The 144,179-nt window shown below is 40.9% G+C and overlaps 2 protein-coding genes and 2 pseudogenes across 3 annotated transcripts in view; 1 reads left to right on the plus strand and 3 right to left on the minus strand.

The window, feature by feature from the left end:
* The window catches only part of LOC112621232 (cytochrome P450 4A11-like), an 11,820-nt gene extending 245 nt beyond the window's left edge, over positions 1–11,575 (minus strand). The window contains exons 1-12 of one of the 2 annotated variants that reach the window (XM_025380591.1): positions 11,381–11,575; positions 8,137–8,278; positions 7,446–7,490; positions 6,840–6,967; positions 5,710–5,834; positions 5,187–5,245; positions 4,640–4,746; positions 4,365–4,555; positions 4,132–4,265; positions 3,172–3,236; positions 2,949–3,025; positions 1–503 (exon numbers count right to left, since the gene is read on the minus strand). The exon at positions 1–503 is cut by the window's left edge and continues 245 nt beyond it. In XM_025380591.1, the coding sequence (XP_025236376.1) occupies positions 308–503; positions 2,949–3,025; positions 3,172–3,236; positions 4,132–4,265; positions 4,365–4,555; positions 4,640–4,746; positions 5,187–5,245; positions 5,710–5,834; positions 6,840–6,967; positions 7,446–7,490; positions 8,137–8,278; positions 11,381–11,575 (1,464 nt within the window). In that variant the 3' untranslated portion in view covers positions 1–307. Of the gene's footprint in view, positions 504–2,948; positions 3,026–3,171; positions 3,237–4,131; positions 4,266–4,364; positions 4,556–4,639; positions 4,747–5,186; positions 5,342–5,709; positions 5,835–6,839; positions 6,968–7,445; positions 7,491–8,136; positions 8,279–11,380 lie in introns of both variants that reach the window. The other variant, XM_025380582.1, reaches the window with a different exon arrangement.
* A 21,580-nt stretch (positions 11,576–33,155) lies between these two features.
* LOC112626621 lies at positions 33,156–120,472 on the plus strand (annotated as a pseudogene).
* LOC112621275 lies at positions 36,746–37,456 on the minus strand (annotated as a pseudogene).
* LOC112621265 (cytochrome P450 4X1) lies at positions 62,318–89,771 on the minus strand. Its single transcript, XM_025380619.1, has 12 exons — positions 89,316–89,771; positions 83,125–83,266; positions 81,580–81,624; positions 79,696–79,823; positions 77,138–77,265; positions 76,900–77,054; positions 74,292–74,398; positions 73,529–73,719; positions 66,480–66,613; positions 64,441–64,505; positions 63,566–63,648; positions 62,318–63,070 (listed from the first exon to the last, which is right to left on the minus strand). Exons 1-12 carry the CDS (start codon positions 89,490–89,492, stop codon positions 62,896–62,898), a joined length of 1,530 nt encoding a protein of 509 aa, XP_025236404.1. The 5' UTR covers positions 89,493–89,771; the 3' UTR covers positions 62,318–62,895.
* Positions 120,473–144,179: the final 23,707 nt, after the last annotated feature.

Consider the following 144,179-nt stretch of genomic DNA (forward strand, 5'->3'; position numbering starts at 1 on the left):
TTTAGACACTGGACCCTCGACATGTTCCAAGACTGTTACATTATGTCAGACATGCAGAAGCCTCAGCTTCTCTCAACACCAAGTTTTTCTCCCAACAAGAGATACAGGTGGGTAGGAGACAGGTAGACAAGCAGGTAGGGAGCCTGGAGAAAGGTGAGAGAGAGAAGGGCAGGCAGACTGAGGGACAGGAGGCAGGACAGCAGGCAGGTGGGAAGAAGGGAAGGTGGGCAGATAGAAAGCAGGATATGGGCAGACAGACAGGAGACAGGAGCGGGGGTCAGGAAGACAGGATGGCAGGTGGAGGCCCTCAAAGCTGGTCCTTGTCCTCACAAGGGTTAGGGAGCCTCCTGAGACGCAGGTGGATTCCATTTTTGGACTTCAACACAAGTCGTGCCATGGGGATGGGGATCCTGGTGGGGTCAGGCAGCAGCTCGAAGCGGAGCAGGGTCAGGGCCGTGGCCACCTTCAGCTCGTTCATGGCAAATTGTTTCCCGATGCAGTTCCTGGGCCAGGCAGAGACAATGAATTGAGAAGAGGCCTCAGGCTCCATTCTGATCTGAGCAGGTTTTGGCCCCTGACCCCAGCCCTGAGCTGGGCATTCAGTGCCCAACCTCATGTGTCCAGCCCCTGCACACTTACAGCCCATGGACACTTCTACCCCATCCTGGCTTCACACTATCCCAAACCTTGGACAGACCGTCTTCCTGGGCTAGCTCCTAACTTCCATCTTCTACCTCTGCTCTCAGCAGGCCTGAAACCCTCTATCAAGACAGGGCCGGGGCTCTAAGGCAGAGTCTAATCACATGAATAGATAAAGGGTTAATCAGTGGTTTGTTCACTCCTCCACAAACATTTCTTGTTCTTCAGTGTGGAGGTCAGTTCAGGTCCTGTAGGGTGAGGGTGGGCCACACTCTCAGGTGCTTCCCATGTAGTGGGATGCACGGGGACCTGAATCCTCATAGGGGGCCCCCGATGGGTGGATTAAGGGAGTCAGAAGGGCAATGGGAGGCTTCCTGGAGGGGAACTGGGTGGGTGGTCCTCAGCTGTTGCCCCACCTGCCTCCCACTCCAGGGTCCGGGTTCCTGTCTAACCTCACTCCTCCATCTACCAGCCCCTGTAGCCTTCTAATTCTACCCCAGAAACGTCCTTCTTTGCCTTTCCTCAGTCTTCTCACCTGGACTTTCTGGATTTCTGCTTCCCCTCCCTGCACACTGAAGCCACAGCCCAGCTCAGACCCTCCCACGCTGTGCATCATAGAGGGGACAGCATCCCAATGCCTCAGTTGGCAGACAAGCCCTCTGTGGGCTGTTGCCTCACCCACATTTTACCTGTCCAGCCCACGTCCTAGCCCTGTTCATGTGGAGATGGCTGAGAATGTCCTCCCTCCACCTCTGCCTGCCACATCCTCAAGGCTAAAGTCAGAGCCCAGCTGCCTCTCACTCCCTGCCAGCTGTGACTCTCCCTCCCGGCCCCCCAGGTAGCATTCGTGATTTATCCCTGAACACTCACAGTCTCAGACAGCACCAGGGACAGGGACACTCAACAAGCCACTCAGTGAGTGAATGAGTGAAAGGATGGATGATGGAATGATGTGTGTCTGGAGCACAGGATATATTTCTGTACAACACATTTTTGTACCTTTTATGTCTGTTTTCTTATCACACTGCACAGGACTTGACCCACAGAGGTAGGCTTAAGAAATACTTTTATATTTGAATGATGGTGTTTAAGTTTTAAAATGAATAAAATAGAAGGAAATACACTGAGAGTAAATATAGTTCTGAGCTAGAAATGGAGCTTAGGAATGCTCTCCGGTTTTCTAGTGGCAGCGACATGATTTGCAGGCAATGTTTAGGAAGACTTTGTCATGCTGGGATAGACAGACCAGTGCTGGAGAAGGAGTTTCAGGAGGAAGCTTTTTCTTAAAGCCTGTTCTGTGTAAGTGAACTCACCATTTGAAAAAGTCACATAATTATTTCTTTGAACAAACTTTGTTTCTACTAAGAATTTGTATTGTTTTGCCTGTTTGTATGTCACAGGACAATTTCTGATGCCACGATGATTTCCACCGCAGCCATTCTGGAGTTTTCCTCTCCAGCTCAACAGCTATTTCAAGTGTGTTTTATATTTCACATACCAGGAGTCTTCAAATGTTGTGCGTTATATAATAATTATTGTGCTTTTCTCTCCAAGACAGTATACTGTTCACATTTTTGTGTTTTCGGCCAATATTGTGCTAACTGGATTACAGGACTATGGCATAAAGATCCCAAGGTATGTACAGATTTGCCAAATGGGGAAATAGACATAAATGTGTGAACACTATATAATACGGTAAAAATTTCATTGGGCAAGACAGAAAAATGTATGATATGACACACACTGTTGTAAAACTTTCTTCAAATGGCTACCTTAACCTCTCCCTTATGTGGCTTCAAAGGTAGGACTTGCAGGTCATCTGTATTAAAAACACACGCAAAAATTTCAATGATTCATCTCTATGGTAGACTGGTGAATTAAATAGGGAAGGTAGTGTGCAGCATTGAGGATGTGTGGGGAGAGAGAAATCTACTGTTTACTATTCGTGATAACTGAGAAAAGCAAACAGCTGAAGGTGAATTTACTAGAGAATATCTAATTTTGATAATTCATATCCCTAAAGTGAGGAAAATATGTGAATATACTGAAGGGTGGAACATGCACTGACAGTGAATTCAGGCTGCCTATTTGAAGAAGCAGAGGGAGCAAAGTCTCCATGGGGTGCTCTGGAATGCCACCTTCCTTTTGTACAGAGACACCCACACCAGGTGCCTGACTTTCCCACAAGTACCAACATCTAAGGGCACATCTGAAGACGCCACATATGAACATCTAGCTCTCAAATATCAGAGGGTTGACCAGAGACTTCCCTTATTTCTCTCTTCCAATTACCACACAGGGCGTCTCACCTTGATCCTCCAGAGAAGGGCAGGAAAGCGTGGCTGTGTTGAGCAGAACCCGGTGCAAAACGGGAAGGGTCAAACACCTGCAGAGAGAGCGCCAGAGCCAGGATAGGTAAGGATCCAGCCCCTACTTGCCACCCACGAGGGGACAGGACTCCCAGAGGTGGAAGCAGGAGAAGGTATTGGTCTTGAGAGATCACCCCACTTCCTCCTCTCAGGGACCACATACCTCTGGGTTGGGCCACACTTTTGGGTTGTGGTGAAGGCCATAAATGGAGAGCATGACCGTGATACCTGTGGTGCAGGTTGAAAACAGAGAGAAGTTTTGATCATTCTCCCAGGGTGGCCTGGTACTTCAGCCAGCAGGGGCAAAAGAAGACCCAAAAGGCCTACTTTCCACAAATTGTCACTTTGGGATGATTCTGCCATTATGCAGGTGGGTTAGGCTTGACAAAGCATGTGAGTTCAGATGATGAATAGACAACCATTTATGCAGGAATGAGAAGCAAGAAAGAATCAGAGCATTACTGTTTAGAGTAAGTTCAGGGACATTTCACATTCATCAAATATCCTCCAAGGTCCGTTGGAGAATATACATGAACTCACTCAATACGATAACGCTCCAAGGAAGACATTCTTTTGCTCTCAGTTTTCAGGGGAGATACCTGAGTCTCAAAGAGACCAATTGTCTTATCTATGTTCACACAACTAGGTTATGGGAGGACTGGGACCAGAACCGGGGAGGTTGCGCCTTGGTGGCCCCAGATCTGGTCATCAGCTGCTCTCTGCCATCAACCTGAGAGTTCCTCAGAGACTGGACAACAGCTGACCCGGGAAATGAGATTCCTGATCAGCCTCTTTTGCACTGACCCCATGAGGAAAGAAACACATCCCTCTCTGCCCTTGTCTGATTCTCTTTCCAGCCCCGCACATCTCAAGGAGTAGAATTTTAGAGTTACTGACCCAAGGCCACATTCGGAGATTAACATTTATTTCTTGAACTTTTGGTGGGTTCAAGCTCTCGGCCAGACATTTCAAATTCTTAATCCTAAATACAAAGTATGTTTTTGATTTTTTTAATACAAAAGGGAGACCCAGAGATGTGCAGAGCTCTGAAGCACACATGGATTTCTGACCCACCACATGTCCCTGTGGAGAGTTTAGGTGAGAGGGTGGGGGAAGTTCATACCTTTGGGCAAGGAGCGCCCATCAGGGAAGGTGACGGGAGTGCTGAGCTCTCTGCTAATGCCTGGCACCGGTGGGTAGAGTCTCAGTGCCTCCTTAATGCACATGGTGGTGTAGGGCATCTGGTCCAGGTGGTTCCTGAAACAAGCCCATCCTGAACATCAGCAAGGCCTGGGCAGACCAGGGGCTTCCCCTGTAGAGAAGGCATGGAACCCCATCTTTTGAGCCCTCACTCACCAGGTGATGGAGGCTCCGTCACCCAGGAGGCCATGGATCTCTTCCCGGCACCTCTCCTGATGCTTGGGGTGTGCAGCCAGAGCATACAGAATCCAGGAGATCCCACTGGCTGTGGTGTCGTGGCCCTCGAACATGAACGTGTCCACTTCAGCACGGAGGTCCTTGTCTGACAAGATGCTCCCATTCTCCATCTGGGAAGACCATGGTGAAAGTGCAGGGCTGTACTTGCTCTGTACTTCTGGGCAAAGACTCAGGCCTCTCCTACACATACTCACTTTGGCCAAAAGGAGGATGTCCAGGAAATCCAAGTGCTTCTTCCTCTTGACCTTCTCCAGCTCCCCCTCCTTCTGTAGTTGAGCCTTCCTCAGCTGGATCACTTGGTCTGTACCAGAACAATGGTTACCAGGCAGAGCTGAGACCATCAGCAGCCCCCAGGAGGCCTAGCTGCCCAAGTGCCCCCATGTGGGTGTCTGGTAGATCTCAGGATGAATGTGAGTGTGGGTGCAGGGTCAGGGGTGGAAGCTCTAGTACTGTGTGAGGCAGGGCACCCCTTCCTCCAGTGGCACAGTTCATGGAGGCCCCGTTTGAATGCTGTTTGGACAGGGTCTCATTCAGTTACCTCCATGTGGGGACATTGATAAACTAAGGCACAGAATCTGGCCCCTCACATCTCAGCTCCCAGCCCCTGAGCAAGGGAATTCCCCAGACTGAGTGTGTTCTGGCTTCTGCAGGGTTCCTAGGGACCTTCTCTGCCTGAGGAGTCAGGGCAGGTTCTTCCACTGTGCCTGGGAAAGGCCGGGAGACAAGAGGAAGAGACAGAACCTGTGTGCTGATGGGCGAGCTGGCAGGCGCGGTGTGTCCAGCGGCCAGTAGAGGTCAGGCTGTAGATGGTGTCATTCTGGTGAAAGGCATTCCGCGCTCGCGAAAAAGTCAGGTTGTTCAGGTCACTAATGGCCTGGATGTAGGACTGAGAATCCCTGAGGGAGAGTATGAAGAAGAGACCATAGTAGGGGTGGGCCCATTACCCGGAAGTAGAATGGGGTCTGAGAGGAGGCAGCCTCAGATAATGGAGACAAGCAGCCTTGAGGCAATGTTTCTTCTGTCTTACAGCCCTATTATTCTTTGGCCTTTGTCAGATGGTATGAACAACCAGTGTCCACCTGTGCTAGGAATTAGGCATCTGTTCTTGAGACTTTGTTTGGTTTGGACTGGAATTAGAGTTTGGTCAGAGACTGACTCTTCCTTTGTGTGGAGGTGAGCCTTCATGCTCCCCCACCTGCCCCTCAGGTATGTGCACTCCGCTTGATAAGAACAAGGGCCCTGCAACTGGAGGGTTAGCACTGACCTGTCCACCTGGATGCTGCCCTGGTGGCTGAAGGCACACTTCATGATGGTGTCCAGGGTCATCAAGGAGACGTGCTGAAAGACCTCCAGAGGGGAATCCTGGCCAAGGAGCTTTTCCCATTTGTCCTGTGGTGGGAGGGGGCATGAACCTTCTTAATCTCCAAGAAGTGCTTTGCTAATAAGGCCTGGCTTTTTCCTGTACCTGCAGATATCTTGTTTTTTCCTGTAGCTTGCAGATATCTTGGTTGGGATTGTTCCTTTTACAGAGCAGATGCGTTGTAGAAACTGGGACTGTAAAGCCAGTGTTGGTAAACTGACCCCTAATTCTTTTAATACAACATTAAACAGATCCTCTCGCAATAGCATGGATTAAGTATTGAATTTTGAGATTCAGTTAGGAGATATGGTTGTGAAAATTTTGTTGTTATTGTTGTTCTGGGATAAATAATGGGGGACTCTTCAGTGTTCTGAGAGCTGAGCTAGTTCTGAGGGACTAGTAGGAAAGTTTCAGTGCCAAAGATAGCTTAAGGGGCTAGTATGGGCATTCTGTTGTAGAGAAAACAGGGACTTCAATTCTTTTCCATTCATCAAAATTTGCTGGGCACAGTTGGGTGAGAAATCAGAGTCCTGATCGGAGATGATGCTATGGCAGATATTGCTCTGAGAATATAGACCTGGTGTTCATTTCCTTCCAAGGGTGGTTTAAATCCATGCAGAAACCTGGGGCCCCAGGCTAGAGCCCGGGTGAGTGACATCTTGGCCTGTCCATGCTGCCACTGAGGCTGCCATTGCCCAGGCCAGCCAGCATAGGAAGTCCTGCTGTCCAACAAGATTGCACACTCCTCCAGTCCCTTGTGCTGAAGGTTTCAAAGTGGGAGGAGAAGGGCCTTGTGTTCACCATGAATCTCTATTCCTATGGTGGGGAAACAAAGTGTGGATCTGACCTGATGCCTGGGTGTTCTCCTACCTTATACAACTCTGGGGAACCCTCTACTCTCACAGCAATGACATGAGAGTGTTGTTCCATGTGTCTATGTCTATAGCCACCTGTGGGACACAGGGTTGAGAGTGGAGTTCGTGAGAGTGTGTGCTGTGCGTGGGTGTGGGGAAAGCAGAGAGACATGGACTCACCAGCATCACTCGTACAGAGTCTGCCATGAGCGCCACGTAGGCCTTCAGGATGTCATAGTGGAAGGCTGGGGTCAGCATCCGTCGGTGCTGGAACCATGTCTGCCCATTCAACAGGAGCAAGCCGTACCCTAAGGTAGACATGAATGTGTGTATGTGTGTGTGTCGGGGGCTGCACGGACCTAGGGATGACTGGTGACAATTTGGGAGGGAGAAAGGTGGCTTCTTGGGGAGAGAAGTATCCAGAAGAAGCCACATCATGGGCAAATGCAGGAAAAGGAGGTATGTTTCAGGCATGTGAATTTTCTGATTGAGCTGCTACATCCATGTGATTATGATGTGAGCTGTGAGATAAAGGTTGAAAAGGGTTGTGGGCAGATGTAAAATAAACGTGAGGCCAAGGATGTCTGGAGAGAACTGAGACATGAAATGGAAGAAGCTGAGCCTCAGGAAGGTTTGCACCAGCATTAGGAAGGGGTGAGGGTCTTGTTAGAAGAAGGAAATGAGGCTTGATTTGGGGATGGCCTCTAATCTGTTGTTCTCTGTGAGCCAAAGAAATAACTCAAACCTAACTAAGGAGTGGGCTGCAGTCCTAGTTTGCACACATACCAATCCATGGAGCCAGGAATCTGTAGGGATCTTGGGATTTCGGGTCTGAAAGGTAAGAAAGGGCTTTATAGGAAACTAGGAGCTACTAAGCAAGGCAGTCTCAGAGGCAGCCATCAGTTCTTGGTGTCTGTCAGTTGGCAGTTTGACCCATGTCGCCTCCTACTTGACTCCCATCCACTTCTATTTCTGTCCTGAAGGTCAGTGTGAGCTCAGGAAGACAGACTCAGTGTTCCATCAGGAAAACACCCAGAGGGCTAGGAAGGTGAACTGGTGAGACACATAGGCTAGGTCTTCTATGACAATGAATAATATGGAGCCATGGGATTTTCTACATTGATGTTTTCCTAGTCACCTGCATACCAGGACAGGCAACAATTAGAGCTTCGAAACCCAAGTCAATGTGAGTATGAAATTTGTTTTACAGATCTGGGGCAATTTACAATCTCAATTTTCTTAATAGAGAAATAGAAAAAAGAATAGAAAATTCAGCCCCACATATTGTTTTAAACATTCAGTATTCAGTAAATATTCTTGACTACAGCCTGGGCATGGTGGGCTTGGTGGATGCATGGGAGAGGTTTCAGATATTGATGTTTGAACAGCCATTCTCTTCTGGAATTTTAACACATGACCCAGGGGCATGTGTCAAGAGGGAAGAGACATTGCAGTTGGGATGGGAGTTCTATCTCACCTGATCTCCCCAGAATCACCTTCATATAGTCAGGGTCATGGAGCTGGACACGAGCTTTGCCTCCCCATAGCCAAAGAGGACAGGCACTTGGGAACATCTCCACCCATTTCCGAATCCTTTGTAGCTCCTGGTCCTGTTGGAACTGTCAACGAGGGTAGACAGATGAACACTTTCATTTACTTCTAGTCTTTGCAGCAAGAGTGAAGAGCAGGACAACCACAGGAGCCATGTAGCAGAGGTTAGGGATTTAGATCTGTTTCTGATGACCTCAGCTGTGATCCAGATTCTTGCTCTTTTCCCAGGACTTGACATTAGGCCAAGTGCTATGAGCCCTCACTCAATACTGCCAGCAGAAATTTAAGTCAGCCATTGTCTTCATGTTGTGTACAATCTCTGGAAGTCATAAATACAACGTTTTCCATGGGCAATGTGCATAACTTGTATCACTTGATAAGTAGATTTGCAAAATCATTTAGTATATTTAGAGAATAAAATGAATTAATGTAAACATTTTAAATTATACAATAATTTTACATAATCATACTTGTTATATTTTCAATATTATCCCAGCATATATGGTAAATATTTGTGAAGATAAGATAGCATTTGGGATGTGTATGGCTAAGCAAAAAGAGATCAACTATAAAATTGTGTGCATAATAGTATTCTATATGTTGAATATGTACAGATTTATGGAATGGAGTCTGGATATATGCCTATGGTGCTGTGTTGGTGTATACTTTTGAGATTTGGGTTTTTTATTCTCATTTTCACTTATCAGTGAATTATGAACTCCCTGCTGCCTGCAGTCATCTTTCTAAACTCTTCGATGTGGATCACAAAGCCCTTGGCTTTCTGGCTTCAACTTCTCTTTTCCTGCCTTCAGCTCTGCTGGCATTTCCACCATCACCTATTTATTTCAGCTCCAACGCCGATGTCACAACTGCTGCCGATTTGCACACCAGCCACACCTGCTCACTCTTCTGGGCCCTGGCACTTGTTCTTTTCTCTACCTTGAATGCCCTTCCCCTCTGCCACAGAGCAGCCACCTCTCTTCAGCTTTCAAGACTCAGCTTTGCTTTAATCTCATCTGGAACCCTCATAGACATTGCGTCCTAGTGATGTTCCATGTAGCCAACTCTTCTTTGTTTCAACTGCTTCTAGTAACTCAAAGCAACTGTCTACCACATAAGTATCTAATGTCTGCCCACCTCCTTCTGACAATCATATTCTCCAGCTCTGAGGCAGCTTGCCCTACTGTGGGACAGGCTCCTTCATTCAGCACACGCTTACTGCGCACGCACTATGTGCCCAGTGTGGTTTAGGCACTGCATTAGGACACAGCTGTATTCCTTATCTGTGTGGAATTTTCAGTCTAGTTGGGGAGTAAGGAAGATTAGAGGCTGTGCAGTAGGGGATAATGGACATGAGATGGAAGGAAGGATAAGCATCTGGGGAAGCTTTGAAGAGGGACCTGACTCAGAACTGAACATTAGAAAACTCTTCCTCACTCATTGAGTCATCATCTACTGAGGGACTATTGGGTTACAAAGATAAATCTGAGATGGTCTCTCCCAGAAGAAGCCCACACTTATGACACTGCAGAAAAATAACCGAGTCAAGTTAACACTGCTCTGGCCTCTTGAGAAGGATAGCCCATAGAAAAAAGAGTTGGCCCTTCACTACTGGGAGGCCCAGGAGGCCTTCTTGAAGGAGGTAGCTTGGTGCTGGGCCTTGACAGATAGATATGAGTGAGAAGATAATTCCAGGTAGCAAGCACAGTGTGATCAGCGGCCTAGAGGTTGAAATGCATAGGCAGGTAGTGAGGTAGTGAGTAACACATGGTAAAGGAGGAGAATGGGAAAGAAAGCAGAGTGGTATTGGGACCAGTCCATATAGGGCTTGAACACTGTCAGGTCCCCACATTGGTTCTGCTCTGCTGAGAACTATGTTGCCTCCTTTACTGAGAAACAACAGGCCTCAGCTCCCTGCAACCTCTATCTCCACTTAAGTATGTTCAATTCATAGCAACTTGGTGAGTCCCTCTCCATGCAGCCCCTTACCTTGCTCTGTTCCTACCTGCCCCCATCCCCATGCAGGGATAGTAGTGCACAGGGGATGGGCTGTGTCCCTCCTCAGCCCTCTTGCTGCTCCTTTCTCTTTTTCCTCTGTTCCTCTACACTTGGCATGTCTAATCTTTTGGCTTTCCTAGGCCACATTGGAGGAAAAAGAATTGTCTTGGGCCATGCATAAAATACACTAACACTAATGATAGCAGATGAGCTCAAACAAATTGCAAAATAATCTCATAATGTTTTAAGAAAGTTTATGAATTTGTGTTGGGCCACCTTCAAAGCCATCCTGAGCTACACGCAGCTCCATGGGGCATGGGTTGGACAAGCTTGCTCTACACACCTGAGCTGACCATCAAGGTGTGCCAGGATTTTGCTGATTGCTAGGGCACAGGGAGGGGATGACATGCTCACATCCAGGGAGCTCACAGTCCGGGTGTGTGGGAGGAGAGCCAGGAGGTCAACAGACACTGTTCAATGTGCAACTCAGACACCAGTCTCCTCACCTGGAGAACATTGTGCAGGCTGCCCCCTTCATGTGTACCCACAATTGTCAGGTTTTCAGGTCCTAAATCACGTGTTGTGGAAATTCTGTGAGTCTTGGGGAAACTTACTTAGCCAGTTGGTTCCCTACACCAGCAGATCTCTGCCTCGGATATCCACCCCAGCAGAGTGAGCTCTTTTCCTACAGTCTGGCACCTTCTCAAATTCCTGCCTGTATTCCTCACAGACCATGAACTCCTCATGGCACGGATTCCTCAGATGGGTGTCTGTGCTCCCAGGCAAACGCAGAGCCAGGCAGAGAGGATGGCATTGAGTGACTGGGCAGGGAGCATCTAGAAGCCTTGTTCTTTAAGAAAAGCCAAGGCTCATGGGGTAATCAGCCTGGAGACAATCAGGCATTGCCCTCCACGTGCAGGACTGCCAAGACACACTTGATATCTGCAGAAGGAGGGCATGGGTGATAGAGCTGAGGACCAGCAGGATGGGCTTCATGGGACGAGTGAGCTCGTCATGACTGGGACAAGCTGACACCAGAGAGGTAGGCTGGGTGTTCCTTTGAGGCCTCATGTTTGTTACAAAACAAGGCTTTTCTCTATGGATTTTGTGACCAGGGTCTCAGAGCCCCATCCCTCTTTGCCCTCCCACTCCCCCATTGAGTTCCTCCTTACCTCCTGTTTGTGCCCGAAGAGCCAGTGGGAGGGAGGGCACGGGAACTGCTGGAAGGCTTTGAGCAGCCACTGCCTGTGCAGGTAGAGCTGAGCAGCCTTGATCAGCAGCAGAAGCAGAATGAGCAGGGAGGCCACTTGGAGGATCCCGGAGACACCACCCAGGAGTCTGCTGGGGCTCAGCACAGAGACACTCATGGTGTAGCACCTGCTGGATCTCTGAGTGCCCCTACCTCTCCCTGCCCACCCCTGTCCAACTGTGCTGAAGTCCTGGGAGGATTGTCCCGCCCACTTGTGGGGAGAGTGAAGCGGGAGGGCAGAACTTGGACCTCAGGGTTCATAATCAGTTGACTATGGATGATCCAACTCGGGGAACAGTGGGAGAAAAGCTTCATCAGCTGTCTACTACATTTCCTTGCCCATGTACCTCACAAATATTTAATGAGCATTTACTGTGTGCCAGGCAGTATGCTTGGTGTGTGGGCACCGCTGCAAAGAAAACAGACTTGAATGCTGACCTCGAGGAATTTACATTCTGCTTTACTACATTGCAGTAATGTTCGCTCAGTAGCACTTTTTTTGGTTACACGTTCAAAGAAATTCTCAACATGATATGTACATTTAAACTTAACATTAACCAAGTCCTGAATCATAACTTTTGTCTTATTGCAAATCTAATTGTATTTACTGTAAAAACCACTTCCATCTATATATTGAGTGAGGAGTGGGAATTATGTCTTTCTATTAACTGGATGATGATATGGACAAACAGATGCTAATATGGCAGCTGTTCAAGTACTTTATTTTATTCCATTGGGGAGACTGGTCTCATAATATCCATAGATGATTTTTTTCCCCTCAATTCATATACATGACAATTTTAAAAAATTCTACATAATGTTAGTTATGATTCTTTTCCCCTATTGATAGGTCTACCTTCTTTACCAGAGAAAGTCCTAGGGCAATTTTAAGTCCTACTTCTGTCTAGTACTATAGCCACAGCAGGAGCATGTTTGCCAATTCTCTTTCATCCTACAATTGTACATAATTACACAATCAGACCTTTGCACTCGGTTTAGGAGCCCTGACTACCTTGTTGAGTACAATCTGTACTGAACATAAATTAGTATTTAAAAAATGATTGTTTTGCTAACCTCTAATAAAGTAAGTGAAATAGTAATTATTGCTATGAATTAACCCTCCCTGGCATTTTTACATGCATATCTGTGCATGAGCATTCTTTTTTCTCCTTGTTTTATAATTTCAACTTTTAGTTTAGATTCAGATACGTATGCAGGTTTTTTACACTGTTATATTGTGTGATGCCAAGGGTTTGGATACAAATGATTCTGCCACTCAGGTAGTGAGTATGGCACATATTAGTCAAACTTTCAATGCTTACTCATATCTGTACCTACCCCTCTAGTAGTCTCCAGTGTCTATTGTTCCCATATCTATGTCCGTAAGTACCCAACATGTAGTTCCCACTTATTAGTGAGAACATGTGGTATTTGGTTTTCTGTTGCTGTGTTAATTCACTTAGGATTATTGCCTTCCGATGCATTCATGTTGCTCAAAGAACATGATTGCATTTTTTTCTTACTGCTGAGTATTCCACTGTGTATATGTATCACATTTTCTTTATCCAATCCATCATTGATGGGCACCAAGCTTGATTCCATGTCTTTGCTATTGTGAATAGTGCTGTGATGAATGTACGAGGGGAGGTGTCTTTTGGTAGAACAACTTATTTTCTTTTGGATATATAGCTAACATTGGGATTGCTGGGTCAAATGGTAGTTCTATTTTAAGTTCCTTGAGAAATCTCCAAACTGCTTTCCATGGTGGCGGAGCTAGTTTACATTTCCAGAAATAATGTATACACATTATGTTTTTTTTTTCTGCAGCCTAGACAGCATATGTTGATTTGAAACTTTTTAATAATAGCCATTCTGACTTGTGTGAGATGTGGTTTTGATTCACATTTCTGTTGATCAGTGATGTTAAGCAATTTTTTAAAATATTTGTTGGCTGCTCATATGTCTTCTTTAGAGAAGTGTCTGTGTCTTTAATAGGGTTGTTTGTTTTTTGCTTGTATTGGAAATTCTGGCCAGGTAAGAGAAAGAAAGAAAGGATATTCAAATAGGAAGAGAGGAAGTCAAATTTTCTCTGTTTGCAGATGACAAGATTGTATATTTAGAAAACCCCATTGTCTCAGTTCCAAATCTCCTTAAGCTGATAAGAAACTTCAGCAAAGGCTCAGGATACAAAATCAATGTGCAAAAATCACAAGCATTCCTACACACCAGTAATAGACAAACAGAAAGCCAAATCATGAGTGAACTCCCATTCACAATTGCTACAAAGAAAATAAAATACCTAGGAATACTACTTACAAGGGATGTGAAGGACCTCTACAAGGAGAACTACAAACCACTGCTCAACGAAATAAAAGAGGACACAACAAATGGAAGAACATTCCATGCTCATGGATAGGAAGAATCAATATTGTGAAAATGGACATATTGCCCAAGGTAATTTATAGATTCAGTGCCATCCCCATCAAGCTACCAATGACTTTCTTCACAGAATTGGAAAAAACTGCTTTAAAGTTCATACAGAACCAAAAAAGAGCTCGCATTGCCAAGACAATCCTAAGGAAAAAGAACAAAGCTGAAGGCATCATGCTACCTGACTTCAAACTATACTACAAGGCTACAGTAACCAAAACAGCATGGTACCGGTACCAGAACAGAGATATAGACCAATGAAACAGTACAGTGCCCTAAGAAATACCACACATCTACAACCATCTGATCTTTGACAAACCTGACAAAAACAAGAAATGGGAAAAGGATTCCCTATTTAATAAATGTTGCTGGGAAAACTGGCTAGCCATATGTAGAAAGCTGAAACTGGATCCCTTCCTTACACCTTATACAAAAATTAATTCAAGATGGATTAAAGACTTAAATGTTAGACCTAAAACCATAAAAACCATAGAAGAAAACCTAGGCAATACCATTCAGGACATAGGCATGTGCAAGGACTTCATGACTAAAACACCAAAAGCAATGACAACAAAAGCCAAAATAGACAAATGGGATCTAATTAAACTAAACAGCCTCTGCACAGCAAAAGAAACTAACATCAGAGTGGACAGGAAACCTACAGAATGGGAGAACATTTTTGCAATCTACCCATCTGACAAAGGGCTAATATCCAGAATCTACAAATAACTTGAACAAATTTGTAAGAAAAAATCAAGCAACACCATCAAAAAGTGGGCAAAGGATGTGAACAGACACTTCTCAAAAGAAGACATTTATACAGCCAACAGACACATGAAAAAATGCTCATCACCACTGGCCATCAGAGAAATGCAAATCAAAAAGATACCATCTCACACCAGTTAGAATGGTGATCATTAAAAAGTCAGGAAACAACAGGTGCTTGAGAGGATGTGGACAAATAGGAATGCTTTTACACCATTGGTGGGACTGTAAAACTAGTTCAACCATTGTGGAAGACAGTGTGGCGATTCCTCAAGGATCTAGAACTAGAAATACCATTTGACCCAGCCATCCCATTACTGAGTATATACCCAAAGGATTATAAATCATGCTGCTATAAAGACACATGCACACGTATGTTTATTGAGGCACTGTTCACAGTAGCAAAGACTTGGAACCAACCCAAATGTCCATCAATGATAGACTGGATTAAGAAAATGTGGCACCTATACACCATGGAATACTATGCAGCCACAGAAAAGAATGAATTCATGTCCTTTATAGGGACATGGATGTAGCTGGAAGCCATCATTCTCAGCAAACTATCACAAGGAGAGAAAACCAAACACCACATGTTCTCATTCATAGGTGGGAATTGAATAATGAGAGCGCTTGGACACAGGGCGGGGAACATCACACACTGGGGCCTGTCTTGGGGTGGAGGAAGGGGAAGGGATGGCATTAAGAGAAATACCTATTGTAAATGATGAGTTAATGGTGCAGCACACCAACATGGCACATGTGTACACATGTAACAAACCTACACGTTGTGCACATGTACCCTAGAACTTACAGTACAACAACAACAACAAAAAGAATATTTGGTCATGGTGAAGTTGCTTTTTGGTGTGCTGCTGCATTCAGTTGGGAAGTATTTTGTTGAGGATTTTTGCATCAATATTCATCAAGGATATTGGTCAGAAGTTTTTTGTTGTTGTTGTGTCTCTGCCAGATTTTGGTATCAGGATGATGCTGGCCTAACAGAATGAATTAGGGAGAAGTCTCTCCTCATTTTTTTAGAATAGTTTCAGTGGTTATGCTACCAGTTTTTCTTTGTACATCTGGTAGATTTTGGCTGTGAATCTATCTCATCCTTGGCTTTTTTTGGTTAATAGGTTATTTGCTAATTCAATTTTGGCATATGTTATTGGTCTGTTCAGGGAATCAGTTTCTACCTGGTTAAGTCTTGGCAGGAGGTATGTATCCAGGTATTTATTTATTTATTCTAGATGTTCTAAGTTGTGTGCATAGAGGTGTTCATAATGGTCTCTGATGGTTACTTGTATTTCTGTTGGGTAAGTGGTAATGTCATTCTTGTCATTTCTAATTGGGTTTATTTCGATATTCTCTCCTTTGTTTTTTATTATCTATCTGGCAGTCTATCTCATTAATTTTTTTAAAGAAACACCCCCTGGATTTGTTGATCTTTTGTATGGTTTTTTTTTTTTTTTTTTTGCCTCAATCTCCTTCAGTTCAGTTCTAATTTTTGTTATTTCTTGTCTTCTGCTAGCTTTGGGGTTTGTTTACTCTTCCATCTCTAGTTCTTTTCACTTTGATGTTAAGTTGGCAATTTGAGATCTTTTTGACTTTTTGATGTGGGCATTTAGTGCTATGAATTTTCCTCTTAACACCATTTTAGCTGTGTCCTAGAGATTTTGGTATGTTGTATCTTTATTCTCACTAGTTTCTAGAACTCAATTTCTGCCTTAATTTTATTAATTTTCCAAAAGTCATTCAGGAGCATGTTGTTTAATTTCCATATAACTGAATGGGTTTTTTTGCAACTTTTCTTCATATTGAATTCTATTTTTACTATGCTATGGCCTAAGAATGTAGAGATATGATTTTCATTTTTTTGAATGTGGTGAGGATTGTTTCATATCCAATTGTATGGTCCATTTTAGAGTATGTGTTATGTGGCAATGAAAAGAATGCATATTGTTTCGTTTTTGCGTGAATGGTTCTGTAAATGTCTATTAGATTCATTTGGTCAAATAATCAGCTCAGCCCCTGAATATCTTTGTGAATTTTCTGCCATGATGATCTAATACTGTTAGTGGGTTGTCGATATCTCCAACTATTATTGTGTTGGACTCTAAGTCTCTTCATAGGTCTCTAAGAATTTGCTTCATGAATCTGGGTGCTGCTGTGTTGGATGCATATATATTTAGAATAGTGAGGTCTTACTGTTGAATTGAACCCCTTACCATTATTTAATGCCCTGCTTTGCCTTTTTTGATCTTTGTTGGTTTAGTCTGTTTTGTCTGAAACTAGGACAGCAACCCCTGCTTTTTTCTGTTTTCTACTTGCTTGGTAGATTTTTCTCGACCCCTTTAGTTTGAGCCTATAGGTGTCATTGAATGTGAGATGGGTCTCTTGAAGACAGCATATCCTCGGGTTTTGCTTCTTTACCCAAATTGCCACTCTGTGCCTTTTAGTTATTATTCAGACGTGTTTGTACGTTTGCTTTATAGTGTCACTGGCAAGTGTACCTAAGTGTGTTTTTGTAGTAACACTACAAAAAAGCTGTGTAATAGCTTTTCCTTTTCATATTTAGCACTTCTTTCAGGAGCTGTTGTAAGACAGGCCTGGTGGTAATTAATTCCCTCAGCATTTCCTTGTCTGTAAATGACCTTATTTGTCCTTCACTTATGAAACTTAGTTTGGCTGGACATGAAATTCTTGGTTGAAGATTTATTTCTTTAAGAATGTTGAATATAGGCCCCCAATCTCTTCTTGTTTGTAAGGTTTCTGCTGAAAGGTATACTGTTAGCCTGATGGGGTTTTCTTTGTAGATGGCCTGTCCTTTCTCTCTAGCTGGCTTTAACCTTCTTTTCTTTAATTTCAACCTCAGAGAATCTGATGATTATGTGTCTTCAGGGTGATTTTCTTGTGCAGTACCTTGCAGTGGTTCTCTGCATTGCCTAAATTTGAATGCTGGCCTTTTTAGCAAATTTGGGGACGTTTTCATGGACAATATTCTGAAATATGTTTTCCAAGATACTTGCTTTCTCCCCATATCTTTTAGTAACACCAATGAGTCAGATTTGGTTTCTTTACATAAGCCCATATTTCTTGGAGATTTTGTTTAATTCTTTTTATTCTTTCTTCTTTATTTTTAGTCTTATTTCAGAGAGCCAGTCTTTAAGTTCTAATATTCTTTTCTCAGCTTGGTTTATTCTTCTGTTAATACTAGTGTGTTTTTCAGCTTTATCAAGTTAGTTTGGTTCCTTTTTTATACTGGTTATTTCATCTATCAGCTTCTGTATCATTTTTTGGTGATCTTCAGCTTCCTAGATTTGGGTTTCAATGTTCTCCTGAATCTTGATGATCTTCATTTTTATCCACATTCTGAATTCTAGTTATGTTATTTCAGCCATCTCAGCCTGGTTAAGAACTCTTGCTAACTTACTAATGTGGTCATTTGGAGGAAAGAAGACACTCTGGCCTTTTGAGTTGCCAGAGTTCTTGCACTGTTTCTTTCTCATCTGTGTGTGCATGTATTCCCTTAACTGTGCTATAAATTAAGTACAGTCAGTAGACTTTTTTTTCTGGACGTTTTCAGAGAGCAGAGGCTTTGTGCAGGGCCTTCATTTGTAGATGATAAAATTCTTGTCTTTGATTTCACAGAGAGGTATGTCCAGAAAATATTTTTGCTGTTGAAGTTCTGGGGTATGATCTTGTAGGTGACACTTAAGTGCAGTAGTTTGTCAGTTGGCTTTTGCTCAACCGTGAGGCTCCTCTATATATTTTCATGGTTGTAGTTGTGCTTCCTCTCAATGCTCTGAAAATGTGTGCTCCTCTCCCACTTTAGTGCTTGTTGCAGATCTTGTCTTGGCACTCCTGAGCTACACACCACAACTCTGGGTTGATCTCTGGCCGAATGATCCCGCCCCCCAACTTGGAGGCAGCAGACGAAGGGACTTTAGCAGTGGTTGTGGTCAAGGGTCTTGCACTTGTCTCCTGGGGCTCCACTCCAAAAAGATGTGGAGCTGCAATCAATCAGTGCAATCAGCCCAGGATTGTGTGGCTGTGCTGTGGGCCCAAACTTGGCAGGGGTTTCCTACCTGGTGATGAGCAGGGGGAATGAGTAGAACCCAATGGATACAGACTGGCCTCATCTCATTAGGGCAACTGCAACTTGCTAGAGGTGTAGAAAAATCACTCAAAGTCTTTGCTCCTTTCCCAGTCCAATGGCAACAAGGGCAGTTCCACAGCAGAAGCAGTGGCAGAGGGGATTTCAGTTGCCCCTGGAAGTGCCACCTCTGAGAAACATGGAGCTGCTGCTACTGGGAGTGTTCTAACCAGTTGGTGGGGCAGCTGCATTGCTGGCTTCAGCTAGGGGCTCTTCTTGTTGGGCAGTGGGGTAGGTCAAAGGCTCACAGGCAGGAGATATTAGGCTCCTCTCCATATGATGGCTGTGTCATGCTGTAAGCTTGAATGAAACCCTCAGGGCCTTTGTTTCTTCCCCAGACTAAGGACAGCAGGAGCAGAATTGCTGCTGTGGCCATGGCAGAGGGGCTGTCAGTTGCCTCTGGTCTGGAAGCCTATTTCCAGGCAAAACTCAGAGCCACTAGCAGTGGTTATGCTCAGCCATAGGTGAGGTGGCTGTTCTGTGGTCTTGAGCAAGGGCCCTGGCTGGTGAAGAGTGGGAGGTGGGGACTCCCAGGGAACAGGGACTGGACTCCTCTCTGTGTGGCAGCTGTGGTGTGCAGGGGATACCAGCATAGTGACTAGGTCCTTTGTTTCCTCCCCAGTCCATGAACAATTAGGGCAGTACCACTGCAGCTGCAATGGTAGAGGGATTGCAGGTTGACTCTGGGATTTCCTCCTCAAAGAAATGTTGAGCCACTTCTGATTGAAGTGTTCAGGCAGAGGCAAGGTAGTTGTGCTGCAGTACCAGGCCAGGAGGCCTCACTTAGCAAGGAGAACTGATTACAGTGACCTGCGTGGAGAACACCCAGCCAATTTTTTATTATGTGCCTGCACTATGCTGGGGGCCATGACCAGTCCCTAGTCACCACAGACTCTCCAGAGCCTGAAGACAGCAAAGGTGAGGGCTGCAAGACAGCAAAGATGGTAGCCTTCCCCTTCCTTTGAGTGCTCTGTCCCAGGAGGTGTGGATCTGCTGCTGGCAGAGAACCCAATTGGGGGTAGCTGGAGTCCCAGACCAGTGGATCTTATGCTGTAAGGTGCAGTGAAAGCAAGGCCTGCAGATCACCACTGCTCAGCCTCCTGAATTCAGTCCTTTTCCTGGATTCTACCTGTTTCCTGGGGGCAGGGGATCTTTGTTCTGTTCTAATATAAGAATTGACAGTTTTTCTTCTTTCAGTATATATATATTTTTGAGATGGGATCTCCCTCCATCACCGAGGCTGGAGTGCAGTGGTGCAATCTTGGCTAACTGCAACCTCCACCTCCCAGTTCAAGTGATTCTCTCCCCTCAGCCTCCTGAGTGGCTGGGACCACAGGCATGCATCATCACACCTGGCTAATTTTTTGTATTTTTGGTAAAGACAGTGTTTCACCATGTTGCCCTGGTCTCAAACTCCTGAGCTCAAGTGATCCACCCATCTTGGCCTCCCAAAGTGCTGGGATTACAGGCATGAGCCATCTTTCGGTATTTTTTTGAATGTTGTTTCACTATTTCTTGGCTTGAATAGTTTCTCATGAAAAGTTTGCAGTTATTTTTATATTTGTTGGTCTGTATTTCATGTAATATATTTTTTCTTTTGACTGCTTTCAATATTATTTCATTAATATTGGTTTATCATGATGTGATCTGCTGTAGTTTTCTTTATGTATTTTGTGCTTGAAGTTCATTGGGTTTCTTAACTCTATAAATTTATGTTTGCGTCCAAGTTGGAGACATAGAGGCCATTATTTTTTCTCATTTTTTTGTGTGTTCTTCATTTTGCCCCCTCCTTCAGAGATTACAATTACACATATATTGTATCTCAGTTGTCCAACAACTCACCAGTTCTGCTTATTTTTATTTTTGGTCTTTTTTTCTCTCAGGGTTTCTTTTGACATAGCTTCTATTGTTATAACTTCAAAGTCAGAAGTCTTTTCTTCTAGTGTCTAAAAACTGTTGAACTCACCCAGTGTTATTTTGGGCATTCTGGTTTTCATCTCTAGAAGTTCAATTTGGGTCTTTTTTATGCCTTCTGTATCTCTGTTTAAAATACACCATCTTTTCTCTATATTCTTGTACTTATGGGACGCATTTATAATGACTTTTAATATTCTAGTCTATTGATTCTATTATTAGTGTTATTGGAAAGGTTTTTCCTATTGATTACTTTTTCCCCTCATTATGAGTTCTATTTTCTGATGTTTGCCATGCATGGTATTTTTTTATTGGATGCCAGACATTATGAATTTTATCTTTTTGGGTGCTGCATATTTTTGTATAGCTATAAATATTTTTGAAGTTTGTTCTAGAGAAAAGCTAAGATACTAACAGACAATTAAAAACTTTAAAGTCTTCTTTTCATGTTAAGCTGCACCAGAGCAGGATTTAGCCTAGGGCTAAGGTTGTCTCATTACTGTGACAAAATCCTTCTGAGTATTTTTCCTGATGGCTTATGAATTGTGAAATTTCTCATTTTGACTAATAGGAACACAAAGTATTCCCAGATTGTGTAAACTTTAGGCATTATTCTCTTTAATATTGTCAGGAATTCTTTCCCAGCCTTTCTCAGGTATTCTTACCGGCACATAAATGTGAGGAATTTACCCAATTCCCAGAGGAATTAGAGAAATGAAAATCAAAACCACAATGAGATACCATCTCACACCAGTTTGAATGGCGATCATTAAAAAGTCAGGAAACAGCAGATGTTGGAAAGGATGTGGACAAATAGGAACGCTTTTACACTGTTAATGGGAGTGTAAATTAGAACCAAGTAAAATTTTGGCTCATTCATTATCTCTCTTTGAAATAGCCAATTTCCCAGAGAAATTGGATAAATTCCTCACGTGTATGTGCTGGTAAGTTCCTTTTAAAGAAATGAAATCCTTTCCCACATTGGGAAGATTTTGTCTCACCTTGCTGGCTCTTGGCTATTTCAAGGAAGCAATCCATGGGACAAAAGAATCTGAACAGCAGCACTTGAATCCCAGATCTCCCCTCTGACATAGTCTATCCAAATGAGAAGGAGCCAGAAAAAACAATTCTGGTAATATGACAAAACAAGGTTCCTTAACACCCCCAAGAGATCATATCAGTTCACCAGGAATGGATCCAAACTAAGACAAAATCTCTGAATTGCCAGAAAAAGAATTCAGAAGGTCGAGTATTAAGCTAATCAAGGAGCCACCAGAGGAAGGTGAAGTCCAACTTAAAGAAATCAGAAACGTGATACAAGATATGAAAGGAAAATTCTTCAGTGAAATAGATAGCATAAATAAAAAACAACTTCTGGAACTGAACACACACTTAGAGAAATGCAAAATACACTGGAAAGTCTCAGCAATAAAACCAAACAAGCAGGAGAATGACCTTAACAACTCAAAGACAAGGTTTTCAAATTAACCCTATCCACCAAAGACAAAGCAAAAATAACTTTTAAAAATAAACAAATCCTCCAAAAAGCTTGGGACTATGTTATATGTCCAAAACTAAGAATAACTGGTGTTTCCAAGGAAAAACACAAATTGAAAAGTTTGGAAAACATATTTGAGGGAATAATCAAGAAAAATTTCCCTGGCCTTGCTAGAGATCTAGACATCCAAATACAAGAAGCTCAAAGAACACCTGGGAAATTCATAACAAAAAGATCATCACCTAGGCCCATAGTCATCAGGTTATCTGAAGTCAAGATGAAGGAAAGAATCTTAAGAGCTGTGAGGTAAAAGTGTCAGGTAACCTATCGAGAAAAACATATATTAATGGCAGATTTCTCAGCAGAAACGCTACAAGCTAGAAGGGATTTGGGTCCTTTTTTTTCTTTTTCTTTTTTCTTTTTTTTTTTCTTTTTTTTTGAGATAGAGTCTAACTCTGTCACCCAGACTGGAGTGCAGTGGTGCAATCCCAGTTCACTGCAACCTCTGCCTCCTGGGTTCAAGTGATTCTCCGGCCTCAGCCTCCTGAGTACGTGGGACTACAGGGCACACCGCCACACCTGGCTAATTTTTCTATTTTTTGTACAGTTGGGGTTTCACCATGTTGGCCAGGATGGTCTCGATCTCCTAGCCTTGTGATCCACCTGCCTCAGATTCCCAAAGTGCTAGGATTAAAGGTGTGAGCCACTGTGCCCAGCTTAAGGTCCTATTTTTTAGTCTCCTTAAACAAAACAATGATCAGCCAAGAATATTGCATCCAGCAAAACTAACCTTCATAAATGAAGGAAAGATAGTCTTTTCCAGACAAACAAATGCTGAGAGAATTTGTGACTACCAAGCCAGCACTAAAAGAACTGCTAAAATCTTTAAATCTTGAAACAAATTTCTCAAAATACATAAAAATAGAACCTCCTTAAAGCATAAATCTCACAGGATCTACATAACAATAACTCAATAAAAAAAAAAAAGGTATTCAGGCAACAAATAGCATGATGGGTAGAATAGTTCCTCACATATCAATACCAATATAGAATGTAAATGGCCTAAATGCTCCACTTAAAATAAACAGAATGGCAGAATGGATAAGATATTACCAACCAAATTTCTACTGTCTTCAGGAGACTCACTTAACACATAAGGACTGACATTAACTTAAGGTAAGTGGAATAAGTTATTCCAAGCAAATAGACACCAAAAGTGAGCAGGAGTAGCTATTCTTATACCAGACATAACAACTTTAAAGCAACAGCAGTTTAAAAAGAAAAAAAGGGGCTTTTTGTAATGTTAAAAGGACTAGTCCAACAGAAAAATATTACAATTCTAAATATATATGCACCTGACACTGAAACTCCCAAATTTATAAAACAATTACAATTAGACCTAAGAAATGAGATAGATAGCAACACAGTAATAGTAGGGGACTTTAATACTCCACGGACAGCACTAGACAGGTCATCAAGACAGAAAATCAACACAGAAACAATGGACCTAAACTATAACCTACAACAAATGGACTTAATAGATATTAATGAACATTCTATCCAACAACTGCAGAATATACATTCTATTCATCTTTACATGGAACATTCTCCAAGATAAACCACATGGTAGGCCACAAAACAAGTTCAGTAAATTTAAGAAAATCAAAATTATATCAAGTACTCTCTCAAATCGCAATGGAAAAAAAAATGGAAATCAACTCCAAAAGGAACCCTGAAACTCATGAAAATATGTGGAAATTAAATAACCTACTACTCCTGAATAATTTTGGGGTCAACAATGAAATCAAGATGGAAATTTAAAAATTCTTTAAACCGAACAATAATAGTGACACAAAACCCCTAAGATAGAGCAAAAACACTGCTAAGAGGAAAGTTTATAGCCTTAAATGCCTACATCAAAAGTCTGAAAGAGCAAAAATAGACAATCTAAGGTCACACTTCACAGAACTGGAGAAAGAACAATCAAAACTCAAAACCAGCAGAAGAAAAGAAATAACAAAGATCAGGGTAGAACTAAATGAAATTGAAATAAAAAAATACAAAAAATAAATGAAATGAAAAACCTGGTTCTTTGAAGAGATGAATAAAATTGAAGAACCATTAGCGAGATTAACCAAGAAAACAAGAGAGAAGATCCAAATAAGCTCAATTAGAAATGAAACAGGAGCTCTTACAACAGATACCAGAGAAGTACAAAAGATTATTCAAGACTTCCATGAATGACTTTACTTGCATAAACTAGAAAACGTAGAGGAGATGGAGATGGATAAATTGCTGAAAATATACCACCCTCCTAGGTTAAACCAGGAAGATATAGAATCCCTGAACAGACCAATAACAAGCAGCGAGATTGAAATTGTATTTTTTTAAATGCCAACCAGAAAAAGTCCAGGACCAGATGGACTTACAGTTGAATTCTATTAGACATTCAAAGAAGTGGTACTAATTCTATAGACACTATTCCACAAGATAGAGAAAGAGGGCATCCTCCCTATATCATTCTGTGAAGCCAGTATCATCCTAATACCAAAACCAGAAAACGACATAACAAAAACAGAGAACTACAGACCGACATCTCTGATGAACATAGATGCAAAACTCCTCAATCAAATACTAGTGAACCAAATCCAACAGCATATCAAAAAGATAATCCACCATAATCAAGTGGGATGCAGGGATGGTTTAACACACCCAAGTCAATAAATGTGATACACCACATAAACAGAATTAAAAACAAAATCACATGATCATCTCAATAGCTGCAGGAAAAGCATTTGACAAAATCTAGCATCCCTTTATGATTAAAACGCTCATCAACAAAATCGGCATACCTTAGGTAACAAAAGCCACATACAACAAACCCACAGCCAACATTATACTGAAAGGGGAAAAGTAGAAAGCATTCTCTTTGAGAACTAGAACAAGAGAAGGATGCCCGCTTTCACCACTTCTATTCAACATAGTACTGGAAGTCCTAGCCAGAGCAATCAGACAAGAGGAAGAAATAAGGGGCATTCAAATCAGTAAAAAGGAGGTGAAACTGTCACTGTTTGCTGATGATTTGATTGTATACCTAAAAAGTCCTAAAGACTCATCAAAAAAGCTCCTAGTTCTGGTAATTAAATTCAGCAAAGTTTCAGGATGCAAAATTAGTATACAAAAATAAGTAGCTCTGCTGTACACCAGCAGTAATCAAGCTGAGAATCAAATCAAAAACCCAGCCGCTTTCAAAATAGAAAACAACAACAACAACAACAACTTAGGAATATACCTATCCAAGGACATGAAAGACCACTACAAGAAAAACTACAAAACACTACTGAATGAAATAATAGATGACACAATAAATGGAAACACATCCCATGTTCATGGATGGGTAGAATCAATATTGTAAAAATGACCATACTGCCAATAGCAATCTATAAATTCAGTGTGATTCCCATCAAAATACCACCATCATTCTTCACAGAACCAGAAAAATAATCCTAAAATTCATATGGAAATAAAGAGCCCCACATAGCCAAAGCAAGACTAAGTAAAAAGAACAAATCTAGAGGCATCACATTACCAACTTCAAACTATACTATAAGGCCGTAGTCACCAAAACACCATGGTACTAGTATAAAAACAGTCACATAGACGAATGGAACAGAATAAAGAACCCAGAAAAAACCCCAAATACTTACAGCCAACTGATCTTCAACAAAGCAAACAAAAACATAAAGTGGGAAAAGGATACCCTATTCAACAAATGGTGCTGGGATAATTGGCAAGCCACATGTAGAAGAACGAAACTGGGTACTCATCTCTCACCTTAAACAAAAATCAACTCAAGATGGATCAACGACTTAAATCCAAGACCTGAAACAATAAAGATTCTAGAAGATAACATCAGAAAAACCCTTCCAGACATTGGCTTAGGCCAAGACTTTATGACCAAGAACCCAAAAGCAAATGCAACAAAAAGATAAATAGGTGGGATTTAATTAAACTAAAAAGCTTCTGCACAGCAAAAGAAATAATCAACAGAGTTAACAAACAATCCACAGAGTGAGAGAAAATCTTCACAATCTATAGATATCCAACAAAGGACTAATATCCAGAATCTACAAATAACTCAAACAAACAGCAAGAAAAAAAAACTCATCAAAAATGAGATAAGGAATGAATAGACCTCAAAAGAAGATATACAAATGGCCAACAAGCATATGGAAAAATGCTCAACATCACTAATTATCAGGGAAATGCAAATCAAGTGGACAATGCTATACTATCTCACTCCTGCAAGAATGAACATAATCAAAAAATTGAAAAATAATTAATGTTGGTGTGGATGTGGTGAAAAGGGAACACTTTTACACTGTTGGTGGGAGTGTAAACTAGCACAATCACTATGGAAAACAGTGTGGAGATTCCTTAAAGAACTAACGGTAGATCTACACTTTGATCCAGCAATCCCATTACTAAGTACCTACCCAGAGGAAAAGAAGTCATGATACAAAACAAAGATACTTGCACATGTATGTTTATAGCAGTACAATTTGCAATTGCAAAACTATAGAACCAGCCAAATGCCCATCAGTCAACAAGTAGATAAAGAAAATGTGGTGTGTGTGTGTATGTGTGTATATATACCATGTGATATATATGTGTGTATATATATGTGTGTGTATATATATCACATGGTATGTATATACATACACATAGTAATAGGATAGATTATGCGCACGCACGCGCACGCACACACACACACACTATGGAATACCATTCAGCCACAGAAGGAACAAAATAATGACATTTGCATCAACCTGGGTGGAATTGGAGACTATTATTCCAGCTGAAGGAACTCAGGAATGGAAAATCAAACATCATATGTTCTCACTCATGTGTGGGAGCTGAGCTGTGAGGATGCAAAAAGGCACAATAACATTGGACTTTGGGGACTTGGGGGAAAGGATGGGGGGTGGCAAGGGATAAAAGACTACACAATGGGTACAGTGTATACTGATTGGGTGGTGGGTGTGCCAAAATCTCAGAAATCACCACTAAAGAATTTATTCATATAACCAAACACCACCTGTTCCCCCAAAAACCTATTGAAATTAAAAAAAGGTTTTTTAATGAATAAAAGGCATCTGTGATGATTAACACTGAGTGTTAATTATACAACACTGCTCAAAGAAATCAGAGGTGACATAAACAAATGGAATAACATTCATTGCTCATGGATAGGAAGAATCAATATCATTATAACACCCCTACTGCCCAAAGCAATTTACAGATTTAATGCTATTCCTATCAAACAACCAAAGGCATTCTTCACAAAACCAGAAAAAACTATTTTAAAATTCATATGGAACCAAAAAAGAGCCTGAATAGCCAACACAATTCTAAGTAAAAAGAGAAAAGCTAAAAACATCATGTTACCCAATTTCAAACTATACTACAAGGCTACAAAAACCAAAACAGCATGGTGCTGGTACAAAAGCAGACACGTAGATGAATGGAACAGAATAGAGAACCCAGAAATAAGGCTGCACACCTAAAATCATCTGATCTTCCTCAAAACTGACAAAAAACAGCAATTGGAAAAAGACTTCCTATTCAATAAATGGTGCTGGGATAACTGGCTAGCCGTATGCAGAAGATTGCAAACATCATACATAGCATGCAGAAGATCCTTATATCATATACAAAAATCAACTCAAAATGGATAAAAGACTGAAATGTAAAAACCCAAAACTACAAAACTCTGGAAGACAACCTAGGCAATACCATCCTGGACATAGAAACAGGCAAATATTTTATGATGAAGATGTCAAAAGTAATCTCAACAAAAGTAAAACTTGACAAATAGGACCTAATTAAACTAAAGAGCTTCTGCATAGCAAAAGAAGCTATCAACAGAGTAAACAGACAATCTACAGAATGGGAGTACCCAAAGAAAAAATAACAAATTTATTTTAAAAGACCAATAAAGGATTAACTAACAGATATGTCAATAGAAACAGTATTAGCTAGAAGACAATGGAGTGATGTCACCAAAATGCTGAAAAAAAGTAACTGCCAACTAGGTTCTATTTTGCAAGATAGCAACATCGTTTTTTCTTAAGTGAAATGAAAATATCATAATATACAATTACATTTTTAAGTGTACATTTCAGTGGCACTTAGTGCTTTCACAGTGTTTTGTGACCACCACCTCTGTAGTTTTAATTTTTTTCATCACCCTCAAATAACACCCTCTATCCATTTCTTCCCATTCCCTCCTCCTCCAAATTCCTGCAACCACAAATTTTCTTACTGTGTGTGTGGATTCACCTTCTGGATTTTTTTCATATAAATGAAATTATACAATATTGTCTGACTTTGTTTTCCTTAGCATAAAATTTTCATGACCTCATGGAAAATGGTAGGGAATTCTTGGAAAAAAGGGAATTTCCAAGAATCATTCCCTCCATCAAAGCAACTATTCAGCTACCAAAAACCATCAAAATCAATTATTTTGTAATGCTGGAATCTAACCAAAAACTTACAGCAAACGGGAATGTTTAGTGAAAAATGAGGCTGGTAAATTTTGGCATTTTGCATAGCAGCTGTTATCTCTTATTCCTTTGTCCCATGGTAGTCATGAGGATGCTGATCCACATTTCTGCTATGGCTTACTTGTGCAGCATTGGCAATAAGGACTTTGTCCTCCAAAAACCGGGATTGTGTGTTTTGATCTGTCTAGTAGCTCACTGAAGGACTGGCACAGAAGCTTCATATTGTTTCAACACCTTCAGGGAAGAATGGCTTCCCTGGTGGCATCTGTCACCAAGGTAGAACCTTTAAAAGAATTTAAAGAAATAGATAGTACTTTTTTCTTTTCTTTTTCTTTATTTAATTTTTTATCCAGATATTTAAGGAAATTTTTTTCAAGTCACTGGCTGAACACAGAGATAAAGAAACAGACACATCAGTGATCACATATGATAACGAATATCATATGTGACATTTAACCCCCTAAGAGGGTTAGGGGGAAGGATGGAAAAATATTTAAAGAAATAATGAATGAAAACTTCCCAAATTTGAGGAAAGACACAAATCTACAGATCTAAGAAATTCAGTGTCTAAGAAGCTCAATGACATCCAAGAAGGATGAACTCAGAGACCTACACCAAAACATATTACAATTAAACTGTTAAAATAAATAATCTTGCAAACAGCAAGAAAGAAGTGATTTGTCACATACAAATGAGGTAGGAGGTGGGGCTCAGACACCAGACCAGATTGAGGACTAGCTAAAACAGTGCTGGGAAGAAAACAGCTTTCAATCAGACACACCTACCAGTGTGCCACATCAATTTATCATTACCATGGCAACACCCAGGAGCTACTGCCCAATTCTACAGCAATGACCCAATGACCCAAAAGTTACTACCCTTTCCCTAGACATTTCTGCATAACCACTCCTTAATCTGCATGCAATTAAAGTGGGTGTAAATATGACTGCAAAACTGCCCTAAGCTGCTACTCTCAGCCTATGGGGTAGCCCTGCTCTGCAGGAGCAGTCATGGAGCTGTAACACTGCCAGAATTATAACACTGCCTCTTCAGTAAAACTGTTTTCTTCTGCCTCTGAATTGTCATTGAATTCTTTCCTGGACAAAGCCAAGAACCCTAGTAAGCTAAGCTCCACTTTGGAGTTCACCTGCCCTGCATCACAAGGAATCCTCATTGAGCTTAATAACTAGTTTCTCATCAGAAACCATAGAGGCCAAAAAATCATGGGATGATACACTTAAAGTATACTTTTTAAAAATCCTGATCCCTTCACAAAACAAGCAGAGCAAATAGGATAGAAATAAAAAAGAGCTACGGACAATTCAACAAAGGTGGATGACAAGTGGGAAGGGAAAGATTAGTGATTATAAGATTCTCTTGGGCCTAAGAAGCCTGAAAACCAATCAGGAAAATTTCCTTTCCAGGACAGAGTCCCACATTGGGAACAATTGTGAGCAATAGAATCTAAAAAAGAGGGGTGAAGGAAGTACATGAGTCCTACAATAGTGAGAAAGTAGGAAATAGGAAGTAGATTTCAAAAATCACTATGAGGCCATAATTTTGAAAAGTCCTGAGTTACAAAAGAAGAGAGAGTCTTTGAGCCCTGAAGCTAGGTAAACTATCCTGACAAACTCCCAGTCCCCTGCATAGTAAATTCCCCCCAAAAGTTCAAGAAAAGTCCCATCACTTGAACAGGAGCAACAGAAAAAGATTGTGCTCTATCCCATATCAAAATACCACAAGTATTTTCTGCTTAATGTCAGCAATCTTCCTGAATATCAGACAATCTGCATAAAAATACTAATTAGGGGTCATTTTCCCTTTATTTTGAATGGTAAAAACTATAAGCATTACATATTAGGGCCACTAAAACACCTAGGGTGTAAAATTTCATAAAGCACTCTCACTCAGGTTCACGGAAGTGTGATTAAGGTAATAGATGTTCTAGGTGATTTGTAATTTTTCATGCTTTTTCTGTATTTTTAACAGTTGTTTATAATTCCCAAGTAACATTTATCTAATCCAAAAATAATAACATTTCTGTTTTAAAAACATAAAGGACACTTTGGGTCTTGTTTGAAAAGATCAGTTCTTACCCTTAAAGACACAGGTCAGAAACACAGGCAAGTATATTGTTAAAGATGATGGTATAAAAATCTCCCATTCCAACAACCTCAGGAAGACATTAGAATACTCTGTTGCATTCTGAATATGAACATCAGAGCCTGAAGTTTCTGACTTCAAGACCAGGACTTTTCCTCAGTATTGCTCTGTCCTGGGACTGTACCTTTTCTCTTTTTCTCTTTACTTTTTTTTTTTTTGAGATGAAATTTCGCTTTTGTTATGCAGGCTGGAGTGCAATGGTGCGATCTCGGCTCACCACAACCTCCACCTCTCAGGTTCAAGCGATTCTCCTGTCTCAGCCTCCCAAGTAGCTGGGATTACAGGCATAAGCCACTACGCCCACCTAATTTTGTATTTTATTTTTAGTAGAGAAGGAGTTTCTCCATGTTGGTCAGGCTGGTATTGAACTCCCGACCTCAGGTGATCTGCCCGCCTAGGCCTCCCAAAGTGCAGGGATTACAGGCATGAGACACTGCACCTGGCCTCTTTACCTTTTTAAAAAAATTTTTAGTTGACAGGTAATAATTGTTTGTGCCTTCTCTTTCATGTAAATTTTTGTTGTCGTTGTTGTTGTTTTGAGACAAGGTCTCCCTCTGTTGCCCAGGCTGGAGTGCAGTGGCACAAACACAGCTCACTAAAGCTTCTACCTCCTGGGTTCAAGTGAGCCTGCCACCTCAGCCTTCCAACGAGCTGGGGTCACAGGTATGTGCCAATGTGCCCAGCTAATTTTTTTTTCTTTTTTGTAGAGACAAAGTCTTGCAATGTTGCTCAGACAATCCTCCCCACTCACCTTCCCAAAGTGCTAAGAATACAGGCGTGAGCCACCACGTGCAGCCAATAGAAATTCTTTGATTTTTTTGATAGATTTTTTTCCCCAAGATAAATAGAAAGCTTTTCCCCAGCCTTTTAATTTTTAAAAACTTTTAAGCTTAAGACACCCTTTTCTCAACCCCTCAATCTGGCCCTTCATGTTTGCTCAAAAGAGATTTCTAGAAGCCAATGTGAGAAAGCGGCACACTCTATGATTCAAATTATATGACATTCTAGAAAAGGCAAAACTATGGAGACAGTACAAAGATTAGTGGTTGCCATGGGATGGAGAAAGAAAGGCATGAATAGTCAGAGCACAGAGGATTTTTTAGGAAAGGGAAACGATATGGTACCACAACGGTGGATATATGTCATTATATATTTGACAAAACCCATAGAATGTAAAACACCAAAGAGTGATCCATAATGTAAACTACAGATTTTGGGTGACAATTGTCAGGCCTCTGAGCCCAAGCCAAGCCATCACATCCCCTGTGACTTGCAGGTATAAGCCCAGATGGCCTGAAGTAACTGAAGAATCACAAAAGAAGTGAAAATGCCCTGCCCCACCTTAACTGATGACATTCCACCACAACAGAAGTGAAAATGGCCGGTCTTTGCCTTAAGCGATGACATTAGCTTGTGAAATTCCTTTTCCTGGCTCATCCTGGCTCAAAAAGCTCCCCCACTGAGCACCTTGTAACCCCCACTCCTGCCGGCCAGAGAACAACTCCCCTTTGACTGTAATTTCCCTTTACCTACCTAAATCCTATAAAACAGCTCCACCCTTATCTCCCTTTGCGGACTCTCTTTTCTGACTCAGCCCGCCTGCACCCAGGTGAATTAAAAAGCTTTATTGCTCACACAAAGCCTGTTTGGTGGTGTCTTCACATGGACCCGCATGACAACAATGATGTGTCATTGTCGGTTCGTTAAATGTAAAAGTGTTATACTCTGGTGGAAGATGTTGATAATCAGGGAAGCTGGAAGGGAGGGGTGATATATGGGAACTCCCTGAACTTTCTGCTTAATTTTTCTGTGAACCTGAAACTTCTCTAATAAAATAAATTCTATCAAAAACATAAAAAAGAACAGAGAATGAGAGAGAGGGAGATTTTTTACAAGAATGTATAGAGGTGCTACAAAGGATGACCAGATGGGAACTTTTAGATTCTGGAAAGGCACAGCAGTGCCTCAAAGCTTTCATATGGATATGAGGTGTCATGCACATGGCTCCTATCTGAAAATCTAGTTCTTCTGGTCAACATCTTAGCAGTTTTCACCCTGCAGGCTTAATTAGACTTCCTCTTCCTTATGTCCCTTTCATTTTGAAAGCCCAGTGTTGCCCAGGGGGCATCTCCTTTGTATTTATGAGAGACCTGCATTCTCCCTGGCTCTGTTCTCTCAGGTTCTCTAGAGCTCAGGACCTCTGAGAAGAATGGAGCCCTTCTGCCTTCAGGAACTCATGGCTCACCCCCTCTTGCTGCTGTTCCTCCTCTGCATGTCTCTGCTGCTCTTTCAGGTAATCAGGTTGTACCAGAGGAGGAGATGGATGATCAGAGCCCTGCACCAGTTTCCTGCACCTGGTTCTATGGCCACAGGGAGGTAAGATGAGAAAATTTGTTGGGGAGGTTAAGGGACAGAAACATGAGGTATTTAAAAAAAAAAAAAAAAAAAAACAGCACAGGCTGGTGGGTCATTATGTAATATGCAAAATGCTTTCACACCAATCTCATTTTGATTTTTACAAAAATTCTATGATATGAAGAAGAAAGATATTGTTATTCCTATTTTACAGGTAAGAAAACTGAAGCCAAAAATAGAGATGCAACTTTCCTGTGCTACCCACCTCATAAATGACAGAAATGAAACTTGAACCCTGGTCTTCTGATTGCAGGCCAAAGTCTTTACTACTTTCAGGACTCTGGGTGTTCTACAGCGAAATAGACCAAGCCAATTATTAACAGGAAATATACAAAGATGCTACAGCTTCTAATGAAGCTGGAAATAGGAAAACATGTAGCAAATTAGAAAGGAAAGTAGAAAGATGAGCAGCAACCACAAATTAGTAAAAGGCATGTGGGACTTTGCTGCTTTGGAGGCAGATAAAGCATGAGTGGGCATATCCAGAGCAAAGACGAGGTAGGGAATCGGTGGTGACTAAGGGTTTACCTTGTGCCAGGAATTTTATGTTTATAATCTCACTTAATTTTCACGGCAGCTTTGTGAAATATATTTGGTCTTCCTATTATACATGTGAGGAAATCATGGCCCTGATGACCTAGATAATGAATAAGTGTCAGATTGGGATTTGAACTTAAATCTCCAAAGCTCACGCTGCAGTGAGAAGACCAATCACTCAGCAACAGGTCCTGAGTACTTGCCCTGTGCCAGGAAGTTTCTGTGGAGGTGCTGGAGACACATGGAGAAAAAAACAATGCCTTCAGCAATTGTGAACCTGTCTGATGGGGTGGTGTCCACAGGCCTTCAACTTAGCACGTGGTCCATCTAAGGGAAAGGGGTTCTCCTGGGGTGACAACATTTACTAACCAGTCATGACTTATCTTATGACAGTTTTACCCAGTACAGGAGTTTGAGGTGTATCATGAACTGATGGAAAAATACCCATGTGCCGCTCCCTTGTGGGTTGGACCCTTTACGATGTTCTTCAGTGTCCATGACCCAAACTATGCCAAGATTCTCCTGAAAAGACAAGGTAAAAACCAAGAGGGGCTTCCAGTACAGAGCAGCAACAAAAGAGTCTCAGGGTGTCTATTGCATTAGGGAAGGACAGCTTGAAGCATTTTTAAGGGAAATCCATCATTTGATATGTAGAAGGAAAGATTCCATGTCCTCCTTGACATCATAGTCAGGACTCTATTGAGGGCTATTGTAGAGAATTCTCTGATCCATTTCCAAGCAACCGTCTCTCCCTACATCGAAAATTTTTCTGATGCTTCCATCACATTTACTTACCTCAGACCCCCAGGACTACCACTTACCACCACTGTGAACATACAGTGGGTTGGGGATGCAGAGGTGGTTTGCTTACAATTGGCTTAATGCCAGTGTTGCACAGAGATGAGTGTTCACCATAGATGCTTTGCCCACCAATGATGCCTGTCCTCTGGGAATGGCCAGTGCCAGGTGGAGGCTCTGGCAAGTGGACACCAGTTCTCCATCAGGTCCCTAGTGTGGGAATTCCATGGAATTGCAAAGCTGCTTCTTGGCCGTGGCAAGATGTATGTAGGATTCCTCCACTGGGCTTTCCTCAACTGCCTGTTGGCATGTAAGGCTGACCTTTGCCTCATTCTCCCAGCTACCTAGATGGCTCACTCAGTTATAAAATGCCTCCACACCTCTCTTCATGCTTCTGCAAAATTTCAAGCAGCCTATGGCTCTCTCATGTCACAGGTCACTCTGCCAGAATCACCACCTTTGCATCCTTGTTGAAAATGAATTGACAACATATGTATGGGTTTATTTTTGGAGTCTGATATCTACACTTAATGCCAGTACCACATTGTTTTGGTGACTATAACTTTGCAGTAAGTTTGAAATCAAGATGTATGAGTTCTCCAGCTTTGCTGTTCTTTTTCAAGGTGGTTTTGACTGTTTTGTTTCCCTTGAAATATGATACAAATGTTAGAATTGGCTTTTCCATTTCTGCAAAGAAGGCCAATGTGATTTTCACAGGGATTCCATTGAATCTGCAGATCAACTTGGAGAGTATTGTCATCTGCACAGTATTGTCTTTCAATTTATTAACATGGATGTCTTTTTTCTTATGTACGTTTTCTTTAATTTCTTTCAGCAGTGTTTTTTAGTTTTCAGTATACAAGTCTTTTGTTTCGTTTGTTAAATTTATTCTTAAGTATTTTATGTTTTGATGCTATTGTAAATAGAGTTTTTTAAACTTTCTTTTCAGACTGTTCATTGCTAGTGTACAGAAATACAACTGATTTTGGTGTGTTGATTTTGTATGCTGCAAAGTTTCTGAATTTGTTTATTAGCTCTGACAGTTTTCTTGCAGATTTTTTAGGATTTTCTATATTTAAGATCATGTAATATGTGAATACAGATAACTGTAGTTTTTCTCCTTCCAATTTGGATGGCTTTTTTCCTTTTCATTGCCCAATTGCTCTAGCCAGAACTTCTGTTACAGTGTTGAATGTAAGTTGTGAAAGTAGATGTCTCTGTCATGATCTTAGGGGGAAAGATTTGAGTCTTGCACCACTCAGTGTAATACTAACTGTAAGTTTTTCATATATGCCTTTTAGCATGTCGAGAAACTTTCTCTGTAATCCAAGTTTACTGAGTGTTTTTATCATGAAAGGGTGTTGTGTTTTGTAAAATATTTTTCCTGTAACAACTGAGATCATCATGTGGTTTTTTTCTTCATTCTATTAAAGTGCTCTTGCATTCCTGGAATAAATCCCACTTGGTCATTATGTAAAATTGCCTAATATCCTGCTGGACTCCATTTGCTAGTATTTTTTGAAGAATTTTTTAATCTGTATTCATAAGGAATATTGGGCTATACTTTTCTTTTTTTGTACTATTTTGTCTGGCTTAGGCATCAGGGTAATGCTGGCATCATAGAAGGAGTTAGGAAGTGCTCCTTCTCTCCTTCTTCTGTTTTTTAGAAGAGTTTTAGAAGTATTGGCCCTAATTTATCTTTAAATGTGTGGTAGAATTCATCAGCAAAGCGCCCAGGTCCTGTGCTTTTCTTTATTAGCGATTTTTTATTGCTAGTTCATTCTCTTTACCTTACCAGCTATAGGTCCATTCAGATTTTCTACTTGTTCTTGAGTCAGTTTGGTAGTCCTTGTGCTTTCAAGAATTTGTCCAATTCATCTAGGTTACACAATTCGTCAGCATACAATCGTTCATAGTATCCTCTTTATTGACATTTAACATGGAAACATCACTTTTATTGACAGTTTAGGGCCACAATGAACAGACAGTTTCACTGAACAGAAATAGGACAGTCTCAAGACAACAGAGTATAAAATTGTAGGAAAAGGGTTAATATTCTTCACCCTCATCCTCTCCCTCTGTGCTATCTGCTCCAACCTCCTCATAATCCTTCTTAAGGGCAGCCATGTCCTCTCCTTCCTCTAGCCACTCATTCATATACCAGTGAACAGAGGCATGCTTATCATACATCAGGTCAAACGTGTGGTCCAGGCAAGCCCAGGCCTCAACAACTGCTGTGGTGTTGCTCAGCATGCACATAGCTCTCTATACATTGACCAGGTCTCCCCCAGGTACCTCACGGGGCAGCTGGTAATTAATACCAACCTTAAAACCAGTGGGATACCAATCCACAAACTGGATAGTAGGCTTGGTCTTAATGGTGGTGATGGCAGCATTGACATCTTTGGGGACCATGTACCAATGGTACAACAGGCAGCAAGCCATGTATTTACCATGGCAAGAGTCACATTTCACTATCTATCTGGTTGGCTGGCTCAAAGCAAGCATTGGTGATCTTTGCTACAGCAAGTTGTTCGTGATAGGCTTTCTCAGCAGAGATGATGAGGGCATATGTGGTCTAAGGGAAGTGGATGCAGAGGCAGTGCACCAGTTTGGTCTAGACTTCTGTCAGATTAACATTCAGGGCTCCATCAAATCTGAGGGAAGCAATGATGGAGGACACAGTCTGCCTAGTTAAAGCTAGTGTAGGTTGGGCACTCAATATTAAGGTTTCTCCACAGATGTCATAGATGGCCTCATTGTCTGCCACGAAGGCACAATCAGAGTGCCACAGGGTGATGTGGGAGATGAAGATAGAATTATACAAGTATAGCTGTGGAAATAATGGGGGGTTGGGTATGTGGAGAACTCCAACTTGGACTTCTTGCCATAATCAACAGAAAGAACATTCCACCAGCAGAGAAGTGAACCCAGAATAAGTTCCCTCACCAAAGCAGTAAAAAACCAAGAAATTCTGAAGACCTGTGCACTAGTCAACCATCTTGCAAATTCAGTCCAAGATGAGGTCAATATAATCCCCTTGCCTATGCAATAGTGCCCTCAAGTATAGTTATAGGCAGCATCTTCCTTGCCTGTGATGAGCTGCCCAGGGTGGAAGAACTGGCAGTAGATGCCAGTGTGAACTTTGTCAATGACTCCAGGTTCAACATCTACAAACACTGCCCTAGTCACATGGTTGTCAGCACCTGCCTCACTGAAGAAGGTACTGAAGGAGTCATTTCTTCCCACAATAGTCTTGTCTCTTGGCCTTGCCATCAGGCTAGAGGCCATGTTCCAGGCAGTAGAGATCCTAGCAGGAACTGCCAATCTGGACATCAGCCTAGCCAACGTGGAGCTGCACTCAAATATGACAGGGACTTGTGAGGTTCTGCAAGGTTGAAGGAGGTGAAGGGACAGCAACAAGGATCTCCCACTAACAGACAACCACGGAGTCCAAGGGAGTAGTCCATAGTGTCCTCTTATAATTCTTTTATTATCTGTAATAATAAGTTGATAGTAATGTCCCTACTTTCATTTCTGATTGTAGTAACTTGATTCTTCTCACTTTTCTTGATAATCTAATTAAAGTTTTGTCAATTTTGTTAATCTTCTCAAAGAAATAATTTTTATTTGTTGATTTTTTTCTGTTGTTTTCCTGTTTTTATTTTATTTGTCTCAGCTGTAATCTTTATTATTTCTTTCCTTCAGTAGCTTTGAGTTTCATTTGCCCTTCTTTTTCCAATTCATTAAAGTATACAGTTAGGGTATTGATTTAAGGACTTTATTTTTTAAATGAAGATATTTAAGCTATAAAAATCTCATTAAGCACTGCTTTTGCTGACTTCCATAACATTGGGTATATTGTTTTCATTTTCATTTGCCTTGAAATATTTTCTAATGTCCCTTTTTTTTTTTTTTTTTTTTTTTTTTGAGACGGAGTCTGGCTCTGTCGCCCAGGCTGGAGTGCTGTGGCCGGATCTCAGCTCACTGCAAGCTCCGCCTCCCGGGTTTACGCCATTCTCCTGCCTCAGCCTCCGGAGTAGCTGGGACTACAGGAGCCCGCCACCTCGCCCGGCTAGTTTTTTGTATTTTTTAGTAGAGACGGGGTTTCACCGTGTTAGCCAGGATGGTCTCGATCTCCCGACCTCGTGATCCGCCCGTCTCGGCCTCCCAAAGTGCTGGGATTACAAGCTTGAGCCACCACGCCCGGCCTCTAATGTCTCTTATGATTTATTCCTTGTCCCTTTGGTTGTTTAAGCATGTCTTGCTTAATATTCATGTTCTGTGAATTTTCCTGTTTCACTTCTGATACTGATTTCTAGTTTTATTCTATTTCTACTTTTATTCTATGGAGAGGTATTTTTGTATGATTTCAATCTTTTTAAATTTATTGAGACTTTTTTTGTGACTTACCATATGATCTATGCTGAAAAATGACCCATGCGCTCTTGAGAAGAACATGTAATCTGCTGTTGTTAGGTGGAGCATTTAGAACATGTCTGTTTGGCATAATTATAGTGTTGTTCAAGTTCTCTATTTCCTTATTAATTTTTTGTATTGTTCTGTCCATTATTGAAAGGGATGTAGTGAATTCTCCAATTATAATGTTAGAACTGTCTATTTCTCCCTTAAATGCTGTCAGCTTGCCTCATATACTGTGGGGTTCTATTGTTAGGTATATATGTATGTATTTATAACTGTTATATCTTCTTGATGGATTGACTCCTTAACAATACATAATGTCTTTCTTTATGTCACAATATTTTAAAGTATATTTAACTGATAATCACCCTGCTCTCTTTTCCTTACTGTTTGCATAGAACACCTTTTCTACCCTTTCACTTTTAACCTCTTTGTTTCTTCAGAGCTAAAGTGAGTCTCTTGTAAGCAGCATATTAGTGGATCCCATTTTTTAGTCCATTCTGCCAATCTCTGCCTTTTAATTGAATAGTTTAACCCAGTTACATTTAAAATAATTACTGATAAGGAAGCACTTATTTCTGACATTTCACTGTTGGTTTTTTGTATGTCTTATACCTTTTTTTAGAGATAGCATCTTGCTCTGTCACCTAGGGTAGGGTGCAGTGGTGCCATCATAGCTCACTGCATCCTCTAGCTCTTGGGCTCAAGTAATTCTCCCACTTCAGCCTCCTGAGTAGTTGGGACTATAGGCCTGCACCACCATGCCTGGATAATTTTTTCTTTTGTATAGACAAGGGTCTCACTATGTTGTCCAGGCTGGTCTCAAACTTCTGGCTTCAAACAATGCTTCCCCATCCGTCTCCCAAAGTGCTGAGACTACAAGTGTCACCACTGTGCTCAGCCTGTCATACATATTTTATGTTCCTCACTTCCTCCATTACTGCCTACTTTGGTGTTTAATTAATTTTTGTTTTTTCATATGGCGACATTTTTATGTTACTCTTCTCATTTCCTTATCTATATATTTTTAGTTATTTTCATAGTGGTTAATGTGGGATTACAATTAATATCTTAAAGCTATATCAACTTGGTTTAAATTAATACAAATTTAGCTCAATAGTATCCAAAAATTCTCATCCTATACATCTCCATCTCTATATATTGTTATTGTCACAGATTGCATCTTTATACATTGTGTGCCCATAACATAGATTTATAACTGTTGTTTTATGCATGTGTATGTATACCATGTAAGCAAAAAGAGGAGTTAAAAACCAAAGATACAATAATACTGACTTTTATGTTTACCTATGTAGTTACCCTCACCAGTGTTCATTTTTTTACATGGCTCTGAGTTACTGCTTAGTGATCTTTCATTTCAGCCTGAAAGGCCCACTTTAGCACTTCTTGTGGAGTAGGTCTATTAAAAACAAACCCTCTCAACTTTTGTTTATAGGGAATGTCATAATTTCTCTTTCATTCTTGAAGGATCATTTTGCTAAATATTTAATTCCTAGTTGGCTTTCTCACTGCCTTCTGACCTCCATGGTTTCTGATTAGAAATAGGCTGTTAATTTTATTGAAGATCTCTTGTATGAGATGAGTCACCTTCTCTGTTGCTGCTTTCCAGATTTTCTCTTTATCTTTGGCTTTCAACAAATTGATAATAATGTGTCTCAGGGTGAATCTCTTTGAGTTTATCCTGCTTGTAGTTCATTGGGCTTCTTTTCCTATAGATTCATGTCTTTCCTCAAATTTTGGATATTTTCAGTCATTATTTCTTCAATGTTAGTTCTCTCTCTTCTCTCTTTTGGGACTTCAATTATGCATATGTTAGTATGCTTGAGGGTATCCCACAGGTCTCTTAGGACCATTCATTTTTTTCATTCTGTTTTCTATTTCTGCTCCTCAGATTCAACAATCTCAATTGACCTATCTCCAACTGCTAATTTTTTCTCTCCCTGCTCAAATCAACTGCTGAAACCTTATAAACTTTTTGTTTCAGTTACTGTATACTCCAGTTCCGGAACTTTATTTGTTTCTGTTCACAACTTATATGTCTTTGTTAATATTCTCTATTGTTCATACATCAGTATTTTGGTTTTGTTTCATCTTTGGCCGTGGTTTATTTTAGGTCTTTGAGCATATTTAAGACAGTTGATTTAAAGTTGTCTAGTAAGTCCAACATCTAGGCTTCCTCAATAACAGTTTCTTTTCATTTATTTTTCTTGTGCATAAGTCATACATCCTTTGTTTCTTTTATATGCTTTGCAATTTTTTTTGTTTAAAACTGAACATTTTAAATGTCATGTAAGAAAAAAAGGAATAAAAGAAAAAAAGTAGAAAATAAAATAAAAATATTCTCCAGGTCTTTCCTGGTTGGTTCTGTGTTGGGGCACACCTTTAGTATTTGATCAGGGCATTTACAAGTTTGCCTTTTTAGCTTTCTCTTTCTTCTTGCACTTTGTGTAAGGACTAGTCAAAGTTAAAAGCCTATGGTCTTATCATGTCTTTTCCAAGCATGCAGTCTACCCTGTGTATGTGTAGGTACCCTGTTATATGTGAGAACATCTTAAAGCATTGATTCCAAAAAAAATTCCCATTCCCGGCTTTTCCTTCTAGGTTTCAGTGTGTTTATTATTGCCTCAATTATTCTTTTTTGTCCCAGGAAGCAGTGATAGTTCTTTTGCTTCTCAATGTTTTTGAGGAACACTTCCCTGCCCTGAGAGAATTCTGAGTTAGGTAAAACATAGGCAAGCCCCAGTCCTTTAGAAAACCCACAGAGTTCAAAACAAACAAAATTCCTTGAGAACAAAGACCACTCTGCTTTCTCTAGGATCCAGGAATCAGAACCCCTTGAGAATGCAAGCTGCCATCTTCAAGATTGCCATGGCACTGGAGAGGGATGTGGGGCAAGGCTAAATTACAATGCCACCAATCTTTTCTATTCTTTTTCAGTGGCCTTTCTTCTGATTAAGTGCTCACTTGGTTGCTGTAAACAACTAACTGTCTTCCAGAATTCTGCTAAAGTTGACTATAACAGTTTTTTTGCGAGATAATTTTTGTTTTTGCTTTGGGGAGGGATGGCCCTGGACAGTTCCTAATCTAGCATTTTTGCTGATGTCACTCCTAGACATTATTTTTTAGGACCCTGGAATGTCTAGAGTAGAAAGGCTCATGCTTATTAGCCCTAAATGTAAACATACACACATTCTTCCCAAAATAGTTTTGGAAACATCCTTAACAATTCTATCAGTCTCTTTTAACCGTTTCCGAAGAAATGCCAGAATTATCTTCCAACAAGTAGATTTGGAGGATGAGAATGAGGAATTAGTTAAGAAGGGGTCCCAACTTTTGACAGGGAATAGGGAATATAGTCATGTCTTTAAGTGGATAGAGGAAGAGGAGGCTATCTGGTGTTGAAGGGATAGATCAGGTTTGGATTTGCTGGGGCCCTGAGGTGTCTGTGTGGTACACAAAGGGAAATGTCTAGAGGGCAGTTGTTTTATATTGAAGTCTATGAACAGAGAGAAAGACAGAGAGAATACACTAGGGCCTGAGAGAATGAATGCCGTAAGGTATCTTCCTACCCTTAGAACTCAAGGTATTTTACAGGTTCATTTCACCTGGACTTCTGCAGAAAGTGAATCTCATATTAACAGTCCTCTCTTTTCCTAGATGTTCATATGTTTTCTCCCCCATTTTTACTTCCCTGTCTTTATCCCACATAAAGACATTGATGGCATGAATGAAGGATACTAATTCTTGTTTTCCAAAAACTGTAAAACCAAGGTTATGTCCCTTACCTTTTCTTCTGATTCATTTATATACATCTTTCTCAAACAAATCCAACAAGGGTAAAATCTACAATTTATCTCAAAGTCATGTTCCTGTGTCTAGCTTTACATGTCTGTGTCAAAAGAAATTGAAGCTTTAAAATGTTGTCAGAGAGTTCCCCAACAAAAACAAATGTGTTTTTTCAACTTACATCGTGGGGTCATTTCAATTTCCACAAAGAAAATTATACTTTGTTTTCCACTGCTATTGACCTTGTAGCACCAAGTGCTGTGGAGAAAGAATAAATAAGTTCTCATTCTACTTCTGTGGCTTCCCTGGGATTCTAAGGGCTGAAAAACTAGCCTCCAACCACCTTGCACACTAGCTATTTGTGTTACTCCCAAGAAATATGGAAACGTACAAAAGTTACCTCTCATTTTAACTCGTGATTTTCACCTAATGCCATTTTTTGCCTCCTTTGTTCTGTTTTACAGATCCCAAAAGCACAATTATCCACAAAATCCTTGAATCCTGGGTTGGTATGTGTATTAGTCCACTCTCATACTGCTATAAAGACATAGCTGAGACTGGGTAACTTATAATGAAAAGAGGTTTAACCGACTCATGGTTCTATTGGCTATACAGGCTTCTGCTTCTTGGGAGGTCGCAGGAAACTTACAGTTGTGGTGGAAGGCAAAGGAAAAGCAGGCACACCTTCACATCGCCACCAGGAGTAGGGGGGGAGACTGTTGCACTCTTATAAACAAGCAGACCTAGGGAGAATTCTATCACAAGAACAGTAAGGGGAAAGTCCACCCCCATGACTCTGTCACCTTCCACCAGGCCTCCCCTCCAACACTGAGGATTACAATTTGATGTAAGACTGAGGTGGAGACTCAGAGCCAAACCACATCAGTATGTGTGTCTGATCCTTTCTCATCTGAGCCTGGTGGAGGTAGAGGTGTGGGGAGAGATTACTTTCCTGATAGACACTAAATGCTCCTGTTCTCCCCCACCTTACCACAACCTACACTCGCTTTTGCTTCAGAAGCCTGAGCTCAATCCTGCCTTGCCCTTCATAGCGTCTCCTCTTATTCTACGTGTTTGGGACTGGTCCTTTATTTCTGGTGTAGCTAGGGGTAGGGGTGGAGGAATAAGAAGGGGCCTGGAGGTCATATTCTCTCCTCCTCACACCAACTGATGTCACTATCCCAGGTAGTCCCCACTTGAAGATCATGGAAAAAGAAGGAGAGTCCCTCAGCCTGCTAGCATGGACCTTATTGAGAATGGTGCCCTGGAAGAGGTTGCCATTGTGAAAGTTGCTTAAGATCACTCTTTCTCCTTTTCCCACCACACTTCCCCTCCCTTTTCTGGGCAACCTGCCTTTGCAGCTAAGCAAGTTCACACCAGGAGATTCAGGATCCGGGTAGTAGCCCCAGATCCCTGAATCAAATGTGCATGGGTGCCTTCTCTCCCTCTCCTTAGATTTTCCACCCTACAGAGATTTTAATATTATTCACCACAAAATTCATTATCAGTTTTCCCAAACTAATTGTCCCTGGAAAATCTTGCTCTTGAGGATCCCTTTGAAAGAACCCACTCTCCTAAACTAAGTCTTTTATGAACTCAGTGGAAATCTCAAACCCACTTTCCCAGCAGGAATGATAAAGAAAAGCCCCTTTAGTCCTCCATCATTGATCCTCAGCCTGAAGAGAAGCACAAAAGTTATGGAAAGAAAGCAGCACCTCTGCTTCAGTCTGTAACTTTGTGCCAGTCTAAGGCAGTATTTCTCAAAGTGTGGACCTGAACTAGCTGGGACCCTTGTTATAACTCAAAAGTCCTTGATTCTACCTCAACACCTAGGAATTACTGGCTCTGAAGGATTAAGCCAAGGAATCTGCCTCTATCAAGCACCTCAGGTAATTCTCACCCACCCTAAATTTGAACTCTTATCCAGAGGCTGATGAATCTGACCATCAAATAGGATAGGATGGACCTTTTTTTGAGTTCATTGCATAAACAAATTTTCTGATTTGAACTTAATTCCCAAAGGGTTAGGTCTACTCCTGCTCATTCACTCTTTCAGAGCTCTGTCCACTCTAGCTTCTCTCCAGTGTCATAGATAGGGAATTGCACCCTGTGTGCCTAGTCTTTCTTCACTTACCTGGCCTGTGATAGAAACATTTGCCCCTCTCATTTCATAAGGTCAAGGACTTGTGACCCTGGATGGTTCTAAATGGAAAAAGCACCACCAAATTGTGAAACCTGGCTTCAACATCAGCATTCTGAAAATATTCATCACCATGATGTCTGAGAGTGTATGGGTGATGCTGGTAAGAGGAGAAGACAGCATTCCTTCCTGGTCTCTGAAGTGAGGTGCTGCCAGCCATATGGCGAGAGAGACTCTGAGTTCCCTCTGAACCATGTTCACAGCAGTTTATGTGGGGTTATTTGATGTTTAGACCATGACCATCATCATCAGGGCAAGGACCCAGTCTTATATACCCAACACTTCTCACAGGGATGGACTCAGGGTAGGTGCTCAATGAGAAGTAGTTGAATGAATGAATGGGTGAGTCCAGTAGACTCACTACATTTGGAGAACACAAGGCAGAAGAGCAAAGACAACAATAGGAGTAGCCATCCCGACATACAGAAGTGTATCACGTTCAGGAGGTCAAGTCAGGAAAGACTTCCTAAGAAAGGTGGCAGGAGCTTAGTCTTGGAGAATGGGCAGGATTTCTAGAGACAGAGGGTCAGAGAAAAGACTGCCTTGTGGTCAAGGAGAAAGGGGAGCTTTAGCTTTGGCTGAGACAGAAGAGGGTGCAGAGATTTCACAAGACTATCTAGAACCCATAGAGAAGACACAGTTGTATGTCTCCACACCTGCCTTCTTGGAGTTTGGATGGCACAGACATGCCAGGTGGTTTTGAGCACAGCTAAGGTCTGTTTCAGGGGTCCTGAATGAGGTGATTGTGACAACTCAAAGACTAAGTTTCTAGGATCCCAGGCACTGAGTAAAGCAATTCTACACACAGGATCCCAATCATAGTCACAAAGACTTATTAATGATGCAGGAGTTCAGAGATATGGGTTCACCTAAACACGTCACCTTGGATTCATACTTGCCCCATGCTTTCCAGCGTGCCATGCTGTTATCCTTTATGACCCTCGTCACCATGCCCATGTCCCACTCCAAAATAAAAATCAGAGCAAAACATATAAATACAGTGACTGCCAATACTTTTTAAGCACTTACTATGTGTCAGGCTTATTATATCCTCTTATACTACTACACTCTTACAATTTTGCTATATTATCTCCATTTTGTTAGTAAGGATATTGAGATGCAGAGATTAAGCAGTCTGTTCAAGGTCACAAGGCAGGCCGGGTGCAGTGGCTCATGCCTGTAATGTCAGCACTTTGGGAGGCCAAGGTGGGTGGATGGCTTGAGCCCAGGAGGTCAAGACCAGCGTGGTCAGCATGGCCAAACCCCATCTCTACTAAAAATACAAGATCATAAGGCAGATTAGAGGAAGAGCTGGGTTCAAACTCAAGCCTCCTTGAGTTGGAAGAGCACACCCTGAACTGATGCACCTCTCTTCGAGTCTGAGGCTTCTTCCTGACGATGCCCCCTTCAGCCCGCTCCAACCAGTGCCTCTCCTTGCAATGCCCTTACCAACATCCAAACAGACACCACCCCCATTATCACCGACCTCTTGCTCTTTCTCTACTCTTCTTGGCTCCATGACAATTGCAATCTTTCAGAACATCTGATTTTAGTAAAGTGTTTGGAAAAAAGCTTTCAAATTGAATTATTTAATTAATTAACATTACAGAGTTAATAACAGCTTAACAGTGCATAAACATTTATACTGAAATGGAGAACTTCATTTCCATAAACATTTGGCTTTTGACAAAGTGAAATTCTCTGGGATATTGGCAGGTATGTCCAAGGGTGTAAACACATCTGGATCCTACTCTATAGGTGAGGATTTTTGGTCTTGACTCTTAACTGCAAAATCTTTGAGAACAAGAACTATCTCTAACACGTCTCTTTTTTTTTTTTTTAGACGAAGTCTCGCTCTGTCGCCCTGGCTGGAGTGAAGTGGCCTGATCTAGGCTCACTGCCAGCTCCGCCTCCTGGGTTCACGCCATTCTCCTGCCTCAGCCTCTCGAATAGCTGGGACTACAGGCGCCCACCACTACGCCTGGCTAATTTTTTTGTATTTTTGGTAGAGGTGGGGTTTCACCGAATTAACCATGATAGTCTCGATTTCCTGACGTCGTGATCCGCCTGTCTCCGCCTCCTAAAGTGCTGGGATTACAGGCGTGAGCCACCACGCCCCGCCATCTAATTCGTCTCTAAATTATCACTGGATCTGGGAAAAAAAACTTGTCAAGTATTAAATATTTCAGGGATCTTTTCCTAGAATCAAAAACCTCTGTTTATTTATGCTCTCTAAGGATGTTTTTTAATTCTTGTTTTTTATTCCATGTTTTGTCAGCTTAGTTTTTCCATTATAAAAGTTATATAAATGGTAGTACTGCAACTTAGGAAAAAGAGAAAAAAAAAAACCATTGCCCCACCCTTACAAAGTCACAAATAGCATCTAGGGCACAATATTCATTTTCAGTACCGACAAGGTATTTTCTTTTATATGGTTGGCATAGTACGGCAAATTCATTGTGTACACTTTGTATTTTCAAACCCCAACAAGCTCTAAAAGGGACATCAAATAACTTAGAAATTGGGAAAAGAGGGGCATGTGTATGATCATGATATTCATCTCCTGCCCCACAGCAAATGAGAGGAACACATTGCCCAAAACTCATGTCTGGAGCTCTTTCAACATGTCTCCCTGATGACTGTGGACAGCATCGTGAAGTGTGTCTTCAGCCACCAGGGAAGCATCCAGTTGGACAGGTCAGTGACAAAAGGAAGGTACTTGTTCACCAATAACTGTGTCACCCACTAACATGTTCCATCTTCCCTATTCCAGTACCCTGGGCTCATACCTGAGAGCAGTGTTCAACCTTGGCAAAATCTACCAGCGGATGAACAATTTTCTACATCACAACGACCTGGTTTTCAAATTCAGCTCTCAAGGCCAAATCTTTTCTAAATTTAACCAAGAGCTTCATCAGTTCACAGGTTAGTCCTGGGATTTACGTGACCAGAGTCCACTATGAGACATCTCATTGTCTGAGACATAGACTTTGGTGATGGCTGCTTCTACTATGGACATAGGGCATGGCCATCATTCAGCAATGCTAATTTGTACCTCTTAAATGAATGTGCTACATAAATCCTAGGTAGAGAGTATATTATTGATTATATATCTGCATTTTAATGTTTGGAGTTAGAACTAATATAATCAGCAAAACATCTGTCTATCTTGCTTCATTTCTAATGGAGCAGCTTCAGATGTGAAGAAAAGTAAAAGTGAAAGGAAGTACATTTCTGTAAGAAGACAGAACAGGACATCTGAGCAAGTACTGAACATGCTTGGGTACTGCATACTATGCACAGTTTATCAAACAACACAGCACACCACTGAGTATCCCTTTTGCATAGGTTTTTGGGGACTTAGGACATAGATAACTTTGAGGGACCATAAATCCACCTATGGCAATACCCATTTACAATTGGAATATATTTCTGATTTATCATTATTATCTTGATAAAATCACCTTCTTTTTCTCTAATAATGCTTCTAGTCTCAAGATCTACTCTATCAGATACTAGTATGATAGCCTCTGCTTTCCTTTAGTTAGTATTTTGATAGTATATTATTCTATACTCTTTTTTTTTCTGTTTCTGTGTCCTTACATTTGAGGTTTATGTCTTTTTTTCTTTTTCTTTTTCTTTTTTTTGTTTTGTTTTGTTTTGTTTTGAGACAGGGTCTCACTTTATCACCCAGGCTGCAGTGTGGTGGCACCATCTCGGCTCACTGCAGACTCAACCTCCCGGGTTCAAGTGATCCTCTTGCCTCAGCCCCCGCAAGCAGCTGGGACAACAGGCGTGTGCCACCACACCTGGCTAAATTTTGTATTTCTTTTGTAGAGGCAGGGTTTCACCATTTTGCCCAGGCTGGTTTCGAATTCCTGAGCTCAAGCAATTTGCCTACCCAAAGTGCTAGGATTACAGGCGTGAGCCACTGTGCTCAGCCAAGGTTTATTTCTCATATGCAGCATATATTTAGATTTTATTAATGTAGTCTGAAAATCTTTGTGCTTTAGTTAGAGCATTTAAACCACTTGTATTTAATGTAATCACTAGAATATCTGGATTTAAACAGGCCATGTAACTATTTGTTTTCTATTTAACCGATTTTTATCCCTTCTTTTATTAATTGCGGGATCATTTTATATTATTACTTTTTCTCTTTTAGATCATAAGTTTAGTTTTTTATGGGTATGCTAGAAATTACAACATGCAGTCTTTATTTATTAGAATCTAACATATGCAATTACATTAAGCACTTCCCTGAAAATGCAAGGATCTTATACCATTTGAACCTCTATTTACTACTTCCCATATTCTTAAATATTTTAAATATTGTTCTGATGGGTTTTTTAAATAATTTTTTTTTAAGTTCCGAGGTATATGTGCAGGATGTGCAGGATAAGGATAATAATTAGGGAAAAATTACAAAAATTAGAATTTTACAACCAGAATTCCACATTGTGGTTGCTGCAGTATATAGTTCTTTTGCAAAAAGTAGCATAACTATAACAATTCCCACAAGAGTGGCATAGTAAATAATTTCCATTGAAAACTTTACTTGCCAAGACATAACATTTCCCTCTGGGGATGTACAAAGTTACAAGTGTGATTCTATGAATAATTAAAATCTCCCTGCAAATATGCACTAAAAAGAAGTTTTAGTATCTGGTGATGAACTTTGAGAGGAAAGGTTAGAAATAATAAAAAGTATCTGGTGAGGTAGGAGAGGGACTGAGTAAGATGAGTAGCCCTCACTCAGTTACTTATCTTTTATGATTTTCAGCTTACGATGCTCTGTTTCTTCACACTGATATTTATGACACTCCTCTGAGCTGTCAGGGGTTGCTCCCTCAGCTCTTCAGGCTTTGACTTGAGTGTGATGTATCCAGGAGTTGATTCCTGTAAGCTTTACTGCTGAGGGGGTTGAAAGAAGAACAGTGTACGGCCTTTTCCAGCTTGACATAGGGAAGGAGACAGAGCTGAGAGTTTTCACCAATACCAAATTTCCTGGGTTAAATAAAGGTGGTTCTATTTCCTGGGATTTGGTTCTTGCTGGTTGTGTTAATTTCTACTGGAAGTGAGCTAGAGAGTTTACATGCTTAACCAATTGAGAGGTTTCCTGCCTGAAACAGTCTCTGAGCACATTGATAAGTTTTTTGTCCTTTCCCAAGTGAAAAGCTTGGCAAAGGATTTTAAGGATTTTCCGTTGGCTGGAGGCTGGCAAATAGAGTTTGCCATCCTGACTGTAACCATCCTGAGAACCGAAAAGTATGCCCTTGAGAAGTGACCTATTTTATTTCTGCGGGGGAATACTGGGGCTTAATTTCTCTTATGAAGCCTTCCTAAATTAGAAGGGGCCTGAAGTATGTTGATGCCCTGAGGCTTCCTTGCCTTTGACTTAGCTGCCTGATCAGCTAACCTATTTTCTTCGGCTACTTTATTTGTTCCCTTTTGATGTCCCCTACAATGCAACCCTCCTATTTCTCGTGGAAGGAAAACTGAGGATAATAACCTGCTAGTTTTGTGGTGATATTTTATAGGAGATCCATTGGTGGTCTTCGTTTTAAATGGCAGCATGAGCATGGAGAGCTAAGAAAGCATACCTGGAGTAGGTATAAATGTTAGTTGCCTTTCCTTGCTTAATTCAAGTGCTCTTGTAAGAGCTATTATCTCAGTTAATTAAGTGTTTGTGCCTGGGGAGAGACATTATTTAGAGCAACTACTGCTTATCCTGCCTTACGTACTTCTTGCTTTACTGGCTGTTTGTTAGCTAAGCGCTCCCCCTAGAGGACAGTGATTCTGCCTCATCATGTGGCATGTAAACAGGTAAACTATTTCCTAGGGTCAATTTGGAGGCTTTTTTTTTTTTTTCACTCATAGAGCAATTATGACAATGGTTTGGAAGCACGTGTACACAATAGGTTCTTCTAACTGCAACTAAGGTTAAGAAAAATATTGGAATAGAGTTTTTCCTGAGATGCCCCTTCCGGTCGTTTTATGGGAAGAGGGGAGGCCTGGATTTAGAGGAGAGAAAGGAGACTGGCTCTAGTGTTTAGAAGGAGGTCTGCTTTCCTTCCTTTAATTTCCAGAATGACCCGGGGCTCCTGTGCTGTAATGGCAGTTTGAGCCACTGGAGTTGGCATTTGAGCCCCAGGACCCATCAGTCCTGCTGGACCATCTGTGAGAGTGGTCCTGAACGCAGTGGCCTCCACCTCTGGGGGCAGTTCCATCTCCAGTGATCTCCGCCACAGGCTGGACAGGGTCCAGCTGGCTTCGTCTTGCTTCCTGGGCATTCCTTCATAAAATGCCCTGCCCTGCCACACCGATAGCAACTAGTGGATGCACCTCGGGGATCCTGGACCTTGCAAGCCTGCAAAGCTGTTGCTAGAGCCTCTGTCCTTCTCCTGAGCTTTCTTTCTTTCTTTTGGGCCTCCCCCAGTCCCTATTACAAAAGACCGAAGTGGCCATCTTCAGGAGGCTCCCTAAGGTGCTATCTGGTCCTATAGCTTGCTTCTGTACTTTCCTTCTAATATTGGGAGCTACCTGTGTAATAAAGTTGTCCTTCAGGGTGAGCTGCCCCTCAACTGAATTAGGGGATAAGGAGGTGGGTTCTAGTACAGCCTCTCTCAGTCTTTCCATAAAGGCTACAGAATTCTTATCTGACTTCTGGTCTATTATAGACAGTTTAGAGTAATTGAGAGGGTTGGTCCTAGTTTTCCATAGACCTTCTAACATGCATATTAAAAAGCACTTCCTTTTCCATTTATCTTCTCAGTTATTGGGGTTCCAATTAGGGTTGTTAACCAGAATTGCCTCTCTCCCAATTGGAAATGGAGTTTTTGCTATTTCTTCACTTTCCCTATCTGCTTTCTTCTCTTTTGCTGTATTATAACAGATATATTGATCATCTCCAAGATTCTCTGCTGCGTGCAGAGCTGCCTGCTTTTTCGCTGCTGTGAGGGTCGGGTTTAGGAGCAGCATAACATCCCTCCCTGTGAGGTGAAATACCTGAGTTAAATTTTGGAAAGCCTCTATATACCTATCAGGGTCATTAGAAAATTGGCCTGTCTCTATTCATTTGCCTAAGGTCCTATAATGAGAAGGGAACTTGAAGGGGCCCCAAGTAATGGGAATCCTCAGACAGTTTCCCTGGAGGTTACTTCTCTAATTTGGGGGAACTATTCTTTTTTGGGCCCGCCTGATATGATTGTTAAAAGAGTTGGGTTGGTCTTACAATGTTTGCAAAGGTTTAGTAAAAATGCCATGCACTTGTGCAAAAGAAAATGAGTTGCTTTACTTCTTGAAGTCCTGAGGTTAAAGAAGTTCCAGTGTCTCAGAGTGCACTCCAGAGGGGTGCAAGCTGAAGATAACCTGTTACCCATCTAGAAAAAGATGTGAGAGTTCTTTTAGTCTCCTTCCTTTCCATATGACCCAGGGTGGAGGACAAGACAGGGGAGCATCCTTCTGGCTGTTTTCCCTCCCTGGTTCTTGGGTCCCGGTGCCCTGTTAAATATGCCATCTATGGTTAAAGGCGTGGTCCTCCGAGCTATGGAACCGGATGAACTAAGTGATGCTTTACCCACACAACCTTAGCTTATCCACCTTGTGTATTTCCTCTTTTGCCTTCCTACCCCCTGTGTAATCTGCCTGGCTCCCCAAAAAATGAGAGACTGTGTCATTTTTGCACAAGCCTCCTTTAATGGAGGCAATGTGCCAAATTGCATTTACCTTAGAAAAATGGTTCTGATTAATTTCTAAACTTAGAATCCCCTTACTAAGTACCATTTTAATAGGAAACAGACTAGATGCCTTAAAAGAACAAAGGAACTGAGTGGCTATTTTCCTGCTGATGGGACAATATTGAGACTAAAATTTGGCTATGGAAGACATTTTACTCCTAACTGCTAAAGGCAGAACTTGTGTGCCAAGCACCTTCAACCTTTATTATAAATAATATCTTTATTTAAGGAAGAGAAATGGTGGCTCAAAAAGTGAAGTCAACTGCTCAAGATGACATGCCTAAAACTAACAAAGCCAGGATTTAAGACAATTCTGGTTCAGTCCAAATCCCATGCCGTTTCCATTGTACCAGATGACACCATGTGAACATGGTGTTCACATCATCATTTTCCTTCATCATCTCCAAGTGTTCAATAAATATTTGCTGAATTTAATTGTGCTGAATTATGTGAAGGAACAAAAATAAATAAATACTCTGTGAGGGAACAAAAATAAATACTCTGTGAACTCAACTTTCATTGCTTTGGCTACCTTTATCATGTGAAACACAAATCTTCCTAAACCAGGACTACTAAGAACAGGGCACTGCAAAATGAGGTGGATTTGGAACTGACCTAGAATTGCCAGGAACTAATGACTTGTTAAAAAAAAAATTATTTTCTGCTGAGCATGGTGGCTCATACCTCTAATCCAGCGACTCAGGAGACAGAGGGAGGGTCACTTGAGGCCAGGAGTTTGAGACAAGCCTGGGCAACATAGCAAGACCCCATCTCTAAAAAAAAATTTTAAAACTATCCAGGTGTGGCAGCAGTGCCTGTAGGCCTAACTACTCTGGTGGCTGAGGTGGGAGGATCACTTGAACAGGAATTCAAAGCTAATCATGCCACTGCACTCTAGTCTGTGTGACAGAGCAAGACATCGACTCTAAAAATAATAATAATAAAATAAAATCACATTTTCTGATTAGAAAAAATAGTACACATTGTTTTTATTTTTAGTTAATATCTTTTTTCTTTTTGATTTCCAACTCTTAAGTTCAGGGGTACATGTGCAGGATGTGCAGGTTTGTTACATAGGTAAACGTGTGCCATAGTGGTTTGCTGCACAGACCATCCCATCATCTAGATATTAAGCCCAGCACTCATTCTCTTTTTTTTTTTTTCAACGGAGCCTCACTCTGTCGCCCAGGCTGGAGTACAGTGGCACAATCTTGGCTCACTGCAAACCCTGCCTCCCGGGTTCAAGCGATTCTCCTGCCTCAGCCTCCCGAGTTGCAGGGACTACAGGCATTGCCACCAGGCCTGGCTAATATTTTTGTATTTTTAATAGAGACCGGGTTTCGCCATGTTGGCCAGGCTGATCTCGAACTCCTGACCTCAAATGATCTGCCCACCTCAGCCTCCCAAAGTGCTGGGATTATAGGCATGAGCCACCATGCCTGGCCTCATCAGCTATTCCTGATGCTGTCCCTCCTCCCAGCCCCCACCCTCCAACAGGCCCTAGGTGTGTTGTTCCTACACCACGTGTCCATGTGTTCTCATCATTCAGCTCCCACTTATAAGTGAGAACATGTGGTATTTGGTTTCTTTTCCTGTGTTAGTTTTCTGAGGATAATGGCTTCTAGCTCCATCCATGTCCCTGCAAAGGACATGATCTCATTCCTTTTAATGTCTGCATAGTATTCCATGGTGTATATGTACCACATTTTCTTTATCCAGTCTGTTATTGATGGGCATTTAAGTTGATTCCATGTGTTTGCTATTGTGAATAGTGCTGCAGTGAACATACGTGTGCACTTATCTTTATAATAGAATGATTTGTATTCCTTTGGGTATGCACCCAGTAATGGGATCATTGGGTCAAATGGTATTGCTTTTGGCATCTTTGTCATGAAGTCTTTGCCCACGCCTTTGTCCTGAATGGTATTGCCTAGATTTTTGTCTGGGGTTTTTATAGTTTTGGGTTTTACATTTAAGTCTTTAATCTATCTTGAGTTGATTTTTGCACATAATGTAAGGAAGTTTCAATTTTTTCCATACGACTAGCCAGTTCTCCCAGCATGATTTATTACATAGGGAATCCTTTTTCCATTGCTTGTTATTGTTGCCTTGGCTGAAGATCAGATGGTTGTAGGCGTGCAGTCTTATTTCTGGGTTCCCTATTCTGTTCAATTGGTCTCTGTGTCTGTTCTTGCACCAGTACCATGCTTTTTTACTTACTGTAGTCTTGTGGTATAACTTGAAGAGGCCTGCAGCTTTGTTTTGTTTGTTTGTTTGCTTGTTTTCTTAGGATTGTCTTGGCTATTCAGGCTCTTTTTGGTTCCATATGAATTTTTTTTTTTTTTTTTTTTTTTTTTTTTTTTTTGAGACTGACTGTCACTCTGTTGCCCAAGCTGGAGTGCAGTGGTGTGCTCCCAGCTCACTGCAATCTCCACCTCCCGGGTTCAAGTGATTCTTGTGTCTCAGCCTCCCGAGTAGCTGGGATTACAGATGCCAGCCATCATGCCTGGCTAATTTTTGTATTTTTAGTAGAGATGGGGTTTCATCATGTTGGCCAGGCTGGTCTTGAACTCTTGACCTCAAGTGATCCTCCTGCCTCGGCCTTCCAAAGTGCTGGGATTACAGGCTTGAGTCACTGCACCCAGTCCCATATGAATTTTAAAACATTTTCTAATTCTATGAAGAATGTCAGTAGTACTTTAAGGGGAACAGCATTGAATCTATAAATTGCTTTGGGCAATATGGCCATTTTCATGATATTGATTCTTGTTACCCAAGAGCATGGAATGTTTTCTCACTTGTTTGTGTCATCCCAGATTTCTTTGAGCAGTGGTTTGTAGTTCTTCTCGAAAGGGTCCTTCACTTCCCCTGTTAGATATATTCCTAGATATTTTATTCTTTTGTGGCAGTTGTGAATGGGAGCTCATTCATGATTTGGCTCTTGGCTTGCCTGTTGTTGGTGGAAAAATAGTACACATTAATTGTTAAACAAAATTAAACAGACAGTAAAGGAAATTAAAACTGCCTGCAATCCCATTTGGTAATACTACTATTTTCCTTCAATATTTTGTCTATTCAACTTGTATATTTTTTAATTACTATTATCTCACATATACCTATGTAATACATTTCTAATACTGCTCTTTTCACCTAATATTAAATCATGAGCTTTTCCCTTATCATTAAGAAGTTATTCAAAGACATAATTTTAGTTACTACATAATGTCCCATTTTATGGGCGGTCCATACTTTATTTTACCTTTCTCTATTTTTGGCCACTTACGGTCTTCCCTTCTTTTGACTATGGTATTAAACATTCTTGTACATAAATCTCTTGTGCAATTTTTAAACATTTTCTTAGAGTTTATTCCTTTAAGTAGAATTAATAAATCAAAAAATATGAATGTCAGTGGGACTCTCGATTTATTCTGCCAGTGGAATTCTGTTGAGTCATTTCTTTTTACATCGCCTGGTGTTCTGTTAAGGTTTGAAAAAAAGTAAAATAGAAAAATATATGCCAAATTAGTTGTATTAATTTTGAATTTAAAACACTTTTTGTATCATCATTGCTATAATTGAAAAAGGTAACAATCCATAGCCAGCTTTGATAAAGATCATCACTGTCATTTTTTAGAGCAAAAACATCAAAGACTTCTCTGAAGCAGATCTCCAGGCTGAAGTGAAAACGTTCATGATTGCAGGACATGACACCACATCCAGTGCTATCTCCTGGATCCTTTACTGCTTGGCAAAGTACCTGAGCATCAGCAGAGATGCCGAGATGAAATCAGGGAACTCCTAGGGGATAGATCTTCTATTACCTGGTAAGATCTGTATGCCTATTTCATCCTGAATTTTCTTCTTATACATTTGATTATTTCTCTCTTCTGGTATCAGTGAGTTATTGTGCATTGAGATAGTCTGTGTGCATTTGAGAGGGTAAGGGTGCAGGCTAGAGTCCTATGTTATTTAAAGATTATCACTAGTTTTTATATAGAAAAACATTGTGTCAGTCACACAGTATTCAGTATGCCCTATTTTATTCCTTTCCTCACTTCAGGCAATGGTACAGTTGTGGAAGGAATAGTCTGCCTGCCTTAATTATGTCACGGAAGGCAGGAATATAACAAACCCCTCTTTCTCCAAGATGCAAATGGACTTCTTAGGACTCCAGCTTTTACCACCTTAGATTGTCCAAGATGTTCAATCACTTGACATGAAAGAGAATTCACACCCCTCTTCCTCATCACCATCTCTGAACCTTAAACACTGCCACCCCACAATTATGATTATCCTTGAGATGCTGCGTATTTATGGTGTTAATAAAACCAAACTGATCATGTTTTAAAAACTTTTAAAATGGTGAAACATAGAACACATTCAAAAAGTACAGGGAACAGATGTACAGCTTAAAATGTTGTCTAACAAACAGCCATATAGTTGCAACCCTGGTTTAAAAGAAAAAAATTGCACATGACTAGCACTGCTAAAAACCTCATGCCTGCCTTCCCATCACAAACCCCCTCTCTTTCTCCAAGATGTGAATGTTTTCCTGACTTTAATAACATTCATTCTTTGTTTTTGTTTATGGTTTCGTTGCTGCCATGCAGGGTGCCCTCCTTAGATAGCTGAGCACAGTTGCTTTTTTTTTTTCTTTTTCAGTCTTCCAACACTTATAGAAACAATTCCTTGTGTTATATTCCTCTGTTTGAACTACCTACTGCAGTTTCCATTTTCCTCACTGATCCTTAAATGTAAGAGTTGCATTCATATAAATTATTACTACAGACCCCACAGTGAATGTCATGTAAAGAAGACAAAACTCATCTTCTTTTAAGAAATACATAAAATAACCTGTGTCTACCAATCACTAGCAGCTCTTCCTGTTCTTTCCCCATCCCAGCCCTGCATTTCGGAAATGCACATAAATGGAATCTTTGAAAATTAAATATTGATTTCCCATTTACTGACACACTCTTTCTAGATTATTTTCTTTTCCTATTGAATGATTTCCATTAAAATGTTTTATAATATTATGTTAGGCATTCAAATGTATGCTAATCCAGAGACTTAAAATTTCTTTTAGGAATTGAAAAAATTAGGTAGACTGGACAAAAGATTGCATCAAGGCAATGCCTTCTGGTAAGGGATACCATCTTGTCTCTATGGACGCAGAAAAGAGCACAGTTGTCCATGATATCTTCTAAACCAATAGAAAGATAAATTTCCCTGGCCCCCAAAGAGATCAGAACAATAAAGATGCTGTTTTCAAATAGCAAATAACACAGGAAACTACAAATATGGAAATAAAGCCAGAAGGATATGTCTCAGACTCCCATAAGGAAACGAAACTTTATTGAATGTCTACTCTATAACAGACACTATACTATGCCTTTACATAAGAACTCTCCTTTCATCTTCTCAATAACATTATGAAGGAAGTGTTGCTATGGTCAGTTTGACAGGAGAAAACTACAGCTCATGGAGATTATTCAGCTACTAGGAAGTGGAGCCAGGATTTGAAATCAAATGTGACTTGAACCCTAAAACCCAAATTTTCTAAAATTTAGCTTGTGGGAGTAGCTGCAGAAGACAGTTGGTTCCAGGGTGACTGCCATGAACACCCTCAGGTCTCCACATGTTGACTCTGTGGTAGTGGATGTTAGTGAAAGCCTTCATCTGACTTGCCAACACCATAGACCCAAAACACTGGGGACTTAGAAAGACGTGAGAACTGTCTCTAAATACATAAATAGTTGCCAAGGCTCTAAGAGTTTTGGGTCTGCTATTCAATGCCTGAGAGATCTTGGGTATGTCACCTGATCTCGTTGAACTCCTCTTTACTCATCTGGAATTGAGTGTAACAATAATACTACATACATCACAAGGCGGGTGGTACAGATTCAATTATATAAAAGTAATAAAAGAACTCTGAAAACTATCAATTTATAAAGAAATTTTGAGTGTGCCAATGGGCAAAAGTCGTAAGAAAGGTTTGGGTTCAGTATTCTGAAACACTTTTGTGAATGATAGCTGCCTAAGGATGAAATGACTTGCTTCCTGAGCTAATGGGTGCCTCCATTACTAGACAGGGACATTGCCAACGTTAATACTTAGGCAGAGGAAGGGCTCTCAATTGGGTCTAGACATGGGTTCATGGTTGACCAATGCCATGAAATCATAGACACATTGTTGGTGCTAGGAGCATGTACAAGTTTCTGGAGAAGATTCATGATATTCTTCCTATTGGGGAAAATGTCTATGATTCAGAAAAGGTAAAAAATAAAAACAACACTTGATATAACTGGCAACTTGGTTGGACATATTATACTTTATGGAAAAAGTTTAAGGTTACTGTTCAAGAAACTGAGCACTCTTTTTTGCTTCTGTGTCACCTCCCAGTTGAGGGAACAAGAAGAAAGAGTCACAGTATTTTGTCCAAGCCTATGTGGCTCCTTCAGGATGCTTGCCCACCCCCTCCATTTCTGGTTTACAACTGGATATTTGGTAATGAAAACTACTCCTTTCTTTTCTCATGAACCTCTTAACGGTTTTTATAAAAAGTAACAGAATGGGAAAAAATCACAAAGAAGAGTTATAACCAAGGATTATTATCCACAATATATAAAGAACTCATAAAAATCAGTAAGAAAAAGACAACTCTATAGAAAAACAAACATAGTGTACAGATAAATCACAGAGAACAATACAATGATAAACATAAATGGCCAACAAATGTTTTTAAAATTTTAAATAACTTAAATATTAAATAAAGAAAATAGTTAAATAAATTACAGTACATTCTCATTACAGAATACCATGAAACCATGATAAGGAATGAGGTAACTTTTATTAAGTGAAAAAATCAGTGACAATATAGGCATTGTCCAGCAATTTTCCATTGTTATTTTAAACAGCCCTGAAACAAACAGTAGAAATATACTGTTTGTACCAAGTAAAAGCAAACCGATCTTGATTATCAGGATAGACAGGAAATGAAAAGAAAGCACTGATCACACCAGTAACAGCTGACAGCTTACTTTAACAAAAAGGTCCTGTATAGAGGAGTTTCAACAAGATAATAATTCATTTGTCTCCTACATAAACGTCTTTCGAAGTTAGATGGTCCAGAGGTAGTCAAGTAGTTTGCTCTACAAGGTCATCCTGGCACCTAGGCTCCTTCTACACTGTTGTCCTGCTCTTTTCAATATATGGCTTTCAGTGAAAGATCTAAGATAGCTGCTCTAGCTCCTGCCACCAGTCGCCTTTACGAAACTGGGAAGGAGATAAAAGCAAAAGGGAAGGCATGTACTTTTCCTTTTGAAGATATTAGCTGGCTGTTGTACACATCACTTCTGCTCACAGTTCTGCTCAAAATCTAGTCACATGACACATCTCATTGAAAGAGAGGCCGGGAATTATGGCAACCACGAGCTCAGCTAACATTTCTATTTCTTTAGGAGTGGAGAAAGGATGTTCAAGGGACGTTGAGTCACCTTTGCCACAAATAGCTTATGTTTTAAACATGGACTGGGATGTGTCCTTTAAAATAGAAGCAGTATAAAGGGTAGTATTGACTAGGAAGGGTGTCACATCATTTACAGTTCAGTAATCAAGAGTCATTCAAATTTCCTGCAGGCCATCTGAGTTAATTTATAAATAGCAAGGCTCACCACAAATATAATTATTGCTGTAAGTTCTAGAATGCACCAAGCACACATGACCATAGGGGCTGTAGGCTTCCACTTACCCTTACTCCATGCTAAAGCACTGGACATAGGTTACAAATTAAACTGGTGGTCAGGGAAAGCTGCCCCCAAGTATTGGTGATTGATATGGTTTGGCTCTGTATCCCCACCCAAATCTCACTGTAATCCCCATGTGTTGAGGGAAGGACCTGTAATCTCCACATGTGGAGGGAGGGAGGTGACTGGATCATGGAGGTAGTTTCCTCCATGCTGTGCTTGGGATAGTGAGTACCCGGAGATCTGAGGGTTGTATAAGTGTTTGATGGTTCCTTCTTCAAATGCTAACTCTGTCACCTACTGCCATGTAAAACGTTCCTGCTTCCCCTTTTCCCATGGTTGTAAGTTTCCTGAGGCCTCCCCAGCCATGCCGAACTGTGAGTCAAACCTCTTTTCTTTATAAATAACCCAGTCTTGGGTAGTATCTCTATAGTGGTGTGAAAATAGGCTAATACAGTTATCTTTCCAAATAGTGCATATGGACACAGAGAAGGCAACAGGAAAACAGGATCTATATCAGTTATTTGAACCCTGCCAGATATTTTTATATGGGGTATTTGAGGCCACTACCTTTGAGAACTGAATCCTCTCTATCCCCTCATAAACTCTTGGCAGGATATGAGTTTTGTCACACTAAGCATAGCGACTCTTCTATGTGGTTAAGGGAATTCTTGGTCTCACAAGCTACCTTCTTTCTCATACTTCGCCTCTCTCTTTATTAGATGTCTCAGGGGCCTACACCACTTTTACTATAGGATTTAGTCATAACCAAAATGTCCAGCAAGGCAAAGTATTGATGACTGCATAGTGAGAGCAAACCAGTCACAAGTACTGTCAAAATTGTTCCTATAATCAAATAGGATATCTTTGGTTAGTCTTCCTAATCTTAGATTTCTCCCAGTCCCTAACCACCTATTTCCAATTAATAAGTCCTAGCTTCTTTATCAAATGCCACCCAAATCCATTTCACAGTCATTTCCCTTCAACTTCACCCTTGCCAAGCCACCACCACCTCTCCTCTGTACATTGCAACAGCTTCCTAACTGGTTTCCCTGTTTCCCCACTCTTGCCCCTTCTAATGCACTTACTTATTCTCCGTATAATGGATGTAAAACTTGCTTAAAATGTAATTCACCTCGTATCTCACCTCTGATGAAAGCCCTTCAAAGGCCTCCTCCTGCACTTAAAGACAAGTCTAAATTTCTGATTAGGCTCAAATGAGTGATGAATCTGGAAATTATGAAGACATTTCCCTTTAGGCTGTACAAGATTACCACCAGGAAAATATGCAGAATATATAATATTCTAGATAAAGGCTTTCTTATCCAGGGCTCAAAACCCAGAAACCTTAAAAAATATAAGTATCTTACTTCATGAAAATCTAAAAGGTTTTATATAGTAAAAGACATCATAAATACAGTTTTTTATGAAAAGTGACAGAATGGGAAAAATTACAAAAAATAGTTATAATCAAGGATTATTATCCATAATATATAAAGAACCCATAACAATCAATAAGAAAAAGACAATTCCACAGAAAAACAAGCATAAACAGTGTACAGACAAATCACAGAGAACAAAACAAATATGAACATAAATGGCCAACAAACTTGTTTTTAAAAAACTAGAAATAACTTAAATGCCCAATAAGGAAAATAGTTAAATAAATTATAGTACATTCATACTACAGAATACCATAAAGCCATGATAAGGGATAAGGTGAATTTTTATTAAGTGAAAAAATCAATAACAATATAGGAATGATCACATCTATATGAACACATTGCTGTATTTTACATAAAAAATGTATAGGAAACAGCCGAAAGAATGCACACTAAATTATTCTGTTTTCAGGAAAAGCAGTAGGATTGGTCAGGGCATAGACTCTAGGCTATGTGAAGTGAGATTTAAAATTTTTATTCTACATGCTTTTCTAGTGTTGGGAATTTTTGATAGTGAGCATACATGCACTTATTACTTGCGTAATTCTGAAAACTATTTTAAAAACAACAGAAAATATAGGGAAGTCTATTGGTGTATATAGCATTAACAGTAGTGAAAGTTTAACAGAAAAGATCTGAAGATCTCCAAAAGTCATATAGAAACAGATCTAGCTGACACACTGTGTACCTAGAAATGATTTTGGATCATTGTAGCTTCACAGAGACCCCTATCCCACCAACCTCCAATCCTCCCACCATACATTGATCCCTTTCTATCTGCTTGAATCATTAGCTGTAAATTTAACTTAAAAACAAAGTATATTTAATCATTGTACCCTGAGATCTAACATTCAGAGAGTTTCTTCAGGTGCAAATACATCCCATTCTTGGGCTTGAGGATAGAGTGGTTGGAGAAAGTAGGAGGCCTGGTGGGGTCTGGAGTCACTCTAAAGTGGAGCAGAATCAAAGCAATGGCCACCTTTAACTGAATCATGGCAAACTGCTGCCCGATGCAGTTCCTGAAGATAAGAGGGAAAGAAAGCGATACTTGAAAAAATGATGTGTCTTCTGACTATATTATAATACTAGCACAAGAAGTCTACAGTACACAGTAAAGCGACATTTTTCCACCTAATGCCATTGAAACTTTTGAACTTTAGACTTAAATTGTTTACTGTGAGAATGTGAGCTGGGAGGCTCCAACATGATGCCTTCCCTATAACAAGGTGGCAGTTGGAGTTACTCATGAAATTATTTATCTCGCTTTGAAGGTGGACTGCATTGAGCCTGTGAGCAGTAGCTTACATTGTGGGACTGCTTTCGAGGCATAGCCAAAAAGGAGGTGACAGAGAATAGGATTGTCCTTTGTAAAACTAACTGATCCTTTGGGGCTCAAATAGGCACCAAGATCTATGGCTCCCTGGAAGAATTTACAGAGCTGAGGAGCTGAAAGGAATAAACTACTCTCAAGTAAACATCTTTGGATACTTTGAGCAACGTCAAATTGTTCTCACCTTGATCCAGCTGAGAATGGTAAGTAGGCATAGGGGTGTCTCTGATCACAATTCTCCTGAGAGAACCTCAAGGGGTCAAAGACCTGAAATGAGAGGAAAAGCCCACCACCATCCCCAAAACAACATGAACACATTTCTTCACCTACTACCTAGCACTGATCAAGAGAAATATAATGTGAACTGCATGTATAATTTAAAATGTTCTGGTGGCCACATTTTTAAAACGTGAAATTCATCTTAATAGAGTTTATTTAATCAAAAATTTTCATTCCAACCTGTAATCAATATAAATAATTACTAAAAGGAAATGTTTCACATTTTTTTAGCGTACTACATCTTCAAAATCCAGCGCGTATTTTACACTTACAGCACAACTCAATTCCAACTGGCCACATTTCATGTGCTCAGTAGCCGTATGTGGCCCGTGGCTACTACACTGGGCAGTGCACCTTCATACCTGCAGACCTTACAGCCTCCCAGTTGATTTGTCTGATACCCAGGGAAACAAAAGTACTATGGCAAGTGGTATTATTTTCACTATAGAGATACATCCACCTAGAAATGGATGTGCATCCACTTAGAAATCAAGCCTAAATGATTATGTGGCCAATTGTTACAGAGACATACACCCCGGCTTCCTATTACATGTAATAGATCTTAAACCTTAGTGGCTTTTGTGAAAGAAATCACTGATACGCATCAAGAGTGTTTCAAGAACATAGAATAGTTTTACATTTCTTTTGGCTTTTACGTTTATTTTTGTTTACTTTGTGTCATTTCCCTTAATTATATAGCCACTTCTGTGCTTAGCTATCAAAAAGTGACTTGCACAGCATTAGTTCTTGGAAATATTTACGTACAAGAGAGAATCATACCTTTGGGTTTTTCCAGACAGCAGGGTTGTGGTGAAGACCCCAAATACTAAGAACCACGGTGATCCCTGAGAAAGGAGGGAAATAAAAGAGATTGCAGGAGAAACAGCAAGTTGTGGGCTACTGTTATACTGCTCTTAAACAAGACTTTGGTTCTTGAAGGGACAAGCTAGCTCCTGGCAATGCTCTGCCTGCTGTAGCTAATGACACCAGTGAGGAACACCTAAGAAGATGCGGCTTGGGTTGGCACCTTAGCTTTCCACACAACAATTTACTTAATTCATGATTCTATCTTAAGTAGCTGTTGGTGTCATATCGAAGTGATAAACCATGCTTATGTTTTCTGCTATGTTTGGAAATTACTTAAATATTTGTTTTTTGTTTTTGTTTAGAGTCAGGGTCTGGCTCTGTCACTCAGGCTGGAGAGCAATGGTGTGAGCATTGCTCACAGTAACCTCGACTTCTGAGCTCAAGTGATCCTCTTGCCTCAGCCCCCCAAGTAGGCAGGAATACACGCATGCAATACCATGCCTGGTGATTTTTTTTTTTGTAAAGACAGGGTCTCCCTATGTTGCCCAGACTAATCTCAGACTCCTAACCTCAAGGAATCTTCCCACCTTGGCCTCACAAAATATTGGGATTATATGCATCAGCCACTGTGCCTGCCCTAAATACCTCTTAATGGACTATTACGCTCCTCCTGGAGACAGTTTGGGTATTAAAGCACAGAACTGGCTGGGCGCGGTGGCTCACACCTGTAATCCCACTACTTTGGGAGGCTGAGGAGGGCTGGTCTCAAGGTCAGGAGCTTGAGACCAGCCTGGCCAATATGGTGAAATCCCATCTCTAATAAAAATACAAAAATTATCCAGGCGTGGTGGTGTGCACCTATAATTCCAGCTACTTGGGAGGCTGAGGCAGGAGAATTTCTTAAACCTGGGAGGCAGAGGTAGATGTGAGCAGAGATGACGCCACTATCTTCTATCCTGGGCTACATAGCAAAAGTCCATCTCGAGAGGAAAACAAAAAAAGAATAAAAAAGCACAGAACTGTGATTCCATCATGCAGATACAGTGACAAATTTCTACTGGTGCCGTTCACATATGGAAAGTAGAGATAATTTTGGCAAATATCCATGTGGTTTGGGGAGAAACAGAGTACAAAACAAAGGAGAGAGAATCTGAGGGTTATTTGGTTTCCAGAAATAATTCTAGTTTCCAGAAATTAATTCTGGGTCTGTCAGCAAAGTTACAGTAACAGGCTGTAGGTGTTTGCCACAAGCAATCCTGTTGGCTTGCTTCCTAAGACATGAATTAACAGAACATTGAATCAGATAAGTGAAAATATATCTCACATGGCCCCTCTGCTTCCTATAAGCCCTGGTCAAAAACCTGTGTTGTTCCAAAGAGCTCTAGGCTCCAGACTCAGGGCCTCTGCACGAGTTCTAGCTCTGCTCACATCAGTTAACCTCATCTATACACTGGGGCTCCCTTTGGATTTCTGGCCACATCAAAAGTATTTAAATGTGTTCAGTAAACTGTAAGTCATTGTATAAGCATCTGTTAACACTGGATTCCAAGGGGAAAAATGAGATAATGGGTTTAAAGGCTCTATATGAACTATTAAATGTTGCACATTTATAAAGGTGATATGATGATGAGGTCAAAGATCCCCCTTGGTCTTTCAGATAAAGATACTGGTGCTATTTTCTATGAAATTTCAGCTGGGTTTCAAACTCAGTCAAACAAAGGTTATCTTAGAAATGATGTCCCATAATGGAAGAGACCCTGGGTTGGATTCCAGAGACAGGGATTCTGGGCTTAGCTTTGCTGCAACTGGCTACGTGCCTTTGGGAAAGTCATTGAAATTCACATCTGATCAAAGCATTATCCTCTGAGCTCCTCATAGGTGATTAAACCTAAGCCACTCGTTAGCATTATCTTTTGATTTCTCCAAGTGTTAAGAGACTCACTAATCTTTGTCACTGTGGTCTCCAGGATCCCACAGCCTCTAGGAACTGCTTAGGAAAAGAACATAAAGACCTGCAGGCAATGTGCATCCATCTGGGAAAGTAAGTGGCTTGCTGAGATCTCTGGAAATGGATGGGACGGCAGGAATCAATCGGCACGTCTCCTTGATGCACATTGTGGTGTACGACATCTCACCCAGCTGGTCCCTGTGAGGATGAGGGAGGGAAGGGACTCAGATATCATATCCAGTTTAATTTTTTTCTGTTCTATGTTTGTTCCTGGTCATTATTACCCTCAGGTCAAAGCCAATTTGCCACTGGGCTATGTAACAGAATTTTAAAATGGGACTCTCTGTTTTAGGATGAGCTGAGGCCCCAGAGGCAGAGGAACCAAATAAATATATCATATATCTTTATTATAAAGTGAGCTGCTAAACTACCAGTAAAACATTTGCTAAGGAGATTTCTGAAAACCAGTTTTGCAACTCTTAGTTCATCATATAAAGTAATAATGCAAAAAAATGGCGAAGGATTGAAGAGGAGACGCTTAAGAATTTTGAGAGAAAAAATTCTTTAAAGTGTTGTTGGAATGCCAGAGTGCCATGGAAAAGGAAGGGTGCTTCCCCTATCTTAAACAAGAGGCTTCAAGAGAATCACTTAGATGATTTGACTTGTGCTCCTTGGAGATTGGGGAGTACAGGACTAACGTGAAAGGCTGTAACTCTGAACAGACAGAAAGGCAGAGGACAGTAGCAGAGGCAAGGCAAGGATGTGCAACTGTGCCCTTGAACCAATTAACTGGCAAGAGGGAGAGCTCTGGGACCAGCTTGAAAAAGACTCTGCCTAAGGACAAAGATTCTCTTGTTCCCTGAATCACCACTGGAAAGTTCTAGTGAGAGAGTCTCCAAGAAAGGGAGTTTCTCCTTGAGAGAAAGGGAAGCATAGAAATATCCACCAAGCCCTTTGGTATGATCACAATATTACCAGCCCTTTACTCCTTATCCCCTTTCCTCCTAAAACCATTCCTGGAAGGGCCAGAAACAGCAGCTACTGGGTATTGGGGAGCTGGTCAGTAAGAATAAGTCAATGATAAACCCCTTGCCCATTGCTGGCTTCTAGGCCCAAAGAAGTACCAAGCCGGGATGGAAAGAAAAGCTCAAGTGGATAAGCATTTGAAAGTTTCATTACCACACTGGGCCAGACAGTTTAATTACTGACACAAGATTGTTCTTGTGATTTAAATGAATGAGAACTCTATGAGACCCACTCAGGATTTTTCCCCAGAGACTTGCTCTACAAAGCAAGTTTAAAGTTTATAAGTGGGAGAAGAATAAAGTTTTGTTTTTTTTAAAAATTTGCATCCTACCTAGTTAGATTGGTTCAATAAAATGACTGCATATAGTCTGTTTACCTTACTGTGTTTTTATATGTTTTTCTGATTACTTATTTTGAATGCAGGCTTTGGCCATTAGGTAATGTGAAATTCTAATTTTGAATTCTTTCTTCCTCAAGCTCAGGATAAATAAGAGTAATTCTGGCTGGGCGCAGTAGCTCACGCCTGTAATCCTAGCACTTTGGGAGGCCTAGGTGGGTGGATCATCTGAGGTCAGGTGTTTGAGACCAGCCTGGCCAACACGGTGAAACCACATCTCTACTAAAAATACAAAATTAGCCAGGCACGGTGGCACATGCCTGTAATCCCAGCTACTCAGGAAGGCTGAGGCAGGAGAATTGCTTGAACCCGGGAGGCAGAGGTTGCAGTGAGCCGAGATCATGCCACCGCACTCCAGCCTGGGCAACAAGAGCGAAACTTGGTCTCAAAAAAAAAAAAAGAGTAATTCTGTTTACCCTGGCACTTTGCATAATTAAAAAACCAATTTTGCCATTTCAATCATGGAACAAAAGTTATCTTCCAAAATGTAGGAGAGATAAAGACATCTCCAGATAAACAAAAGTTGAGGGTATTCACCACTACTAGAACCACCTTACAAAAAAACACTAATATGAATTTTCCAAGTTCAAATGAAAGAATACTAATTAACAACATGAAAACTGAAAACAAAAATCTCACTGGTAAAGGTAAATACATAGTCAATTTAGAATACCCTAATAACGTAGTGGTGGTATGTTAATTACTTCTGTCTCTAGTATAAAGTTAAAAGCCAAAACTATAAAAATAACTGTTGCTACAATAATTTGTTGAGGGATACAAAATCAGGGGACACATCTCCAAAACTAGGTAAATTATGACATCAAAGACCTAAAATGGAGGGCAGTTGGCAGAGTAAAAGTGTATAGGTTTTTTTAAGTGTGGAAAGTTAAGCTGCTATCAGTTTAAAATAGCTTTTTATAACTATGCTTCATGTAAGCCTCATGGTAACCACAAAGCAAAAACCTATAGTAGAGCAACCAAAGATAAAAAGTAAAAATCAAAGTACATCACTAGAGAAAAGCACCTAATCACAAAGGAAAAGAGTAAGAGAGGAAGAAAGGAACAAAAGATCTATAAAACAACAAGAAAACAATTAACAAAATGGCAGTAGTAAGTCCTTGTCTGTCAATAATTACCTTGAATACAAATGAATTAAATTCTGTAATCAAAAGGGTGGCTGAATGAATGAATGGAAAAAAACAAAAAAAAAAAAACAAAAAAAAAAAACAAGACCCAAGCATATGCCTCTACAGATTCTCATTTCATCTTTAAGAACACACATAGAGTGAACGTGAAGGGTTGGAAAAAATATTCCATGCAAATAGAAACCAAAAGAGAGCAAAGGTAGCTTAACTTTTATCAGAAAAATTAGGCTTTAAGACAAAAACTGTAAAAAGAGACAAGAAGACCATTATATAATGAGAAAGGGGTCAATCAATCAGGAGGATATGATAGTTGTAAATAAATATGTGCCCAAAACAGGAACACCTAAATATATAAAGCAAATATTAACCCTATTCAACAAACTGTGCTGGGATAATTGGCAAGCCACATGTAGAAGCATGAAACTGGATTCTCATCTCTCACCTTATACAAAAATCAACTCAAGATGGATCAAAGACTTAAATCTAAGACCTGAACCGTAAAAATTCTAGAAGATCAGAAAAACCCTTCTGGATATTGGCTTAGGCAAAGATTTCATGACCAAGAACCCAAAAGCAGATGGAAAACCAAGCTGAAACAAAACAAAACAACCCCAAACAATAAAAACAACAACAAGATAAATAGGTGGGACTTAATTAAACTAAAACATTTCTGCACAGCAAAAGAAATAATCAGCAGAGTAAACAGACAACCCAAAGAGTAGGAGAAAATCTTCACAACCTATACATCCAACAAAGGTGTAATATTCGGAATCTACAGGGAACTCAAACAAATTAGCAAGAAAAAAAAATCCCATCAAAAAATGGACAAAGGACATGAATAGATAATTTTCAAAAGAAGACGTACAAATGGCCAACAAATATATGAAAAAATGCTCAACATCACTAATGATCAGGGAAATGCAAATCAAAACCACAATGCAATACCACCTTACTCCTGCAAGAATGGCCATAATAAAAAAATCAAATAATAATAGATGTTGGTGTGGATATAGTGAACAGGGAACACTTCCACACTGCTGGTGGAAATGTAAACTAGTACAACCACTATGGAAAACAGTGTGGAGATTCCTTAAAGAACTAAAAGTAGAACTACCATTTGATCCAGCAATCCCACTACTGGGTATCTACCCAGAGGAAAAGAAGTCATTATATGAAAAAGACACTTGCACCTGCATGTTTGTAGCAGCACAATTCACAATTGTAAAAATATGGAACCAGCCCAAATGCCCATCAATCAATAGTAGATAAAGAAATTGTAGGATGTATATATAATGGAATACTATTCAGCCCTGAAAAGGAACAAAATAAAGGCATTTGCAACAACCTGGATGGAAATGAGACCAATATTCTAGGTGAAGTAACTTAGGAATGGAGAACCAAACATCATATGTTCTCACTCCTAAGTGGGAGCTAAGCTATGAGGATGCAAAGGCATAAGAATGATACAATGGACTTTGGGGACTTGGGGGAAATAGTGGGAGGGAGGTGAGGGATACAAGACTGACTACAAATTGGGTACAGTGTATACTGCTTGGGTGATGGGTGCACCAAAATCTCACAAATCACCACTAAAGAACTTACTCATTACCAAACACCACTTGTTACCCCCAAATCCCAAAATCTAGGGAAATAAAACAATTAAATTAAGACAAAAACACTGGTGAAAGAAATTGAAGAAAACACAAGTTGAAAAATACCCTGTGTTCATGAATCGGAAGCATTAATACTGTTAAAATATCCACTCTACCCAAAGATTCAGTGCAATCCATCAAAATTCCAATGGCATTATTCACAGTAATTGAAAAAAAAAAACCCTAAAATTTGATGGAATCAAAGAAACTCAAACAGCCAAAGCAATTTTGAGCAACAAGAGCAAAGCTGGAGGCATCGTACTACCTGATCTGAAATTGACTACAGAGCTCTAGTCACCAAAACAGCACAGTGTTTCTAAAAAAAGAGACATATAAACTAATAAAACAGGATGAAGAGCCCAGAAATACACCCACACATTTATTGTCAACTGAGCTACAAAGGTGCCAAGAACATACAGTGGTGAAAGGACAGTATCTTCAGTAAATGCTGTTGAGAAAACTGGATATGCACTAGTAGAAGAATAAAAGTGGACCTTTATCTCACTCCATATACAAAAATCAACTCAAAATGGATTAAAGATTTAAACATATGACCTGAAACTATAAAACTACTAGGAAAAAAACATAGGGAAAGCTTCTTGATATTATTCTTGGCAATGATTTTTTGGATACCACTCTGGAAGTATAGTCAACAGAAGAAAAAATAGATAATGGTTTTGCAGCAAACTAAAAAGCTTCTGCACAACAAAGGAAACAATCAACATAGTGAAGAGACAATTTAAAGGATGGGAGAACATGTTTGCAAATGATATATCTGATAAGGGGTTAATATTCAAAATATATGAGGAACTCACACAATTCAATAGCAAGAAAACAAATAACTTGATTTAAAAATCAGAAAAACCTTAAATAACATTTCTAAAAAGAAAACATATGAGTGGCCAGCAGGTATAAAAAAGAATGCTCAACATCACTAATCATCAGGGAAATGTAAATTAAAACCATAACGAGACATCACCTCATGCTCATTACAATGGTTATCACCAAAAAGACAAATGTTGGTGAGGATGTGGAGAAAAAGGTAAATTAGTACAGCCATATGGAAAATGGTACGGAGTTTCCTCAAAAAATTAAAAATAGAACTACCATATGATGCAGCAATTCCACTTCTGTATATATAACCAAACAAAACGAAATCGGTGTGTTGAAGAGACATCTACATTCCCATGCAGCATTATTCACAATAGCCCAGATACAGAATCAACTTAAGTGTCCATCATTGGATAAATGAATAAAGAAAATGTGGCATATATATAAACAATGGAATATTCATTAGCCATAGAAACGATGGATATCTTGTCATTTATGACAACAGAGATGAATTTGGAGGACATTATGCTAAGTGAAATAAGCCAGGCACAGAAAGATGAATTCCACATGATCTCACATGTGGAAATCTAAAATATGGAACTCACAGAAGCAGAGGGTAGAACAGTGGTTACCAGGGGCTGTGGGAGAATGGGGGATTACAGGGATGTTAGTCAAAGGATATAAAATTTCAGTCAGACAGGAGGAATAAGTTTAGGAGAAGCATGGTACAATATGTGATCGGAGTTAATAAAAATTTGTATACTTGAAAATTGCTAAGAGGGTAGATTTTAAATGTCCTCATCACAAAAAATAAGTATGAGTTAATGAACACGTCCATTGATAGATTTAGTCATTCCACAATGTGTACATATATCAAAATATCATGTTGTATATCATATATATACACACACACATATATAACATGTATATGCACAATTTTTGTCAGTTAAAAAAATTAAAAATGATTACTTAACATTGTATTTTGTGCTATAGAGATTAAACCTTTTAGTTTATGGCAGGAAAGGGCTTTATTTCCTTATAAAATGAGATCTCTAATATACTTTTATAATGTCGAATTTGGTTTTACAAATGTTCCAATTGAGTTGACTTTTGCATATGAAATATGGTGTTTTTTATCTGGTCATGCTGCTGAGTTGTCCTTAGCATTTCCATCTTCCTGTCCCTTTGACCAGATTATGTCAGGAACATATTTTATCTTTGCAAACAGCATAACCTGGGCTTTATTAACAGCAAAATATACTTAAAGTCTAGCAAAATAGAGATGACAGTTTCCACCTGGCTAACTCCTACTTACCCTGTAATGGTCAGCTGAAGTGTCGTATACCCAAGGAAATCTCCTTGAGCTCCCATGCCAGGGTAGGTACTTGTCTTCTGTGTCTTCCCATGCCAGCACATATCTCTGTCATTGCCCTCATCATGCTACACTGCAATTTGGAGGTCTGTCTCCTGTCTCCTGTATTAGACCATGAGCTCATCGAAGACAGGGCCCACAATAAATCATAGTCATAAAAAAAAGTCTCAGTATTTAAAATGTCCTCAGTCCATATTTGCTCAACTCAGCTATAGTATATATCATCTAGTATTATGTCTGAAGTCTAAAATCAATCCTAAGGAATAAAATTGGTGACAAGCGGATGGGAGATGTCGAGAATGAGCCTTAGATAATGTAGCTAATCATTCAGCTCTCTCAGAAGAGGAACTCCACTTGAACCCTACTGTTTAAGTTCTAAGTGTCAGCATAGGGATCAAGTCCTCATTTCCAATGCATCACAGCCAAGGTGAAATAAAGAAATAAGACATTTCACACACCATTGATTAGAAAAACAATGACAGAGAATTCATGGATAAACTTTTCCCCCCCCCAAAAGACAAAAGAGAATAATAGGGAGCTCTCTTTAGAAAGAACAGAAAAGTAGCCTACTTCTTCTGTTTCACCTATACATATCATGAGGCACTAGGGTCACTAAGGTACCAGGGCAAAAAATAAAGCAAAATCTCAGGGGGAAAACTAGGATGAAAAATTTAGGGGTGCAGATCTTACCAGGTTATAGAACACCCATCCCCCAGGATGCCCCTGACCTCCTCCCGGCATCTCTCTTGATGCTCAGGGTTCAGAGCCAGGCAGTAAAGGATCCAGGAGATGCTTGCTGCCAAGGAGTCATGTCCTCCCAACAAGAACATGCTCACTTCGGAGTGTACATCAGTATCTGAGAAGCTGCTACCATTTTCATCCTAGAAAGTACAATACAGATATTTTAAATAAGATGCCAGTTTATAAATGTTTGGATATACGACCACAATCATGATTTTAGGGGAAAAATCAGTTGTCAATAGGGGTTTAAATTTTAATTCAGTTCGACAAATACGTGGTATAAACCATATTCTGCCCAAAGAATAAAGGAGAACCAAGGTTAGATAAGAAAAGCAGGCCTTACAAAGAGGGCCCTCAATCAGTAGGCCCTAGAAATTCTCTTCAACTCCCAGATTCCCCAGGATCTTATCATCACAATTTTGTATGTTTATCCATGTGACCATTTTACATGATCCCCTAAAATCCATGTATCCATATGACAATCCCCAAAACTTGTCAAATCCTTCGTTTAGTCTTTACTAATCCTCCTCTAGCGATAGAGTTGCAGAATTCTCTCTTTGTCTCAAATTGCATGAAGCCACTCATCAATTCAAAGTATGGTTAAACTTAGTCAATCGGTTTTATTCTCGTCTCCCCATCCCATTCTCACTTACCCACCTATTTACATAATTAACTGGCCACTTGAGCAGGCTTAGAAATTTAGAAGATTCACCTTGGCAGAAAGGACAATATCCAGAAAATCCTGGTACTTCCTCTTCTGAGTGTTATCCTGCTTTTCCCCAGCCTGGAGGGATTTTTTTCTTTCCTGGATTATCGCATCTGGGTAGAAAAATAGTTTCCAATTACCAAAGTGATAGCAAAGTCAAATAAATTATAAAGCAAGCCACGGTTAATGAATAGCTCCAAATCTTGCCTGATTTCCAGATGTTTAAATAGATGTCATTTTCACAGATGGTTTATTTTCCCATCAAAGGGACTTTTGATCAAAGCTCCAAAGATAAACAACACAGATCAAAAACATAGTTTCTATCAGTATGTGGGCAATAAAATTAAGATGATTTCAAGTTTAGATGCAAGTGACCAATCATTCTTTTCTTCCTCAGTCTAATATTTTATCTTCATGGAAAAGTTATTAAATAAAATGGAATGAAATAGAAGGCAGGAAATGAAATGCCAATATATTTATAATTGAAGGAGTTGAAAGAAAAAAACAAAACAAAAATATGGAACAGAGGTAATATTTATTTACTATTTTAAAAATTTCAAATTTTATTTTAGATACAGGGGTACATGTACAGGTTTGTTACATGGGTAATATGAGAACTCTCTGTACTTTCTGCTGAACTTTTTTGCAAACCTAAAACTTTTCTAAAAATAAGGTCTATTAATGTTGGAAAAAACCACAAAATCTCCTTAATTAAAACAGTGTGATTCTAGTACACTGGTAGATAGGTCAATGGAATATAAGAGAACATCCAAATATACTCTCATCCAAAATAGATACCAGTACATGTATCTGTTTAGAATGTGATAAAGATGGTTATCTCAAATCACTTGAAAAGATAAACTTTTGAATAATGGTGATGGGACAACTAGATAAACATTTGGAAAAATTAGATCAATACCTCATACCATATATAGGAATAAATTCTAAATGGAGTTTAGATCTCTGATTTAAATACGAAAAGAATGAAATTACACGAGTACCACAAGAAAATATAAATAATTTTCTCTACAACCTGGGTACAGGGCAGTGGTTCTCAACTGGGGGCAATTTTGGCCCTGGGAACATTTAATAATGTCTGGAGTTATTTATGGTTGCCACAACTATCAGAGCTCTACTACATCAAGTGGGTAGATGTCAGGGATGTAGCTAAACATCCTATAATGCACATGTCTTGACAATACGGACTTATCTAATCCAAGAGGCCATTAGTGCTGAGGGTTGAGAAACCCTGGAATAGAGAATGGCTTTTTGTGATTACTAAAAATCCAGATGCAATAAAATAAAATATTGATAAATTTGACTAAATAAAAATAAACAATTTTCAAAAATTAGCCAGGTATGGTGGCGGGTGCCTGTAATCCCAGCTACTCAGAAGGCTGAGGTAGGATAATTGCTTGAACCCGGGAGGTGGAGGTTGCAGTGAGCTGAGCTCACACCACTGCACTCCAGCCTGAGTGACACAGAGAGACTCCATCTCAAAAAAAAAAAAAAAAAAAAATTGAAAAGGTTTTAAATTGAATAAATTTAACATTTAAATATTATTTTCCTGAATACTTTGCATTTTACTTTTTCATCATAATTGTATAATATTTAAAAAGTAAAGATTTTTTTTACAAAGTTCTGTATAGCTTCCCCCAGATCCATTCCTCTTTACTCCAATGAAGTACACAAACACTAACATTTTCTGTGTGTGCCATGATGCAGAAAGACTTGGGAATAGTTGCTATTTATAATGCCCATTTATGCTTTAAATTGTCAATAACCTGCTTCTCTGAGTGTCCTCTTTATAATATCTATGTGCATGTGTGCATATATGTATGTGTAAATGTGCATATGTTGGTGTGTCTTGCAAAATTCCTGGAAGCAAAGACATTTGACATAATTATACTTTATATTTAACATCTATTCAGTGCCAGGCACTGTCTTAAATGCTTTATATATATTAACCCACTCATCGTAACAAACCTGTGAGATCGGTTGCTTTTTAATCTCCATTTTCTAGATGACACTGAAACAAAGCAGTAAGTAACTTACTAGTAACTGCTAGTAAGTGGTGGAGCTGATGAAGGATTAATTCACTGCTTGATAAGTATTTTCCACTATGGCATTCATGACAAGTAATGTTGAATTGCTTAAAAAGCTTAATCTATTTCAACTTTTGTGTTTATGCTTGCTAAAACTGTTTTTGAATCAAGATTCTTTCAGGTCCATGTCCATGTTTACGCTGTTCCTCTCTCCATTCCTATGTTGCATGGTTTTAGCCTGTCATTATTATTACTGCAATCGCTGTGCAAAAAGCCATATTCCATGTATATTTTCAAGTCTTAAGTGCCTACCTATATTTGTATTAATAATAATTATCCACAGTAAAAATAGTATATATATATATGAAAATTCTGGTAAGACTTACTGCTATGGTTGAAGCAAAGCCTTATAAAGGACTCAAGTCAAATTTCTTTGGAGCAGTGTCTATATAAAAGCTCCATTAATAACAAAGATTCTTTCTCTCGTTACATTAAGGTTTATCCCTCTAGACAGACACAGTACAATCATGACAGCATATGGATGTGGGCAACCCAAACCCAGCAAATACCTGTGTACTGATTCAACACTCGGCTTAACTTCTGGAAGCGGTAGCCCTGAGGGCTGAGTTTGAAAATTATGTCACTGTGATACAAGAAACTGTACAAGCGGTGAAATATGATTTTGCCGAGTTCAAATATGGCTTTTACATAAGGATCATGGGTGCTAGAAGAGAAAGTTGGGATAATGCGTTAATAAACAACTTAGAAAATGTGTAGAAATATCTTTTTTGCTCTCCCACCACTGACCTGTTTGTCTGGCAGTTGGTCTCCTTGCTGAAAGCACATTTCATGATTATATCCAGAGACATCAAGTTGATGTGCTCATAGACCTCCACGCTTGTGTTCTGAGTGCTGCAAATCTTCTCCCACTTATCCTGGCACAGGAGGTCAAGGTCAGCATCATCACCATCACCATGACCAAACTGCCTGCATTTGAAGGCTCCCGCCTGGCCCTGCTTTTATGATTTAAGGCAGACAAACCTGATCCAGCAGGAACCAAAGGTCACATGAGTAAATAAGCTATGTGCTTACTCAGGGCATGAGGAAGGGAAAAATACACCCAGTGGAGTGAGAAGGAGCATGGAGAAACCTGCATATATGGTAAATGGCTGAGTTAAAGATCTGTGGCTTTTCAGTTATTACCATAACTCTGCTTTCAAACAGACCAGAGTTCCATTAAAACAATCATTGACACAAGACCCATAATACCAAGGGGTTTACCCCAGGGCTGCCTCCATCTTCCATTCCAAACTTGCTAGATGCCCTGCCACTGCTCTCAACCACCAGAGCCACATTTAAAATAAACTGAGAACATTTTCAAAAACATTTTGGATTCAAAAGTGGGAAATGGAGCAAGTGTGGAGAGGAGCTGCTACAGGGAGCTGCCCCCAGCGAAGCCTGACCTGGTTTAACTTCCCCACAAAGAGACCTACTCATACTGCTTGAAATGCTTTGCCTGACATTTTAAAACTGTCACAAGGTCCTTGGTTGAAAATGTATTTGTATAATAAGCATACTTTTTGTAAAAATTCAAATAAATTGATATTTTAAAAGTTCAGGTTGACCAATAGGTCTTAAGCTCCTAGCCCCTAGCTTAAGACCTATCGGTCAACCTGAACTTTTAAAATTTCAGAGACGCAGCAACCACAAAGGCAAAGAGAATTTTAAAAACTTTTCCCTAAGAAAAAAATTGTCTAGTCAAAGAGCTTTTATCTCAACTATGTAAGTTTTACTGAGAGCAAATGGTGAATTTAGAAGAAATGAGAACAGGAGGGAGGCTTCCAAGCTTGAGAAACTCTGGAATGATTCAGCAGAGGAAGGAAGTGTGAGGAAAATCCCACAGAAATATGTGGCTGAGAAATGAGGAGGGGAGGAAGCGCTCCGAGAAATAGAGAGAAAACTCCAGTGCAGCTCCAGTGCAATCACTGGAGGATCTGAAATTGTGCTGCAGCTGAACAGTGCTAGAATCAGAAAAGGATGCTCTCCTCTCTCGCTAGCTTGCGCCGCAGTTTCTGGGTCTCTGCCTTGAGAACTCACACTGATGTTTTCACCACAATCCTAGCTGACTTCGGGTTCAAACTGCTTCTGTGAGTTTGGCTGAGAACCCAATCATTGAGCTGTTAACAGTGGTTTGTATGGGAACAGGGATGGGTTTGCACATGAAGTGAGAGGAAAACTTTGCCTTTGTTTGTGGTATTTGAAGTGTCTATGATGAAAGTGTATTAGTGAATAACTTGTCTGATTTCAAAATAAATAAGATTTAAAAATCAAAGCCATTGTACAAATAGAGTTTTGGAGTGGAACTCATTTGTAAATCCGAGACCACTCACAGGAATGTTTCCCTACAATGTTCTTCCGCCCCTTTGAAAGGTGTAGATCAGGGCCTAGTGATCCTCCACCAACTACAAGAGGAAATTCACATCTGCAACTTTAATACAGACATTCTCTTTTGCTTGGTTCTTTATGGCCATTGCAAGTCTATGCCAATCTCCAAACCTTTGTTCATGCTCCCTCACTCTGCCTTGAATACTCTCATTCATATTACCTACATATTCAAGTCCAGCTTATATTTCATGGCAAATTTGAGTTTCCTCTGAATCTGAAGCTGTTATAGCTGCTTCTGCCACCCTTGCCTGTCACCTTGTGGAGGTTAACACAACTCCATCTTGGAAGCTAATCCACCTTCTTGACTTCCAATGAACTTTAGTTCCAGGAATGCTCTGAGATTTCCAGTTTATCTATTATTCCTTGTGTAAGAGCATGTACTTACAATAAATCTTGCCCTCAGGGCAAGTTCTTACTATTATTAATTTCCTCTGAAGCATGTGTGTCCCTCCCCATGGTCTATAATTCCTGGGTCTGGAGGGTAATGGCACAGGGATCCAACATCTTGTGTCACCACTGTGTGAAACAGCCAAGGTTTCTGTTTGAAAGCCTCTATTGAATGTTTCTTTTTAATAATCTGTCAGCCTTTTTCTTCAGCCTCTCGGTTTCCTCAGACTTTGGGGTAAGTTTGTACAGACCTGCCGTCCATGAAACACACCTATACCCATTTGGTACCTGGTTTGCTGCCATAAAATCTCAAAATATATTTAAGACAGAGGACCGGATCTTCTTTTTATTAATATTATCACCCAAAGAACATAACAAATTTTTAGACACCTATTGTTCAATGAGTACTTGTACATTTGTTAAATTTTTAGAAACTGAATTTTAATTTTCATGGCCCACGAAACATTAACCTAATATTGTCCATTGCTGGGAGCATTTTGCAATGCACCAGAGCACTTTTCCCCTTCACTTACCAGCATCGTTTTCACAGAATGAGCCATCACCTCGATGTATGCTTTCAGGATGTTAAAATGGAATCCAGGAGTTAGCAGGCGACGATGCTGGAACCACTTGGGTCCATCTAGAGCCAGCAGTCCTTTCCCTTGAGAAATAAAAGGCAGAAAACCTTATGCCATTTAATCAGATGAGATGAAGGAGAGATGAGGAACACAGGCAGCGTGGAGTAACCATGACCTACAGGCAGTCATGAAATAGTGGAATATCAAAGTAGCACTTGTATTAATATACAATGCAATTTAATAGATGAAGGTGAATTTAGAAGCTTACTTCTGGGATGGATGCATTTAATACTGTGAGAAAGAGTTTCAAAGTCTAATAAATTTCAAAGCTTTATAAGATGAGCGTGCTAATCCTGAAATCACCAGTTGCTACCTATGTAGTAACTGAATAAGTGACTTAAACTTCGTGAGGTTTAGTTTTCTCAACAATGAACTATGATACTAAATACGTTTTTCCCTGTGTTGCTGTGGAGGTTAACTGAAAGTGAATACCTAAGGTAGCCAACCTTCTCCCTAGCTCACACTAGTAACACAGCAAGTAAATTCCTTTCCTTTCCACTCCAAACCAATCCATAAACTATATGATGAACATAAATTCACAAGGAAATAGACAAGAGTGTCCACTCTGTCTTCTGATATTCCCTCCTTGAGCGCAGGTCTGGGAATGATACTATGTGGAAATACTTAATTAAGGCTAATGCTTCACAATCTTCTACTGCCAGACTGGTCATTAGGATTTGACTTTAAAAGGACTTTAAAGTTTATTAATACATAATTGATACCATTCATTGAGTGCTTACAACATGCCAGGCTCATGATGCATGATCTGTCACTCACACAATGGTGGCCATTACATTTAGTGCTAAAAATATGTATTTCATTTAATCCTCATAACAGCCCAGCAAAGTGACTCTCAACCTTATTGTCAAAGATGAGGAAACTAAGATAGGGAGAGATTAAATGGCTTCCCTAAGATCATATTTAACCAGTCAGTGCAGGAGGGGGCAAGATTCAAATCTAAGTGGTTCCTAATACAAGCCTATATTCTTTTCTTTAATTCATGTCTTGTTTAACATAAATACCAATTATGTAATTAAAGAGCTTAATTTATCAGCTGACAGAATATTGCCAAACTCTAGAGCAAAATTTTACTGATTTACATGTGGAAATAAAGGAACTCCAAAAAGAAAGGAAAACATCCAAGAAAACGAGAGAGAAGGATAAAGAAAACAAGAATGGGGTGGTGAGACTGCAGTTTGGGTAGATTTTTTTTGGTGGGGGCTGTGGACAGAGTTTTGCTCTGTCACCTAGTCTGGAGTGCAGTGGCACGATCTCAGTTCACTGCAACCTCCACCTCCTGAGTTCAAGCAATTCTCATGCCTCAGCCTCCCGAGTTGTGGGACTACAGGCACGTGCTACCGCGCCTGGCTATTTTTGTATTTTTAGTAGAGATGGGATTTCACCATGTTGGCCCGGCTGGTGTCGAAATCCTGACCTCAAGTGATCCTCCCACCTTGGCCTCCCAAAGTGCTGGGGTTACAGGCATGAGTCACTATGCCCGGCCGAGGCTGCAGTTTTAAAGAGAGAGGGGACAGATTCACATATTTGCTGCCTTGAGAAGAAGACTTTGTGGGAGAGAAATGGATGAAGAAGTTTTCTGGGAAGTGGTGTTGTGTTGACCTTAGAGCTCTCTTTCAATCTTTCCCCTAGATAACAGTATAGCTCTACCTTACACTCTTTATGCTTTTGAATTCAGATTTCAGTTCCTTTGGCATGCTCTACTATGGAAAGGGGACTCTGAATGAGAGTGGGCTATACCTCTCATTTGCACATACATACCAATAAGTGGAGGTAAGAATTTCTGCAGGTACTGGGACTTGGGATCTGCAGAGTCAAGCAGAGGAAACAAAAGACATCATTAGAGGGAGCTTTCATTATCAGTTCAAGTTGGTGACGGTTTTCCGGTTTTCTGCGTTTCCCTGCACCAACCACAAATAGTGAGCAAAAGAGAGCCCAGGGCTTACTTCCTGCTGCCTTTGGCAGCCTAGGGAAAGACCTGTGTTAGTCCTGGCTCAGTTTCAGAGAACAGCCCTATGAGGCAGGCAAGTACAGAAACCCTGATTCTTCCCTCGTTTACACTTCCTCCAACAGAAAGAGAGTTTGCCTGAGGGTTGCAAAGTTTCCATAACCATAGTTGGGACAACATATATTCTTTACAGAAGGCAAATTAAGGATCAGAGCAAAGGCCAGCAGACACCAGGTACTGAGGTGCCAATGCCTCTTGGTGTTTTTGTGAACCCCAAAGTGGAGGTGTTCTACTGTTCTTGTCCTTAACAGGTGAACATGAGACAAATCAGAGCAAGGGGACTGGAAACATGGAGATAGTCAGGACAATGCTCTTCTTTTATTAGGTTTTATTAGGAGTGGTGGATACAATGCACAGGAAACACTGAAAGATAAAAACCTTCATTTTACGAAGTTGACAGGGCAAAAACTGGACATTTTAGTATTACGCTATGAAATAATCCACAATGAAAGCCTTAAAAAAGGATTGGGTGGGGGAGGTAGATGACTCATACCTGAAAAGGGGACATAGTTAAGAAATATGTGGAGAGGAAAGCTAAAATTTGGATCATAATCAAAAGGTTTGATGGGTAAATTAAGGACCTAACATTCAGGCTTACATACTGAACCACCAGAGGTAGAGTTACTGCTGATTTCCCACCCTCTTGAGACTTATGCTGGAAACCAGCGGTAGGAATGGGAAGTGTTGCTGACAGTGAAGTCATAAAATCCACAGAGGCTGCCGGGCGCGGTGGCTCATGCCTATAATCCCATCACTTTGGGAGGCCGAGGCAGGCGGATCACAAGGTCAGGAGATCGAGACCATCCTGGCTAACATGGTGAAACCCCGTCTCTACTAAAAATACAAAAAATTGGCTAGGCATGGTGGCAGGCGCCTGTAGTCCCAGCTACTCGAGGCTGAGGCAGGAGAATGGTGTGAACCCGGGAGGCGGAGCTTGCAGTGAGATGAGATTGCGCCACTGAACTCCAGCCTGGGTGACAGAGTGAGACTCCATCTCAAAACAAAACAAAACAAACCCAGAGAAGGCAAGGGAAGCCTTGCCTGGCAAGTCTGGTAATGCCAGCTGGGTTTTAAGTTATACTGACCTCAACATGCCCATGCAGTCCTGAATAAGACAAGGGACTGGGGAGGACATGGGAATCCCCTTCAGTACTGGTAGGAAACCTGTCACCTCCCCATACTTGCTCCTGGGTCTCTTAAAGACCTCCAACCAATCTTTGCTTTGGAATCTTGCCTATGGGTTTTAAGCATTTCACTTCTAGGAGGAATAGGTCCCAGAGATTTCCCCCTCTTCTTACCTGTTCTGCTCAGAAATGTCTTTGCATAGTCTGGGTCATAGATATAGAAAAATGCCTGAAAGGGCCCAATCCAGAAAGGGAAGGCACGAGGGTATTTTTCAATAATTTCCTCAAGCTTCTCCATGTTATCATCCTGAATAAACTGCAGTGAAAAAAGTAAAAGTAATTAGACAGCCAGCCAGGCTGGACCTGTCCCCTCTTACAGACACAAGCTGAATTCAAGTGATAAGGTCACACAAGCAGAGGAGCCTGAGACTTTTCTGGAAGTGACATAACATGCTTTCTTTGGAACTTCTAAACTCGGGGGATAATTCTCTAAACAAAGTTCGTGTAGTTATCGTCTCAATATTAATATAACCTGTACCGCCAGACCAAGTCACTGTTGAACGACATTTACTGTGAACTCTTGTCCCAATAGAGGGTAAGCTGAGTCACACTCTCTGCCTCACTTGCCAACATCACACACTCAGACTGGAGTGGGATCTGGAAGCTAAAAGATGTATCTCCTAAGTGGGAAACTAACAGTTACTAAATGGGGCATGACCCTACATCCAGCTCACCATTTCTTCTCCCTGTTCCTCTCTCTAATTATGCACCACTAATTATTTCTCATGACTTAGTAGTAAATGCTTCTCTCTAAAAAATTGCCAACTCTATCTACAAAGAAAATCCAAATTCTCCTCCCAACAACAGAAGGTCCGTTTACACAGATGTGTGAAGCTTAAAGCCAACTCAAATACAAAACTTTCAGCTTCCAACATTTACAAATGAGAGTGCAAATACTACCACCGGAGAAGGACTTTTTGCTTTTAGAAGCAGATGAGTAACGGGTCATTTACATTGTTTCTCTAAATCACTGAAAACAAGATTCATTTACATTTGTTTCTTGTGTAAAGTGGAGGGCACCTGCGCGTGTGTGTTTTGGTGTGCCCATCTATACACTTGAGCATGATGATGGGAGTCCCCAGCTGCAAAGTAATCTGAAGGCTGCCAGATTTTTCCTCATGTGACCAATCACACGGTATCTGCTGCAGGATTGTTTGTTCTCATCCTCAGGAGAGGTGGACAACTCTGGCTCCCATTTTTCTCTGTTATCATTTAGCAATTTTAACCCATAAAGTGCTCTCTGGATAGTTCAAGGCCACTGAAAGGTTGAGACTCTTGAAATCTAGTTTCTAAAATACTGCACTCTTCTTTGCTAATGTTGCCATAATCAAGCCAGTGATAAGCGCCCACCATCCAGAGTAGTGGTTTTCAACAATGTGAATATTTTTTCATTTATTCATTCACAAACAATAAACACACAAGTATTTACTGAGTGTCTATCACATGTACCAGGTGGTAGAGATACAGAGAAATATAACAAAGACAAGGCCTTTGCCCTCATGGAAATTATAAACTAATATGACAATTGTTTGTTTAGGTAAAAAACTTTCATAAATACCCCAGCCACATGGAAGTATTTCATTATACTTTTTCAACTCCTGACTAGACAAAAAGGACAGAAAACTATTGTGAATCCTGTACTATATTTAATTTCTATTTTTTCATCCCCAGAGAAGCATCTAAATATACTTGAAAATGGGTACTGAACATTGTTCAGAAACGTTCAGAAAATGCACAGTGCCCCCAAATAGCAACAGCTAACATTTATCAAGCACTGCTATGAACTAGGCGCTGCTAAATGCTTTCCATGTTTTATGTTATTTAATATTTACATCAAGAACCCTATGAAGTAGATATAATTACAATCCCTATTTTACAGATGAGGAAATTGAGCCCTACAGACTAGGTTAAATGATCTGTCCAAGTGTGTACAACTGGCAACCAGTAATGAGGATTCAAACTCCAGTTTAACTCTGGAGCCCAAGTGCTTTATACTACTTAGCTACAAAGATGCTCTCTGCAGTACATCCAAGTACACACACAGATACACACACAAACACACACACTTGCATATATACATCCTAGGTCCCATATGTTGGCTGAGATTCAGTGACCTATTGAATAAATGTCAAACCTTACCTGGCCTACTCTATGTAGTAAATTGATCTTTGAATAAATGAATTTTCTCAGCACCTAATATATTTATGCATTCAACAAAGGATTTACTGAGCACCTATTATGCACCAGGAACTGTACCATGCACTGGGTTTATAGTGGCAAACAAAGACCCTCCCTCTCACAGATTTTATACTGTAGTTAGTGGTGGATAATAAACGAACAAGCAAAAGAGTACACAGTATAGTGTCAGAGACTGATAAGGGCCAAGATAATAATAACAGGGCTGGAGATAGAGAGTACTAGAAGTCCTATTTTAGTCTGAATGGTCAGGGCAAGCGTCTTTTAGGAGGTAACATTTGTTCAAAGGCCTGAATAACTTGCAGGGAGAGTAATACAACCACAGACGTGCATGTTCAAAGCTCTGAGGGAGGAATATCCTTGGCATGTTTGAAGAATAGTGAGAAGACCTGTATTATTAAGAGTAAGGAATGAAATTTCTCATCTTGTATGGAATTTTCCCTACACACACTTTATCCTTCTGTAACCTTACGACTATACTTAAAATGTTACTGTCTTTAGACAGAAGGAATAAGTTGTGGTGTTCAATAGCACTGTTAACAATAATTTATTGCATATTTCTGAAGAGCTTGAAGAGAAGACATGAAATGTTCCAAACACAAATAAATAATAAATGTTAGAAGTGATGAATACCCTAAACACCCTGATTTGATCACTGTACATTATATGCACGTATCAAAATATCACAGGTACTCCATAAATACGTACAGTTATTATGTAGCAATAAAATGTTACTGACTACGTAAAATAGTTTCACCTTTTGAGCCTTAGAGACTAGATTTCCTTGTGACTTAGGTGAATCACCACAAGGACCCAGATCTGAGTAAATGGGGAGGGTTGGTAATATTAGTTTGATAGGCCTGTCACCTCTAATCTGCAAAATTCTGATAGAAACCTCTCAACAACAGAAAAAATAACTTAGTGACAGTCAAGAGGGAATATGGACTCTAAAACACTATGAATGCAATAAATAATCTGAAATGAAATTAAGACACAAGAGCTTCAAAAAGAATGAAACAAATAAATTTAACAAAAGAAATGCAAAATGAAATGTATACTTTGAAAAATACAAAAACATCGTTAAAAAAATTAAAGAAAGCTGGGCGTGGTGGCTCACCCCTGTAATCCATTCACTTTGGGAGGCCGAGGTGGGTGGATCATGAGGTCAGGAGTTCGAGACCAGCCTGGTCAATGTGGTGAAACCCCATCTCTACCAAAAATACAAAAATTAGCTGGTGTGGTGGCGTGTGCCTGTAGTCCCAGCTGCCCAGGAGGCTGAGGCAGGAGAATCGCTTGAACCCGGGAGGCGGAGGTTGCAGTGAGCTGAGATTGCACCACTGCGCTCCAGCCTGGGCAACAGAGCAAGCCTCTGTCTCAAAAAAAAAAAAAAAGACGACCTAAATAAATGGAAAGGCTTTCTGTGTTCATGGATCAGAAGACCTAATATTGTTAAGGTGGCAATAATCCCCAAACTGATCTACAGATTCAATGTAATCCCTAGCAGAACCCTAGCTGGTTCCTTGTAGAAATTGATAGGCTAATTCTAAAATTTATATAGAAACCCAAGGATTCCAAATAGCCAAAATAATCTTGGAAAATAACAAAGTAGGGGGACTCATACTTCCTGATTTCAAAGCTTACTACAAAGCAACAGTAAGGCAGTGTGGTAATAGCATAAGGATAGACATATAATTTATTTATAATTTTTAATTTTTGTGCATACATAGTGGGTGTATATATTTATGGAGTAAATGAGATTTTTTGATACAGACATGCAATGTGAAAAAGGTACATCATGAAGAACGGGGTACCCATCCCCTCCCTTCAAGCATTTATCCATTGAGTTGCAAACAATCCTATTACACTCTTTATTTAAAAATGTATAGTTATTATTGACTATAGCCTCCCTGCTGTGCTATCAACTAGTAGGTGTTATTCACTCCTTCTATTTTTTTTGTACCCATTAACCATCCCTACCTCCTCCCCTAGCTCCCCACTACCCTTCCCAGCCTTTGGTAACCATCCTTCTACTTTCTCTGTCTGTGAGTTAGGACAGACATACAGATCAATGGATTAAAATTGAAGATTCAGAAATAGACCTTGACATTTATGGTCAATAGATTTTTGACAAGGATGCCAAAAGAATTCAATGGAAACAACAGACGACATAGTATCCATGACACAGTAGAGATACATAACACAGGACAGCAACAATGGGGAGTCCTAGAACAGTATCTCCATACCAAGCTTAAAGAACAACCAGTCCAGACTGGAAAAGGAGGAGAGGTCTGTGGGAAAAACATCTCCAGAAAAACGAACAGATTATTTGGCATGTTTGCATTCTTGGAAATATTATTTAGATGTGTTTGACAGATCTATTAGAGCATTTGGAAAAAAAATACTGACAGATATTGAAAAATGAAGCAGATTAGAAAAGGAAGAATTTAACAATATTGTGGGGGTGGGGGAAAGTTCTATGAAAAAATAAAATGCAAGAGGACCATTTAGATCAGCAGTAAATAACATTTGCATAATAAAAATAATACAAATAGAGGTTTTTCTATTTAACTAAAAAATACAATACAATATAGTTATTGGGACAGTGGAAGATGAGGTGTGATTGCCTCTCATGAAGTTCATAGGTGGATGTTGTCTTAGTACATTTGTGTTGCTGTAAAGGAACACCTGAGGCTGGATAATTCATAAAGATGATTATATGCGTTACAATTCTGCAGGCTGTACAGGAATATGGCATTGGCACCTGCATCTGAGGAGGACCTCAGACTGCTTCCACTCATAGTGGAAGTGAACAGGAGCAGTTGTGTGCAGAAATCACATGGTGAGACAGAGGAAGAGAGAGGGGAGTAGGTGGCAGGTTCTTTTCAACAATCAGTTCTGGGGGGTGAAGAGGGCCTAAGAGAGTGAAAACTTATGAAGGAGACAGCTGCACCAAGACATTCATGAGGGATCCATCCCAATGACCCAAAGATCTCCCATCAGATCCCACCTCCAACACTGGGAATCAAATTTCAACATGAGGCTTGGTGGGGACGAACAAACCATATCTAAACCACAGCAGATGTCTAAACTTATTAAAGTAATAGATGCAATATAGTAATATTATTTTACAAATAAAGATTTAAATACCAGAGGAAAACGATAAAAGAGTTGAAAGTGGTTGCTTTAGATAAGAAAGACTAGAAAGTGGGGGAAACCAAAGGATCGTGCAGTAGCTCTGCTGGAATGCCTTCCCCACACCACCCGACCATCCTTTAAAGACTCTGCTCAGTCCTTCACAGACTTTCCTTCCTCCTCTAGGCGGAGATGTACACTTTCCTGCGATGGATATTCCCTTGTCTTTGGGCCTCTAGTAAAGCACCTATTGCCTTAAATTTTCATTTTCTGTCTGTGGCCTAAGTCTGCACCTGACTTGGGAGGTGCAGGGAAGGCATTTAGCTTCTCTTTGTAATCTTAGTACCTATCACACAATTGCCGCTCAGACTCGGCTGAATGAATAAAAACCTCAATTAGGGTGGGAGTGGATTTAAAAGACAGGAGAGACCAAAAGCTAACAGTCTCCCTTTACAAATTTCCATCAACCAGTATTTCTTGAGCGGCTGGCTGGGGCTGCTCCTTACTTCACAAGAATCTTAGGAAAAGAAAATTGTCTCTGGTTAAAATGGACTAAGGGTGCCAACAATTGGGATCGATTTTGCATATTTTCTGCAATTAATAAGTTATTTAGAATAACATGCTATTTTTAAAGCAACACATGTGGAAGGCTTGGTGAAGCAGGGAGAGACAGACCTGAGGTACACGTCGCTTTCTTTTTCCATATTCAGGTTCTTTAAATAGGTCTCTCCCAGCCCCCAAAGCTTCCTCTTTAGTGACCTTTCCCTGTGGGGCTGCGGGAAAGCAAGTCTCCAGAGCAAGGAAAAATGATGCTGAGAGCCACAGGCCGGGCTGGAAAGGCCAGTGCAAGCCGGAGGGTCCCCAGGGATGGAAGGAAGCAGCCGTCTCTCCGCAGGCCGGGCTCCTCTGCCGCACCCTCCTCCGCCCATCCCTCCTCCCTCCTCCCTCCTCCCTCCTCCCTCCTCCCTCCCATCTACCTTCTGGTGCCCAAGGAACCAGTGGGTGGGGGGCGTTGGGAAGGCGCGCAGGTCCCGCAGCAGCCTCTGCCTCCGCAGGTAGAGCTTAATGGTCTGCAGCAGCCCCAGGGCCAGGCAGAACACGAACGCCAGGTAAAAGGGCCGCGCCCAGCGCGTCTCCAGCCAGGAGAATTCCATGGCTCTGCGCAGCGCCGAACGCCGGCGGCTTCCGGGGGCGCGGGAGAGGGTGCGCTTTCTCCCGCCGGGAGCTGGTGTAGGGTCGCGCAGCCCACCGCCTCTCTGGGCTCTCGCGAAGCTTCTGACTCGCGGGAGGGGAAGGGCAGTGGGAGGGGCGGCTCAGGCCTGGGGAGAGGAGGCAGGCTCGCGTGCGGGATTTCTAGCCCGTTACCAAAGCGCGCACGCTTGGTTCAGCCCAACTGCTTTTGCGTTCCTGGAGCGTTCTCTTTTAAGTCGAACAGTTTTCAGTCACGGGATCTGAATTTATATTGTAAAATAATACCAAAGCTGAGGTCATTGTTTTTCTTCCTTATCAAAATTAATAAATGGCTGTGCAAGAGATTTTCTTTTCCATTCTCGCATTCTACCAAAATTCCCAGGAGGTAGAGGTAGCGGGAGGTGTACGATCATTATTCCTTTATCCTGTGGCCTGCCTAGTGGTGTTCCGGTAAATGGTTTACAACTAGTTTCCACCCTGATTCCCAGCGTGTACCAACATCCACCATGAGCTAGTTCAAGCTGCCAATACGAGGGCACCGAACACTGAACGGGGAAGATATGCACAGTAGCGTACCATTATCTGGTAATTCCACTATACAGGTAGAGTCAGGGCCTGCTACATAATTTATGAATCTCAGTGCAAAATGAAAATGTGGGATGAAAACTTTATTAAAAATTCTAAGATGACAGAGCATTAAACCGAGCATATGCCCTTCTGGGTTCACAGCCTCGTGTGGCTGCTCGGGTCCCATGCCCATGAAGGGCTGCCTCTAGATGCCAGAGACATAAACTCGAGTACGGATAACAGAAAAATGTAGTAAAAATAATTTGGAAGTGATGGTTTTAGTATGTATAATCTATCAGGTGGTGAAGTAGGATCTAACAGGCCTGACTTCCCAAGCTGCTGTCTACCCCCACCTCCCTGTCCCAGCGATCTTTATAGGCATTGCCCACATTTGGTTCATTTATTCATTGATTTAGGCTAAGGCAGGCATATGTTAGGTGTTGATTGACAGCCCTGAACAATAAACCCAATCTCTGCTACAATTCTCTGTTCTCCCTTTCACTGCCTCTCCCCTACCTCCCCACCCGCCGCCCCCATTTCCTTAAGCCTATGCTCCACACTCTGGAGTCAGATTATATTTGTCAGGTAAGTGATTAAGGCAGGCTCCGAGGGTGGTGACTTCATCTGGACCAAGTTTGTCCTGGCCCCTTGCATGTTCCATTAAGCCACACGCAACAAGTGTTTCTGCTCCTTCTTTCCCAGACTTCCTTACTTCCTACCTAATTCCAACCCTCAACTAGATGTTGTTATTTGACAGGGTCTCAGAATCCTCTGGCTTACACAGCTTCTTCTGGGTAACTCACGGCATTTCGGCTTTGCATATTATTCCTTTATGCCCTATTCCCTCCCCAAATTATGATGGTTGTATGGTGGCCCTCATATGATCTCACGGTGATAGGGCTGAAGACCTCAGATCCATGCTCTGCCCCAGAGCTGGTTTCAGCTTTGTGATGTCTTGCCTGGTCTGGTCCTTGGGTTCTTCATGGGACTGAGGAATAGTATGTGTGGTTGGTGACCTTCTAGTGAGTTCTCTTGGCAGGGTCGGAGCCTGGGGACCCATTGGCTCACCTATTCCCACCCAGGTTCTTGCTGGTGGTGTGACTCCCTCTGAGGCTTGGACAGTTCCATGCAGTTACTCTTCTGCTCCAGGTCCAGTTGCCCCTGTCCAGCACCGTTCCATGTGCTTCCAGGGATAACAGAGGAACTCTGGAACTTTTGCACTATATTTAGGAGCCTAAGAGAGGCTTGAAGGTGTTGAAGAGGCTTGAAGTTCAGGCCTTCTCTGCTTCACTGCCATTTTCACTCTGGTTTCCCCCAAAAAAAGACGCAAGGTAAAATCCCCTGTGCTTTCAAGTTTCCCTTCACTCTATCTAAACCCCAATCCCAGGATTTTAGCCTACAGGGGAAAAATTAGATACTCTCTTGATGACCCGACCTCTGCCACTTTTTGCCTCAGTCCACCAGGCTGCAAGAGGTGGGTTTTCCCCACAACCTGCATTTCATGTGGTAGAAAATATCCTTATGTTATTGCTTGTGTTTTTGCTATCCCTGGTGGAGAATAAAGTTCTGTAATCTACTCCAACAGGGCATGCTAATGAGAGAGAAAGGAATTTAGAAAATTATTTATTCTGGCCAAAGACTAACTTTTGATACTTGCTACAACTCAAAGATATGATTCTGGAGACCAAAAACAAAGCAGTGCCTCCTTCCTTTTTTGGCATTCCTGCACAAATATCTACTGAATTGAATTTTCTTGGCTACAGTACAGGGAATTGGAGATACCAACAAAATCCCATCAACATGGATAGTGGTGCCTCTAGATGGAAATAAGCCCCATGAGACTCCCAGAAGGAGGCCTGTGCCTCTACCAATGCTCATCTGATGGCTACTTCCATGTCAGACACGAGAGACAAGAAATGAAGGTCATTGAGGGGCTGCTTCAATCCTACACACAGCCCAAAGAAAACCATACATTTGTCTACAAACAGCAGTGCAAGGTAACCTTTGACTGAAATTATGATAACTCAGTATGGCAACCTATGTCTTTGATCCATTAAAATGTGGAAGTATATTATTACTTAATAATGAATGAATTTTAAGACAATGGAACCATTGGGATAAAAGTCTCGAAGTTTGTGGAACTGTATCCCAGGATAGCAATGCAGCCCACCAATGTGGGGTTCCAGAGATTTACTGCTCTCTGATTTGCTCATGTGCTCAGTTAGTAAACATGGGCTGAACATTTACTGTGTCCCAGGCGCCGTGCTGGGCACTTGCTGGGAGCTCAATGCACAGGGGAGACAAGGGTCACTTAAGTACTTTTAAGGTAGCTATCACAGAAAGTGATGCTGATATCCTTGCCAGACAAAGGAGAGAGTAACGAAATCTGTCCAGGCTAGGGGAGATGCAGGTGAGGAGAAAATGTGAAAAAAGTTTTATAACTGAGGAGATGCTTTTATCCATTCATTCATTTACTGAGTGAATATTTATTGAGAACTGACCATGTGCCATGTATCGCCCTGAGCCCTGGAGATGTGGCCTTGAACAAAATCAACCTGGCCAGGCCTTCATGTGGCTTAGGGTCTAGTGGAGCTGTGTCTTAAAATGTCAGAAAGTGTCTTCTACATGGACAAGGTGGGAAAGGGCATTCTACATGGTGGAAGAGTGCATGAACAGAAAGTAAAACGGCCTGAGCTAACTGGATTGTGGGAGCTCTTTAGCATGGCTAGAGCTTCAAGTCTCAGAGAGAAGGATGGGTGCTAAGACCACATATAGGTTGAAAGTCAGATCATGAGAGCTTGGTAGGCCCAGTAAAGAAATTCAGACTTTACTTAAGGCCATGGGAATCCACTGAAAGGATTTAAGGTGGAAAATGACATAGCTAACCAGTAGATTATTCTGAAAGCTACTTGAAATATAATAAGGACAGTTAAATAGTTACTGTATCCTAAGTGCCAAGTACAATTCTAAAGTATTTTTATATACACTCAGTTATTTCTTCCTCATAATAATCAAGGTAGATGTTACCATTATTCCATTTTACCTGTATGAAAACTGAGACACAGATTATGCAACTTGTCCAAGGACATCAGAGAGTAAAAAATGGTGTCAGGATTTGAATCTAGGCAGTCTAACACTAGGTCCTGAGACCTTAACATTTATGAGAATAAATTGGAATGGGGAAGGTAGTGGTAAGACTAGAACTAGGGAGATCAGTTCTGATGCTATTGCAATATTCAGATAAGATATGATGGTGGCCTGGACTGGGGTGTTGCAGTGGTGTGGCAGGCCAGGTCTCACTAACACAGGCCTCCATAACAACTGTTTCAGCATTGGCTGAATTGTTAAGTTAAATATTAAGAAACTGATAGAGCCGGTGCCCTTATACAAAGGCTGGAATGTAACAAAAGCCCACCAAGAGTTTTGCCTAGGCATTTCCTGGGCTTTGAAGCATGACAAGATAATGAAAGAATTCTTATCAGGACCCATTTAGGATTAAACAAGTTTTATTGGGAATCTGAAGAAACTCCCCAGGCCTCCACAAACAAGTTTATTGGGGGTCTAAAGGAACTCCACAAACCTCCATGATTTAGCAGGAGACAAGATAAGTGTAATCACCCCAGCACCTGGGCCCATTTACATTAAGTAAATTTACAGAGGCTCCAGAGGAAGGTCTTCAGGACTCAGATCTCAGTTATAGATTAAAAGAAGTTAATCACATATGTCTTTAGATGAATGCACACTTACACATAGACATATAGCTTAGAAGGTATATAATCTCTGAAAAAACTTTGTAATTTTGAGTTTGGTGATATTCCCCAGGCTTTCTTCCTGTAACCAGTTACAGAAATAAAAACTCTCTTCCTCCCCAGTTCATCTGCGTCTTGTTATTGGGCTGCAAGAATAAGCAACCTGACCCTCAGTTTGGTCTGGGAACAAATTTGGTGAGGCAGCCAGGAGCCACTGGGACGGTGCTGTTTTCAACCGTCAGCGGCTTGTGATGAAACAGTCTTCAGGAGGATCCCAGCAGCTGCTGGGTGAGAGTTTCCCAGGGATCCCTTCTGACGGCTGTCCCATGTGAAAAATTGCATGTCCCTCCCACTGTTGGGGAAGACTGGAGATCAGGGGTGAACGTGCTGGAAGGGTTAGTTAATTGGATTGTATGCCAGGAGTCTGTTGCTTTCCTATCTGGGCTTGTTAAGCCACTTGTCTGGTACCGCCAGGGGAGCAATAAGGCTTGCTCATACACCCACTTTGCATTTTGGTTAAGATCAGGTTTTGTGTTGGTTTTGAGTCTGTTCTGCCTGAATGCACTCCCCCTGGTGTTTGTCTGAATTCTGTCTCCACTTGTTTGTGTATCTGTCTTGTCTCTTTTGATACCATGTAAGCTTGAATATAAGAGGTGTCAGGTCCATCCCTGCTGGGAGCCCTCTGGGAAGGAAAAAGGTTTTTTTTAAAGGAGCTCAATGATTAAAAGTCAGCTTAATTAAAAGGTAACATCTAAGATGTGTATATGTGTGTGTGCATGTGCATGTGTTTGTATTAAAAGGCCTTCATATTTTTGTTTTTTCTCTTCTGGGACCTTGTCTTTTTTGAGCAAAAGTTTTTTTCTTCTCGGTTGTCTGAATTGTGTTTTTCTTATTAACAGCTGTTGCAACAGAGGCTACTCTTGGTTTTTTTTTAAAAAAGGTGTCATTTAGACACTTAGAAATGTCTTTGTTTGAAAAAAAAAAAGTTTAATGCACTGTAAAAGCATCACATGGTCTAGTCTGATAGTAATTCTCCCTTTTTGAAAACCCAAGATTCAGTGTGGGCTCTGGCCAGAGCTCAAAGATCCAGTTAAAAGATAGGCAGTCCCTGTCTAAATAAAATTGGTCTCCTAATATAGTCCTATAATACATTTCTATAATCTTATGTTTGATCTGGCATCCATCTTTAATCTCCCTCTAGCACCAGCAGACTTTTTCTCATTACTTTGAGATGTAAATCTTGCCATCTGATTTTTCACCTAAAAGTTGTTTCCTTCAATATGCAGATCTAGGGCATCTATAAAATGTACTTCTATTGTCATGCCTAATATGTCTATGTATTTATGTGTTGTATACACAATGTTTCACTACTGAAAATATAAAAAAGCTCTAATTAATTGGATTAAGGAAAATTAAAGGTGCTTAAATCAAATACTTTAACAGAAAAAAGACTAGTCGAATGCTTTTTTAAGATTATGTGACTTAAGTAAAATCTTTAATAAATAAGCTGACTTTAAAAGTATTGGTAAAGTAATAATAGAAATGTCTTAGGAATTGCCAGCATACATTTTTGTTTGCATTTGTTGATCGAGAAACTTCATACTTATCCCTGCCAAATACTATAAGGTGTCAAAACTTGGCATAGAGGTTACAAAACTATAAACTCAGCCCCAAACAGAATGATCTTTGCTTTTGTAATTTTTAATAGATAAAACATTAATATTGTTTTAATAAATATAGATACATCTTAAATTCTTTGGTAAAATGCCATAACTACTAATCTTGTGGCTTTAGGCAGTCTAGTCCACAGGCATGAAGGAGGTTTGTTCTGGGAAAGGGCTGTTACCATATTTGTTTCAAAGATAAATAAAAACTAAGTTAATGAACAAGAACTTCCTGGAAGTTAGAAGCAAGATGAAGTCAGTTAGGTCAGAACCTTTTCACTGTCTCAGTTATAATTTTGCAGTGACAGTTTCACAACTTTAAATAATGGCTATCACAGTTTTCATAAATAATCTAAGTAAACAATTAAATTAATGAGGTAAATGCAATGGAATAAATACTCACAAATAAACTTGTCATAATTTAGAATCTAAACTTATATTAAATTACATAATAGATATTTATTTGGATATTTTCCAATAAAAATATATTGTGGGAAAACATTCTTTCTAAGATGGTGTCCCTTTTTAAAGGTAAATAATTTTTGTCTAATTCAAAGCTTATTTAAAGGTTATCTAGAAAACAAGGCAAAAGGAACCAGGAAATAAGAGAGATATAAAGAAAGTTATAAAAAATAAAAAGGTATTTTTTAGTAAAAAAGCTTAAAGAAAAATAATTTTATATGAAAGAGAATCTTGTGTGGTAAATTTAGTGCTAGAATAAAATGACAGGTTGTTTTAGAAAGAGGGATGGTTAGAACAAGTCAAGAAGTCCAAGCATGTCATAGATGGTCTGTGTAAGTCATGAAAGAATTTATGTAAAATTGTTGTACAATTTAAAGGTAATTAGGCCTCCTAAATGCTTCATAGAATGCCACTGTGATTTTTAACTGCACAGTTTGCCTGGTTTATGGCTAGGTAAGACCTGGGACACATTGAATTTGATGCTGGAAAGAGTCAGACCTTATCTGCACTCCTGTCTGGGTCCTAGGCTCCACATCTAGTACATAATTAAAATCCCAAACTTACCAAAGTTTTCACCAAAAATAAAGGTTACTGAGAGTTAACAGTGTAACATGTGTTTGAGACTACTAAAAAAATAGTTTTACATGCAAGATGTGTAAGAAAGGAAAACATACTTTTAGTAAAAAGATTATAAGAAGGTGTGGGAATGTGGATTTTTTGCCTAAATTAAAAGGCTAAAGGATTGTTTTAAGTTAGATAAAACAAAGCTAAGGGTTTAAGCAAGTTGCAGAAGGTTTATGAGAAAATTAATTGTAAAAGAAATTCTATGTGTAAACATATTGGCTAATGTTAAAGTGGTATTTTTCAGTTTTTCCATAAATTGAACATTAAAATAAATGCACAGCAGGTTTCTCTTAGAGCATTAACCTGCTCTTTAACAAGAATCTTTTGTAAAGGATTACAAAAGATTTATGGAAATCTTACCTTATGGTCAAACATTAAAATTGGGTAAATATATCTATAAGGTTTTATTAAAAATTTGGCTTAACATTTAATAGTACCCAAATGTAAACATAAAATTTGCCTTATTTGGTACAAAATCATACAGGAAGCATTGTCAAATATAAAATGGTGTTTGGCTTTTTTGGGCTATATTTGTATAAATGTGTTATTGGTACGTGTTCCAAATTATGGGAAACTTCTATAATTCTGCTATATCTTAGTGTAAATTATCAGTAATAATTATAATTGTTATGATAAATTATTTTGTGCCACAGAGGTAACAGATTTCCTTGTCAATTGTGTTTTTAACTATGGCTACCCTAAAACTTTTTGTCATCCATAAACAATTGTTGTCTTGTTTTGGTCCTCTTTAGAAGGTGGTTTTGCAATCAGCTATGAAGCTCTAACACGTGCTCTTGAATGCAGGTTTCTGATAACTTTGGAGATTGTAACATCTGAATAGAGGAAAAATGTTCAGAACTCTTGAAGAAATAAAATATTCATTGATATCAAGCAGAACAAGAATTAACTGCATAAACTAATAAAAAACTGAAGTGATCTTTTTGACTTTTTGCTTAAAATGTTGTTGATCTTTTGTTTTCCTTTTCAGAGTCAAGGAAACTTTTCTTTTGAGCTATGAACAGCTTTTAACAATTAAGCAAAGTATACTAAGTATACTACTATGAGCAAAATTTGGAACATATTTGTTTCTCTCTACTTGATTTCTCCAGAATCTGAAAACCATTTGTGAATACTCTTAATTATAGTTATTTGCATAAGGGCAATAAGAATCTGTTTTCTTTTGCAACAGACACAATTGGAGAAACTAGTTATTTTACCAAGGCTTTGACTGTAATAGCCTGCTTTCCTTTAAGAAATCAAATTTGACTTGTAAAGTCAATAAAATTCCCTAGAGGAAATGCCTCATACCTTGTCTCCACAGTCCCTGTACTGGGTTTCTGACCTGTGGTAAGTAAAGAATGTCACTTTCTAACAGGTTCCAAGTTATCTTGGAACCCCAAAAGGAGAGAAATTTACTCAACTCATAGGCATTTAAGGGTACAAATCAAAAGCACAGCTTGGTGCTAAAAAAGTCTTATCTAAGATTCCTTGTATGGAACAGAGTTCCATCAAAGCCAATTTCAAAAGAGCTTATGTGAAAAAAATAATTCTTCTTTCTGCACTTTATACAAATAATCAGGTCAAGTACAATAAAACAAACCAGTCTTACCATGATTTGTCTTTAGTAAAAATGGGAGACTGGAAAGAGGAAAATTATGTTCCAAAACTATAGTGCACTTGTTGTTAGATTCTAGTCTTGTCTAATGTTTTTCAGTTTTTGTTATTTTCTACAGTTTGGGTTGAATTCTGATTTTTCTGGCTACAAGTCTCCAAAATAATGTTTTCAATTTTTTCCTTTTTCCCCATTTTTCCTAACTGGAAGTCACTGAAACCTAAACCTTGCTTTATTAAAGCCCTGCAGACTGAAGACTACTTAAACTTAAACTTCAGAAGAAAACAGCAGCAACCTATTTATATGTGTTGCTGTTGCATATTGTTATGTTTCAGCAGGTATTGCCTCTAAGCCCCTGAAACAGGGAGTACTACTGGGAACAGGTCAACCTCTTCCACTCCAACGCTGCATTCAGCGCTCCATGATGTTGACTCCCTCTCAGCAGGATGTAGCCAGAAAGATTACTACACCCCATCTCACTGAAATTCTCATGATGACTAAATATACAAACATGATAGAAATCATGCAGAAATTGACAGTGGAGATTGTGGCAAGTCAGGTCTTACTAACATAGGCCTCTGTAACAACTCTTTCAGCACTGACTGGTTAAGTTACATATTAAAAACTGATAGAGCCAGTGCCCTTATACAAAGGCTGGAGTGTAACAAAAGCCTACCAAGAATTCTATAGAGGGCATATAAGCTCTGAAAAATCTTTGTAATTTTGAGTTTTTCTGGTGATATTTCCTAGGCCTTCTCCCTGTAACCAGTTACAGAAATAAAAACTCTCTTCCTCCTCAGTTCATCTGCATCTCATTATTGGGCCACAAGAATAAGCAGCCTGACCCTCAATTTGGTCCAGGGACAGTGGTACAGACAAGCAAGAATGAATGAGAGAGACATTGGGGTGTGTTTTTGATGGGAGTTGATGACTGGATGTAGGCATAGTAGGAAAGTCTAGGACAATCCCTATGTTATGTGAATCCCCAACATTTGAGACAGGTCACAGTTAATTTAGAAAGTTTATTTTGCCAAGGTTGAGGATGCGCACCCATGACACAGCCTCAGGAGGTACTGATGACATGTGCCCAAGGTCGTCAGAGCACAGCTTGGTTTTATACATTTTAGTGAGACATGAGACATCAACATATCTAAAATTGAACATTGGCTTAATCTGGAAAGGCAGGACAACTTTCCAGATTGTCACAGGTAGGTGAGAGACAAGTGGTTGCATTCTTTTGAGTTTCTGATTAGCCTTTCAGAAGAGGGCAATCAGATACGCATTTATCTCACTGAGCAGAGGGATGACATTGAATATATTGGGTGGCAGGTTTGCTCTAAACAGTTCGCAGCTTGAATTTTCCCTTTAGCTTAGTGCTTTGGGGACCCAGGATATTTTCCTTTCACAGTTTCTGTTCACTGAGATAGAAAAGGCAAGAAGAATCTATCTTCCCCAATCCCACCCCCATCACCATCCCCTGCCCTATATGTCTTTTGCTCTTCTCAAAGTGTTCCTCAAAAACACTTTTTGTCTGTTTCTCATATATTTCTTTAACCACTAGCCTACAGGAATCTATTTCATGAACAAATAAAGCCTTAGTTTTTCTGCTTCTCATTTGATACTTCACCCTGTTTTCATTTGTCATTCATTCCACAGTCAGAAATTCTAGGAGAACGGTTTGGAGATTCTTCAAAAAACTAAAAATAGAGCTACCATATGATCCAGCAATTCTACTGCTGGATATATACCCCAAAGAAAGGAAATCAGTATATCAAAGAGATATCTGCACTCCCATGTTTGTTGCAGCACTATTTGCAATAGCAAAAATTTGGAAGCAACCTAAGGGTCCATTAACAGATGAATGGATAAAGAAAATGTGGTGTAAATACACAATGGAGTACTATTCAGCCATAAAAGAGAATGAGATCCTGTCATTTGCAACAATGTGGATAGAACTGGACATCATTATGTTAAGTGAAATAAGTCAGGCACAGAAAGACAAACATCACATGTTCCCACTTACTTGTGGGATCTAAAAATCAAAACAATGGAACTCATGGAGATAGAGGATAGAAGGATGATTACCAGTTGGGGGTGTAGGGGAACAAAAAAATAGGAAGAATGAATAAGACCTAGTATTTAATGGCATAACAGGGTGACTGTAGTCAATAACAATTTAATTGTACTTTTAAAAATAACAAAAGGATATAATTGGATTATTTGTAACACAATAAATTCAATTTACATGATGTGATTATTATGCATTGCACGCCCATGTCAAAACATCTCATGTACCCCATAAATACATACACCTACCATGTGGCCAGAGGCTCACGCCTGTAATCCCAGCACTTTGGGAGGACAAGGTGGGTGGATCACGAGGTCAGGAGATCAAGACCATTCTGGCTAACATGGTGAAACCCCATCTCTACTAAAAATACAAAAAATCAGCCGGGCGTGGTGGCGGGCACCTGTAGTCCCAGCTAATCAGGAGGCTGAGGCAGGAGAATGGCATGAACCCTGGAGGCAGAGCTTGCAGTGAGCCGAGGTTGTGCCACTGCACTCCAACCTGAGTGACAGAGTGAGACTGTCTCAAAAAAAAATTTTTTTTTTAAATCCTGTACAGCTTCCTACCTTATCTCTTTGCATATTCAGCTTATCTTCCTAATTAGTCTTTAAAACACCATGATGGTTTAAACGTTTTTTTTGGGTTTTTTTTGTTTTTTTTTATTTCTTGAATTCTGCCTGGTGCCCGTCTTTGAGCTGGGCACACAATAAATGTTTTATAAACATTTATTTCACTTGAACTAAGGAGACATACCAGGGGTGAGGGAGGTTGAAGAAACAGCAGGGTGAGAAATGTAGAGCAATGACCTACAAAGCAAGTGGGCAATGAAGAAATGGAGATATCCCAGGTCAAGAATTTTGTCTATTAAGAGAATAAGTTTTAAGCTAGAGGGTGGGAAGGTTGGTAAATAGAAAATGAGTAAAGTCAAATAATGGTTATTCTCAAGAGAGTGAGCCTGGTGCTTGTTCCTCATGGAGGTAGCACTAATAGGAAGGATAGAAGGTTCTGAGAGGGGCAGTAAGAGAGAAAACACATGGCTAGGGAGGCTGAAGGGGATGAATGGGGCATTGAATAGAATGGATGAGCCAGAAGGGAGGAGGCATAGAAACTTCATAGATGGTCAGTCCTAGCTATTTTTTTTAGACAGTCTTGTTGTGTCACCCAGGTTGGAGTACAGTGGTGCTATCACAGCTTATTAAAGCCTTGACCTCTTGGGCTCAAGCAATCCTCCCACCTCAGCCTCCTTAGTAGTCCTAGATATTTTTATGGAAGCATCAAGGTTGGAAAGTGATCACTTCATTCTGCCCCTAATTAACATAGTAGTTTTGGTTTTGAAGGGGTTCAACTGGGAACACAAACACATAATCATAAGAGAAAGAATGGGAGGAGGAAACAGGCAGATTATATCTCCGATGCTGGATAACCTGAGGTTTTTTTAGAGAATCCTAAGGCCTCTTCTGCCATGGCAGGGGCAGGGATTCAGAACAGCTGCTATGGTTATTGCTGGGGGCATTGACAAGCAAGCTGTTAAAAGACTTTGGAACCAGTAGAATTTACATAGTAAGTTCCATGCAAAAGGCCACTGGCACATGGTTCCATCATTTTCTCCAGTCAACAGCCTGGAAGTAAGAGAATGGAAAGTTTCAGTAAGGAAGCACAGAGCCAGTTCTTACTCTCACTGTGTTGCACTGTCCCTCTGCCAATGCTGGGAAATACCAGGATACAAAAATGTATCAAAGGTAGGCCAACACACAATCTGGTGGAGAGGACAGATAGATATGGAAAGCAGTGTTATGGTAAAACGGATTCATGCTACAACTGCACAGACCCACATGGGTTATCTGGATCTAGTCCTATCATACAGATAAGGAAATGAAGTCCAAAAGTAAAAACAAAAAACAAAAAAAGGCTACCCCTAACCTCCTTCTCTCCAGACTGAGAATTCCAAGGTCACCTTTCCTTTCTCCATGTGACCTGTGAGCTATACCACCTGTGCTGGTCTTTCCAGTTCCTTTGAAGGACAGGGCAGTGAAACCTTAAATGTATCCAACAGTGTTACTCTGTTTCATCTCCTCTGAAGGCTCATACTTCTCCACCCAGTTTTTAAAATGTTGGGTGGAGAAGTGTGAACCTCTAGAGGAGATGGAAAAGAGGCAAGCAGAGAGGTGTGAAGGAAACCAGGATCATCCAGTGTGAGATACAAAGAGAGAGGCTGAGACACTTGAAACGAAAGATGAATGATGAGTTACAAAACAAAGATAAAGTTTAAAATGTGTTTATTGGAATTCATATCATAGAAGTCAGTTGTAAACTTGGGAAGAGGTGTTGAAATGATAGAAACAGAAATCAAAATAAAGTGGGTTGAGAAGAAATTAGGAGGGAAGTAAGGCGCTGTGGAGAAGTGTCAACCACTTTGAAGAGTTTGACTGTGAAAGGAGAGTTGGAATGCTTCTGGATGGGGATCTCAGGGATTTGAGAGTGAAAGAAGGTTAAAGTCTCTCTTCCTCTCTCTATTTCCTATCCCAACCTCACCCCCAATTCCTAGTAAGTGAGGTTGGGATTCAGAGTGCAGTCACTGGCTTTGAAGGTAGGAGGAAGAAGAAAAGGTTGGGGCAGATGTAGAGTTTCATATATCGTAGTACTTTAAGCCACAACACAGTATAACACAAAATGCAAATCGCATAAAATCCCATTAAAAATCTCCAGTCATAGACAGTTTTGAATGATACTAATATTATTTAATTTTACAATGTTAATATGCAGTATCTATTTTCCTTATTAAATATAAATAGGCCAACTCAAAATTATTAAATTTAAGAGTACATTGAGGGCCTGGTGGAGTGGCTCACACTTGTAATCCCAGCGAGTTGGGCAGATCACCTGAGGTCAGGAGTTTGAGACCAGCCTGGCCAACTTGGCGAAACCCCATCTCTACTAAAAATACAAAAATTAGCCAGACATGGGGACAGGTGCCTGTAATCCCAGCTACTTGGGAGGCTGAGGCAGGAGAATTGCTTGAACCTGGGAGGCAGAGAGTGCAGTGAACTGAGATTGTGCCACTGCACTCCAGCCTGGTTGACAGAGCAAGACTCCATCTCAGAAAAAAAAAAAAAAGAGCATATTGAGGTCAACTAAAGTCATTTAAACTTAACCTTCCCCATCTGATGAAAGAGTTTATTTGCTTAACATCAAATTAAATAAATTACTATTTTGGATAATAAGTTAAACAATTGACTGACTTAATAGTAAGTCAAATGCCTTAAGCAATTCTCATATTTGTCCAACTTGGGCATATTTCAAAAATAATAATATTGTTTGAACATCACGTAAGTAACGTAATTTATGGTGTAACCAACACATCACCTTCTGCCAAGTTAGACTCTTATCTGGAATAATAATAATAATATCAAATAACCCTGAACTCTTACTATGTGCCAGGCATCTTACATATGCTATCTCCGTTCTCTCAAGTAGGCCTCACTATTTTCACTTTACAAGTGAGCAAGTTGAAGGCTGAGAAATGAAATAACTTGACCTTAGTCATATGTGGCTCCTGAAGTCTGTTTTCTGTATCATATCGTGCCTGCAAGGCATCCTAAGACCTCTCCCCTACCACTTTTTGACATTATACAGACTTATATAGTGAGTCATAAATTTGCCAAAATTTATGGCAACCAGCAGCTCTTGGGGCTGCTTTGTCTATTCAGTAGCCATTCTTTATTCCTTTACCTTCCCAATAAACTTGCTTTCACTTTAAAAATAAACAAACACCACCAACAACAAACTCTGAGTGAACCAGCCACAACAACCTACCATTGAGAAGATGGCATGGTGCCCTTTCCCCTAGAATGAAACTGAGAGCTGGTGACTACTTATTTATGTGCTGATACAGAACAACAACAACAAAATGTAGGAAAAAAATGTTTAAATGTATAGAAACAAGTTAACTAGGAAGACTAAGCAAAGGACTTTATTTTTTGTTAGAGACAATGGGACTTTGGGCAAACTGATTCTTAGACTTGTAATTTTTCAAACATTCACTCCCAAGTACCAGGAAGTGGAAACTATAAGAGCTTACCTACTATGTCACTTTTACATATATTTTATCCTTCAGTCCTCCAGACCACTCTGTGAAATGCAGGACAGTATAAGCCTCATTGCACAAATAAGGACAAATAAGCTAAAAAAAACCCTGGTCCCTGGTTCAGTGGGCTCTTGGGTGCTGTTGCAAAGGGACTGGCATGTGTATTATTTCACATCTATGCCACACCTTTTTTATTTTTCCAGTCTGTTTTTTTTTTAATATCGATAGTTTTTTTTATTATTATTATATTTTAAGTTCTAGGGTACATGTGCACAGCCTGCAGGTTCGTTACATATGTATACATGGGCCATGTTGGTGTGCTGCACCAATTAACTCATTTACCTTACGTATTTCTCCTAATACTATCCCTCCCTGCTCCTCCCACCCTATGACAGGCCCCAGTGTGTGATGTTCCCCACCCTGTGTCTAAGTGTTCTCGTTGTTCAGTTCCCACCTATGAGTGAGAACATGTGGTATTTGGTTTTCTCTCCTTGCGATAGTTTACTCAGAATAATGGTTTCCAGCATCATCCATGTCCCTACAAAGAACATGAACTCATCCTGTTTTATGGCTGCATAGTATTCCATGGTGTATATGTGCCACATTTTCTTAATCCAGTCTATAATTAATGGGCATTTGGATTGGTTCCAAATCTTTGCTATTGTGAATAGTGCCCCAATAAACATACATGTTCATGTGTCTTTATGGCAGCATGATTTATAATCCTTTGGGTATATACCCAGTAATGGGATGGCTGGATCAAATGGTATTTCTAGTTCTAGATCCTTGAGGAATCACCACACTGTTTTCCACAGCGGTTGAACTAGTTTACAGTCCCACCAACAGTGTAAAACTTCCTATTTCTCCACATCCTCTCCAGCACCTGTTGTTTCTTGACTTTTTAATGATTGCCATTCTAACTGGTGTGAGATGGTATCTCATTGTGGTTTTGATTTGCATTTCTCTGATGGCGAGTGATGATGAGCATTTTTTCATGTGTCTGTTGGCTGCATAAATGTCTTCTTTTGAGAAGTGCCTGTTCATGTCCTTTGCCCACTTTTTGATGGGGTTGTTTGTTTTTTTCTTGTAAATTTGTTTGCGTTCTTTGTAGGTTCTGGATATTAGCCCTTTGTCAGATGAATAGATTGCAAAAATTTTCTCCCATTCTGTAGGTTGCCTGTTCACTCTGATGGTAGTATCTTTTCGCTGTGCAGAAGTTCTTTAGTTTAATGAGATCCCATTTTTCAATTTTGGCTTTTGTTGCCATTGCTTTTGGTGTTTTAGATATGAAGCTCTTGCCCATGCCTATGTCCTGAATGGTATTACCTAGGTTATCTTCTAAGGTTTTTATGGTTTTATGTCTAACATTTCAGTCTCTAATCCATCTTGAATTAATTTTTGTATAAGGAGTAAGTAAAGTATCCAGTTTCAGCTTTCTACTTATGGCTAGCCAATTTTCCTAGCACCATTTATTAAATAGGGAATCCTTTCCCCATTTCTTGTTTTTGTCAGATTTGTCAAAGATCAGACGGCTGTAGATGTGTGGTATTATTTCTGAGGGCTCTGTTCTGTTCCATTGGTCTACATGTCTGTTTTGGTACCAGTCCCATGCTGTTTTGGTTACTATAGCCTTGTAGTATAGTTTGAAGTCAGGTAGGGTGATGCCTCCAGTTTTGTTCTTTTGGCTTAGGATTGTCTTAGCAATGCGGGCCCTTTTTTGGTTCCATATGAACTTTAAAGCAGTTTTTTCCAATTCTATGAAGAAAGTCATTGGTAGCTTAATGGGGATGGCATTGAATCTATAAATTACCTTAGGCAGTATGGCCATTTTCATGATATTGATTCTTCCTATCCATGAGCATGGTATGTTGTTCCATTTGTTTCTGTCCTGTTTTATTTCACTGAGCAGTGGTTTGTGGTTCTCCTTGAAGAGGTCCTTCACATCCGTTGTAAGTTGGATTCCTAGGTATTTTATTCTCTTTGAAGCAATTGTGAATGAGAGTTCATTCATGATTTGGCTCTCTGTTTGTCTGTTATTGGTGTATTAAAATGCTTGTGATTTCTGCACATTGATTTTGCATCCTGAGACTTTGCTGAAGTTGCTTTTCAGCTTAAGGAGATTTTGGGCTGAGACAATGGGGTTTTCTAAATATACAATCATGTTATCTGCAAACAGGGACAATTTGACTTCTTCTTTTCCGAATTGAATACCCTTTATTTCTTTCTCTTGCCTGATTGCCCTAGCCAGAACTTCCAATACTATGTTGAATAGGAGTGGTGAGAGAGGGCATCCCTGTCTTGTGCCAGTTTTCAAAGGGAATGCTTCCAGGTTTTGCCCATTCAGTATGATATTGGCTGTGGGTTTGTCATAAATAGCTCTTATTATATTGAGATACATTCCATCAATGCCGAATTTATTGAGCGTTTTTAGCATGAAGGTTGTTGAATTTTGTCAAAGGCCTTTTCTGCATCTATTGAGATAATCATGTTGTTTTTGTCTTTGGTTCTGTTTATATGCTGGGTTACGTTTATTGATTTGCGTATGTTGAACCAGCCTTGCATCCCAGAGATGAAGCCCACTTGATCATGGTGGATAAGCTTTTTCATGTGCTGCTGGATTCAGTTTGACAGTATTTTATTGAAGATTTTTGCATCAATGTTCATCAAGGATATTGGTCTAAAATTCTCTCTTTTTGTTGTGTCTCTGCCAGGCTTTACTATCAGGATGATGTTGGCCTCATAAAATGAGTTAAGGAGGATTCCCTCTTTTTCTATTGATTGGAATAGTTTCAGAAGGAATGGTACCAGCTCCTCCTTATACCTCTGGTAGAATTTGTCTGTGAATCCATCTGGTCCTGGACTTTTTTTGGTTGGTAGGCTATTAATTATTGCCTCTATTTCAGAGCCTGCTATTTGTCTGCTCAGGGATTCAACTTCTTCCTGGTTTAGTCTTGGGAGAGTGTACATGTCCAGGAATTTATCCATGTCTTCTAGGTTTTCTAGTTTATTTGTGTAGAGGTGTTTATAGTATTCTCTGATAGTAGATTGTATTTCTGTGGGGTTGGTGGTGATATCGCTTTATCAATTTTTATTGCGTCTATTTGATTCTTCTCTCTTTTCTTCTTTATTAGTCTTGCTAGCGGTCTATCAATTTTGTTGATCTTTTCAAAAAACCAGCTCCTGGATTCAATGATTGTTTGAAGGCATTTTTGTGTCTCTATCTCCCTCAGTTCTGCTCTGATCTTAGTTATTTCTTGCCTTCTGCTAGCTTTTGAATGTGTTTGCTCTTGCTTCTCTAGTTCTTTTAATTGTGATGTTGGGATGTCTATTTTCAATCTTTCCTGCTTTCTCTTGTGGGCATTTAGTGCTATAAATTTCCCTCTACACACTGCTTTAAATGTGTCCCAGAGATTCTGATATGTTGTATCTGTTTTCTCATTGGTTTCAAAGAACATCTTTATTTTTGCCTTCATTTCATTATGCACCCAGTAGTCATTCAGGAGGAGGTTGTGCCATTTCCATGTAGTTGAGCAGTTTTCATTGAGCTTCTTAGTCCTGAGTTCTCGTTTGATTGCACTGTGGTCTGAGAGACAGTTTGTTATAATTTCTATTCTTCTACATTTGCTGAGAAGTGCTTTACTTCCAACTATGTGGTCAATTTTGGAATAAGTGCAATGTGGTGCTGAGAAGAATGTATGTTCTGTTGATTTGGGGTGGAGAGTTTTACAGATGTCTATTAGGTCTGCTTGGTGCAGAGTTGAGTTCAATTCCTGGATATCCTTGTTAACTTTCTGTCTCTTTGATCTGTCTAATGTTGACAGTGGGGTGTTAAAGTCTCCCATTATTATTGTATGGGAGTCGAAGTTTCTTTGTAAGTCTCTAAGGACTTGCTTTATGCATCTGGGTCCTCCTGTATTGGGTGCATATATATTTAGGATAGTTAGCTCTTCTTGTTGGATTGATCCCTTTACCATTATGTAATGGCCTTCTTTGTCTCTTTTGATCTTTGTTGGTTAAAGTCTGTTTTATCAGAGACTAGGATTGCAGCCCCTGCTTTTTTTGTTTTCCATTTGCTTGGTAGATCTTCCTCCATCCCTTTATTTTCAGTCTATGTATGTCTCTGCATGTGAAGTGGGTCTCCTGAATACAGCAAACTGATGGGTCTTGACTCTTTATCCAGTTTGCCAGTCTGTGTCTTTTAATTGGGCCATTTAGTCCATTTACATTTAAGGTTAATATTGTTACGTGTGAACTTGATCCTGTCATTATGATATTAGCTGGTTATTTTGCTCGCTAGTTGATGCAGTGTCTTCCTAGCTTTGATGGTCTTTACATCTTGGCATGTTTTTGCAATGGCAGGTACCAGTTGTTCCTTTCCATGTTCAGTGCTTCCTTCAGGATCTCTTGTAGGGCGGGCCTGGTGGTGACAAGATCTCTCAGCGCTTGCTTATCTGTAAAGGATTTTATTTCTCCTTCATTTATGAAACTTAGTTTGGCTGGATATGAAATTCTGGGTTGAAAATTCTTTTCTTTAAGAATGTTGAATATTGGCCCCCACTCTCTTCTGACTTGGAGGGTTTCTGCAGAGAGATCTGCTGTTAGTCTGATGGGCTTCCCTTTGTGGGTAAACCTACCTTTCTCTCTGGCTGCCCTTAACATTTTTTCCTTCATTTCAACTTTGGTGAATCTGACAATTATGTGTCTTGGAGTTGCTCTTCTTGAGGAGTATCTTTGTGGCGTTCTCTGTATTTCCTGAATTTGAATGTTGGCCTGCTTTGCTAGGTTGGAGAAGTTCTCCTTGATAATATCCTGCAGAGTGTTTTCCAACTTGGTTCCATTCTCCCCGTCACTTTCAGGCACACCAATCAGACATAGATTTGGACTTTTCACATGATCCCATATTTCTTGGAAGCTTTGTTCATTTGTTTGTACTCTTTTTTCTCTAAACTTCTCTTCTCACTTCATTTCATTCATTTGCTCTTCAATCACTGATACTCTTTCCTCCAGTTGATCAAGTCAGTAACTGAAGCTTGTGCATTTGTCACATAGTTCTCGTGTCATGGTTTTCATCTCTATCAGTTCGTTTATGGACTTCTCTGCATTGGTTATTCTAGTTATCCATTCTTCCATTCTTTTTTCAAAGTTTTTAGTTTCTTTGCACTGGGTACGTAGTTCCCCCTTTAGCTCTGAGAAGTTTGATCAACTGAAGCCTTCTCTCAACTCGTCAAAGTCATTCTCCATCCAGCTTTGTTCCGTTGCTGGCAATAAGCTGCATTCCTTTGGAGGGGGAGATGCGCTCTGATTTTTTGAATTTCCAGCTTTTCTGCACTGCTTTTTCCCCATCTTTGTGGTTTTATCTGCCTTTGGTCTTTGATGATGGTGACGTACTGATGGGGTTTTGGTGTGGGTGTCCTTTCTGTTTGTTAGTTTTCCTTCTAACAATCAGGACCCTCAGCTGCAGGTTTGTTGGAGTTTGCTTGAGGTCCACTCCAGACCCTGCTTGCCTGGGTATCAGCAGCGGAGGCTGCAGAAGATAGAATATTGCTGATCAGCAAGTGTTGCTGTCTGATTCTTGCTCTGGAAGCTTTGTCTCAGAGGTGTACCCAGCCATGTGAGGTATGAGGTGTCAGTCTGCACCTAGTGGGGGATGTCTCCCAGTTAGGCTACTCAGGGATCAGGGACCCACTTGAGCAGGCAGTCTGCCCATTCTCAGATCTCAAGCTCTGTGCTAGGAGAACCACTGCTCTCTTCAAAGCTGTCAGACAGGGACATTTACATATGCAGAGGTTTCTGCTGCTTTTTGTTTAGCTATGCCCTGTTCCCAGAGGTAGAGTCTACAAAGACAGGCAGGCCTCCTTGAGATGTGGTGGGCTCCACCCAGTTTGAGCTTCCCGGCAGCTTTGGTTACCTACTTAAGCTTTAGCAATGGTGGGTGCCCCTCCCCCAGCCTCGCTGCTGCCTTGCAGTTAGATCTCAGACTGCTGTGCTAGCAATAAGGGAGGCTCTGTGGGCGTGGGACCCTCCAGGCCAGGCTTGGGATATAATCTCCTGGTGTGCCTTTTGCTAAGACCCTTGGTAAAGCACAGTATTAGGGTGGGAGTTACCCAATTTTCCAAGTGTTGTGTGTCTGAGTTTCCCTTGGCTAGGAAAAGGAATTTCCTTCCCCCTTGCACTTCCCAGGTGAGGTCATGCCTCGCTGTGCTTCAGCTCTCACTGGTTGGGCTGCACCCACTCACCAGCACCAACTGTTCGACACGCCCCAGTGAGATGAATCCAGTACCTCAGTTGAAAATGCAGAAATCACCCATCTTCTGTGTCGCTCATGCTGGGAGCTGGAGGCTGGAGCTGTTCCTATTCAGCCATCTTCAGCACCCCCCTGAACAATCCTTTGATCACTGTTTTATCTTAACACATGCTTACCATATATGCTAGATTAATACTGAAAATATAATGAATATGATTATATAAAATTATTGTGTAATTTAAAATGTTTACATTAATTCATTTTATTCTGTAAATATACTAAATTATTTTACAAATCTGCTTACTGGGTGATACAAGTTATGCACATTGTCCATGGAAATTGTTGTATTTATGACTTCTAGAGATTTTACACAATGTGGAAACAATAACTGACTGAAGTTTCTGCAGGCAGTATTGTGCCCATAGCTCTACACAGCAGAGAGACAGAATCTGACCTTAGGTCAAGTCTTGGGGAGAGAACAAGAATCTGGATCAGAGCCCAGGTCATCAGAAACAGTTCCAAATTCCTAACTTGTACTGGTACCTCCAGAACTACATGGTCTCTGTGGTTGTCCTGCCTTTCGCTCCCACTGCAAAGACTACAACTAAACGAAAGCATTCATCTGTCTACCCTCGTTGATAGTTCCAACAGGACCAGGAGCTACAACAGACTCAAAAATGGGTGGAGACATTCCCAAGTGCCTGTCCTCATTGTCTATGGGGAGGCAAAGTTTGTGTCCAGCTCTATGACCCTGACTACATGAAGGTGATTCTGGGGACATCAGGTGAGATTGAAACTTCATCCTGACTGCATCAGCTCTTCCCTGCTGATACATGCCCCTGGGTCTGTAAAAACCCAGTAGAAAGTGGCAGTTCAAACGTTAATGTCTAAACCCTGTTCCAACCATCCACAAAGCCCACAGTCTAGGCTACAGCCAGAAGTATTTACTGAGTATTGAATGTTTAAAACAACCGTGTGGGGGTAAATTTGCTGTTTTTCCTTTTCTTTCTTGCTGTTTTAAGCTAATAGAGTTAATCTGAAATGTACATTGCCACATGTCTCATAGATATGTGGGTATATGCATATGGTACTGGTGTTGATCTATAATTTTGAGATTTTGGTTCTTATTCTCATTTTCACTCATCAATGAATTATGACACGGATTTGGTAACTATAACTCCTTCCAGTCCTGGGTCACTGGTAGACTAAGCCACCACCAATGGCTCTGTCTTACCCTCTGGCCTGGAGGACATTGCCTATGTTTCTTACCAACTCCTTCCTAGATCTGTGGGTGTTCTGCTGCTGGAACACTGAATCTGACTTCCTGAGCCCACATTGATCTTCATGGCAGACATGGAAAGGGACAGGAGGCAAAATGGGAAATGACACAGGTCAAACTGCCAACACACAGACATTATCAACTGATAGAAGCCCGTGGTCTGAACCACAGCTGCCTCTGGGGATGCCAAATTTAGTAGTAGTAGCTCCCAGTTTCCTGTAAAGCCTTGTCTTATCTCTCACACTCCAAAATTCCAGAAAACTGCAGATTCCTGGCTCCCTGGATTGGTATGTACATGTAAACTAGGACCGCTCCCCAGTTCCCCATCCGCTCCCCAGTTAGATTTGCCAAGAGCAAACTCTTTGGCTCACAGAGAACAAAAGGTGAGGGGCCACCACTGTCATGACCCATCCCTAATCCAGTTTCATGTCCCTTCTTTTAACAAGACCCTCACCCTGTCCTAATGCTGGTGTGAGCCCTCCTCAGCTTCTTCCACTTCACTTCTCAGTTCTCTCCAGACATCCTCAGCCTGATATTTATTTAACACCTGCCCACAACTCTTTCCAAACTTCATCTCACAACTGTCCTAATCACAGGGATGTATCAGCCCGATTAGGACATTCCCATACCTGAAATGCACCTGCTTTCCCTGCCATAGCCCACGAAGTACCTTCTAGGTTTTCTCCCCTCAGAAACCACCTTGTCTCCTTCCCAAGAGATCCCTTTCAGCCCGCCTCTCCCCAACACACATACACACACCCATCTCTTGGCCCAGGGTATGGTTTGCCCCTGCTGAATGGGCAGAAGTGGCACCAGCACTGGCGGATGCTGACCCCAGCATTCCATTATGACATCTTGAAGTCCTACATGGGGCTCATGGCGGACTCCATACACATGATACTGGTGAGTCCATCTTTCTCCCCTCCAGACATCCAATCACAGCATGCACTCTCACCAATTTCACTCTCAACTCTGTGTCCCACAGACAGCCATAGACACAGCCAAACAGAATAACACACTCAGACCATTACTGTGAGAGTAGGGTTCCCCAAAAGTGATGTGATAGCAGAGCACCCAGGCATCAAGTTGCATCCACACTTTGCTCATTGTCACAGGGAATGAGGATCACAGTGGATATTTCTGCCTCCCACTTTGAAATCTGTAGCACAGGGGACTGGAGAGATGGTCAATCTGCTGGACATCAGGACACCCTACCCCTGATGGCCTTGACAATGTCATCTCCAGTGTCAGGATGGACAGGCCAGGATGTCACTCACTGAGGCTCTGGCCTGGGACCCAGAGCTTTCTGCATGGATTTGAGCCGTGCATGCAGTGAAAGGGACACCAACTCTTTATTCTCAGAGCCAGAGCTGCCATACCCTTCTCTCCTTTCCAGACTCTGATTTCTCACTCAACTGTGCTCAGCAAATATTTCACGAATGAAAATTAATTGAAGTCCCTGATGTGCCTCCATTAGGCACCTATATGAGACTTTTTTTTTTTTGAGACGCGTAGTCTCGCTTGTCATCCAGGCTGGAGTGCGGTGGCGCAATCTCGGCTCTCTGCAAACTCCGCCTTCCAGGTTCACCCCATTCTCCTGCCTCAGCCTCCCAAGTAGCTGGGACTACAGGCGCCCGCCACTATGCCCAGCCAATTTTTGTATTTTTAGTAGAGATGGGGTTTTACCATGTATATGGGCCTTTTAGACTTCCTTTTGTTTTGACACTTTTCCCCCTAAAGTTGAGATGCAATCAGTCTCTCAGAACAAGCTCAGTTTTCGGAACACTGAAGAGTACTCCTATTATTTATTCATAAACAACAACAAAAAATGTTTCCAGCCAACTATAGGGTATAACTGAATCTAAGAATACAAAACTTACTTCAGGCTATTGTGAGCAAACATGGTTAATGCTGCATTAAAACTTTGAAAACTAGGTATTGGTTTACACATATTGATTCACAATACGAATATCAGCACTACATCTGCTCTTAAAATGAGGGATCCCAACCATGATATCTGGAGATAAAGGGAAAAGCCAAGCCCTATTAGCAAAAGACTTCTGGGGAATTAAGAAGGTCCATGCCCTCTCCCACTACAGGACAAATGGGAAGAGCTCATTGGCCAGGACTCCCCTTTGGAGGTCTTTCAGCACGTCTCCTTGATGACCCTGGACACCATCCTGAAGTGTGCCCTCAACATCCAGCTGGACCGGTCAGTGATAACTCTCCAGCTGTGGGGTTCATGTTCTTATCAACTGCATGGACATACCTGAGAGGCAGGTGGGGCAGTTTGTGGGCTCACCTCCACAGGAAGAAAGACTCAGCCTATGACAAAGCTCTAATCCCAGACCAGACCAAACCATGCTTCAGCTAAGGATTCCTTATCCCTAGCACAGGTAGACCCTGGCTGTTCACAATATCTTATAAAAACCTCAGGATCACAGAGCTCTAAGACAGAAGAAACAAGTGCCTCAGTGATGCCTGTCCCGTGTTTGAAGCTATCTCCATCCAGATTCCACATTGCCTCCAAACCAGAGGCCCCTTTGACTTTGGTCTCTTCTGCATCCTTTCCCTCAGGGATATCCAATCCTACATCCAGGCCACTGGGGACCTTAAAAAGCTGTTTCCCGCACGAGCAATGTCTTTCATCAGAATGACACTATCTACAGCCTGACCCCTACCAGCTGCTGGAACCACCGTGCCTGCCAGCTTGTCCATTCCTCTTCTTGTCTCCTCCCTTCAACAGGCATAGCTAAAGGAGGCTGCCCTGACTCATCACACACAGCCAGGCCCCCTGTGGCCCCTGCAGAAACTGGGACACACCCATGACGGAGATTTCCATAAAGCGGGGGCTGGGAGCTGAGATGTTAGGGGCAGGCACTGTGCAGGCATTTCCCTGTGTCCCCACATGGGGATGGTTACCTGAGACCCCATCCAAGCAGCATTCAAGCAGCAGCCCCGTGGGTTGTGCCATTGCAGGGAGGCCTGCCCTGCCTCACACAGCACTAGAATTTTTACTCCTGAACATGCATCCACACCCACACTCATGCTGAGGTCTACCGGGCACCCACATGGGGGCAGGTGAACCGCTGGGCCTCCTGGGGGCTGCTGACACTCTCGGCTCTGTATAACCACTGTTCTGGAACAGATCGAGCGATCCAACTGAGGAAGGCTCACCTGAAAGAGGAGGGGGAGCTGGAGAAGGTCAGGAGGAAGAGGCACTTGGATTTCCTGGACATCCTTCTCTTGGCCAAAGTGAGTGTGTGTAGGAGAGGCCAGAGGCTTTTCCCAAAGCACAGAGCAAGAGACTAACCCTGCACTCTTACCTCGGCCTCCGCAGATGGAGAATGAGAGCAGCTTGTCAGACAAGGATCTCCGTTCTGAGGCAGACACATTTATGTTTGGAGGCCATGACACCACAGCCAGTGGCATCTCCTGGATCCTCTATGCTCTGGCCACACACCCCAAGCTTCAGCAGAGATGCCAGGAGGAGATCCAGAGCTTCCTGGGGGATGGAGCCTCCATCACCTGGTGAGTGAGGGTTCAAGAGATGCAGGAGTCATGCTCTCTCTATAGGGGGGATTCACCTGGTCTTCCCAGGCCCTGCTGATGTTCAGGATGGACTTTGTTTCAGGGACCACCTGGACAAGATGCCCTACACCACCATGGGCATCAAGGAGGTGCTCAGACTCTACCCACTGGTGCCAGGCATTGGCAGAGAGCTCAGCACCCCCATCACCTTCCCTGATGGGCGCTCCTTGCCCAAAGGTACAAACTTCCCCCATCCACTCACCTAAGCTCTCCACAGGGAGATGCGGAGGGTCAGGAATGCACCTGTGCTTCAGCAATTGCAAACCTCTCTGAGCCTCCCTTTCCTTGTCAAAAAATGAAACATATTTTATAGTTAGGATGAAGAATTTGAAATGCCTGGCAAAGAGCTTGAACCACCAAAAGTCTGATAAATAAATGTTAGCCTCTGCATGTGGCCTTGGGAACAAAAGCCCTAAAATTCTATTCCATGAGATGTGGAGGGCTAGAAAGAATCAGACACAGGCACAGGGAGATGTGGTTCTTTCCTGATCGGGTTAAGGCAAATGAGGGAGATCAGGAATCATAAGTCATGGGTCAGCTGTTGTCCAGCTTTTGAGGAGCCCTCAGATTGATGACAGAGAGCCACTGATGACCGTATTTGAGACCACTACAGTGGACAGAATCCACCAAGGCTCAACCCCCATTGGGTCTGGTCTCAGTCTTGTCATATTCTAGCTGTGTGACCACAGGCAAGACAATCAGCCTCTGAGACTGAGGTAGCTCCTCTGAAATTTGGGAATAAAGGAATGTCTTCCTTGGATCATTGTTGTGGGTATTGAGTGGGTTCATGTATATTCTCCAGTGGCCCTTGGAGGCATTTGATGAAGGTAGGTTCGCAGTGCACTTACTACAAACAGTAAAACACCAATGCTTTCTTGCTTCTTATTCCTGGATTCATGGTTTTCTACTCATCCTTTGAGCTCACATGCTTAACCAAGCTCAGCACCCCTGTATCATCCTGCTCAAAGTGATTATTTGAGGCAAAACTTGTCCCCTGCTGCGTGAGGCACCAGGCCACCTCATGGATATGATCCATCTTCTCTCTCTCTTCCACACCCTCCCCACAGGATTGAAAGTCACTCTTTCCATTTGTGGCCTTCACCACAACCCAAAGATGTGGTCAAACCCAGAGGTAAGAAGGCCTTGGAGGAGGATGATCTCTCAGGCCCAACACATTCTCCTGCTCAGGGGATCCTGTCTCCTTATGGGTAGATAACAGAGGTTGGACTCTTATCTGTCCTGCCCTGGTGCTCTCTCTGCAGGAGTTTGACCCTTCCCGCTTTGTATCGGGTTCTGCTTGACACAGCCATGCTTTCCTGCCCTTCTCAGGAGGATCGAGGTGAGGCGCCATAATGCTGGTAATGGAGGTGGAGGTAGAGGTTGAGAAACAGGGGGAGGCTCTGGGCACACAGCTGATGCTTATGGCTCCCTAATTCATATGTGCCATCTTCACCTACACCTTTGGATGCTGGTGTTTGTGGGAAGGAAGTCTGATGCTGATGTCTCTGTGTACAAAAGAAAGACGGCATTTCAGGGCACAGGACGGCGACCTCGCTCCCTCTGCTTTTTCCAATGTCCAGCCAAAATTCACTGAGTGTGTGTGTTCTGAACTTTCATGTATTCTGGTGTTTTCCTCATTTGAGGAGTATGAATTTTCAATATTAGACTTGTTCAGTCAATTAAATTGTATATATTAGCATTTCTCAATTTTCAGAGATATTAAAGTCAATTTCTCTCTCCCCTACATATTGCCATTGCAGCACACTACCATTTCCACTTAATTCACCCATGTGTTATGTGAAAAAACTGAAATATTTGCATATATTTAGAATTAAGGTGCCTTGCTAGTCCTCCCTTACAAGCCAAAAAAGTGAACGGTTAAAACAACCCTTTGCGGAAAGTTTTATACCCATATGCATTGTCTCAAATATTTTGCTGTCTTGTCCAACAAATGTCCACTGTGTTATAGTGTTCACATATTTGTGTCTCCTTTCCCATTTGGCAAAATTGTTTTTGTGCAGTGGGTTCTCTATGCCATGATCCCATAGGCCACATAGCAAAATGTTGACAAACACATGAAAATGAGAACAATAAACTGCCTTTGAGGAAAACCCTCTTTTCAGTATATGACAAATAACATTTGAAGACTTATGTGTGTGGATTATGAAACACACTTGAAATAGTTGCTGAGTTGGACATATGCACTCCAAAATAACTGCTGTGGAAATCCTCAGGGCTACAGGAAACGTCGTATGAAAAGCAAATGCCAAGAACTAAGTAAATTGTTAGTAGAAACATAGTTTTTCTAAATGAGTAATTATGTGAATTCTCCCAATGGTGAGTCCACTTTCACACAATGGTTGTTAAGCAGGTGTTCCAGAAAGTCCTTCTCCAGCACTGTTTTATCCCAGGATGCCAACTTCCTCCTAAACAGTGGCTCTTAATCATGTTGCTGCCACTAGAGGACAGGAGAGCATCCCCAAGCTCCATTTCTAGTCCAGAACTAATATTTACTCTCAGTGTATTTCATTCTATTTTATTCTTTTTAAACTTAATTAACTTCATTCAAATATATAAGTATTTATTAAGCCTACCTCTGTGGGTTAGGCCCTGTGCAGCATGATGGGAAAACAGGAAAAAGGTACTGTCCCTGCCTCTAGGAGTTCATAGTCAAAAACAAAAATGTGTTGTTATGTAGAAACACATTGTATGCTCCAGGCACACATCACTCCCTCATCCATCCTTTCACTTATTCAGTCACTGAGTGACTGAAGGACTGGCCTGCCCCTCCACACCTGTGGGCATTTCTTGTCAGGTGGAAGGAGAGACTTGGGAAAAGAAAGAGACACAGAGACAAAGTATAGAGAAAGAAAAGTGGGCCCAGGGGACCGGCTCTCAGCATATGGAGGACCCGCGCCAGCACCGGTCTCTCAGTTCCCTCAGTATTTATTGATCATTATCTTTACCATCTCAGAGAGGGAGGGGGAAGTGGCAGGACAATAGGGTAATAGTAGGGAGAGGGTAAGCAGGAAGACATATGAATAAAGATCTCTGTGTCATGAATAAGTTTAAGGAAAAGTGCTGTGCTTTGATATGCATGTATGCAAACATCTCCATAAACATTTCCGTGCATTAAAGAGCAGCATTGCTGCTAGCGCTAGCATGTCTTACCTCCATCCAGCCCTAAGGTGGTTTTCTCCTATCTCAGTAAATAGAACATACAATCGGGTTTTACACTGAGACATTCCATTACCCAGGGACGGGCAGGAGACAGATGCCTTCCTCTATCTCAACTGCAAAGAGGCCTTCCTCTTTTACTAATCCTGCTCAGCACATACCCTTTATGGGTGTCAGGCTGGGGGACAGTCAGGTCTTTCCCTTCCCATGAGGCCATATTTCAGACTATCACATGGGGAGAAACCTTGGACAATACCTAGCTTTCCTAGGCAGAGGTCCCTGAGGCCTTCCACAGTGTTTGTGTCCCTGGGTACTTGAGATTAGAGAATGGTGATGACTTTTACCAAGCATACTGCCTTCAGGCACTTGTTTAACAAAGTGCATCCTGCATAGCCCCAAATCCATTAAACCTTGAGTCACCACAGCACATGTCTTTGCAAGCACAGGGTTGGGGGTAGGGTTACAGATTAACAGCATCTCAAGGCAGAAGAATTGTTCTTAGTACAGAACAAAATGGAGTCTCTTATATCTACTTTCTACATAGACACAGTAACAGTCTGATCTTTCTTTTCCCCACAAGTGACTCATTGAGTGTTCCTGTTTCTGGCACTGTCCTAGGCACTGGACTGTTTATGGATGGAGCACAGATGCCAACTGGGGGCTTGAGGTGGGAGAGGCACAGTTGGCAGGGAGTGAGAGGCAGCTGGGTCCTGGCCTTAGCCTTGAGGATGTGGCAGGCATAGGTGGAGTGAGGATGCTCCCAGCCATCTCCACATGAACAGGGCTAGGACGTGGGCTGGATGTCCATGGTCCAGGCTCCTGGTAAGAGTTGGGTGAGGCAACAGCTACGGAGGGCTTGGCTGCTACCTGGGATGCTGTCCCCTCTTTGAGGAGTGTGGGAGAATCTGAGCTGGTCTGTGGCTTCAGTGTGGAGGAAGGGCAAGCAGGGACCCAGAAAGTCCAGGTGAGAAGACTGAGGGACAGCAAGGAGGGACATTTCTGGAGTACAATTAGAAGGCTACAGGTGCTGGTAGGCAGATGGGTAAGCCTGGACCATGGAGTGGGAGGAAGGTGGGGTAACAGTTGAGGGCCACCTACCTAGTGTCCTCCCAGGAAGCCTTCCCACTACCCATCTGACTCCCCTCTCCCACCCATCTGGGTCTCTCTCTAAGAATCCAGGTCTCTGTGTACCCCTACATGGAGAGCACTGGAGAGTGTGCCTCCGTTACCTTACAGGGACCTGAACTGGGCTGTATACTGGGGAACCACACACTGTCTGTGGAAGAGTGAACAAACCATTGATTAACTCTATGACAATTCATGTAATTAAACTCTGCCTTAGAGCCCTGGACCTCCTGACAGAGGGTTACAGGCCTGCTCAGAGCAGAGACAGGAATTAGGAGCTAGCCCTGGAAGATTGGCAGACTCTGTCTAAAGTCAAGGAAAAGAGTGAATCGAGGCCTGGGTAGAGGGGCATGTGGGCTTTAGGGAAAGGATTTTGGGGCTGGGCACATAGAGGAAGACCCTAAATCCCCAGTTCAAGGGTAGAGCTCAGAGATCAAAGCCTGCCTAGCTCACAATAGGGCCTGAGGCCATTTTTCAATTCATTGTCTCTGCCTGGCCCAGGAACTGCATCGGGAAACAATTTGCCATGAACTAGCTGAAGGTGGCCACGGCCCTGACCCTGCTCTGCTTTGAGCTGCTGCCTGATCCCACCAGGATCCCCATCCCCATACCATGAGTTGTGTTGAAGTCCGGCAGTGGGATTCACCTGAATCTCAGGAAGCTCCCTAACCCCTGTGGGGACAAGGGCCAGCTCTGAGGGCCTTCACCTGCCATCCTCTCTTCCTGACCTCTGCTGCTGTCCCCTGCCTGTCTGCCCACATCCTGCTTTCTATCTGGCCACATGCCCTTCTTCTCACCTGTTTGCTGTCCTATTTCTGTCTTCCAGTCTGTCTTCCCATTTCTCATTCACCTTTCTCCAGGCTCCCTACGTGCTTGTCTATCTATCTCCTACCCACCTGCATCATTGGCTTTCCATCCAACACCCAGTCTTCTGCCTGCCCTCCAGCCTGTCTGCCACTACACCTGTCTATCTCCTGTCTGCTTGTCTGTACCATGTAGGCATTTTCTATTGCTGCTGAAATAAACTACTACACTTTAGTAATTTTAAATAATAGAAATGTATTATCTTATAGTTCAGTAAGTCAAAGTCAGAAATGGGTTTCACTGGATGAAAACAAGTTGCAGACAGGGTCAACCCCTTTCCAGGGGTCTAGGGAAGAGTCTTACCCCTTACTCTTTCAGTTCCAGAGCTGCCTTTTTTTTCCTTGGTATTGGCCCCTCTCCGTCTTTGAAGCCAACAGCATTTCAAATCTCTTTCTCTCTCTTACTGTCCTCACATCTCTTCCCTTCTAGTAAGGACTTTTGTGGTTCCATCTAGTTCATTCAGATAATCCAGAATAATTTCACCATCTCAAAATCCATTGCTTACTACTTCAAAGTCCATTTTGATATATGCCATCACATGATAATGGATTCCATGTATTAGGATGTGGACATCATCTAGGGTCTTGATTCAGCCTAGCACAGTTCCTGTCTGATTGTCATTCTATATGTTCATCTACATTTGTCTTGTAAGGTAGCTGGCAATCTGATTGCTATTCACAGAACCCCTCTGTCTTCACTCTTCTATGGAATAAAGTGCACAAGGTGTATGTGTCTGCATTTCCTTCAAAGGAGAGAGACAGGAAAGAAGACACCAAGGGGGAGGAAATATAGTGGAGACAAGTCTCTTCAGAGGAGGAAAAAGAGAGTTGATATCTTCCCTGTGGTGTAAGGACCCCAGAAGGGATTAACCCAGCTTACCCTGCTTCATACAATTGCATGCCTGTGACCCATGATGCCCACACCATACCCAGCTCCTGAGGCTTTCTTGGCAGTTTAGATAAAGAATTTTTCTTTAGGAGATCAGAGGGAGAAGCTCACATCTATAGGGGAAAGATTCCAGACCTCTATTCCATTCAAGATTTAGCTTTCCTCATATGAGATGAATCAGAGCAGGGCTGAGCTAAGGACCTATCTTAGTGTGTTTTGTTTTCCTATAACAGAGTACCTGAGGCTGGGTAATTTACAAAGAAAAGAGGTTTCTTTGGCTCGTGATTCTGACGGCTGGAGGGCCCAAGATTTGGCAGCTGAATCTGGTGTAGTCCTCATGCTGCTTTCACCCATGATAGAAAGAATGAGAAGCAGCCATGCACACAGATCACATGGTGAGAGAGGAAACAAGAAAGAGACACCAAGAAAGCCGCACTGTTTTCAGGAGCCACTCTCCTGGGAATACAACCATTCCACCTAGAGTGAGAACTCACTCACACCTGCAAAGTAGGAAGGGGACAGTAATTTATTTATTTACTTTATTATTATTATCATTTTCTGAGATGGAGTTTCACTCTTGTTGCCCAAGCTGGAGTGCAATGGCATGATCTCGGCTCACCACAACCTCCACCTCCTGGGTTCAAGTGATTCTCCTGCCTCAGCCTCCCAAGTAGCTGGGATTATAGGCATGTGCCACCACACCACACCTGGCTAATTTTGTATATTTAGTAGAGACGGGGTTTCTCCATGTAGGTCAGACTGGTCTCTAACTCCTGACCTCAGGTGGTATACCTGCCTCAGCCTCCCAAAGTGCTGGGATTACAGACATGAGCCACCATGCCCGGCTGGGGACAATAATTTATTTATGAAGGATCCATCCCCATGATCCAAACACCTCCTCACTATGATGCATCTCCAAATGGTGTCACACTGGGGATGAAATTTCCAACAAGAGTTTGATCAATGACACAATCCCAGCCATAGTGGGGCTGCAGTGAGCTTAGCAGGAAAGCCTCAGAGGGCTGGTCTGGCATGAGGGCTTCTGGCATCCAGCTTTTCACAGCTCAAATGAGACTGAGGAGGCAGCCATCCCAACCACATGACCAGGCACCTGTCAACGTCCCTCATATATGAGACTTGCATGCTCCTGAGGAGGCTCACAGAGTACACAGTTGTTCAGCAAGCACTAGGAGGAGCCCAGGTAGGCAAAGAGGTTGTCAGACTCCAAGCCCTCCTCCCCATAGCACAACCTCTCAGTAGTCCCCTGCCTCTCTGACTGGCTACCCTGAGGGAGCAGGAGCATCCTTAACCCGGTTCATACTTGGCAACTGCCTGAATGCTGGTGTTCCTAACCCTCAGCTCTGCTTCACCACCTGGCCTCTATGCACTTCCACCAGCTTCACTGGGTTGGTGGCCCTGTTTGCACCAGACTCTCTCAATCCAGACCTTGCTTCTCTTGCTGGATCTGAGCACAGGTGTCCCTTCAACTCCTCCCCATTCCCAGCCCAGGGCCCTGGATGCCATAGACAGATCTTCCTCTGCCTGAGATGTGACATCTCATTCTGATGTACCCTGATGGGCTTCTCTCCCAGTTGGTGCCTGCAGCCAGGACCTCCCTCCAAGCCTTCTGGGCTCCTGGGTTACCAGGATAGTTCAGCCATGCTCTGAGAAGGGGCAGGAAAGGGAAAATCTGAACAGTCAGTGATCAGCTATGGTTAGAGGGAGAGGAAGGATTGGGCCAGGATAGTGAGTTGGGAACCTCCTGAACACAATGCTTAGCAGATCCCCCAGAATTAGGTGGTACACAAGGGCTAATGCCGGCCATGCTCACAGAGCACAAGGAACTGGGCACTCACTCTCATGACTACCCCTAGTACCTGGGTGAAAAGAGAGAGGTGAAGAATAAAAGTGAAAGCCTCATTTGGATGGGAGAGGTGGAGACTGGAGCATGACCAAGGAGAGAGGAAGGTGGACAAGGAGGGGGACACTGAATATCCACTTGTAAAATAATGAAGGTAGACCCTTACCTACACCATATATAAAGTAAAAAAAAGGATAGAAAAGCTAAAAGACAGCCTACAGAATGGAAGAATGTATTCACAATCCAAATGAGAATATATGAAGAACTCCCAACACTCAACACCAAAATACTACAACCCCATTCAACAATCAGCAAAGGACTTCAATAGACACTTCTGTAAAGAAGATATGCAAATGGTCAATAAGCACCTGAAAAGATGCTCAACTTCATTAATCATTATGGAAATGGAAATGAAACCCACAATGAGATACCACTTCATACCCTTTAGGAATTCTGAAATTATTTTTAGTGGAAAATAACAAATATTTAACAGGATGAGGAAAAATTGGAACTCTTACAAATTGCTGGTGAACATAAATTGGCATATCAATTTGGAAAACAGATTTGTGGTTCCCGAAAAAGATAAAAGCACAAGTACCATAGTATCCAGGCTATATCTATATATACCCTATATATCCTGGCTATATAACTAAAAGAATTGAAAACAGGGATTTGAATAGATACTTGTGAGTGAATGTTCATGGCACCATTATTCACAACAGATGTAAGAAAGAACTCAAATGTCCATTAACAGACAAATGGGTACACAGAATGTCCCATATACATACAATACAATATTATTTCATGGTACTGGTACCAAAACAGAGATATAGACCAATGGAACAGAACAGAGCCCTCAGAAATAATACCACACATCTACAACCATCTGATCTTTGACAAAACTGACAAAAACAAGAAATGGGGAAAGGATTCCCTATTTAATAAATGGTGCTGGGAAAACTGGGTAGCCATAAGTAGAAAGCTAAAACTGGATCCCTTCCTTACACCTTATACAAAAATTAATTCAAGATGGATTACAGACTGAAGTGTTAGACCTAAAACCATAAAAACCCTAGAAGAAAACCTAGGCAATACCATTCAGGACATAGGCATGGGCAAGGACTTCATGTCTAAAACACCAAAAGCAACGGCAACAAAAGCCAAAATTGACAAATGGGATCTAATTAAACTAAAGAGCCTCTGCACAGCAAAAGAAACTACCCTCAGAGTGAACAGGCAACCTGCAGAATGGGAGAAAATTTTTGCAATCTACTCATCTGACAAAGGGCTAATATCCAGAACCTACAAAGAACTCAAACAAATTTACAAGAAAAAAACAAACAACCCCATCAAAAAGTGGGCAAAGAATATGAACAGACATTTCTCAAAAGAAGACATTTATGCAGCCAACAGACACATGAGAAAATGCTCATCATCACTCGCCATCAGAGAAATGCAAATCAAAACCACAATGAGATACCATCTCACACCAGTTAGAATGGCAATCTTTAAAAAGTCAGGAAACAATAGGTGTTGGAGAGGATGTGGAAAAATAGGAACACTTTTACACTGTTGGTGGGACTGTAAACTAGTTCAACCATTGTGGAAAACAGTGTGGCGATTCCTCAAGGATCTAGAATTAGAAATACCATTTGACCCAGCCATCCCATTACTGGGTATATACCCAAAGAATTACAAATCATGCTGCTATAAAGACACATGCACACGTATGTTTTTTGCGGCACTATTCACAATAGCAAAGACTTGGAATCAACCCAAATGTCCATCAATGACAGACTGGATTAAGAAAATGTGGCACCTATATACCATGGAATACTATGCAGCCATAAAAAAGGATGAATTCATGTCCTTTGTAGGGACATGGATGCAGCTGGAAACCATCATTCTCAGCAAACTATCACAAGAACAGAAAACCAAACACCACATATTCTCACTCATAGATGGGAATTGAACAATGAGAACACTTGGACACAGGAAGGGGAACATCACACACGGGGCCTGTTGTGGGGTGGGGGTAGCAGGGAGGGATAGCATTAGGAGATATACCTAATGTAAATGATGAGTTAATGGGTGCAGCACACCAACATGGCACATGTATACATATATAACAAACCTGCATGTTGTGCACATGTACCCTAGAACATAAAGTATAAAAAATTAAAATATACATATCCCTACACATTAATTTTGCACCATTGGTTTGATGTGAATATTTCTTATTAAAAAACAACAAACAAAGAAACAAACAAGAAACAGGAGTGAGGTTCTGATTCATACAACAGCAGGAATGACCTTGAGAACAGTATGCTAAGTGAAAATAACCAGACATAAAAAGACAAATATTGTAATAAGTCTGCTGATAGGTAGAGGAATAGGCAAATTCGTAGATCCTAAAGTCGATTAGAAATAACCGGGGACTGGGGAAAGTCAGATTGGGGAAGTGTTGCTTAATGGTTACAGTTTCTGTTGGAGTGAAGAAAATGTTTTGGAAATAGGTAGTAATCAGGCTTCTAAATCATCATGAATTTCATTAAAGCCACTGAACTGTACAATTTAAATTGGTTAAAGTGTCTACTTTTATATTCTGCAACCTCCGCCTCCCGGGTTCAAGGGATTCTCATGCCTCAGTCTCCCAAGTAGCTGAGATTACAGGCATGTGCCACCACACTCAGCTAATTTAATTTTTTTTTTTTTTATTTTTAGTAGACACAGGGTTTCACCATGTTGAAAAGGCTGGTCTTGAACTCCTAACCTCAGGTGATCCACCCACCATGGCCTCCCAAAGTGCTGGGATTACAAGCGTGAGCCACCACACCTGGCCTGAATTGAGTTTTCTTAATGACAGTCCTGGGAGCGGGGAGAGGAGCAGATGATAACATCTGTTGGGAGGGATCTGTTTCATACCGGGCACTTTGTAAAGCCAGATCATTTCATCTTCCCAGCTCTTTATTAAGATTAAGATTATTGTCACTATTTTGCAGAGGAGAATCAGATCTATAAGACTCCAAAGCCTCCTCTTTCCCACGCATCACAATGCCTCTAATGTGCTGAGAGGTGTGCTCTCTGAGTGACCGGCCAGCGTATTCCTCACCAACAGGCTTGTCCTCCTGTCACTCCTGAGGCTGCTTTAAGTTTGCTCTGTGCTTGCTTTGGCCCTCAGATAGGGGAAGCCTGAGCCTCTTGGAACGTATCTGTGTCCATTGCCTTAAGTGGATTTTCACCTACCCCTCCCTGTGGAGGCTTCTGAGCTAGAAAATACAGAGGTCAGATGATGGCAGTTAAGTGTATCCAGCTCCATGGATGAAAATCAAACCAGGGTGCTTTAACTGCAGCAGGAGGAACTGGGATTAGCTCTGGGATAGGACTTCTGCTCAGTGAGAGATGCTAAGTTGTAGGAATGAGCTAGGGGAGGTAAGTGTGGAATTCCCTTTGAGAAGCCTTTAAGAACAAACTAAATATTCAACCCTCTGGGGCTTACTGTGGAGAATTAATGAGACCCCTTGTGACAGCCCTGCTAAGCCTCCCTGGAAAACTACAAATCCATGATGTCAACTGATCATTAAACTCCAGGCTTTTGTTTCTTGATAAAATTTAATTTAGGCCAGTAGGTGGCAATAAGTCAACAGAAATGAGGCCGTGTAGGGCTTCTTTGAACCTTGAGAGAACACATTAAAAGCAGTCTGGAAGGTTGCTTCTGGGAACAAGAGGGGGAACCTTTCTGTGAATCCAGTGCTGATTGAGGTGCAATTAGCAGATCCACTAATGGGATGCCTCTCCTGACTCTGTTAAGTTCTGGGATACGTGTGCAGAATGTGCAGGTGTGTTACATGGTGGTTTGCTGCACCCATCAACCCATCATCTACATTAGGTATTTCTCCTAATGCTATCCCTTCCCTAACCCCCCACACCTAAGAGGCCCCAGTGTGTGATGTTCCCCTCACTGTGTCCACGTGTTCTCATTGTTCAGCTCCCACTTATGAGTGAGAACATGCGATGTTTGGTTTTCCGTTCTTGTGTTAGTTTGCTGAGGATGACGGTTTCCAGCTTCATCCATGTCCCTGCAAAGGACGTGAACTCATCCTTTTTTATGGCTGCATAGTATTCCATGGTATATATGTGCCACATCTTCTTTATCAAGTCTATCATTCATGGCATTTGAGTTGGTTCCAAGTCTTTGCTATTGTGAACAGTGCCACAATAAACACGTGTGCATGTGTCTTTATAGTAGAATGATTTATAATCCTTTGGGTATATACCCAGTAATGAGATTGCTGGATCAAATGGTATTTCTAGTTCTAGATCCTCGAGGAATCGCCACACTGTCTTCCACAATGATTGAACTAATTTACAGTTCTATCAATAGTGTAAAAGTGTTCCTATTTCTTCACATCCTCTCCAGCATCTGTTGCTTCCTGCCTTTTTAATGATTGCCATTCTAACTGACTTGTGGTGGCATCTCATTGTGGTTTTGATTTGCATTTCTCTAGTGGCCACTGATGATGAGCTTTTTTTCAATACATTTGTTGGCTGCATAAATGTCTTCTTTTGAGAAGTGTCTGTTCATATCCTTGACCCACTTTTTGGTGTTTTTTTTTTTTTCCTTGTAAATCTGTTTATGTTCTTTGTAGATTCTGGATATTGACCCTTTGTCAGATGGACAGATTGCAAAAATTTTCTCCCATTCTGTAGGATGCTTGTTCATTCTGATGATAGTTTCTTTTGCTGTGCAGAAGCTGTTTAGTTTAGTTAGATCCCATTTGTCAATTTTGGCTTTTGTTGCCATTGCTTTTGGTGTTTTAGTCATAAAGTCTTTGTCCATGCCTATGTCCTGAGTGGTATTGCCTAGGTTCTATTCTAGGGTTTTTATGGTTTTAAGTCTTATGTTTAAGTCTTTAATCCATCTTGAGTTAATTTTTGTATAAAGTGTAAGGAAGGGATCCAGTTTCAGCTTTCTGCATATGGCTAGCCAATTTTCCCAACACTATTTATTATATAGGGAATCCTTTCCCCATTGCTTGTTTTTGTCTGGTTTGTCAAAAATCAGATGGGTTGTAGATATGTGGTGTTATTTCTGAGGCCTCTGTTCTGTTCCATTGGTCTATATATGTGTTTTGGTACCACTACTATGCTGTTTTGGTTACTGTAGCCTTGTAGTATAGTTTGAAGTCAAATACCGTGATGCCTCCAGCTCTGCTCTTTTTGCTTAGGATTGTCTGGTCTATGTGGGCTCTTTTTTGGTTCCATATGAACTTTAAAGTAGCTTTTTCTAATTCTGTAAAGAAAGTCAGTGGTAGCTTGACGGGGGTTAGTATTGAATCTATAAATTACCTTGGGCAGTATGGCCATTTTCACGATATTGATTCTTCCTATCCATTAGTATGGAATGTTCTTCCATTTGTTTGTGTCCTGTCTTATTTCGTTGAGCAGTGGTTTGTAGTTCTCCTTGAAGAGGTCCTTCACATCCCTTGTAAGTGGTATTCCTAGGTATTTCATTCTCTTTGTAGCAATTGTGAATGGGTGTTCACTCATGATTTGGCTCTCTGTTTGCGATTATTGGTGTATAGAAATGCTTGTGATTTTTGCACATTGATTTTGTATCCTGAGACTTTGCTAAAGTTTTTCATCAATGTAAGGAGAGTTTTGGGTTGAGACAATGGGGTTTTCTAAATATACAATCATGTCATCTGCAAACAGAAACAATTTGACTTCCTCTCCTCCTGCTTGAATACCTTTTATTTCTTTCTCTTGCATGATTGTCCTGGCCAGAACTGCCAATACTGCATTGAATAGGAGTGGTGAGAGAGGGCATCCTTGTCTTGTGCCAGTTTTCCAAGGGAATATTTCCAGCTTTTGCCCATTTAGTAAAATATTGGCTGCGGGTTTGTCATAAATAGCTCTTATTTTGAGATACGTTCCATCAATACTTAGTTTACTGAGAGTTTTTAGCATGAAGGGGTGTCAAATTTTATCATAGGCCTTTTCCTGCATCTACTGAGATAATCTATTGAGATAATCATGTGGTTTCTGTCATTCGTTCTGTTTATGTGATGGATTACATTTATTGATTTGCATATGTTAAACCAGTCTTGCATCCCAGGGAGGAAGCCAAATTGAACATGGTGGATAAGTTTTTTGATGTGCTCCTGGATTCAGTTTGCCAGCATTTTATTGAGGATTTCCCATCGATGTTCATCAGGGGATATTGGCCTGAAATTTCCTTTTTTGGTTGTGTCTCTGCCAGGTTTTGATATCAAGATGATACTGGTCTCATAAAAAGACTTACCAAGGAGTCCCTGTTTTTCTGTTGTTGGGAATAGTTTCAGAAGGAATGGTATCATTCCTGTTTGTACCTCTGGTAGAATTTGGCTGTGAATCCATCTGGTCCTGGACTTTTTTTGGTTGGTAGGCTATTAATTACTGCCTCAATTTCTGAACTTGTTATTGGTCCATTCAGATATTCAACTTCTTCCTGGTTTAGACTTGGGAGGGTGTATGTGTCCAGGAATTTATCCATTTCTTCTATATTTTCTAGTTTATTTATGTAGAGGTCTTTATAGTACTCTCTGATGGTATCTTGTATTCCTGTGGGATCAGTGGTGATATCTCCTTTATCATTTTTTATTGCATCTGTTTGATTCTTCTCTCTTTTCTTCTTTATTAGTCTGGCTAGTGGTCTATATATTTTATTGATCTTTTCAAAAACCCAGCTCCTGGATTCATCAATTTTTGAAGGGCTTTTTAATGTCTCTATCTCCTTCAGTTCTGCTCTGATCTTAGTTATTTCTTGCCTTCTGCTAGCTTTTGAATGTTTTTGCTCTTGCTTCTCTAGATCTTTTAATTGCAAAGTTAGAGTGTCAATTTTAGATCTTTCCTGCTTCCTCTTGTGGACATTTAGTGCTATAAATTTCCCTCTAAACACTGCTTTAGCTGTGTTCCAGCTATTCTGGTACATTGTGTATTTATTCTCATTGGTTTCAAAGAACTTTTTTGTTTCTGCCTTAATTTTATTATGTACCTAGTAGTCATTCAGGAGCAGTTTTTTCCGTTTCCATGTAGTTGTGTGGTTTTGAGTGAGTTTCTTAATCCCAAGTTCTAATTTGATTGCACTGTGGTCTGAGAGACTGTTATGATTTCCATTCTTTTGCATTTGTTGAGGAGTGTTTTATTTCCAATTATGTGGTCAATTTTCGAATAAGTGTGACGTGGTGCTGAGAAGAATGTATATTCTGCTGATTTGAGGTGGAGAGTTCTGTAGCTGTCTATTAGGTCTGCTTGGTGCAGAGCTGAGTTCAAGTCCTGAATATCCTTGCTAACTTCCTGTCTAGATGATCTGTCTAATATTGACGGTGAGGTGTTAAAATCTCACACAATTATTATATGGGAGTCTAAGTCTCTTTATAGGTCTCTAAGAACTTGCTTTATGAATCTGGGTGCTCCTGTATTGGGTGCATATATATTTAGGATAGTTAACTCTTCTTGATGCATTGATCCCTTTGCCATTATGTAATGCCTTTCTTTGTATCTTTTGATCTTTGTTGGCTTAAAGTCTATTTTATCAGAGACCAGGATTGTGACCCCTGCTTTTTGTTTTTTCTTTTTTGCTTTCCATTTGCTTGGTAAATATTCCTCTATCCCTTTATTTGTTTTGAGCCTATGTGTGTCTTTGCACGTGTGATGGGTCTCCTGAATACAGCACACCAATGGATCTTGACTCTTTATCCAATTTGCCAGTCTGTGTCTTTTAATGGGGCATTTAGCCCATTTACATTTAAGATTAATATTTTTATGTGTGAATTTGATATTTTCATTATGATACTATCTGGTTATTTTTCTCATTAGTTGATGCAGTTTCTTCATAGTGTCAATGGTCTTTACAATTTGGTATGTTTTTGCAGTGGCTGGTACTGGTTGTTTTTTTTTCATGTGTAGTGCTTCCTTCAGGAGCTCTTGTCAGGCAGACCTGGTGGTGACAAAATCTCTCAGCATTTGCTTGTCTGTAAATAATTTTATTTCTTCATCACTTCTGAAGCTTAATTTGGCTGGAGATGACGTTCTGGGTTAAAAATTCTTTTCTTTAAGCATGTTGAATATTGGCCCCCACTTTATTCTAGCTTGTAAGATTTCTGCAGAGAGATCCACTGTTAGTCTGTTGGGTTTCCCTTTGTGGATAACCCGACCTTTCTCTCTAGCAGCCCTTAACATTCTTTCCTTCATTTCAACCTTGGTGAATCTGATGATTATGTGTCTTTGAGTTGCTCTTCCCAAGGAGTATCTTTGTGGTGTTCTCTGTTTTTCTTGAATATGAATGTTGGCTCAAAATAAAGGGATAGAGGAAGATCTACCAAGCAAATGGAAAACAAAAAAAAGCAGGGGTTGCAATCCTAGTCTCTGATAAAGCAGACTTTAAACCATCAAAGATCAAAAGAGACAAGGAAGGCCGTTACATAATGGTAAAGGGATCAATTCATCAGGAAGAGCTAACTATCCTAAATATACATGCACCCAGTACAGGAACACCCAGATTCATAAAGCAAGTCCTTAGAGACTTACAAAGAGACTTAGACTCCCATACAATAATAATGGGAGACTTCAACACCCCACTGTCAACATCAGACAGATCAACGAGACAGAAAATTAACAAGGATGTCCAGGAATTGAACTCAACTCTGCACCAAGTGGACCTAATAGACATCTACAGAACTCTCCACCCCAAATCAACAGAAAATACATTCTTCTCAGCACCACATCACACTTATTCCAAAATTGACCAATAGTTGGAAGTAAAGCACTCCTCAGCAAATGTAAAAGAACAGAAATTATAACAAACTGTCTCTCAGACCACAGTGCAATCAAACTAGGACTCAGGACTAAGAAGCTCAATGAAAACTGCTCAACTACATGGAAACAGCACAACCTGCTCCTGAATGACTACTGGGTACATAACGAAATGAAGGCAGAAATAAAGATGTTCTTTGAAACCAATGAGAACAAAGATACAACATAGCAGAATCTCTGGGACACATTTAAAGTACTGTGTAGAGGCAAATTATAGCACTAAATGCCCACAAGAAACATTGACACCCTAGCATCACAATTAAAAGAACTAGAGAAGCAAGAGCAAACACATTCAAAAGCTAGCAGAAGGCAAGAAATAACAAAGATCAGAGCAGAACTGAAGGAGATAGAGACACAAAAAACCCTCCAAAAACTCAGTGAATCCAGGAGCTGGTTTCTTGAAAAGATCAACAAAATTGATAGACCACTAGCACGACTAATAAAGAAGAAAAGAGAGAAGAATCAAATAGACGCAATAAAAAATGATAAGAGGCCAGGCTGCCTGTTTGATGGGATAACCAACTCAATAGGGCAGGGCAGAGTCCTGGTCACTCAGCACCAAGGGTCTGGGGTGGGCAAGGCAAGAAAGGCAGGTGCTCATTCACCAATCCACTGGAGGAAGAATTCATACACATTGGGGCCTGAGGCTCTGCAGGTGAAGAAGTTCGTTGGGTCAAATAGAGACTAGGGGATTCCCAGAAGAGGCACCTTGATAAGTAAAGTGAGAACCTCAGATGTCCAGGCATAGAACGCAGGTCCAGGCCTCCTCCCCACATCATAGCCTGAGCTCTTTGTTCTCAGGAAGAGCAACTCTCCCAAGAACACCTCACTCCTGGGGCTACACACAGCTTTGACATAGTTGGGCTCATAAATGTTCTGGAAGCCAGTGAACTGTTCAAACCAGAGTGGGTGAGTGTAGAAAAACTGGTGGGCCCACGACACCACTTTGTTCAGGCTCCCCATCTGCTGGATCTGAAATGACAGAAGGCCAAGGCCACTTAGGAATCCAGTATCACCAGTAAGGCCCGAAGTCTCTGGGAGAGCAGGGGAGGAGACTGCCCAGGCATTCTGTGGGAGCTTCCTTCCCCCCTCCTATACCTCCCTCTCCTAAACATTTCCGGTTTCAGTGCCTACTCCAGCCCCACATCCACTATTCTAAGTCCAAGCCACCCTCTTCTCACACTGGGGTTAGCTCAGCAACCTCCAAATTAGCCAACTTGTTTCCACCTCACACCTGCCACCAACTCTGTACTGCGCTGCAGCCAGAAAGCACTTTCTTGTCCACATTAAAGCATTTTCATTATAAAAGTAATAGTTGCTTGTTGTGCAATAAATCACCTCGATTCCACCCTTGTTGTATCGTTCAATACATTTAAAAAATATTTTTCAAATTGACACATAATAATTGTACATATTTAGAGGTACTTTGTGATGTTTTCATACATCCAATGTATAGTGATCATTGGCAATTAGCATAGCCATCATCTCAAACATTTGTCATTTCTTTGTGTTAGGAACATTCAATATGCTCTCTTCTATCTGAAAATATATATTGTTTTTAGCTATAGTCATCATATAGTGCTATATACATGAAAACTTATTCCTCCTGTCTAGCTGTAATTTTGTGTCCTTTAAAAAAAAATCTCTCACTATTCCTCCTTTCCCAGACTCTAGTAACCTTTGTTCTACCTTTTACATCTATGAGATCAACTATTTTTAGCCTCTGCATAAGGGTGACAATACGTAGTTTCTGTTCCTGGCTTATTTCAATTAATATAATATCATTCACTTCCTTCCATGTTGCCACCAATGACAGCATTTTTTAATAGCTGAACAGTAGTCCATTGTGTGTATATACTACACTTTCTTCATCCAGTCACCTGTTGTTGAACACTGGATTGATTTCATATGTTGACTATTGTGAATCATGAAGCAATAAGCATGCAATAAGCATGAAGGTACAGATAGCCTTTCAGTACACTGATTTTCCTTCCTTTTCTTTCCTTTTCTTTTGATAAATACCCAGTAGGAAAACTGCTGGATCATGTGTGAGTTCTATTTGTAGGTTTCTGAGAAACCTCCATGTCATTCTCCATAGTGGTTTTACTACTGTACATTCCCACCAACAGTGTATATGAGTTTCCTTTTTCTGGCATACTTCCCACTGTTGTTTTTGTCATTGTTGTTGTTTTGTCTTGTTGATAACAACGATACTAACTGGGATATGGTCTGTCATTGTGGTTTTGATTTACATTTCCTTAATGATTAGTGATGTTGAACATGTTTTCACATACCTGTTGACCATTTGTATGTTCTCTTTTGAGAAATATCTGTTCAGATCATTTGCTTATTTTTAATCAGATTTTTTTCTGAGGTGACATGTTTGAGTTTCTTGTATACTGTGGATATTAATCTGCTGTCTGATTAATAATTTGCAAATCTTTTCTCCTGGCTATCTTTTTACTTTATTGATTATTTTCTTTGATATGCAGAAACTTCTTAGCTTGATATAATCTCATTTGTTCATTTTTCCTTTGGTTGCCATTGCTTTTGAGGTGTTATTCATAAAATTTTTTCCCAGACCAGTGTCCTGAAGCATTTCCACCATGTTTTATTCTAGTAGTTTTATGGTTTCAGGGCCTTAAATTTGTGTCATGAATCCATTTTGAGTTGATTTTTGCATGAAAAATAGGGGTGAGAAATAGGGGTCTAGTTTCATTCAACTACTTATGGATATCCAGTTTGCCCAGCACCATTTATTAAAGAGACTGTACTTTCGCAATGACTGTTCTTGGCACCTTTGTCAAAAATCAGCTGACAATGGATATGTAAAGTAATTTCTGTGTTTTCTATTCTCTTGCATTGTTTTATGTCTGTTTTATGCCAGGACTATTCTGGTTTGGTTATTATAGCTTTGTATATATTTTGAAGTCTGATAGTGTGATACCTCCAGTTTTGTTCTTTTTCTCAGCATTGCTTTGACTATTAGGGTCTTTTGTGGTTCTCTATGAATGTTTGAAATTTTTTCTATTTCTGTGAAGAATGTCACTGGTATTTCGATAAGGATTGTATTGACCCTGTAGATTGCTTTGTGCAGTGTGCTTATTTTAACAATATTAATTGTTCAAGTTCATGAACATGGGATGCCTTTCCACTTTTAATGTGTGCCCTCTTTAATTTCTTTTATCAATGTTTTATAGTTCTCAGTATATATATTTTTCACCTCCTTGGTTAAATTTATTCTTAGGTATTTTTTGTAGCTATTTTAAATGGAATTCCTTTCTTAGTTTTATTTTCAACTAATTTATTATTCATGTATGTAAATGCTACAGGTTTTTGTATTTTGATTTGTATTGTGCAACTTCACTGAATTTGTTTATTGGTTGTAACAGGTTTTTTGTTTTTTGGTAGAGCCTTTTTTTTTTTTTTCAGTTGTGAGATTTAATAGAGGGAAAACAGAGCTCCCATAAAATGGGAGGTGACCCAAAGGGGATTGCCATTGCTGGCTCAAACACCTGGGTTTATATTCTGATCATTGTCCCTCTCACTGTGCTCTCAGACAATAGATGATTAGCTATTTATTTACCTCCTGCTTTTGCCTAATTAGCATTTTAGTGAACTCTCTTTACTACCTGATTGGTCCAGTGTGAGTTAACTTGCAAGCCCCGTGTTTAAAGGTAAATGTGGTCACCTTTCCAGCTAGGCTTAGGGATTCTTAGTTGGCCTAGGAAATCCAGCTAGTCCTGTCTCTCAGTCCCCCTTCTCAACAGGAAGACTCAAGTGCTATTGGGGAGGTTGGCTGATGACCACTGTAACTGCTTCCTGCTGAATTGGGGCATAGTAGAGGTCATGCAGTCGAGATTTCCTCAGGAGGGGTGCCTTTGATGTCATCAACATCGGAGCATGGGCTAGCAGGCTGGTCCAGGGGTCTGTGGTAGATCTTAGTCAAGGACTGCATGTAGGGCTCCATTTGAAGAAATATTTGTAGTTTTACAGCTTTGATTCTGGAAGAGACAAACTTAACAAGGAGGTTAAAGATACAGGGATTGAAATGTATGGCCTGCAGTGCAGGGGATTATTTCTTTGGCACACTTCACAGGCCCTGACTATCTGCTTGATAGTTTTGAAAAAGCCTGGTCTAGTAAATAGTAATTTGGCCATCTGATGGGTGCTATCAATGCCTAAGTGAAAGGTTTGGTGAAGGGTTTTAAGTAATTTCCATTGGTTAGCTGCAGGCAAAAGTATTTTTCCTGCTTCAGTGGCTAGCCGTTCTGAGGAGAGGAAACTATGTCCTTGTGAGGTTCCCCATTCTACTTCTGCTGAGTACTGGGGCTTGGTTTCCCGGAGGGGATTATCCCATACTAGGGGTCCTTCTATAAGCATTTCTAATGGAGGGGCCCACCTTGTGGCCCTTTTGGCTTCAATATCCACTTGATTGTTCCCTTCTATTTCCCTTTCCTTTCCTTTCTGATGACCCCGGCAGTATAAGACTGCCACCTCTTTAGGTTTCTGTACCACCAATAATAATCTCCTAATGGCTTCCTGATGTTCGATAGGTGTTCCCTCGGAAGTTAGGAATTCCCTTTCTCTCCATATTGCTGCGTGGGCATGGAGGACTAGGTAAGCAGACTTAGAGTCTGTGTGCATATTTACCCTTTTTCCTTCTCCTAATTCTAGCCCGAGTGAGGGCTATTAGTTCTGCCAGCTGAGTGCTAATTCCCGGAGTGACGGATTACTTTCAAGTATTCCATTATCACTAACCACTGCGTACTCCACTTTTCAAAGTCCTTTTTCTACAAAGGAACTCCCATTAGTATACAAACTGAGGTCGGGATCAGTCAAGGTAACCTCTAGAAAGTCCCCTCGAGTGGCATAGGTTTGAGCAATTACTTGTTGACAGTTGTGTTCTATTTTTTCTTCATTGTCTGGAAGAAATGTGGCTGGATTGAGTTGCACAAGTGCACAGTTACAACACTGGTCCTTCAAGTAATAGAGCCTGATATTTAAGCAAATGGTTGTCTGACAGCCACAAGTCTCCTTTAGCAGTGAGTAAGCTGTTCACACCATGAGATGTCCACACAGTAAGATCTCTTCCCTGTATCATTTTAACTGCTTCAGATACTAAGACTGCTACTGCTGCCACTACCCCTAAACAATGAGGCCAACCCTTTGCCACTACATCAATTTCCTTACTCAGGCATGCCACATGTTGCAAGCTCGTCCCTCGGACCTGTGTAAGGACTCCTAGAGCTATTCCTGTTTTTTTCTGTGACTTATAAGGAAAAGTCTTGCCATGTTGGCAAGCTTAACACTGGGGCTTAGGCTAGGGCCTTCTTTAGGCCTGGAAAGCCGCTTCTGCTTCAGGTGTCCATCTTACTAAATGGACATTGGCTTTCTGAGTTTCCTTAATTAGTGCATATAATGGCCTGGCTATTTCACAGTATCTGGGAATCCATATTCAGCAGAAGCCTGTTATGCCAAGGAACCCTCTTAGTTGCTTTAGGGTTTTGGGATGAGGATAAGCCAGAATAGGCTGGCTACATTCCTCTCTGAGGGCCCTGGTGCCTTTGGATAATTTTAGCACTAAGCATTTAACCTGCTGTGAGCAGAGCTGAGCCTTTGGTTTGGAAATCTTATAGCCACAGGTGGAGAGGAAATTAAAGCATGCTTAGGTGGCTTGATGGCACAAGGTTTCTGGACAGGTGCCTAAAAGTAAATCATCCAAGTGCCAAAGGACAAGAGTGTCCAGGTATGAGAACTGGCTCAAGTCTTGGGCTAATGTCTGGCCAAATAGATGGGGGCTCTCCCTGAACCCTTGGGGTAAAACAGTCCAGGTAAGTTGAGACGTTGTGTTCGAAGGATCTTCAAAGGCAAACAAGAATTGAGAGTCAGGATGTACAGGGATGCAGAAAAAGACATCCTTAAGGTCCAGGACTATAAACAACTCTGCTTCATCTGGTATTTGGGAAAGCAGAGCATAAGGGTTACATACAGCTGGGTATAGAGGGACAACGGCCTCATTGATAATCCTGAGATCTTGCACTAACCTCCACTGCCCATTGGGTTTCTGTACTCCTACAATTGCAGTATTGCAGGGGCTATTGCGTGGTTTTACTAGGCCTTGGGCTTTTAGGTTCTTAATCCTTTGGAGCCCTTGTTGGGCCTTGGGTCTAAGGGAGTACTGGCTTTGGTAGGAAAAGGAGGTGGAATCTTTTAGTTTAATTTGAACAGGGCAGGCATTCTTTGCTCATCCATATTGTCCTTCTGTTGCCCAGACTTCAGGATTAATTCCTTCCTCAAGCAGGGAACAACAAATGGGTGTTCCTTCTCCTATGTTCAGGTATATGATAGCCCCTGCTTTTGCTAGAATATCTCTTCCTAACAAGGGAGTGGGGCTTTCAGGCATAATTGGAAAAGCATGTGAAAAGAGTAAAGGTCCTCAGTCACAACTTAGTGGCTGGGAGAAGTATCTAGTGACTGGCTGTCCTAGGACCCCTCAGATAGTGACAGATCTGGAGGACAGTTGTCCAGGACAGGAGAGTAAGACTGAGAAGGCCATGCCAGTGTCCAGGAGACAGTTAACCCCCTGGCCCTCAATGGTCAAACATACCCAGGGCTCTGTGAGGGTGATGGCATGGGCTGGTGCTTACCCCGGGCACCCTCAGTCCTGCTGCTGGATCACCTGGTTAGTGGCTGTGACTCAGAGGACCTTCATTCCCTGGGGCGGTGGGGCCTTCCAGTGATTCCCTTGACATAAGGGGCATGGACAAGGGGGCAGCTTATTTCTATTTGGACAATCTTTTTAAAAGTGTTCTTGTAGAACGCACTAGAAGCAAGCCCTATTAGACACTTGATTTTTCCAGGCTTTCCGTGTTCCAGAGCCTCCAAAGTCTGCTTACCTGAGGGCCATGACTAAAGCAGTGGCCTATTTCTTATCTCATTTCTCCCATTCCACTTGCTCTGCCTGATCTCTATTATAAAAAAACAAGGTTGCCGTGTTCAATAGTTCTAATAGCTCTATTAGAAGCCATGGGTCATGGGGCTATGAAGCCAGTAACTAAGTTTTGCTCCAGGCCTAAGGTAGACTCTTGAAGTTTTTTTCTAATGTCAGCAGTGGACTGAATGATAAATTTATCCTTTAAGATTAGTTGGCCTTCAATAGAGTCAGGTGACAGAGAGGTGTGCTTCTTCAATGCCTCCCTTAGTTTCTCCAGAAAGACAGTAGGATTTTCTTCCTTTCCCTGTGTTATAGTGGACATCATAGAATAATTTTTGGGCTTCTTCCTAGTTTTCCTTAGTCCTTCTAGAACACAAGTTAGTAAATGTCGGCGGCACCAATCTCCATGTTCTGATTCTGCATCCCAATGAGGGTCTACACTGGGAACTGCCTGCAGACCTGTTGGGAATTGTTCTCTTTCCTCTGTTGTCATCCTATCATTGACCTGACTGAGATACCAGAGATGACCAAACTCTTGGGCTACAGTTATGGCATCACTTCTCTCATTTGGGGTTAGTGTCTGATCTAGCAGTAACATTATATCTCTCCATGTCAGATCAAAGGATTGTCCTAACCCTTGTAAAACATCAATATAGACAAACAAATGCTGAGAGATTTTTGTCAACACCAGACCTGCCCCACAAGAGCTCCTGAAGGAAGCACTAAATATGGAAAGGAACAACAGGTACCAGCCACTACAAAAACATGCCAAAATGTAAAGACCATTGATGCTAGGAAGAAACTGCATCAACTAAATAGCAAAATAACCAGCTAACATGATAATGACAGGATGAAGTTCACACAAAACAATATTAACCTTAAATGTAAACGGGCTAAATGCTCCAATTAAAAGACACAGACAGGTAAATTGGATAAAGAGTCAAGACCCATCAGTTTGCTGCATTCAGAAGATCCACCTTACATGCAGAGACACACATAGGCTTAAAATAAAGGGATGGAGAAAGATCTACCAAGCAAACAGAAAACAAAAAAAGGCAGGGGTTGCAATTCTAGTCTCTGATAAAACAGACTTTCAACCAACAAAGATCAAAAGAGACAAAGAAGGCCATTACATAATGGCAAAGGGATCAATCCAACAAGAAGAGCTAACTATCCTAAATATATATGCACCCAATACAGGAGCATCTAGATTCATAAAGCAAGTCCTTAGAGACTTAGACTCCCATACAATAATAATGGGAGATTTTAACACCCCACTGTCAACATTAGACAGACCAACAAAACAGAAACTTAACAAGAATATCCATGAATTGAACTCAACTCCACACCAAGCAGACCTAATAGACATCTACAAAACTCTCCACCTCAAATCAACATAATATACATTCTTCTCAGCACCACATCACACTTATTCCAAAATTGACCACATAGTTGGAAGTAAAGCACTCTTCAGCAAATGTAAAAGAACAGAAATTATAACAAACTGTCTCTCAGACCACAGTGCAATCAAACTAGAACTCAGGATTAAGAAACTCAAACAAAACCGCACAACTACATGGAGACTGAACAACCTGCTCCTGAATGACTACTGGGTACATAACGAAATGAAGGCAGAAATAAACATGTTCTTTGAAACCAATGAAAACAAAGATACAACATACCAGAATCTCTGGGACACATTTAAAGCAGTGTGTAGAGGGAAATTTATAGCAATAAATGCCCAATAGACAAAGAACGAAAGATCTAAAATCAGCACCCTAACATCACAAATAAAAGAACTCGAGAAACAAGAGCAAACACATTCAAAAGCTAGCAGAAGGCAAGAAATAACTAAGATCAGAGCAGAACTGAAGGAGATAGAGACACAAAGCCCTCCAAAAACTCAATGAATCCAGGAGCTGGTTTTTTGAAGAGATAACAAAATTGATAGACCACTAGCAAGACTAATAAAGAAGAAAAGAGAGAAGAATCAAATAGATGCAATAAAAAATGATAAAGGGGATATCACCACCGACCCCACAGAAATACAAACTACCATCAGAGAATACTATAAACACCTCTACACGAATAAACTAGAAAACCTAGTAGAAATGGATAAATCCCTGGACACATACACTCTCCCAAGACTGAACCAGGAAGAAGTTGAATCCCTGAGTAGACTAATAACAGGCTCTGAAATAGAGGCAATAATTAATAGCCTGCCATTCAAAAAAAGTCCAGGACCAGATGGATTCACAGACAAATTATACCAGAGGTACAAGGAGGAGATGCTACCATTCCTTCTGAAACTATTCCAATCAATAAAAAAAGAGGGAATACTCCCTAACTCATTTTATGAAGCCAACATCATACTGATGCCAATGCCTGGCAGAGATACAACAAAAAAAGAGAATTTTAGACCAATATCCCTGATGAACATTGATGCAAAAATCCTCAATAAAATACTGGCAAACCAAATCCAGCAGCACATCAAAAAGCTTATCCACCATGATCAAGTGGGCTTCATCCCTGGGATGCAAGGCTGGTTCAACATATGCAAATCAATAAATGCAATCCAGCATATAAACAGAACCAAAGACAAAAACAACATGATTATCTCAATAGATGCAGAAAAGGCCTTTGACAAAATTCAACAGCCCTTCATGCTAAAAACTCTCAATAAATTCGGTATTGATGGAATGTATCTCAAAATAATAAGAGCTACTTATGAGAAACCCACAGCCAATATCATACTGAAAGGGCAAAAACTGGAAGCATTCCCCTTGAAAACTGCCACAAGACAGGGATGCAGTCTCTCACCACTCCTGTTCAACATGGTGTTAGAAGTTTTGGCCAGGGCAATCAGGCAAGAGAAAGAAAGAAAAGGTATTCAATTAGGAAAAGAGGAAGTCAAATTGTCCCTGTTTGCAGATGACAGGATTGTATATTTAGAAAACCCCATGGTTTCAGTCCAAAATCTCCTTAAGCTGATAAACAACTTCAGCAAGGTCTCAGGATACAAAATCAATGTGCAAAAGTCACTGGCATTCTTATACACCAATAACAGACAAACAGAGAGCCAAATCATGAGTGAACTCCCATTCACAATTGCTTCAAAGAGAATAAAATACCTAGCAATCCAACTTACAAGGGATGTGAAGGACCTCTTCAAGGAGAACTACAAACCACTGCTCAATGAAATAAAAGAGGGCACAAACAAATGGAAGAACATTTCATGCCCATGGATAGAAAGAATTAATATTGTGAAAATGGCCATACTGCCCAAGGTAATTTACAGATTCAGTGCCATCCCCTTTAAGCTACCAATGACTTTCTTCACAGAATTGGAAAAAACTGCTTTAAAGTTCATATGGAACCAAAAAAGAGCCCACATTACCAAAACAGTCCTAACCCAAAAGAACAAATCTGGAGGCATCACACTACCTGACTTCAAACTGTACTACAAGGCTACAGTAACCAAATAGCATGGTACTGGTACCAAAACAGAGATATAGACCAATGGAACGGAACAGAGCCATCTGATCTTTGACAAATCTGACAAAAACAAGGAATGGGGAAAGGATTCCCTATTTAATTAATAGTGCTGGGAAAACTGGATAGCCATAAGTAGAAAGCTGAAACTGGATCCCTTCCTTACTCATTATACGATAATTAATTCAAGATGGATTAGAGTCTGAAATGTTAGACCTAAAACCATAAAAGCCCTGCAAGAAAACCTAGGCAATACCATTCAGGACATAGGCATGGGCAAGGACTTCATGTCTAAAACACCAAAAGCAATGGCAACAAAAGTCAAAATTGACAAATGGGATCTAATTAAACTAAAGAGCTTCTGCATAACAAAAGAAACTACCATCAGAGTGAACAGGCAACCTACAGAATGGGAGAAAATTTTTGCAATCTACTCATCTGACAAAGGGCTAATATCCAGAACCTACAAAGAACTCAATCAAATTTACAAGAAAAAAACAAACAACCCCATCAAAAAGTGGGCAAAGGACATGAACAGACACTTCTCAAAAGAAGACATTTATGCAGCTAGCAGACACGTGAAAAAATGCTCATCATCACTCACCATCAGAGAAATGCAAATCAAAACCACAATGAGATACCATCTCACACCAGTTAGAATGGCAATCATTAAAAAATCAGGAAACAACAGGTGCTGGAGAGGATGTGGAGAAATAGGAACACTTTTACACTGTTGGTGGGACTGTAAACTAGTTCAGCCATTGTGGAAAACAGTGTGGCGATTCCTCAAGGATCTAGAACTAGAAATACCATTTGACCCAGCCATCCCATTACTGGGTATATACCCAAAGGATTATAAATCATGCTGCTATAAAGACACATGCACACGTATGTTTATTGTGGCACTATTCACAATAGCAAAGACTTGGAATCAACCCAAATGTCCATCAGTGACAGACTGGATTAAGAGAATGTGGCACATATACACCATGGAATACTATGCAGCCATAAAAAAGGATGAATTCATGTCCTTTGTAGGGACATGGATGCAGCTGGAAACCATTCTCAGCCAACTATTGCAAGAACAGAAAACCGAACACCACATTTTCTAAGTCATAGGTGGGAACTGAACAATGAGAACACTTGGACCCAGGAAGGGGAACATCACACACCAGGGCCTGTTGTGGGATTGGGGGAGGGGGGCAGGATAGCATTAGGAGATATACCTAATGTAAATGACGAGTTAATGGGTGCAGCACACCAACATGGCACATGTATACATATGTAACAAATCTGCACATTGTGGACATGTATCCTAGAATTTAAAGTATAATAAAAAAGACAAAAAATTTCAATTAAAAAATATATATAGCCATCAGCGTTATCTGAGAATTTACCTAGGTCTATTTTAATTTGCTTCAAGTCTGACAGGGAAAAAGGTACGTATACTCTGACTGGGACAAATTTTCCAGAATACATCTTAGGGGCGATTTTGCCTTGGGGTGA

The sequence above is a fragment of the Theropithecus gelada genome, chromosome 1 (genome assembly GCF_003255815.1).
Source record: "Theropithecus gelada isolate Dixy chromosome 1, Tgel_1.0, whole genome shotgun sequence".
NCBI lineage: Eukaryota > Metazoa > Chordata > Mammalia > Primates > Cercopithecidae > Theropithecus > Theropithecus gelada.

Bases quoted from the DNA above. Each gene is read 5' to 3' on its own strand.
- LOC112621265 (XM_025380619.1), bottom strand. From the start codon at position 89,492: ATGGAATTCTCCTGGCTGGAGACGCGCTGGGCGCGGCCCTTTTACCTG. The intron at 79,824-81,579 runs GTATGTATGTGC...TTATTTCTCAAG, and splicing joins ATTCTTACCTCCACTTATTG to GGAAAGGACTGCTGGCTCTA. The intron at 66,614-73,528 runs GTAAGATCTGCA...TCATCCTCACAG, and splicing joins GATGGGTGTTCTATAACCTG to GGACCAGCTGGGTGAGATGT.